Source organism: Carassius carassius, chromosome 31 (assembly GCF_963082965.1).
Source record: "Carassius carassius chromosome 31, fCarCar2.1, whole genome shotgun sequence".
NCBI classification, from domain to species: domain Eukaryota; kingdom Metazoa; phylum Chordata; class Actinopteri; order Cypriniformes; family Cyprinidae; genus Carassius; species Carassius carassius.
In genome coordinates, this window is record NC_081785.1 from 3,130,104 (window position 1) to 3,274,282 (window position 144,179).

At 37.6% G+C, this 144,179-nt stretch overlaps 9 protein-coding genes, 2 long non-coding RNA genes and 1 pseudogene across 13 annotated transcripts in view; 3 read left to right on the forward strand and 9 right to left on the reverse strand.

Moving 5' to 3' along the window:
- The window catches only part of LOC132111337 (serine palmitoyltransferase small subunit A), a 2,312-nt gene extending 837 nt beyond the window's left edge, over positions 1–1,475 (reverse strand). The window contains exons 1-2 of the mRNA XM_059518549.1: positions 1,194–1,475; positions 1–175 (exon numbers count right to left, since the gene is read on the reverse strand). The exon at positions 1–175 is cut by the window's left edge and continues 837 nt beyond it. Of these exons, the coding sequence (XP_059374532.1) occupies positions 72–175; positions 1,194–1,296 (207 nt within the window). The 5' untranslated portion in view covers positions 1,297–1,475 and the 3' untranslated portion in view covers positions 1–71. The remainder of the gene's footprint in view (positions 176–1,193) is intronic.
- A 126-nt stretch (positions 1,476–1,601) lies between these two features.
- LOC132111336 (E2F-associated phosphoprotein-like) lies at positions 1,602–4,372 on the reverse strand. The gene is made up of 6 exons (XM_059518548.1): positions 4,216–4,372; positions 3,564–3,748; positions 3,382–3,489; positions 2,531–2,645; positions 2,325–2,450; positions 1,602–2,246 (listed from the first exon to the last, which is right to left on the reverse strand). Exons 1-6 carry the CDS (start codon positions 4,284–4,286, stop codon positions 1,928–1,930), a joined length of 924 nt encoding a protein of 307 aa, XP_059374531.1. The 5' UTR covers positions 4,287–4,372; the 3' UTR covers positions 1,602–1,927.
- Positions 4,373–4,698: 326 nt separating this feature from the next.
- Positions 4,699–15,215, reverse strand: LOC132111338 (sorting nexin-6-like). The gene is made up of 14 exons (XM_059518551.1): positions 15,144–15,215; positions 14,956–15,006; positions 13,469–13,573; positions 13,245–13,355; positions 12,022–12,143; positions 11,810–11,933; positions 11,193–11,288; positions 10,387–10,492; positions 9,997–10,072; positions 9,650–9,689; positions 8,646–8,732; positions 8,163–8,322; positions 5,630–5,715; positions 4,699–5,544 (listed from the first exon to the last, which is right to left on the reverse strand). The coding sequence occupies exons 1-14, from the start codon at positions 15,147–15,149 to the stop codon at positions 5,491–5,493; spliced, it is 1,224 nt and encodes a 407-aa protein (XP_059374534.1). The 5' UTR covers positions 15,150–15,215; the 3' UTR covers positions 4,699–5,490.
- A 4,949-nt stretch (positions 15,216–20,164) lies between these two features.
- On the reverse strand, positions 20,165–24,227 carry LOC132111339 (cofilin-2-like). The gene is made up of 4 exons (XM_059518552.1): positions 24,123–24,227; positions 22,072–22,379; positions 21,394–21,470; positions 20,165–21,072 (listed from the first exon to the last, which is right to left on the reverse strand). Exons 1-4 carry the CDS (start codon positions 24,123–24,125, stop codon positions 20,960–20,962), a joined length of 501 nt encoding a protein of 166 aa, XP_059374535.1. The 5' UTR covers positions 24,126–24,227; the 3' UTR covers positions 20,165–20,959.
- A 1,001-nt stretch (positions 24,228–25,228) lies between these two features.
- Positions 25,229–52,394, reverse strand: LOC132111340 (bromodomain adjacent to zinc finger domain protein 1A-like). 2 transcript variants are annotated; one of them, XM_059518554.1, is made up of 28 exons: positions 52,238–52,394; positions 51,792–51,933; positions 49,799–50,077; positions 47,841–47,990; positions 47,655–47,756; positions 47,426–47,513; positions 47,190–47,324; positions 45,870–45,930; positions 45,604–45,758; positions 45,334–45,429; positions 45,100–45,238; positions 43,886–44,032; positions 43,015–43,110; positions 42,687–42,911; positions 42,345–42,510; positions 41,977–42,081; positions 41,775–41,866; positions 40,224–40,769; positions 36,370–36,533; positions 36,072–36,214; positions 35,795–35,943; positions 33,117–33,197; positions 29,765–30,012; positions 27,499–27,689; positions 27,051–27,385; positions 26,358–26,530; positions 26,093–26,180; positions 25,229–25,717 (listed from the first exon to the last, which is right to left on the reverse strand). In XM_059518554.1, the coding sequence occupies exons 2-28, from the start codon at positions 51,902–51,904 to the stop codon at positions 25,545–25,547; spliced, it is 4,440 nt and encodes a 1,479-aa protein (XP_059374537.1). In that variant the 5' UTR covers positions 51,905–51,933; positions 52,238–52,394; the 3' UTR covers positions 25,229–25,544. The 2 variants fall into 2 exon arrangements, with proteins under 2 accessions (XP_059374537.1, XP_059374536.1); XM_059518553.1 differs by having other exon boundaries at positions 26,358–26,533.
- Positions 52,395–52,880: 486 nt separating this feature from the next.
- LOC132111343 (uncharacterized) lies at positions 52,881–53,774 on the reverse strand. The gene is made up of 2 exons (XR_009424788.1): positions 53,718–53,774; positions 52,881–53,585 (listed from the first exon to the last, which is right to left on the reverse strand). It is a non-coding gene; the product is annotated as an uncharacterized LOC132111343 (long non-coding RNA).
- Positions 53,775–54,091: 317 nt separating this feature from the next.
- On the reverse strand, positions 54,092–60,268 carry LOC132111342 (uncharacterized). Its single transcript, XR_009424787.1, has 3 exons — positions 60,255–60,268; positions 60,041–60,162; positions 54,092–54,251 (listed from the first exon to the last, which is right to left on the reverse strand). It is a non-coding gene; the product is annotated as an uncharacterized LOC132111342 (long non-coding RNA).
- Positions 60,269–62,338: 2,070 nt separating this feature from the next.
- LOC132111341 (signal recognition particle subunit SRP54) lies at positions 62,339–66,752 on the forward strand. The gene is made up of 15 exons (XM_059518555.1): positions 62,339–62,485; positions 62,575–62,666; positions 62,765–62,849; positions 63,048–63,152; positions 63,482–63,548; positions 63,633–63,690; positions 63,798–63,948; positions 64,040–64,188; positions 64,268–64,368; positions 64,966–65,052; positions 65,129–65,202; positions 65,289–65,397; positions 65,532–65,702; positions 65,794–65,889; positions 66,115–66,752. The coding sequence occupies exons 1-15, from the start codon at positions 62,408–62,410 to the stop codon at positions 66,204–66,206; spliced, it is 1,515 nt and encodes a 504-aa protein (XP_059374538.1). The 5' UTR covers positions 62,339–62,407; the 3' UTR covers positions 66,207–66,752.
- Positions 66,753–67,356: 604 nt separating this feature from the next.
- Positions 67,357–86,029, forward strand: LOC132111344 (protein transport protein Sec23A). 2 transcript variants are annotated; one of them, XM_059518558.1, is made up of 20 exons: positions 67,357–67,465; positions 68,563–68,798; positions 68,962–69,019; positions 70,265–70,351; positions 70,466–70,702; positions 70,785–70,864; positions 71,610–71,754; positions 72,307–72,465; positions 72,894–73,009; positions 73,307–73,430; positions 73,547–73,627; positions 73,741–73,830; positions 79,468–79,574; positions 80,370–80,523; positions 80,637–80,714; positions 80,800–80,961; positions 82,085–82,171; positions 82,593–82,748; positions 84,507–84,572; positions 84,741–86,029. In XM_059518558.1, the coding sequence occupies exons 2-20, from the start codon at positions 68,578–68,580 to the stop codon at positions 84,828–84,830; spliced, it is 2,298 nt and encodes a 765-aa protein (XP_059374541.1). In that variant the 5' UTR covers positions 67,357–67,465; positions 68,563–68,577; the 3' UTR covers positions 84,831–86,029. The 2 variants fall into 2 exon arrangements, with proteins under 2 accessions (XP_059374541.1, XP_059374539.1); XM_059518556.1 differs by lacking the exon at positions 67,357–67,465 and adding an exon at positions 68,050–68,176.
- LOC132111998 (adenosine receptor A3-like) lies at positions 74,479–78,292 on the reverse strand (annotated as a pseudogene).
- A 46,175-nt stretch (positions 86,030–132,204) lies between the features above and the next one.
- LOC132111999 (uncharacterized) lies at positions 132,205–133,953 on the forward strand. Its single transcript, XM_059519599.1, has 2 exons — positions 132,205–133,534; positions 133,570–133,953. The coding sequence occupies exon 1, from the start codon at positions 132,376–132,378 to the stop codon at positions 133,513–133,515; it is 1,140 nt and encodes a 379-aa protein (XP_059375582.1). The 5' UTR covers positions 132,205–132,375; the 3' UTR covers positions 133,516–133,534; positions 133,570–133,953.
- Positions 133,954–135,091: 1,138 nt separating this feature from the next.
- Positions 135,092–136,807, reverse strand: LOC132111345 (somatostatin receptor type 1-like). The gene has a single exon (XM_059518559.1). It carries the CDS (start codon positions 136,733–136,735, stop codon positions 135,449–135,451), a length of 1,287 nt encoding a protein of 428 aa, XP_059374542.1. The 5' UTR covers positions 136,736–136,807; the 3' UTR covers positions 135,092–135,448.
- Between the last annotated feature and the right edge of the window lie 7,372 nt (positions 136,808–144,179).

Below are 144,179 nucleotides of genomic sequence, written 5' to 3' on the forward strand. Positions count from 1 at the left end.
AGTCTAAAGCAGTTCATTTTGCGGCCACCAGGTGGAGGTCGCGAGCCCCCCGATGGTCACGGCTGATGACGTCACTGGACCACTTCAAAATAGTGTAATATGGCCATTATGTGCTGAGGCATAAACACATAACCGGTGTAGATGGCCATCGCTGCCACTGTGACCAGGAGAGAATCTGACAAGCTTATTAAGGAAATTATTTTGCAGAAGGAAACAGTTATTATAGGATCCTAAAACCATAAACAACTTTTTTTTTTATTGACATAAAATAAGTAAAAAAAAAAAAAAAAAAAGTTTAGTTGGACTAGAACTGAAATAAGAATTAATTCAAATTATATAGACATATAATATATAATAAATAGAAACAGAAATATTTATAACAAAAAATATATATATAAAATACAATTTAGTCAATTAATACAAAATATAATAGCATCTCAGTGATACTTGAATATCACAGAAAGGAAACTAGACATCTAGTGAATAGTTATGGCATTTAGCTTCAAAATATCAATGAGAGTATTTAAATGGCATTTACGTATAATGTAAATCAGCAGACATATTAGAAATACTGTATGTGTTAAACATCGATTATTTGTGTCTCCAAATACAGCAAAACTCTGATATATAAAATTCCATCAAATATATATATATATATATATATATATATATATATATATAAACACACACACATCACTACAGAAAGGGTGAATGAATGAATGAATGAAGCAAGTGCATCAGGTTAGTCAAATTAAAGATCTTCTTCCAACAGGAGACCTGAAAATCAGGTCATGTTCTGTCAAATATTTAAATGTTAAACGACATACCCACCAGAAGCACGTTACATGACACATTCTATTCAAAACTAGCCACAGTTCATTTCTTCCGAATTAATATAGAGTCCCTCGTACAAACATAACTTTAAAGAGCAACTAATGCGAATCAACAGATTTACGATCAGCAAACCAGCCTTCATAGTCAACGCTGGATGAAAATACATTCATCCGTTGAGGTAACGTTACAAACAACATTTAAATATATTATACAAATATTTATTTAGTCGCACGATACAGGTAAGAGTGCGACACACTTGAATTATAAGACAACCTGATACCTTCCGTGGAGGTAGGAACTCTCCCAAATGCTGTTTCTTAACATAAAAAGCGATTCATTTTATTTTAAAAAAAGGATACTGAAGATAGTTCTCTCCCAAGGCTCCAACATATAGAGAGCCGTTACGAGCAAATATTGGTAATAAAACCAAGATAATTGTTTCCAGGCATCTCCTAACGCCATATTTTCTCCCAGCCCGTGTTGGTCCCACCGCTCCCTTTCCGGTCCAGATCAAAACAAAATAAAAGTGGAATAAAAGTAGAATAAAAAAGGAGGGAACTAATTAGTAACAAAATAAAAGTCCCGACGAAAAAGAGCGACAACTCGGAAACATTTAATATCGACATACAAACTTCACAAAGATGCCGTCATAATTGTTTGGAAAATAATTTTCTATAAAATCAAAATGAAAACATCCACATTGAGAGCACATTATAAGTGTTCAGCTAAATGCTTTTCCAGCAGTGTAAAAAAAAAAAACACTTCGGTTCAATTTGAATCAATTCCATGCCCTCTACTGTGTTTAAAAATACAATTTAATAAAAGGGAACAACATATCTGAGACACTAGAACAACTTTTTATGCCAATACGAAATGTAATTTACATGAAGTGGATCACATGAAAGTGTTTACATTTTACAACAACAAAATATAAATCAAATAAAAGCCTTATAAAAAAAATCATGTCTAGCCACATTCCCCAAAAAACTTAATCTTTCTCTATGTGCACATTACAGGAAACTTGCCTGGCGATGCACAACATTTAAACCAAACCAAAAAGCGTGGTTTGGATTTAGAAGTCCAGTAAATGTTCTTAGCAGTGACTTGCTAGGATGTTGAAGAAATGATACACCTCATCTTTATCATACACTGCCACTTCAGTGGAGCATTCTGTGCACTTGACTGGGTGATACATCTCTTCTTCATCCATTCCTGCCAAGCGTGCATCAGTCAGTCCTGCATTTGACTCCATTTCAACCTCTGTGGATGTGGACGTGGACTCCTGACGTGCCTTCTTTCTGTTCCAGTTCTGCTTTCTCTTATTCGTGGTTTTATAGCGCAGCACTTCCTCTTTGTTGACTGTGCAGTTCATCACAAACATGGCTCTGTACTGCGTCCGATATTTCTCATGCCTATGGGTTGAGAAGACGTTTTATAAATAAGATTTTTTAAATAATCTTGCCAAAATCTAACACTGACTGTGACCGTACCTCTGACAGTCCAGACATAAGGTGGTCATACAGGCCGGACAGTTGAGGACAGCGTCACTGCTTGGGACAGTGTGTGGTTTGTTTCTTCTGTTCGCTGATGGTGGCAGCCGCCTCTGATTTCTGTATCTGCATCAAAAAAATAGAAATGAGCTCTAAATGTCACAACCACTTATTAGAACTTACATTTTTTAGTCACAAAAGCTTACTCTTTTCTTTTTGCATCCACCCAAGCCTGGTCGCGATCATCCTCATCTGGGTCGTATAACAGCTCATCATTTGTGAGAACAGAGCGCTGCTTCCTCCTCGGTCCCCGAGAGCTGCCTGATATGGCACAAAAAAAAAAAAAATCACATTAACAAATTATTTACCCTTTATTACTCCTCTTTACCTCATTTTTGTTATACACAAGAACAATAAATCCAGAAGTATTTGCTTGGGGATCAAATACTTATTTCACTCACTGAAATGCAAATCAATTTCTAACCTTTATATAATGTGTTTTTTTCTGGATTTTTTGGTCGGTATTCTGTCTCTATCCATTAAAATAAACCTACCATAAAAATGACATGACAATGACTTACAAAATCAGCAGGGGATCAATTACATATTTTCCCCACTGTAAATAAAACTAGCCAATAATCAAATTACTTTTACACAAAAATTCAACCCCGCATTTTTTTGCATTAAAAAAAAAAAACTTAATGTGATTAACAAAATCATGCAGCCTATTAGACTGTTTGCAAATAACAATTCATCCATTATGTCCCAGAAAGCACTTAATAATTTAACTGTAGAAAAGATACTCAGATCTTTAAAAAAAAGTTAAAATAACACCACCTTTTAAAAATGTACCACATGGATAAATATCATTAGTTGTTTTAAACCAAACTTTTTGTAATTCTAACTTTTGATTGTTTCTGTTTTTGAAAACCTTTGAATCAAAACATTATTTTGTAATTTGTGATCTCAAAACTTAACAATATTAGCAACTCTTGATGTACAGTACAATGTGCAAAATAATAATAAAATATTTTTGCTTGTTGAGTAATTTAATTACCAGCTGTGCCTTCTTCATCCGAGTCGGAGTCGAAGTAAATGCTGTCATACTCCTGAACCTGTTGCTTGTCTGCTGTGGAAGTGGCATCACCGCTCCCAGATATTTGACCTGTACATGAAATGTTGAATTAATATTTGAGTTCATTTACTGTTACAGTTCCATTTTAAATGTGTTTGTGAAACCTGGAGCTGAAGATGCTGTCCAGCGGCCCTCCAGGCTCTTCATGGTGCTGCTGAGCTCTGCCTCCATCTCCTTCTCAAACTCATCGCCGCTGGAGGACTCGCTCTCCCCCGTCAGATACTCTCGGATCAGCTTCTTCTTCTGGTCTGGGGTCCCGTGAAGAAGAATATCCAGCTCATCCTCAGAACTAAAGACAAGGAGAAAGCTTTTTTTTTTTGCACTAAAATTTATCTGCACTGTTTGTTCACTTCACTTTATCTGCCATGCTTTATTTAACTGTATGTTTTTGTATAGTTGTATTTTTTATTCCATCTATATGTTTAGCCTCTGCTGTTAGTGTTATCTGTATGCACCAAGGGTCTGAGAGTAATGCAATTTCAATTCTATGTATGCATGTACTGTACATGTGGAAGAATTGACAATAAATCAGACTTGACTTGAAAACACGGTCTCAATCTGACCTCTGAAGAGCATTTATGATGCTCATGTTTACAACTCGAGGGAAATGCTATTAAATAACCTTGCATGCCAACACCAATGTATTTCTAACATGCATAAGGCATATAAAATACAACTACGTCTGCTCATCCAGCTGCTGGTGTTCACATTTGTTAGTTTTTATGTTTGCACGAGTGAATGTTTTCTGTTATTTACCTGCTTTCGGCTCCTTCCTCGTCGCTTGGCTCTTCAATCTCATATGAATCATAATCATCTTGTCGATTCATTGTTCTTATTTAGAGTAAAACACCAAAAAATATAACACGTTTTGCTTTAGCACCGGAAAGCAAGTTATAAAGTATTTCTGGGTCACGCTTTTTGACTTCAAAATAAAGCTGTCAAAATAAAAGCCACAAAAAAAAAGAACAAAAAAAAAAAGACTAACGTTAATTAATTATATCAAATCACCATGATTGCGGTTACAGCTTGTGTAAATGTGTTTTCATGTCATTTTCACATTTAATAAATAATCAAAGACGGTTTAAAGGTCTCCCAAACTGTGGCAGCTGGATTGTATTAAAGAAATCCCAGTGTATAAGATAAAAAATATATATGTTGGCAGGAAGCGAACACAGCCTTTATTTAATGTGTCCATTAATTCAAATAATTAGTTTTTCTGTTGACATAAAAAAAATCTCATTTAAAGTAAACAGCATCATTTATTTTTGTTATTTTCATGGTCACTTTCTCATTGTTATCAGCGTGTATCTCAGCATTCCTCCATCTGAATAAATGGAAGCTTTGGTCACATATTGTGAAAAAGAAAACAACATTCATATACAGTGCACTTAAAAAAATCTAGGGAAAAAAATGCATCCATGTATGTTTTTCTTTTTCTTTTCTTTTTTACAATGTCATATGAATCTACATTTTAAGGCAAACATACTGAAGCATTATTTGTTAGGAAAGAAAAAAGGAATACACGGCTTTGCAGAAAATGAGTCCGATTACGATGATCCATAGCTATACGATGAAAACTAACACATGTACAAGGCTTTGAGTGACCATACACTTTAATTGTAATAACAATCAGCTCAACTCGACCAAGATATCTGAGCAGCATCTACACACAGATCACCAAAACTAACTTTGAAGATTACTACAGGGAAAACAGAACCAAGCGTAACCAAACAAACAGGACAAAAACTGCCGAAACCAGAATGATGTAGCGAAAACAATTAACAATGAAAAGTTAAAAATGTGTGATTAAATGAAGAACTCGTATATGTTGTGCGGTGTGGATCAGGTGATCTTCCACAGTGGACTGCCTCACTTTAGGGGGGTTGTGGAGGGAGTATGGTGTCTCTGGTGGTGGTAAGTATAGACATCTCTTTAGACAAACTGACCCCAGGTATGTTCTCTCCTCCATCTTCCGAATGAAGACGAGACCAAAGCAGGGAAAGCCCTATATGGAGAACCTGGCTTGAGGACCTAAGTGTCCCCTTTCAGGACCCCCAGACAGCTCTGCAGCAACTGTAGATTCCCCTGGAGAGAGATCGGAGCATATCATGAACAAACAATACATGAGTTTGACATCACTGAAGAGTCGGAGTATGAAGTGAGTGGAAACCTTGGCATGTTTCAGTTCCAGCTCGGCCAGTTCCACCAAGTTCTTTCTGAATGCTGCTACTCGCCGTGTCTTGAAATCTATCAGTTCTGAATGGAACACAAGCATTAATATTTATTGAGCAAATATAAATGAAATTTAGTGCTTTTATCCAAAGTGACTCCCAAGAGCAATCTGAGGTCAAAAGCAATATGACACATTACAATTTAACATCGAGTACATTTTCAAAAATGCATATCCACATTCCCAGTTCAGACTAAAAGCATAAGTAGAGCTGCATGAATTCTGACAAAAATCATGCAGCTGACAAAAAAAAAAAAAAAAAAAAAAAAAAAGTCAGATTACTAAATAAAAACATTAAATAAATATTCCTGTTGTGATACATCTCTGCAAAATAAAAAAATAAAAATTTTAATAATAATAATAAAGATATACAGTAAAATTTTTTACATTTATACAGTATTACTATTAAATGTTCAACCATCAAGCAGAAAACCTCAAAGAATCGTTAAAGTCAGTAAGAAATAAAAATTTAGTTTCTTATTTTTCTAAATGCATGTTATACATCTAATTGAACATTTCATCCATGCATGCGTTTCATAAAAAAAAAATAGTTCGGATCTTGTAATGTTTAATCAAAATGTTATAACTGGATATTGCAGTGAAAATGACAGACTTATCTCTTGTGATGTATTTAGTCTCTGAGAAGCTCACATGCTTCCCAAAATATGCTTTGCATATATTTATTTAAAGGGGTATTATGATGTTTCTAAAAAAGAACATTATTTTGTGTATTTACATTTACATTAACATTTAGTCACTTAGCAGACGCTTTTATGTGTAATGCAATGTGTTTATACGGTTTTAGGTAAAAAAAAAAACATTATTTTCCACATACTGTACATCATTGCTGCTCCTCTATGCCCCACCTTCTGAAATGCATAGATTTTTTTTGAAAAGTTCATCGTTCTGAAAAGCAAGGTGTGCTCTGATTGGCCAGCTATCCAGTGCATTGTTATTGGCCGAGTGCCTCAAGCGTGTGACGGAAATGATACGCCCCTTAACATACTGTGATGTTGTGCCCGGGTGTGACGAGAAAAAAAAACAATAAAACTCAATATAAACTAGGTATTTGTTGCATCCAGTTGGGACAAAATTACGGATTATAATGACTTATACTGTCTTTTTACGAGTTGTGTTGCATCATGCCACACAAACATAAAACCATGTATGAATTTGTGATTGGAGAAATGACAAACAAGTGCTACTCTACACTGCTCAAAACTCACGTTTGAATCATCAGTAGTAAATTCTTTAAATATGAAAACGTACTTACAGACTGTGAGTCAAATTAACCGGCATTATAGTCTACTACCATGATCAGGAAACAGTCCTCCATAAAAAATGCTGCGCAGATCAGAATATCTGGGTTGAACTGTTCTGGAACAGTGTTGTAAATACAACTTAACCTCTGATTTCTAGTTGTGTCCTCTTTTGGAAGACCAAACAAAGTATTTTCGTTTTCACAACGAAACACACAGTGTCTCCACGATATGGCGGCGGCAGCAACAATACTACAGCGAGAATCAAAGTTACACCTTCTTTCTTAGTGTAAACATATGGGTGGTGTTATGCAAGTCTTCCCACAAAGTGACGCAGACATGGGGGGCGTGTTTAAATGAGGTGTTTTAGGAGGGTGTGGATGAGTCTTAATGTTTAAATAGAATATCTCTTTGGGATTGAGACTTTAGTCTTTGCAACTTTATAGATCTTATCTATTCACGAACAGCTTGTAACACTCCAAAGAGAAAGGAAAACTCGAAATCGCATCATATGACCCCTTTAAATAAATCATGGCCTTTCATAATAGCAATAGTAGCTTTTTATAGTAGCAATTTGATAACAGCATTAAGCAATATCTAAGTTTAGGTTTATTTTAGTTTTATTTTGATTATTCTGCCCTAGTGTGAAATGAGACAATCAGAACTAGAGCTGTAATCACAGGACCCGAGCCCGACAAGTAAATTTTGATTGACAACTTTTTAAAAGCCCAAACCCGTTTACAGCCCGACATTATTCAAATGTGCGCACACTCACAGCTCTTTTGCTTTTTGTCAAGAATGAGTCATTTATACATCTTTTAACATAATTTATTCATAGCTAACATAGACTAGGCCACTTGGAAGTTGGAATAAAGAAATAAAATAAGTCCTCTGTAATATCTCAGCACTCTAAATAGGCATAGGCTCATTTAACATATAAATAGACCAACGCACTAATAAAAATGAGTCTTTTTTAACAAATTAAATTCAGAATCAGAACTGATCAGATCTGTGGAGTCGGATTTTGGACCAATGACATAACAGTGGGCGGAGCCAACTAGTGTGACGCCTACTAAAACCAAGCATTCAACCAATGGCAATTGGCTGTGCCAGTTTACAAGGAAGAACAACTTTTATTACATTGCGTCTGATTGGGGAACGAAATCAAGTAGTTTTGTACTGAAGTCACTGTTTGAATAATACATATGAATTACCTTGTTTTGCAGATTCAGAGATTTTCTCAAACTTCTGACAGTACACTTGCTGCGTGGTTTCTGCTTGTAGGACGTCCTTGTTTTTAGCTCGGGCTTTGTCCAGAGCTTTATTAGCGTTCTCATAATCAACTAATGCTCTTCCTCGTCTGTACAGCAGGTCCTGTGGAAGAGATAATGCATTTTACAAAGAAAGAAAACACACATAATCTAAAAAAAGTGTTTTAAACGGGGCCAAGAAGCAGAAACTATGAATAGCAGAAGACCAATCCTCTGCAACAAATAGTCAATACTGAATTAAACTGAATCTTATACTCCAAGAGGACACTGTTCCACTGTTTTGCCTCAGACAGTCAAGTCAGAATTACTTCTGTTGCTTAATTACATTGAATCCCAGGGCTACAGCAACAAATCACTCACTAATGCCGGAAGGAAAGTCCTCTAATGACCAGCTGCCAGTTCAACATGCTGACCACACATCTCTACCTTAGCGGCTTGCGACTCTCTGAGGTAGTACTTCAGCAAGTCGGCAAGTTTCAAATCCTCATCTGCCGCCACGCGCGCTTCAATTTTCTGCACAGGAAACAAAGTTTGAAAACAACAGAGGAAGAGGTGAGTGAGTCACTCTGATTCATCACATTCTGCCTTCTCTTTTGAGAAAAAAACTGCTGAGGTTAGACATAACCAATGAACTTCTCTTCACCTTAGAGAGTAAGGTAGTCACAAAAGTGTTTAAAAACTGTAATCTTCTTATACTTTTTTAATTAGAAATTTTAAGAACAATTTATTATTATTATTATTAAATATACATGATTAAAAACAAATGAACAAGAACTTTGTCACAAATGTATATTTGATTAGTGAACAAGTAATAATGCAGAATCTTAAATATTTTGGTGACAGGTATCATTTGTCAATATTACCTACAGTGTTGTTATCATTAATACCATTAAAAATGGTATTCTGTAACTAAACTAAATATTAAATATTAAACAAAAATGAAAAAAAAAACTGAATTAAAAATAAAGCTAAATATAAAAATTAAATAATGAATACAAATGACAAAAGCATGTAACTAAAATTAAAATATAAAAATATTAATACAAATATACATACTATATAGTATGTAAATAATACTAAAATATCACTGATTAATAACTATGAATAATTCTGCTACGACATTTATTAATCTTAGTTAATGTTAATTTCAGTATGTACTAATCAAAATTGTATTGGTTAACAATCACATTAAATTAATTGTACTGTGAACTAACATGAACAAACAAATAATTTTTATTAACTAAAATTAATAAAGATCATAGTTTAACTATATTTTTTCTTATAAAATGTAATGAATAGTTCTTATTCATATTATGTCATAACGTTTTAAATGTTATATGATTTAAAAAATAAAGGATTAAACTTAGGACAACACTAAATTATTTATAATACATCCATGTTAATATTACTATGAAACTGGAAATGCTTACCCGTGTTTTCTCAAAAAGCTCTGATACTTTCAAGAAAAATCTGTTTAGGAGGGAACGAAACAAAAAGCAAGTCAAACATTTGACTCCATTAACCGATCTAAAAAGACTAAGGGGCCATTCACACATTTTTGCCTTAAAAATGTAAGGTACAAAAAAAAAAAGCTGTACTTTTTTTTAAACTTGAACGGCATGTTTTTAGATTGTCACACAGTCATGAGAAGTGAGTGCAACAGACATGTTTACATGGAAAACAATGCAAAAGTAGTAGTGTGGAATGGGAAAACATTCAGTGTGAACAGCCCCTGAAACATTCCCTTTCCGAGCTCCATGGGAAATCACTGTCGTACTTGCACAGATCTGTGGAGTCCTGGGTTCCTAAGGTGTACAGCGTGGAGGCGATTCTGTTGATATCATCCGCCGCATCTGAAACACATGTCCTGTTAGATCTCTACATGAGCAAACGCTGTCAGTGTTTCACACATTCATTGGTACGGCACTTAACACTGTTTCACAGCATTCTGCTCATCAGTGTTGTGTCAATAAGACTCACGGCACATATGCAAAAGACCAAGCATTTGGCTCGGAATTGGAAAGACACTTGATGCAAATGATGTGAATGACCAAAACATATTTCTGAATTCATGGTCATTTATCTTGCAGCCCTATGTGAGCCAGAAGCATTTATAAATGTGATGCGTTCACCCATAAAAATAAGATAAAAGAAAAGAGAAGCTTACTTTTGTGAGATCTGATCTTTCGATCAGATTTGGCAGACGCGTCTTTGACACGGTTGTGGTACTCTAAAAGGAATGTCTTCTCATGTTCAAAGAAATCATCAACGTCCTGTGATAAAAATAAATAAATCAATAAATAACGAAATAAATAGACCGTTTAGTAAAATGCAAAAATATTCTCATGAAGAGATGAATGAATGTTGAGAAACATGATGAAATGGACGTTTTCTGGCAGCTTTACTAAAATGTAAACTGCTGTTCAAGATTTTTATTTTATTTTAAGAAATTAATGTTTATTCAGCAAGGACACATTGAATTAATCAAAAGTGACTGAAAAGATAATATTTATAATGTTACAAAAGATTTCTATTTCAAATTAATCCTGTTATTTTGAACTGTTTATTTATCTCTTATGCTCATCCAGGTTACGTTGTGTTGTTTAAAAATGTTAAAAAAAAATTATATATATAAAATATATTTATTTTTTATACTGTATTTTTGAACAACACAATGTAACCTGGATGAGCATAAGAGACTTCTTTTATGACCCCAAACATTTGAACCATAATGTATTTTTGACTATGTTTTTGGCCACTGTGCATTCCACTACTGGTGAAGCAAGCGTTCACCCAGGGAGTCATAAACCATCATTCGACCCACAGCTAAACACAAAGCAGCTCAAGCCAAAGTAAATCATTTCTCAGAAATGTGCCTGTCATCGTGGCCTCTCTCTCCACCCCCTGACTTCTAAAGTAGAGTCACATAAAACAGTCACATGATTTGGGAAGAAGGCCTCAGACTGAACTGACCTTCACTCCAGCCACAAGAACCCCATCTGCAGACTTCACCACGTTCTTGAAGAAATCCTCCAGCTTTTCCTTCTTGTTTTTCCCTCGTACACTCAGCTGTAATTACAAGTGAAGGGTAAATGAACAATTAAATGCTCTTTATATATATATATATATATATATATATATATATATATATATATTCCTACTGAGAATGACACTTGCGTTTCAATATTTGTTTTGGCTTCAAAATGTTATTCTTACTCAAAATATTCTTCAGGTTTGCTTTGCACAACCTTATCTGCTGTTTGCACTGATGTCATTTGTCATGAATAATCTGATCTTTTGGTTTGTATTCAAGTTAGAAAAAAAAGAGAAAAGTAATAAAAGGAGACATTAGGTAATATTTAATATTGTTAATTCACTGCAGAAAATAAAATAACAGTTAATTTCATTATCAAATATTTAATATATACACGATTCATTGCCTTAAAAAATACTATGGTTAAAATATAGTAAATAATAACATGCATAATAACAACACACAAATACTACATAAAAGTAATAACACTTATTGTACTTGTACTTACAATTTCCAAACATTTTAGAAAAATATATGTTAAAAATGGCACACTTACGTCTTGGTTGTACTCTAAGAAAACATGAAAGTTCAAGTCTTTGCGCAGGACGGGGTGGGCAGCAACACGGCACAGAAAGACCTCATGCATTGCCACAGTCTTCTTGAAGATGGCCAGATATTCACTGCAACACATTTTCATATTATTAATAATGAAGTCATGCATGCAACTAGCAATGCACTAACAATCATAAAGGAAGACGGTCAACTCACGCCTCCAGCTCCTGTTTCATCTTCGTGAACTCCTCCTTGGTCATAGATCCTTCACCTTCACCCAGCTTCTGAAGCTTCTCCCGTGATGCATCGAAATCCGGTCTCGGAGGAGCAGGAGGAATCTACAGAGAAAGTCTTTATGGTAGCTAATCAATCGGCATTATGACTCCCAAAAGAGTTTCGGTTTGCCTTTAGAGGGAGTTGGTAATGAGACTCTGGGATTCCTAATATCATCATTCACTGAATGAAAAATGCAATCGCTCTCACTGCAAAGAGCTATAAATAGTTCAGGTCTGCTTTGATGATATTGTAAATGGCAGTCAGTTCCAGGACCCTTTCTTTGTTGAGTATTAATCTGAGCATCCCTGATTAAACTATATTAAATCAGATAGAAAAAGACTTATTTGATGCTGAAAATTATGTATATTATAATAATATATTGTGAAATATTTTTACAATTCAAAATACCAGTTTTCTAATTGAATATATTGTAAAATGTAATTTATTCCAGTGATGCAAAGCTGAATTTTTAACATCATTATGCCAGTCTTCAGTGTCACATGATCCTTCATAAATCATGTTAATATGCTGATTAGCTGCTTTCTTATCATCATCAATGTTGAAAACAGTTTAATATCTTAGTAGAATCCATGATAAAAAAAAAAGTCTCTAAGGCATAGGAAGTTTAAAAGAACAGCATTTAATTGAAATTAGAATTTTGTAACATCATAAACGTACCTTGCTGTAAAAAACAAAAAAAGTATTAATTTCTTAAAAATAAAAAATACAATCTTACTGACTGCAAACGTTTAAACAAAATGAATATGGCATGGAGAAGTAATGAAGCATATAAAACATCAATTTAGTCATTTTACTCTTCTAGCTTAATAACAGTTTCAACCAATACATCCACCTGAACTACAACAAAATGAGATTCGTCATGCGACAACAGACCTTGTCATGTGCACAAGGCCTATAAAAGCACATTAAGCAATGATTTCAGCCTTGGCAAGACTAACTGGAACGTTTGCTCTCAAACACACATGATGAAGTAGTGTTTAAATGAGAGTACGACCCATGCAGTTCAAACACGTGTCCAGTGTAAAGCAAATTAAAGAATGACGTTACTAGCATAATTGCAAACAACTGGCCTGCGATTAACAGGCAAGTATTCTGTTACATCACTAATTAAACCATATGATAATACACTAAACGGTACTTACAATATAACCTGCGTATTCTTCATTTTCCACAAATGAGTCATGGAGCCAGATAAATTCTTCATGCTGTCGGACCACTGAAAATTCATTCTGCTTGAAATTAGGTAGAGTGCTCTGGAAAAAACATAAATCATCACTTAATAAATGTATGCAATAACCGATATGTGGATAAGTAGACACAAACACACAATCCTGGTAGTTTTTTTTCTTTCACTGATGCTGGGTACCTTTGTATGGACGGTGAACTTGACCTTGTCTCTCTCGCTCAGAGCGTCTGAGATGTCCACCTGTAGTGTTGCATCGGTTTGAAGATCCACATTCACTGCCCTTGGCTGTTAAAATAATTCAACACATACAGTGTCATTTAATACCATCAATAGCTCAAACAGTGAGGATCACAGGAGAGGGAGTCTACTGCAACTGTACGGCTTTCGTTTTTGAATATTACACAGAAAGTTTGTTTCATCTAATGACAAAACATTTATAATAGATAATGTCGCGCTTAAGTAGAAGACAATGACTGCAGCAAAATATTTTCTCAAGGCAACATGGAATATTTGTACTTTCAACAGTTTACAACGATGAAAAAAAAGGGTTTTTTTTTTAATTGAACCTAAAATATAAACATTCGCTTATACAAATATATGCATTTATATGCACCTAAAATACTCAAAAAAAAAAGAAAAAGTTAAAATACATATAATAAATATTACATTTAATACAAACCAGCATTGCACTGGCAGTTATTATAATTTTAACAATAAAAATGTAATTTATTTAAATTTATGCATTTAGCCGATGCTTTTATCCAAAGCGACTTACAGTGCATTCAGGATAACAGTTTTTACCTAACAATATTGTAATATGATATAATATTACAGAATGAATGAGATTTTTTAAATATATCATTAAACGGCAAAAAAATATTAACAGTAACAAAATCTGTAGTAAATACACTTTGGCAGAAACTATGGTTATTATGGTAAATGTAATAATAATGCAATGCAACATTATTTTAATTCTAAACGTTTTTCAAAACCCACAGTTTTTCTACATGACCATTTCCTCTACAAAACTGAGAATATGCCATAGAAGTAACAGGGTATTCTTAAAAATACTTTTAGTACTGTGTACAGTACATTAAAGTACCACGGTACGGCTACAGTACAGTCATTACTGTCAGATGTATCTAAATAAAATACCTCCCATTACAACAACACTGTAACAACTAAACACAGCAACATTGCTTCATTTGATGTTACAGTATAAAGCAACATTGTTTCAAATTTGTACAGATAAGAATTAGTCACATAATTATGTAAAAAGTAACATAGTAACATTGACCACAGATTTTGCACAGCTCGATGACACACTGTTCGCTTATTCTTTAACTTTTACAGGGTTATTTACCCAGCTAGATGAGGTGATGGTTCATGGCATGACAGGGTTTGTGGGTTCTTGTCCTAGTTTCTGGTTTTGTCATCACACTAGAGATTTTGTGCATACATGGGTTTGTGTGTGTGTGAGGTTTGTCAGGAGGAAGTGAACAGACGGACTCATATAGGACACACACACACACACACACACACACACAGGGCCACAGTGACACAAGCAGTAAAACACACGTCCTCTGACCACACACAACAAACATGCACAGCACACGGCAGGTGGACAGAGAGAGAGTAGAAATGAGGACAGAAGAAAAAAAACTTACTCCTCTGTCCTCCTCCGAGAGGAAATCGGGCCCGTCGTCCAGCCCTTCTTGCTGTGGAGAGATACACAGACAGATCAGAACGAACAGTCGGAATGTACACACGACAGATGCTGGCTATTACTCGACGCATGGAAGGATTGGAGGTGTAAATGTTAAGGGTGGAGGGAGGGAGAGAAAAAAGCACCCACCATCATGGCTGCTGCGGGTGGAGTGTGAATGTGGCGGAGTGTGTGACGTCACTGAGGCAGGAGCTCTGAGAGGCGGAGCTTCGAGTGTTCAAGCAAAGGTTTGCACCATTTATTAGATTTTTATTTTATTTTGCATTTTAGATATTATTATTCATTTATTTATTTATTTGGCTTTACTCTTAATTTTGTTGTTGTTGTTGTCTTATTCATGCACGTTTAGATTTGTATATACAGGCCAAACATATTCATTGTAAATCAGTTTTGTAAACGGGTTTTTTATTATATTAATCAAATAATGGTCATTATTATTATTATTATTGTCGTTGTTTTATTATTACTTTCAATTACTAGATTGAAATGTTAATTATATTATTATATTATATTTATATAATAGGTTTGGATTTACTCTTATTTTCTTGTTATTGTATTATTCAGATATTTTGTATATTTGTCTCTACACTTGTATGTAAGCAAAATATTGTTTTATTATATTTTATTTTATTATATGAATAAAATAAATAGCTTTTATATTATTATTATTATTATATATTAATTTGAATATTATATTTTATTGTATTATTATATGTTTGTTTTATTCATGTAATCTAATCATTGCGATGTTATGTATATTTGTATATAAATATACACGCTGGCCAAACATATTTTGTCGTAAAGCATTTGAAAATACTGTTTTTCATATATTAATACAATAAATAATGTTTAATTATATTATATTATATTATATTATATTATATTATATTATATTATATTATATTATATTATATTATATTATATTATATTATATTATATTATATTATATTATATTATATTAAGGTTCTTTCTTTAGGTTTCTTGTTAATTTTCTTATTCAGATATGTTTCCTATATTTGTATGTACATATACATGTATTTTATTTATTCATAATAAGACATATTATATTCACGTATATATTCCTTACTATGTGAATAAATAAAATACATTATTATTATTTTATTATATTTAAGTGCATAAGAAGAGAGTTATAAATAGCTTATATAGCAAACTTCATAACAGACTTATGATTGAAACATTCACTAACAAAGTCTGTACAGAACAGGGGTCCCTGGTGTGTTTATATGATTGTGTGTTGATGTGATTATTCACCACTAGAGGACGACAAACTCACTTCAGTCACGGAGATAACAGCTTCTGATCTTCACCTGCTGGTGGAGCGTGATGCTGTTATTACTCAAACACCCCACTAATTAAATATTTCAAGCCAGATGAGTTTGAAAGAATTTAATTCCTTGCATATTTGTAATTTATACTTATTCATTTCATTGTGTCTGACCATATACAGTACATAATAGTTTTTCTTTTCAACCTGTTTTGCTGCTTCATATGCCTGGTGCTGCCTAATATCAGTTCCAAAACATATATGTACACGTGTGTATTCATTGTTATTATTATTATTATAATTTTTTGTTAAAGTGATGTTGAAACAACAAAACACCAGTTTAGGACATAAACACATATTGAGAAATGATTTACAGGCATCAACATCACACACATGAGCATTATAACATATTGACTACAAACTGTTCATTTAACCAAAATTCCAATTTTTAATGATGAATTTATTGTTACTGTTAGTGTACTGTTAGAGTAAATCATGACATAGTTCCTACATGCAAAAAAAAACAAAAAATTCCAAACATTGCAAACCTGATGGTAAATGTCTTTTTTTTTAATTTACAATATTGTAACTACATTTTCAACATTGCAACTTCTCTCTCTTCATTCCTTTCATCCCAGGAATAGTTCACCTAAAAATGAAAATTTGCTGATTATGTACTCAGCCTCAGGCCATCCAAAATGTAGATGATTTTGTTTCTTCATCAGAACAGATTTGGAGAAATGTTTGGTTAGCCATAAGACTGAGAGTCCAAACAGCTGATAAAAACATCACAGTAATCCACAAGTATTTCACCCCACTCCACACCATCAGTTAATGTCTTGTGATGTGAATAGATGGGGTTGTTTCTTGTAAATATGCAGCGTTAAGGCATTTTAATTTTAAACGGTTACTTTTGGCAAAAATACGAGTTAATAATCCATAATAACGCTTCCTCCAGTAAAAAAAAAATGTCTGTGTTGTCCTCTCAAAATTCACCAACATATTTGTTTTGGACTGTTTTGTCTTGTAAATGGTGCTTGATCTGTGCAGATTTCTCTCCTGATTCAGGACTCCTAACCAGAAGGTAGGCTACAGTTAAAGTAAAAAATGTTGTAATGATGGATTTGTTTTCTCATAAACACACAGCATTTCGCTTCACAAGATATTAACTGATTGACTGGAGTGCTGTGGGTTATTGTGATGTTTTCATCAGCTGTATGGACTCTTATTCTGACGGCATCCATTCACTGCAGAGGATCCATCGCTGAACAAATGATGGAATGCTGAATTTGAAATAAACTCATCTACAGCTAATTTTCATCTTTGGCTAAACTATTCCTTTAAACCATTCCTTTAAATACATCTTCAGTTTAAAAGAGAAGGAACGGCTAAGCCAGTGAAATGTTTTTAACAACATGTCGCTCATTCTCACGTGCTTTGCAGAGGCACTATCAATACTCTGAGCGCGGTGGATCCACCCTTTCACTGCACAGAATCTACGGGAGAGCAAGGTCATTCATTTATTTTCAGCACACTGGTCCAGACTCAGAGATTTGGGCTTACATGAAAGGCACTTTGTTTCATGCAGCGGTGGACATTAAAGTTTCAAGATTTGTATTCGTCACATACACAATATAGAGAATATATAACCAGCAGTGAAATGAGAGTAAATAAAAGCTCTGACTATTAAGTTAATAAGACTATATAAATGAAATAATTTTCTTGCTGTCTGCATGGTGTCTTTAGAGTAAAGACTGCTCTTTTTTTGTCTGTACTGATACTTGATTACGTATCCTAGACAATGCATAATAATGGGTTATTTAAAATTTAGCAATGCAGTTATACAACATTTTTATTAATTAAAGGAAATGTTTCAACAAATCAGCATATTAAAATGATTTCTGAAGGATCATGTGACACTGAAGACTGGAGTAATTATGCTGAAAATTCTGCTCTGTCATCATAGGAATAAATTACGTTTTAAAATATATTGAAATAGAAAAGTTATTTTAAATTGTAATAATATTTCACAAGAGTTTTTTTTTCCTATATGTTTTGTGCACATAAATGCAATCTTGGTGAGAATAAGAGACATGAAACATGACAAAATCTTACCGACCCCAAACCTTTGAATGGCAGTGTAGCTAAAGAGATGTTTGTGTGAGAGTTTATAATCAAACTAAATGATTTTCTGATTTCTCAGCCAGGCTAATTAACTGGTGGATACTTTTACCTATTTTGAGATTACTGCATTGGTCAACAACCCATTTGTCAGTTCCAAGGTAATAATAAACATAAGTAAACAATATTTTAGAAAATCTTATATATATATATATATATATATATATATATATATATATATATATATATATATATATATATATATATATATATATATATATATATATATATATATAATACATTTAGTATATTATTAATTTTATAACATTTTTGTAATTTGTTATTCATTTATTATTAGTAATTTTCTGTGAATCTCATTTGCTATCAATGAACTCTCTAGATTATTGTCATTGAAAACCCCATTTTAGATGAATATCTGTCTCTATCATATCATATAATATCTAGGTTTGCACCCCCAGAATACGTGCCTACATGCACAGAAAACTAGTTTCATAAGCATTACTAGAAATTTCCCCAGGGAGACAGCATTGTGTTCATAACTGAACCATAATCAACAGCACAGATGAAGGCCAGTACTTTCCTTCTCCGAGAGCTTTTATGGCAGGGATTTTGAGGGATTAGATTTATTACAATCTACACATTGTGTTTTAAAGTGGTCTGTGATATTTGAGAGCAGCCCCCTAAGAGACCTTCCTTTCATTGGTGCTACTTCACTGAAGAGTGAAAACGGCTCTTTATAACCGATGCCCAGTCTGTCCTCTTTTGTAGCTCTTTGCAAGCATGTTCAGTTTTGCCATTTGTGGACAACGATGACAAGACACAAAAGCATGCTGGCCATAAATAGCGCCGAGCAGCAGAGGATTGCTCCCTGACTGTGGATCAAATTCTCCAAAGGGAAAGCAGCCACTGGCCTCAAGCCCAGATCTACTGCAAGACCACGCTCATAGAAACGGCCTGGCACTACTGTAAGAAGTAGTGAAGGAGGCTCATTTCAACTTTATTAAGTGCTTTAAGACAGTGGCTGCCCCCAATCTAAAGATGTATACACATGAGTTCAACGCATTACTTGATTGATATGAAAGAATCAAAATCTTAAATACTAACAAACCATTCAATAACCAGAAAATGAAAGTTTGTCGAGAGAAACTTTGAATATTGCCTAAAGCAGATTTAAAAAGTATGTACTGACCTTTTATAAATTAAAGGGTTTAATTTAAACATAAAAACAAAAAGTATAATACTGCTTTAAACTGTTATTCTTCGGCCCCCCAAAGTTATAGTTTTCTGTTTAATTTAAATGCAATTTTTTGTTTTTTTTTTCTGAGCAAAAAAAAAGAAGCATACTTTTCCCTGATTTACAGAAGACACCCACTAAAATGTCATTCAGTTCCTAGGTTTTGCCCATTGGTCAGTAAATTCTTTTTACTCGTTTCAAACAATACAATTTAATATGCTCCCTTATTCTTTTATATATTTACAATAATAAATACGCATGTTTTTATAATTTTTACATATGGTGTTACACTGAATTGCAATGTAACATTATTTAAACCAAACCATTTTATTTTCCAAAAACAACTTTAAAACCTTAAAAGTATACTTTAGTTACATTTAATGTGCTGATATAAAATCACTTTTGTAAATTTTGACCTTTGACACGCATATATACAGCATTACAGGATAGATAGATAGATTTAACTGAGCCAAGAAATCCATTCAAGAATTCTGCCACAACATTTTATTTCAAAGTGGCACCTTCCTCAATCTCAAAAACAATGTTTCACTTCAGGCTGCAAATATTGCCATCTTTACAGATAATATTGTGTTTTCATGTAGTGTTAAAAAAAAAACCCAGATCATTCCAAGCAGCTCGGCCTTCACGTTCAGAGGTGCGTTTGAATCAAACGCAGCAGTGGAAGAGTTCAGAACCCATCTGTTTATGTCCATATGTGTAACAGGAATGAAAACTGTGCTAACTTCTATTCAAGGCTGACAGACAAAGAAATTCCAGAGTCCTCCTTCAACTGGTAGTGTAAAAACCAAAAGTGCTTTGTTTATCTGCATGAACTAAATGTGTTCGCCATGTCAAAAAAGCCAAATTAGGTAGAAGAGTTCAAATAAATAGTTTCAAATGCGTGAAGTGCTTGTTAACGCATTGCTGTGAGGCATGAATGTACAGCATTCACATACAGTTCTCTTACAGCAGAATAGCATATCTCTGTGAATACATCATAAAGATATCAACTCTTAATAACTGATCATCCATGCTTTCTACTGTTGTTTGGCAAAACACAAAGAGGGATACAGAAAATTATTCAGGGACGTATAAAAGCTAACTGCAAAAGTAAGCTAGCATTCAACTGGTAGGCTTTTCTTACATATGTTAATGAGATCTCTTTAATTTGAAAAAAAAAAGAAATAAAGACAAACTAGGATTATTCCTTCATGATCATATGATAGAGACAGCTGCTAAGATGAGAGCGTGTGGAATCCAGATGGCACATGGCTGTTGTTGAGTTTACAATGGTCTCCCCTCCAGCGATACGACCACGTTTCCGCCCAACTTCTCTGCCAGGGTTGTGCGGTCCTGGATGTCGTCTAAACCATTAACCTGCCATTCATGTTTGATACCTGTGAAAAGACATGATTGCATTAGATTTCAAAATGTGGAGCGTTTTGTTGCGTTATGAAGTTATGCGTGCTTTCTTTGTTCCTGATCTTACTGGGATTGATTTTTTTATGTATAATATATATATATATATATATATATATATATATATATATATATATATATATATATATGTTTGGTTATTTGGTGCCATAGCTGTTACAATATCATACATTTCTTGAAAGAATGTATTGACCAATCATCACTCATGACTCAGCATCCAAATACTATCTGTTTAATAAAAATGCATTTTGGGTATTCTTGGTGAATATGACTTTACTCACCTGTAAACTTCTTCTTAATGGCATCTTTCGAGCTAGCATAAATCATCTTGCTTTTTAACGGCGCACCTTCAGGGGCCCTGTAATCAAAAACAGCAGACAGCAGAATTGAAAAGCAATAAAGAGAAAGGTTATTACTATTAACTTAAGCTTTTATATAGATGAAAGCAATATTAACATTGATTAAAATAAAATAAATAAATTTTTTTTTTAAATGATTGTTGGTCAGTGTCGGATGGTCTGGTTTGATTAATTTCCTAAGCCTGACGTTAAACTATCAGTGTATTCTGGAAAAAAAAACAACCAGTTAGACAAGTGACATCTGGTTTGACAGGGACTGTAACTGATCAGAGTTTGCTTGCTGGATTATCTGGTACTGATACAATGTTGTATGCATTGCCATAGGTAGATCTAACAAATTCTAAGACAAAAAAAATAAAATAAAATAAAATGTAAATAATACTAAGACAAAAACAATTTAAAATTCAAAATACAAAAATGCATGAATAAATGCATTAAAAAAATCATTTCAAAATGCATAAATTATTAAGCAAAATAAACAAATAAAATATATATATTTTTTAAATTATCTGCAATTATTAGGGTTGCAAAGGGGAAAATCCTAGAAATTTTCAGCCCCTTTGCAACCCTAATAATTATCTTTCCAGTCAGACTACGTACCAAAATATAAATACCAAGTCTTCTTTCTTGGACTCTTTAGTTTCATAAGTGGCATCGTATAAGCCGTATCTGCAGTCATTGAGAGGTAAGAGCTTCACGAAGCAGGCGTAGGGGTCATCGACACTGTCTCCAATGTCTCCAACTAAGATCTGCTTGCCCTCCTCTACGACGATCTTCTTCTTGTCGTCGCTGAGGCAGAACAGCACTGCCTTTTTACGCTTTTTCACCTCGTCTGAGCTCGAAGACTTCCGTACTTTCATGTCATTGAAGACTCTGATAACTTCATCACTGACTGTGACACCAGAGGCCTGCGATGAGGATGAGATTGAGACGGTTGAGATGAAAACAGCAGTCTGTGGATACATACTTGGATGTCCAAACTCTCCAACAGCAGAGTAAATAACATGATAATGCACTTCTATAGTAAAAATAAATACTGTATGAATCTACCAGGCAATATTAGAGGTAACAAGCCATGAGATTTGGATCACCTCACTGGCATTGAGTGATCTCGTACGTTCTGTGCACAGCCAGCTGGTCTGTCACTACAAGTCAAATCTCTCACTCGCAGTTAAAAAAAACGCGCTGAAAGGGCAAGTCATAGCAGGGTGCCTGGGCCACGATACAAGTATGAGAGCTCCTTCTGGGACTTTTTAAAGACATTTGGATTCATGATCAATGACACTTCACCTTCAAACCAAATTAGGCCCCTGGAAAGTTGAACTGAGCATTAATCCACTGAAGCAAAACAGTGATTCATGTTAAATTCAATTCAAGTTTATTTGTATAGCGCTTTTCACCATGTAAATCATTGCAAAACAGCTTTACAGAAAATTCTATTCAAATCTCAAGTTGATGTCCAGAAATCAAGCAGTTAGTTAATGCCATGTAATCAAATAGACAGTGAACACTATTAACTTGGATATATTCTTTGGATATAAATAACTATTACAACTGCAATTAAATAAATAATACATAATTTCTTGTTTTCTAATACAAATATTTAAAATTCTTAATTTTAAATACATTTTTGAGAAGCAAAATTACTTAAAATATTTGTATATATTTTGGTTTCAAAATAAGATGATAGTATATCAGACAAATAATAAACAAAATATCACCCTAGTTCCTTACTAGTTCCTACTCCACTTTAACTATAAACTATTCAATGGATACAAGCAGCATCTGATTTTTCTTTACTTTCTAGAGTAATTTTGTACTTATTTATTACATCTAGTTGAATTTAAAAACAAATACTAGTAAGACTAAAAGTTACTATCATCAATTGAAAAATTCTATTCAGAATATATAAAGAACAAAAAGACAAATTATTTTTCAAAATATTATAAATTAAAATTATGATATATATACTAGTAACAGTATTTAGTAAGTTTTTAATATATTCAATATTTATGAATCAACTAGTGTCAACTATTGTAACAGTAGTATTGAAATGACTAGTTAAGTGTGAAGTAGTTAATATGCAGAGGCGGCGCATGCGCACTGACGCGCGTTGAGCAGCTGGTGTTGAGCTCCTACTCTCTCTCTCACCTATGGCCACTAAATCCTACTGAATCATGAACAAGTAGACCAGTTCACTCCCAGGACACACAACAGACATCTGACGGCATGCAACAGCATAATCGTTCTGATTATATTCGTAGGAGTCCATCAGTTCAGCCCCGATCATTTATTTATTTCTCCAGCGCCAGTGAGTAAAAGTTGGGAGAGGCGCGCACAGAGTGATTAAAGCACCGGCTAAAATTAGCTTAAAATGGCCGCCTCGAGCTTCAGGCCTGAGATAGAGATTCACATCAAACTAAAACTGATTTCAGTAACCACAAAATAAATGTGGAGCCGAATAAAGCTTTATATTCTTCCACCGGAGCGCATACAATCAGACCTCGGCGCAGCGCGGCGTTACATTCCCGCAGGAGCTGAAAACGTGACAGTTGCGAATCAAAAGTTTGACAGTAAGTGTTTCAAAATAACATTGTAACATCTATTATTAAGCGAGAATGAACGATGTGTGATAGAAGACCTGTTCTTACCATACTGTCCGACGCGATGAATCAATAAACGATTATTTTCTTGGTTTTTAAATCAGGGAATCTGAACAGCCGAGCCAGTGCGAGTGTGTGTGTGAGAGAGAAAGAATCACTGCACAGCCGCAGTGAAGGGCTGCTCAAGCATACGCACTGTCATTGGGACACTTGGCAATGAAACGGACAAATATGTGCCACCAGAGTTTTGAATTACAACTTTGCATTATATCGTTTAAAACTATCATTTAAATGTAATGAGAATATGACAGTGTATATTAGTTACATAAGACTCGAACATTTTACTCTATATAAGAGCAATATCTTGCAGTTATATTTTAGACCAGATAATAATTAGAAAAAACAAATATTCATCATAAATTACCTCCTTCATTAGTAGTTTCAGGCACATCTGTTGATGGTCAAATTAATACAATGTTATATAGGGTACACAATTTAAATTTAAATTAAAAAATTACACAATTTACTTTCAAATGGACAAAGCCAGGTTTTCAATCTTCATTTAAAGTGCACCTAACTCAGAAACGTAGTTTATGCATACCTGAAAATCAGTAATGAAAAAAAGTGGTCAAGCCAAATACGAACAAAATTTATTTTACATTCATTAAAAAAAAAAAAAAAAAAATTTAACTGAGTAATATGAATCTTAAGACCCATGAAAAGAAAATTTAATCATACATCTTTCTGAAAGAGAAGGGTGATGGGGGACATAACCTATAAAGACAATTATATAAATAAAGCAAACAAGTTATACCCAAATCTAATAATAAATAACCAAAAACTGAAAGGGGAAGCAACAAAATGGGATGGTTTGGTTCCTACTTAGTGTTTATGCAAGCTATAGGGACCTGAACGAAAGAACTGAGTTAATCTATACAACTACAGAACACAAATTCTGATTGTTCCTTTGAGCTTTGAGACTTAATTTATCATCAAAATAGAAGACTCGGGTCTGTAAAAATCTATAAACAATAGTAGTCTAGAAATCCAGTTGAAGTACAAAAAAAAAGCACCATTTTGAAACTGCAGACAAAGACACAATGCTTTCTGTCCTGAGTTAATGTGTGAACGGAAAAAAACTTTTTAGAAAACAATGTTTTTTTTTTTAAATACACAGCACAGTTGTTTTTCCTTTCTCCCGCTAGTGAAGGACTTATTCTTTGCTCCATAGGATTAAAGGCCGATTTACAGTCCTGTCATTGGCTGTGAAGATAAATGCCGCTTGATATCCACCGATTGAGTGCCGTTTTGCTTGCACTCACAAGAGCAATGTAGAATTTTCTTCACACCACACTGGAATGTTCATGAACATTCCACAAATGCCACAGAACAACATAATTAGACAGCAAAGTATGAACTGGTCTTTAGTCTCGGCCAGTTGGTGTGTTTGTGTGGAAGATGGGCTTTCGTTTACATCCGTGACCGTTTCTGTGGAGGAGTCATGCGTTCAGCCAGGCCGAGTCTCTGAAGCTCAGAATGGAAGAAGGCCTGGAGCCGTAGACCGGCCTTTGCTTCATTGGTGTTGCATGAGTTGTACTCCAGACAGTTGGAAAACATGAGCTCCACATCCTCGATATACTCGACTATAAGATTAACACAAAAGAATAACATTAAGCAATGATTTATGTTGTGCGACTCTTTCAAGCCGTTAAAGGGGGTTAGGTAAGGTTCATTCCAAATTACATTTTCATATACTCAAGTGGACATCTCTTTTTTTGAAAGTCAATTTGTGTAGAGAAAACCTTCCATTCCATCCCCACTTAGATGCAATGTGTACTTTTTAGATGCGAAGCAAGTCGCTTTGTATGAAAGCATCTTCCAAACGCTTTCCAAAATTAATTAAACTATTCTTAAATCAGAGGGTTTTGGTGAATTTGAAAACTTTATAGTTAAATATAGACTTGTGAAAACTAGTTTAATTTAATCCTTGCTTCAACAAAACAAAATGACTGACTTACCAGCAGTTTGATATTCACAGTTGTTAACCTTTTCCCTGATTGTGCTCAAGGCGATGGGTTTTTTGATTATGTCATAGTAATCAGGCACCTGGAAATATGTGCAATAAAAGTAGTGATTAAAACCATGAAAATAATGCCTCAAGTGTAAAACTATAAAAGTGAGATGTCACTTAACAACTGCACAGATTTAGGAGTACAGCTGGTGGTAATCCAAGAATGGAAGCTCTATGACCTTGTTATAGACGGTAACTTCTAAATGCACTACCTGAGTTCTGGACACCAGTTTCTTGAAAGGCCAGCTGTCCTCGTGTCTGACCAGGTCCACAGTGAGCAGCTCACAGGCTGACAGCTCGTGGACGCCTAAGTTTCTCCCTGAGCTTCGACGATTGGATGAAGTGGTGGCTGGAGCCAAAACGACCTTGGCTTTTGGGGAGACCTCTGCTGGAGAAACAGTGGCAAACCACAATACATGAGAAGTGAACAAGAAGTCTCAGAGGAAATGAACAAGTGTCTGCATTTAGTTAAAGATTAATCATGTAATTAACTCCAATCCTAAGAAGTCCCTTTCTTTTCTATTCTGTTCTGGAAACATTAAAAGACTTGTGAGATGTCAGAATTGTGAGGAAAAAATTGCAAGATGGAATTTACAAGTTTATAACTTACAACTGTGAAATACAAACTCAATTCTGAGAAAAAAAAAGACAATTGTGATCCATAAACTTGCAATTACACAAAAGAAAATAGTAAGAACTGTGAGATTAGCTTTTTTTATTATTATTATTATTTCTATTATTCCATACCAGAGTATTATTTGTGAGGCAAGTCATAATTACCTTTTTTTATTTTTATTTTTGCCATAGTATCCTAATTTGATGTGATGCAGTAAATTAATTTCCTTTATGTTAAGCTGATTTATTTTATGTGTGTATGTGCACATGAATTTACTGACACTCCTTACCAGTACTGGGTCTCTTCCTAGAGTCCCTAGAGTTATTCTCTGCTGTAGGACTGGACTGGTTGGATTTGGTTGTGCCATTAGCAGCGAGCACCTCTAGACTAAGACGAGCACTGGAGCGGCTTCCTGCCCGGGGAGGGGGCTTGCCATTGGATACTGGGGTGGACTTCTTCCCTGAGTTTTTGGAGCCTCCTTTATTAGCAGACTGGTTCTGTTTGGGTGTGCTCTGCTGTGAGCGAGGCGTGGAATGACTTGATTCAGCCTGTTTTGATCTGGGGTTCAAACGACCTCCTTTATTGCTACGTGGAGGCAGTTTGACAGCAGCCTTCTTGGGTACACTGTTAAATAAACAAGAAAAAAAGAAAACAATGTTCATGATATCTTTCCGGATTTAATAAGTAAATGGCAAAAAAAAGAGAAGCAAAATAAAGAAAAATCCAAGTCCACTAACTCCTCCTCCTCTGACTGTTCTTCTTCTGACTCATCTTCTTCCTCTTCTGATTCTTCTTCCTCTTGTTCAGACTCCTCCACATCCTCCATTTCTTCTTCAGAGTCAATAGAGGAACGCTGACGGGAGTTGATCCTGTGGGAACGCTGTTTGGGACGGCATTCAGGGCAGAACCAGTCTTCAGAAGGAACAGCCTGTAAAACAAATGACTTTCAAAATCAAAACTTTCAAGAAGTTTAAGAGGTTTTCTATTTACAAATAAATAAGCAATTTATTAACAGATTGCTGATATGCCTGTCTATTTTATCCTTGGCTGCATGTGTTTGTTTATACATACATACTTTAAAGGGATAATCCACCCCAAAATTAAAATAGTGACAATCAATTACCCCCATGTCGTTTCAAACCCGTTAAAGCTTTATTTGTCTTCGCAACACAATTTAAGATATTTTGGATGAAAACCGGGAGGCTTTTCCCATTGACTGCCAAGTAAATTACACCGTCAAGGTCCAGAAAAGTATCAAAAGCCGGGTTTCCACCGCTAGAACTTTACCCAGGAACTAGGGACTTTGGGCTGGTACTCTATGTGTTTCCACCACAGGAACCAGGAACTAAAAGTTCTGTGTAAAAAAAAAAATGCCCCTCAGAAAGTCCCTGCTGGCGAGGTAGTACTTTTTAAAAGTTCCAGAACTTTTGGGGGCGGGACTTGGGGGCTAAACATCCTGATTGGTTGAGTTCACGCAGCATTGTGAACTCAACCACCATTTATTAGGATCATTTTCAAAATAAACTTATTGTGTCATGAAATGTAATTTTAAAAGTATTTCAGGTGAGAATGTAGTCGTTTAAAACTCAAATCTGTTGTTTATTTATAAATACAGCACCTATATAAAAATGTTTAGAGCCGATTTCGGAGACGGTCAGCTCCACGCGACCAGCGGGAGCTCAGTGCTCATGTATCCGCCGAGAGCAGCCTCACCTCAGCTAGAACTTCTGATATGTGCCGCTGGCTCTAAAGTCTCTTCAGTGGTTAAACAAAATATAATTTTGTTTTGGGTAAATCTAACAGGTAATATTTGGTCTGTATTCAATTTATCCATGTTAAAATGAAAATAAAAAAGGCAAATTTATATAATATTCTGTTTCATTGTAATGACTGTATAAACATTTCCCTGAACTAAGTACATTTCTGCAGCTGTTGTTTAAATGAAAACGAAAGGAGGCAGTGGTAATTGATATCCTATTTTGTTTTATTGTAAATATACTGTGAGGAAAATTGCAGTAGCCAGGGCGAGCTGACTTATGTTATCAAGTACGCTGCTGTTTGCAGAATTACCAGATTTGCATTGTCGCGGACAAAACACTCCTGAGTCTAATGCACAAAAACCGAACTACCGAGGATGGATGTCCAAAATCTGTGTACTTTGTATTGAGAAACGCACACAGACCTACATCACCAGACTATTTGCCTAATATTCCCGGTACTTTAGACCAAGGTGGAAACGCAGAAAGCAACAGGTCTGGGGGAAAAAAAAGTTCCTGGTACAAATGTTCCGGGTAATTTCGGTGGAAACGCAGCAAAAGACATTGTCAGAATAGTCCATCTGCCATCAGTGGTTAAATTGTAACGTTATGAAGCGATGAGAATACTTTTTGTACATGAAGAAAACCAAAATAGTGACTTTATTTAACAAGTTGTCTCCTCTGTGTCTCTCTGCATCACCATAGCCCCATTTTGGAGAATATCCACTGAAAACAAACTGCATACGCTATTGTGTCACCTGTGACACAAAGACATGTTTTCTACGTGTATTTACACTTTGATTTGAATAAAAACACCGCATTCGTGCAGCACAGCGGTTATTCTTCAAAATGGTGCTACGGTGATGCGAAAAGACATGAGACGAATTGTTGAATAAAGTAATTTTTTTCTTCATCATGTAAAAAAAAATATATTCTAGCTGCCTTATAACCTTACGATTGAACCACTGATGGCAGATGGACTATTCTGATGATGTCTTTCATACTTTTCTGGACCTTGACAGTTTAATTTTACTTGGCAGTCTATGGGGCAGTCACAAGCCTCCCGGTTTTCATCCAAAATATCTTAAATTGTTTTCCGAAGATGAAAAAAGCTTTCACAGGTTTGGAAATCTTTTAATTTGGAGTGGAGTATCTTTTTATATCTGCATGGCAAATTGAGGTTTATGAAAAATAACAATTAATAAGGTTCAACTGAATCAAACCTTTCAAAAACTATGGTTCTCACCTTCAGTTTTGGCCGAACACAGAAAATATGATAGCCTCTGTCACAGGCGTCACATAGAAGCATGTTCTCAGCGTCTCCTTTCCTACGACACACCTTACAGCGGGCATTGAGGATGGATTTGGCCCAGACTATGCTTCGCTCAAGTGTGGAGAGATGCAAGAAAACCTGCGACAAGCTGGAGCAGGCCAACAAAGACTCACGCCAGCGTTCTTGCACAGTTTTCACCTGCCGTCCACTTTCACTGCCATCTGTTGAGAAAAACAGGTTTAGAACTTATAATTTAAAACAATGTGTTAAAGGGGTCATATGACGTTGCTAAAAATTAAATTATTTTGTGTATTTGTTGTAATGAAATGTGTTTATGGTTAAAAAAAAACAAACATTTTCCAGATACTGTACATTATTGCTTCTCTATGTGCGTCGATTTTTACAAAGCTCATCGTTTTGAAAAGCGAGGTGTGCTCTGCTTGGCCAGCTATCCAGTGCATTGTGATTAACAATGGTAACAATACTACAGCGAGAAAAGTTATGCCTTTCTTTGCGTGAACATTTGGGCAGGGGTTAAAGTGGAAAAAAATCCTGAGCCTGAACTTTTTTTGGGGGGGGGTTTGGAGAGAAACTCCACAGACAGACTTAATTCAAATATTGACGGTAGTCAATAATACAGTAACAAACAAACATACAAACAAAAATACAGTAACAAGAGCTTAAAGTGCTTAGAAAATGGTAAACAGACTGATATAGACATGAATCTCTTCAATGATTATGTTTGGCACCATTTATTTAAAAGTACTATGTCAAATAAAGTGTTTTCTTCTAAACAATAACAAGTGCTTAACGTGCTTAAATAATTAAGTGCTCATAGTGCTAAAGAACAGAACTGCTAAACTGAAGATTAGAAGTGAAATCAAGGCTATTATCACTTTTTTTTCTGGGATGTAACTCGCATGTTGATTTGAAACCAACAGGCTAGTGAACGCTTTTTTTGTCTTCTGCCAGTTTTCTACACAGGGTAAACAGTTGCTGCGAAATTCTGAATGACAAATCATTTTCTGCTATAAATGTGCACACACATTTTTTTTTAAAATCGCAGACATGGTCAGTCATAGACAACGGTGTGTCAGCTAGTTGCTCCCGGCTAGAGACCTGCACTCCCGCGGGAGTACCGTGGGACCCAGCGCCACCGAGTGTGGCGCGGGACAATATTTGATGGGTGAATGCGGATGCGGGCGGCAAGATATTATTGTGTGCGGGTTGCGGGAAAATAAAATTATTTGCGAGACAGATAAAAGACAAAATAACAAAACAAAATAAAAGAACTAGAGACAAATAGACCTTTGTTTATAATAAAATTAAATAGACTTTGCGGAATGGGAGGATGCGGATGATACCATAGACAGCGACGTGTAGGCCTAATTCTATTCCGTAATAGCGATATATTTAAATGTAAAATTGGATGGATTAGAAGCACACAGACCGGATGATGTCCTCCAGTGGTGGAAAAGACGAATTTCCGAGATTAAGCAAACACGCCATGTAGCGCACCATCGGAGAGGGCTTTCAGTATTTGCGGTCGCATACTGGAGCAGAGACGGATTAAACTGAAGCTCTCAACAGAGAACGACATGATATTCCTGCATGGGCACATTAAGTAGTCGTACAGTTTTTTTTTGTCAATTCAGTTTATTTTTATTTATTTATTTAGCTTAATATTTAAAATTGGTCTATTTTGTTATTGAGGAATGAGGATATTTTTTGTTAAATGTTTGAATGAATTGCTCAGGCCCCATAAGATACTTTTCCTTTGAAACTGAAATAAATCCAGGTTTATTATTATTATATAATTTATTAGGCTATATAGCCTAATTATTATAGGTATATATATTTTTTATTTACATTTCTTTTTTTACTTTATATGTTCTAAGTTCCTTGTTCATGTTCATACTTTTAAACGCAAATAAAACGAAACATGTTTATTTTCCGTTTCTTTTTAAATTTATATTCAACGGGGAGCAAGTGAAAAAATAAGAGTAGCAGGCAGAATATGCAATTTATAAAAAAAAAAGAAAAACTACTGTAAGCTATACGTTTACCCGCGGGATTTTGCGGGCGGGAGCGGGACGAAACTTGATTGTTTGCGGCCGGGAGCGGGAGAAAATAACATTTTTGCGGGAGCGAGACGGAAAAATCCCTCCCGCGCAGGTCTCTACTCCCGGCAACGTCGTGGTAAGTTTAAGTGCACGGGCAGCGGCTCTATGACCGGAGTCTGGTGCTGCATTCCAGGCAGGTTTTAGCTCGCAAGTCACTATTTCAAACCACGACTAACGACTTTGTACCGTTCCAGGCAAGTCACGTCAAACTTTGAGCGCAAGGAAATTTAGCTAGATTTTATTTAGCTAATTTTATTGCAACGTTACATTGTCCTAAAATCTATTTTTCAACGTGTACCACTTGCATAAACACTGCATCCGTAGGCAGTTTTATCTGTAGGGGCTGTTGTTTCGCGTGCTGTGTGGCGTCAGAACTCGGGAGTACATCGATCTAGTACGAGTTCACGGGTGGGAAGTCACGGGTTTGACTGCCGTTCCAGTGCACTTTCACAGGTTTAAGGTTGGAAAAACACGGGTTATGGGTTGCCTGGAACGCAACATAAATCATAACGAGCAAGCACTTCTTACCGCTGCTGGCATTCAGTAATTCCTTGAGCAAATCATGCAGAAACAAGCCCCGGGCTCTCTCAGTTTCTTGCACCAACTGACAAAAAGCGCCATTTATTTTTGAGTCCTTTATCTATTGCTAGGAGTCTAGGACATCATCCCCAGGCTTCATAAACTTGCGCTCCATTTTTGTTTTCTTCGACAACGCTAACGTGACTGACGTATGGGCGTCACGCCCTTCTCTGCTTCTGATAGGCTTGTAACGTTAGTTAAAGCTGCGTTCCTCTCATATGATTGGTATAAGAAATAAATTAGCTCGAAAATATTAAACTGCATGCGCAGGCTCTCAAATATTATATTATTTTTTTTTCCTCACGGCCACACGCCGGAGATCCGGCACGGTGCCGGAATACTTTAAGCCCTGTTTGGGCCAAGTTATGCAAATCTTCCCACACAGTGATGTAGATATGTGGGGACGTGTTTAAACTAGGTGTTTTAGGAGGGTGTGGACAAGTCTTAACTTTTAAAAAGAATATCTATTTGGGTTTAAGACTTCAGTCTTTGCAACTTTAGGGTTCTTATCCATTCACTAACTGTGAATAACACTCCAAAAAGAAAGGAAAACTTTAAAATCGCATCATATGACCCCTTTAAAAGGGAAAACGCTTTTTTTTTTGGTAAACAAGAAATCTTACCATCTTTCTCGCTGGACTGGTCGTCATCTTTCTTTTTGTCCTTTTTCTTCAACTTCTGGTCTTTCTTGGTATCCTCATCACCTGATAAAAACCAAAACATTTAAAAATAAGAGCCTGTAGATCAATGAATTAAAAACAAAACAAGTCCAAATTAGGGATGTAAATTTTCAATTTCCATGCTCGAACAGCATTTAAATTAATGATTAATCAATCAATCATTAACCTTAATGCTGCAAAATGAGTCTATTGCGGCAGCACGCAAGTCATCACTGGCATGACAGGATGTGCAAAATCACTAATTTAAAATTAAATTATCCCAAACATAACTTTGGCGTGTGTCACTGTGCTGCTCAGTCAGTGGTAGAGGTCAACCGATATTTGTCATTTTTTAATATATCGGCATTGGCCGATATCCGTGTTTAGTAGCGCCGATTTAAAGTCAGGCATGTCGGCAGGCAGCCCCATGTTATTGGTGCGGTGGAAAGTGCTGCTGCCGCATGTGAAGGACCCCAAGCCAAAACTTTTGGAAGATTCAACAACAGTCCTAGGAGATAAAGGTACTTAGAGAATTTCACTCTGTAAATGGGGTGGAGAAGTTAGCATCTCTCACAAACACTGCAGCGTGGTTGAGGGCTATGTTACTCCGCCCCGCTCACAGACAGCAGCGTGCTCGGAGAGACAGCTGTCCTGGAACTGCCCAGAATGGTGATTGACATTTGTTCGGAAGCATGGTTTCGTGCAGACAATAGCCAGGTTTCCATCCAACTCATTTGCATTTAGGGATGTCAATATTCAATAATTTCCATAATCGATCGTCATTTAAATTAACAATCAATTAATAACCTTAATGCTGCAAAATGCGTCTGCAGCAGTATTATTATTATTATGTGCAAAAGCCACTTGGAAAAAAAGCTTTCTCACCCGAATTAAAGGGGTTTTAGTCTGAATAAAATGCTAGTAGCAGGACTTTAAAATGAATATATGTGATTATGATCATTTGATAAAATGAAGAGATCGTGCCATACGTTTGAGATCATTTTACTTTACTGACTGTTTCCCGTCAAGGAGACGGGATGAATGCCCCTCTTTAAATGTTTTCATGGTGCTTGCTGTTGTATTTTAAAACGCAATTGCAATGTTTTCAAATGGCACTACAGTAATGTTCGATTTAGAATTTTTGCGTTCCACTAGGCCTATTCGTTTTAAAAAATCCGGCATTTACAGTGCATTAAATCGTGACGGTGCATGAGTGCTTGCATACAAGGATGAGTGAGCGCGGGTTTGGCTAGATGTATTTGGAGGTTATTGCTCACATCTCGTCCATATTCACAATGTATCTGAATGTTAAACTATAATATTTTTTTTTATTTTTTTTTTTTAATGTAAACTAGACGGTAATTACAGTACTACTGTTATTTATTTTTTATATATTTTATTTTTATTTTTCAGTTTAATAGATTTTTATTTATAAAATTGTATTTATTTAAATGTATATTTAAGTTTACATTTATGTCCCAACAAACTTGAAAAATTCTGCGGGAAACTTCAAGATATCGGCCCTAAAAATCGGCAGCACATATCGGCCATCGGCTGACCCTGACCTCCAAACATCGGCATCGGCTATAGGAAAACCTATATCGGTCGATCTCTAGTCAATGGTCTATGGAGACTCCAATGTACACTTTTAATGGCTCTTTGGCACTGACATTGCATCTCCAGCAGCTACAGCAAGAGAACAGTAATGCGTTTAAGATATTTTGGATGAAAACCGGGAGGTTTTTCCCATTGACTGCCAAGTAAATTACACTATCAAGGTCCAGAAAAGTATCAAAGACATTGTCAGAATAGTCCATCTGCCATCAGTGGTTAAATCGTAACGATCATGAATTCCAGTTGTACATTTATGCCAAATGAGAAAGGAAGGCATAATTTTCTCTTCAAAATTAATTTGTTTTTGGATTGAAGTTTTTATAGCCTAAACACATAGCCTTAACATTAGAGTATTTGTGGAGAGAACTAATAACTGCGTTTATAATGTTTGTAAACATTTTGCTCTATCCTACAGGCATTTTAGTCTATATTATTTCTAAATGTAATAGGGCTAATAAAATGCGACGTGAGCCTATACGCGACTTATTTTTTTTCACTCACAAAATGCAATCTTATACAAGTAGGGTATATTTAACAACGCAGCAAACATTTTTAAATATCTTAAAAATACTCTAATGTCTTTAAAGTCTTGATAGATTTTTTTCTGTTGTTTAGTAGCCTACATCTGGGCAAAATCTAGAAAAGATGCTGCTGCATTGGCTGTGACTAACCACAGTGGGTTATAGGCTAATGTTACCAGATACCGTTTTTTTTTTTTTTTTTTTTTTTGAGTAAAGAAAACACTGTTCTTTTATTATAATTATTATTATTATCATCATCATCATCATTAAGCCTATTATAGGCAAAGAAAATAGTAAAAAAAAAAAAAAACAGTAATAATACAGAGGAACACAGGAACAGGAACATAAAAATATAGATTCTGCTCAGAGTGAACCCGTTTTCAAGCCCTGCCCAAAATTTAATAACTTAATCAACCATCAATAATCGTTGACATCCCTCATCCATATAGTTTTCAGGAACACACCCTTATACCCTCAAAGTTTCAGATGAAACGACAGAGATCTTACCTAGAGGAGCTTTCAGGAACTTGCGCTCTATGCCCTGCTCAATCTGTGCAAGAGCGTGTGCCAAATAGTGGACAATGTTATTGACTGGTTGTGGTGTGCTTACAGCAGTGGACGTGGCACTCTGACCCTCAGCCTTCAATTCTTGCAACCTAAACATGAGGAAAAACACCATCAGTTCACACAATCGCAGGCACTGCTGTAAGCTTATAGGAGCATCAGACTCTGTTTGAACACAGAAATAAAAATACACAGCTAACAGCTATTAAAGTAAAATAACCTGTCTTTGACTCTGACGTGATTCTCATAAATCTCCATTGGCTCCTCTTCTCTGTTGATCAGCCCGTTATCTTTGGACTGGGAATTTAGCAGTTCAATGTTCCCATTTTCCAGTGCAGCTCTCCATGAGTTTCTGTCCATCACCTTTTCAGAGGCACAATGAAAAAATAAAAATAAATTAATAAATTAAAAATAAAAGAAAAAAATAGGGGGGGGGGGGGGGGGCAGATCAAGCCACAACACACTGTAAGAGATACCATAGTAAAAATTTTGGATAGTGTTCAATACAATCAACATACTTTAATTGCCCCCAGAGTTCCCTGATAGATGCGGTCCTCAATATCCAGTAGTAGATCTCTGAGACGGTTCTCCATGAAGCGCTCAGCAGGTACAGTGCTTTGTGTGTAAGACGGGCCAACTTTTGGCTTTAAAGTGCTGGTTTTGGTCTCTTGCAGAGATTCATCTGCACAATAAATGACACATTGTTTGGATTAACAAATAATTATTTTTCCCCCTCTTATGATCACGAATACTGAATTTATTTGATCAAAAAAAAAAAAAAAAAAAATATATATATATATAAATAAATAAATAAATAAATAAATATAAATAGGACTGCCCTCGACTACGGATTTTTCTGGTCGACCAGTAGTCATTAATTTGAAGCATTAGTCGACTAATCGCATGTTTATAGTCTATAGCCTATAGCCAAATAAGCGCTCAAGCGCAATCATAAAGCTTGCCATAGCGCACCAGAAGTAGTAGACTTATGATTATGTCATTGAAAGGTGGCTGCATTAACATTTTAATAATTCATTGATAAACTAGTACTAGTGCTTTCTTTGTTTTTGGTTTAAGAGATGAAGTCGGTGACACTGACTGTCATCTCCGCAGTAGTGATGCGCCTGTGTACATGTTTCATATGGATTACATAATCTGAGAATATTTGTCCTCCTTTTGAATTGGTTCATTTGAAAGTACACATTTCACTCTATAGATGCATTTTGTCTGTAAGGTAAAGATATACATGCTCAATATATATCGCGCTCAAGTTCACAGACCGAGCCTGAAGAAAGCGCATCCGGTTGGCTATCATTATTTTACAAAAGCACGATTTGTTTTTATTGTATTATTGTGAGTGCACACAAATAAATGTAGAGTCTTCACAGATTTAAAATATGTACTACTCTTATCTGTAGGACCAAAAATGATATTTCTGCGATGACTAAGCTGAATTTTCAGCAGCCATAACTTTAGTCGGTAACACTTTATAATAACGTTCTGTTATAAGTCATTTATAAATTATTAGTTAATGATGAACTAATTTACAAAACATGACTATAAATTCATAAATGATTAATAAGTAATAAGTTAACATTTTAGTAATGTTTTATTAATTCAGTTATAAGTCACTTATAAATTATTGGTTAATGATGAATGAATCATTTACAAAACATGACTATTCATAAATGATTAATGAGTGGTATGCTAACGATTTACAAAATCGCCAATAAATCATATACTGATATACTCATATCTAATGGTTTATTCATCATTTGTTCATGAATAACAATTGTTTTTTGAGATAATTAGACAAAACAATTTTGACAAATACTTAAATTATTTAGAAGTGATAAATAATTATCAATTAATAACTTATAACCCATCTATATATGATCAGTTTGATTTATTTCATGATTTCAACTTTTTTTTTTTAAGATAACTTACAACACATTTGTAAATTGTCAGCATACCACTCATTAATCATTTATGAACATATAGTCATGTTTTGTAAAGGATTCGTTCATTAACTAATAACTTATAAGTGACTTATAACTGAATTAATAAAACATAACTAAAATGTTAACTTATTACTTAATTTATGAAAGTATAGTCATGTTTTGTAACTAATAATTTATAACTTATAACAGAACGTTATTATAAAGTGTTACCTGACAATCTTACTCTGGGCGACTAATGTCTATCGTAAGCCATTGGCTAATAAATTCTCAGATTTTACTCACCAGTTTGTGCGAGAGGTTAATGATAGGTTTACCACAGATATATATTCACTAGCTGAACAGTGACTGAAGCACTTCATTCTCCATCAAGCGATCTGTGCTATTTGTCAATTCATCTAAATGGTTCCACAGCATACGTGCATTCAAGCAAAGAAAGTGAGAGAGAGAGAGAGAGAGAGAGAGAGAGTCTTACATACCACTCTCAATCAACACGCTACGTGTGAACAATATTCTTGTTTTATTTTCCCAAGTTCATTTGGAATTATTCAGCTTTTAAGAACCAGCAGAAGATAAGACTTTTTCTCTGGTAGTGGGTGGAGCTAATGCACAAATGGCAATCTCATTGGCTGGAGCTCATCTATTACCGTCCCTGTTTTGATTTCAGCAAATCAGTTTGAGCAAACCATGACATGATTAATATTCATGAACCCAGCAGCACATTAATCCTTAGTTCGTTGTATATTGTTAAATGAAGTAGTAGAGCAGTAGTATTATCTTTTAAAAATAATTACTATTATCTATTACTATTTAGGGGATGCACCGGTTGACCCCGGTTGACCGGCCATAAATCGGAACCGGACGGTTTTTGATTAAAATACGCGATCGGCAATCGACCGGTTTTTGGACTTTTTTCAGCCGATTTTTCTGGAAGTGCGCTCGTGTGCACAGACAACATTTTAATGGTTAGCTATGTCATTTGTGTGGAAGTATTTCGAAATCTGTGCACTGGACACGGGCAGCCGTTCAGCACTGTAAATGCAGAGCTACATGTCTGAGGCACAGATAGCAGGAAGCGATCAGCCGTTGGTGTACTGACGCACAAATAAGAGCCCCTTTCCTGTGCGCACTAAAGCTGCACGAGCGCATACTGTACCGGTCCGCGCCCTGAACACGAGTAGACCGTGAAGAGATGTTCAGATCAACTTCTCGCGTGTTGGATGAGAAACGAAACTGACTAAACTGTGACAAAACTGAAATGTTTATTTATTTATTTATTGTAAATTAGAACTTGCATATACGTTTGAAAAGCCAGAAGTAAACGTCAGTTCTGTATAGGATGATTATTTTTATTTTACCTTGAAATTACATAGACTTAATTTAATTCAAAAATCACCTGCTGTAGCACACTGAATTCATTCATCCAATTAAAATGTTTTAGGGTAATGATTCAAATCTATATTTTTTTTTTTACTTGAGACAAAAAATATAAATGTGAATCATTACCCTATATATTTTTTTTTAATTGGATGAATGAAATACTTTTTGCATCTTTGTTTTATTCGCACTAACATTATTTGATTTTAACATTTTTGGAATAATGTATTTATATAGCAAACTTTTATTTAGTCTCACTGGTAAAAACATTTTTTTTTTTAATTTAAAAGCAAATTTAAAAACTAAAACAAATACTGAACGCTGGTTAAGAAACATCTTATTGAATGTGTGTTGATTGTGTTGTTTGGATTGTAGAACTATCCATTTATTGCCTTTAATTTCACATGGTTACAGTTAATCTTTTCATTTAAGGCCAGTTCTCTGTAGTTTCAACAATTCAAAAACAAAAGCTAAAAGGCTGATGTCTGTACCATCTATGTTTGTATTGAATGTAGTCTACTTACTGTGCAGTTACTGCTGTTAATTTCAGATGGTTACGGTTATTGTTTTCAATAGCCAAAAGCCAGTTTAGCCTATTAAGTACCAAATAAACATCTTGTTTATGCACACTTTTCTTCTTTCTTGTTTGTTGCTTAAAGATAATAAAAAATTCGGAAATCGGTATCGGAATCGGCCAGTTTACTTGTAAAAAAAAAAAAAAAAAAATCGGTATCGGCCATGAAAAATCATGATCTTGCATCCCTATTACTATTATCTTTTTTTCTTTTTACAGAAACCCTGAATGGCCAACAATATCTTAAGCATCACCACCAGTTCATTTAAAATGACATAAGCATTCATGTTACCAAGTTTTAGTCCTAATCACTAAAGTTCTATAGTAATTATCATAATATAATGGTTGATTAAAAGATTTAAGAAGCTGTACCATTTTAAAGATAAGCTGATTTGGTGAAATTATATGAAAACTAAAACGTAACATTACTTGGGAACCTGGCTTCAAAAAAATCCCACAGTACCTGAGTAATGGTAACGCTGAACAGCTTTGCTATCCATCAGCTGAACAATGTGCTCCTTCTCCTGCAGAAGTGTCTCTTTAAGGCTGCTCTCTCTGTTCCCACGAGGGTTTAGAGCCTCTATGAGCTGCTCCACCTCCTCAGGTGCGCTGTAGAAGAACCACTGATTAGGCCGGTTGACTGGCGGTGAGGTGTTCTGGACCAGCATTGGGTCCTCAGTGGTGGCATCGGTCTTAACAGGGCTCTCAGTTGAAGAAAGCTCTTCTATTTTAGGTTCGGGAGTAGGACGGGGATCTAGCATGTCCTCTGTCAGGCCAAAGAAGTCTTCCTCGACAAACAGTGCCCCGGCAGAAGGAAAAATCCAGTAGCGGCGGTAAAGGCGGTCTCGGCCGAGAGGCAGGATGTAGGTGCAGGCCATAGCTTTCTGAATCCGCTCCAGGAGTTCTTTCTCTTTGAGCTGCTGTTGCTGTAACTCCTCTGGGCTCAGACTGTCTTTCATTTCAACCTCACCCACCGGTTTCTCTTTTGGGAGGTTGTCTGTTTTCTTTACTGGAGAACAAAAACATATGAATATATTTGTTATAGAATTTTAACAACCATTTCTCAGGGCAAGCAAGGACTGATAAAATGTCATATAAATGCATAAATGTAACCATAAATCATTAAAGGTCCCGTTCTTCGTGATCCCATGTTTCAAACTTTAGTTAGTGTGTAATGTTGTTGTTAGAGTATAAATAATATCTGTAAAATTCTAAAGCTGAAAGTTCAATGCCAAGCGAGATATTTTATTTAACAGAATTCGCTTACATCGAACGACCCGGCCGGATTCGCACAAAGATTATTCTTGAAAGATGGAGCAGTTCCCTCTTTGTCTGGAGAAGGCGTTGTTTATGGACCACAACCGGTAAGTTTATTTTATTATTTAAGTTGGTGCGTTTAACAGTTTCTGTAACTTATTACACAAAGGGCAACGCTGTTTAGCTTTGTTAACTAGATGTTAGGGCTGTGCAAAAAATCGAATGCGATTTCCATGCGCATCTCGTCAGTAAAGGCGTTCTGTGATTAGAAGTACATTTCCAGCACGTGCTTTCAGATCAGGATTGCCAGGTTTTCAAAACAAATCCTGCCCACTTGCTTCTCAAAACTAGTCCAAAACTAGCCCAATCGCGTTTCCAGGAGGGCAACCTGCGCTAAGCTGCTGTCGAATGACAACACAGGAACCGCTGGCACAATCAGAACTCGTTACGTATTTCTGAAGGACGGACTCCATAGAACAAGGAAGTCACCAGCCCGTTTTTATGACAGTAGCGGTATACAGATAAGTAAATTGTGTGAAAAATACTTTTTTTTACACGCAAAACATGAACACGTTATATTGCACACTGTAAACACAATCAAAGCTTCAAAAAAGCAAGAAAATGGGACCTTTAAGTTCAAAATTTCTCATACCACTTACAGGTTTATTAAACTGAAAAATCGATCATTATAAGACCAAGAATTTATCTTAAAGTAAACGGATGTAATATTTTTGCCGACAAATTTAAAAGCTGATACATTTCTTAGATTTGGTTGGTTGCTCCTCCTCATCCTCTGTGTTTTGCTCAGCATGACCTTCCTGGCTTTCTGTGCTGATGTCCATCTCCTCTCTACAACCAACAGACAGAAACAAGTTTGATCAAACATGTGGACTGGAATGTAAGCTTTGTCCCAAAACCCAGGTATTGAGTATTGAGAATGGTTTATTGGTTCAGCTTACCCTGACACACTGTCTCCATTTCTTGCCTCCTCTTTGAGTTTTTCATGTTTTTCTTTCAATTTCTGCTCCTGTTCCCTTAGCTTCTCCTCCTTTCTTTTTCGAACCCTGAAATAAGGTGATGCAACTATTAGTTTCTAAGCACAAGTCTATGTGATAGACCATAGTCAGGTTTAATGCCATATTAAATTTAAAGCAGGTGGAAACAAGGCGTATAAAAGTCCTAGATCATGTTTTATCAGCTTAAAAAAAAAAAATCAGTATGTTGTAAAACAACAGAACATTCATTGAACGTATTGTACTTGTATCCCTTACAGCCTTATTTTCATTTCGGGTCTAAAATATGGTGCTACCCAGACTCCATGCTGTACCTCTCTGCAGCTTCTTCTCGTTCTCTGCGATGCTGTTCAGCTTTATGCTCTCGCAATTCCTGCTTGGCAGATCTCTGCTCGTCTGCATTGTCTTCTATAAAGTCTCTTGTAGAAACCAAAGTCAGCAGTTTTCCACACAAAGAATGGAGGATCTTTAGCTTCTCTCCTGAACACATATGTAACAAAATCAGACTGTGCAAAATCCTAAAATGTTTATTTTTTTATTAACTTATTTCCCCCCAAAATTATAAAAACTACAAAATTCTCAATTAAATCTCAGATTTTCAGACCCCAATGAAAAAAAAACAAAAACATCTAACAAAGAATAAAAAAAATACCAACCAGGCAGCAGGTCATAGACAGCAATGCAGGAGAGCTTTTTGAGCAGGCACTGGTTTGACAGACACAGCTCCGCACAGGGGTCATCTGTGGAGCCAAACCCCCCCTGTTTCTGGTAGCGAAACTTTGCATTGGTGGACATGCAATCTGCCCCCGATGCCAGGATGTGCAGCCTCAGAATCTCAGAGAGAGTACAGCTGTCCAGATCCAACTGCTTCAGACTACAGCCTGTGAAAGAAAAGGAAGAAACATGGTTCCACTGGTTGTTTGAATTTACTGAAAGTATATATTATAACAGTCTATATTATTCATATATCAGGGCACATCTGACCTTGGTGCAGTTGTGGCCAGGCAGCAGCAAGAGATGCCACAGCGCTGATGGCAAACTGTGTGGGGTCAGCGTCATCCTCCAGAGCTTCACTAAGATCTAAGAATGAAAACCACAGTCATTCAAACCTGACTCGCCAGGATACTGAAGGTAAAATAACATAACAGGACTAGTAGTGGTAAACCAAATGTCAGCTAGGTGAACTAATGGTCTGAAAATCTTTTAACAAATAGATAAAATCGAAAGAAAAATCCTTAAACTTATTTTTAGTTAGTTGCCGTGGCGATTTCTTATTTTTGTTTACTTTTACTTGAAAGTATATCTGTCTGTAAGATTTAATACAGCAAAATATTTCCCAAATTGAAATATCTTCTGTTTAGTCTCTGTATTATAAATAAGCTGTAACTAGGGATGCAAATTATTTATTATTTAATTATTTAAATTAAATATTGTATTTGAATATTTGGGCTAATAAAAAAAACCCCCGAATATTTATTTACATGACGCTTAATGAGAATTTTTTTTTTAATAATCAAGTTTTTTTTCACCATTTCTGAACAAGCTTATGATTAAGCATTATACACAACAATGATCTACAACAATTTTACATCAAGGTTTTCTTTTAGTTGAAAGAAATTCTGCAATCAAATACGTAACTCCACACTCCAAAGCGCCAAACAGTGCATTTAGTTATAACTGAAAGTTATTTTGCATACTTAAGATTTAACATGGATTCCCTGCATTAACAGGTATGAAAGGAACAGGTGGTAAAATGTAAATAGTGTTTTTATTTTTCAAATAGTAATTACAGATAGAATATTAAAATATTTGACTATTTGTGCACAGCCCTAGTTGTAACCTCTGCAACTCTGACCTTTGGTGTCCACTTCCGCCACCTGGTCTTTGGCCACTTCCTCCTGTTCCTCTGCCAAAGCCTGAAATATGGCCGAAAGGAAGAAGAATAGTAGTTCACAGAGTGGCCCCTCAGGATCAGAGCCCACCAACGCCTCTTCCAGAACCTCTGTAAACGGCAACAACCCTCATCAGGAGCATTCCAAAAAATTAGTCTCAAAGTCTCCCCCCAAAAAAAAAAAAAAAAAATTAAAGCAATGTGATCAGCTAGAGAGAGAGAGAGAAAAGAAAAAAAAAAAAAAAAAAATCGGACCATGCCCACAAGCCACACCCCTGGCACTTATTATTGTTTTTATAGGAGATGCACAATCAAGACTCGCAAGTAAATGCCCACTGCTATGATTGGTTAACAGTTTCGCTTATTAAAATAACAGTTGGACGCTGCTGTGACATACTCTGAAAACAACATGGGACATTTGGGTTAATTTGGGTACATGAAGCAACAGCACGCATGTCTGATATGTTAGGATCACAAGGAAACCAATTCAAAGACTATTTTTCATAACTTGCATTACACAGTGTCTTGTAATCTTGTAATGTCATCTGCATGATTCTGTTGGTGGAATTTTCTCTCCACTTACTACAAGCGCATATCAATGGGCTAAATAAGCAGTGGTGTAGTAACAGGCGTTGATCTTCTCCTGCAGAGATGGTGCTTAGCCACACTACGTCATAAAGTGGCACATTCCCAAATGACTTATTTTCTGAATTTAGTTTCAGTACTTTTGAGCTTTGAAACTTACAAGATGTTTTAATAGTACATTTTAATAGTACACTCACTTCATGACCCTTTGATTTCTAAGTTTGTTCCCTTTAATAATCATGATAATAATTAATAACATATATAAAATATAGTAAAAGTGGTGGTACCACGCACTCATTCAGTGGTCTCAGTACCATTCCATCCATGAAGTGTTTAGAAAACATTACCTTTTTAACCGTTTTAGTTAACTGCTTAAGGCAATTTCATGATTTCATTCAACATGCAGTAACCACCATCACCTGAAACACCTACCAACCTTAGTTTTTACCATTACTGATCTGCATGATTCACATGGGTTATGATTTAAGGCAGAAAAAACAAATAGAATGTTAAGACACTCACGCTAGATTTACTGAGTGGGAATGGCATAATATCTCAGTGTAATGCATTTATGAGCAGCAAGTGTTTCTTACCAAGTGTTACACCATCAGGGAATTCATCCTTTAGATCAAACAGCTCTCCAAACGCATTCAGGAACTCAAGCACCATCAGAGCATCTCCAAATAGCTCTGGAGGAAGACGTGTTTTCACTGGAAGAGGCTTTGGCAGCTCCTGAAGACAGGCACATTTAAAAACAGTGTTTAGTCTGCTGCTTATGTACTCATTCCTGCAAAAATGTGTTTAATAGTCTGAGAGGGCATGTTTACCTTTAGGTCATCACACTCCATGTCCTCTCGAGGTTTGCTCCATAACTTCAGTTGTTCTGCATATTTTTTCTTTTCCTCCTTTAGCTTCTCTCGTTCCTGCAGCACATTTACAATTAGCCGTAAACAACAAAAAAAGTATAACAGGTGCAATAATTAATCAAATGTAACAAAATATAAGCATTATTTACTTTGACATATGTAGGACCAAAAATGTGTGAAACACTAGAGATGATATGCACTGAAAAACAACAAAAAAACCTTCCAACTCACCCTCTCTTTCTGAAGCTTCATTCGTTCCTTCTCCTCTTTCCGCCTATGTTTCTCCTCTTCTATTATCCTCTTCATCTCCTCTCTCTTTTTCTCCTTGTCCTCTTTTTCTTTCCTTTTGGCCTCAAATAGATCTTCTCTTTCTTTCTTGAATTTTTCTTCATAACGCAAGCCATGGAAAGAAACAGCTAATTTATGCAGATGCATTACATAATTCACCATATCATGTCTAGTCAGTGTGTAACTTGAATTTGGCATTTTAAACGTACCCATGGCCATCATCTGTTCTTTCTGCTGCATCAGTTTGAACTTCTCCTCAACATAATTCATCTAAAATTGGGAAAGCAAATCCACATCAGAGAAACAATATCAGATTTTTTATTTCGTGAGCAAATTGGTGTGGCCAGGGTTTCTGCATGATTTTCAAGCTCAAATTTAAGACCTGAACCTGAGAGTCAAAAGTATTAATTATTATATAAACTTTAACGATTATTATCGATAAAATATTATATCAATTAAATATAAAATAGGGGTGTGCAATAGACAAAAAAATTATATCTCATTTTCTGGGATTTTATCAATAACGGTAATTAGATAATATTTTGCTATAGAGTGTGTTATTGTGCTGATATCATATCTCTAATTGTGCTAACAGCTGGCCCCCTGAATTTCTTGATATTTTTCATCTGCGTGGTAAGTTCACAGCAATAATAGAAATTAATCATTTCCAACTAGTTTTATGGCCATTTTTACCTTTAAGAATTTTTTCTCTAAAAGTGTGCACCATCTTTTGAGTCAAATTCTAGCATTTGGGCTTTTTCCAAGCAAATGAAATCAGTATCAAAAAAATTGATCTTTGCAATGCAGAGGAAACATTAGAATTGTAATTTAGATGCATTTACACACTGTTTAATGCAGCTCTGAGGGACATGGAATACTTTAACTTTAACATTGAAAACTGAAGGTGTTTAGTTTTTTATTTTTGTGATATACTGGATAATATCAAATCACACATAGTTAAAACAAATTGCGATATTATTGCAGGATTCGCAGACCACGTCGAACACCCCTACACTTTTCAGATTTTTATATTGCATATTACATTGTCTTCTTATCAATCCACCAGTTCACATCTAAAGCTCTGCGTGTTTGCAGGGTAAAAACGAGTCAATTTTTGCATTGTTCTGAACAAAACAACAGTTTTATTGAAAATGCTCATTCATTCTGCCAGCAGGTGCGTTTGGTAGAATCTAACTGTTTCCCTGGTAACAGCAGAACACAAAGCATCACAGCACCCTTCTTTGAACTGCAGTGCTCATGTTGATTTAATGAAATCAGAAAGTTAGCCTTTCGAAGTTTAATTGTCACATTCAGCCTTATCGCAATTCTGGTCTTTTCGTCCCCAAATTTAAGACCTCTTGAAATCATAATTAAGATTTCCTTTACAATTTAAGACTTTTTAAGGCCTTAAATTTGACAACTAAATTTAAGACTTTAAGACCAGCGCCAACCCTGTGTGCCATACTTGTAATTGCCTGAATGAAGATGTAATGTTTGCAACTTGGACATCTAAGCCCAAAATAACCCACCTCTGTTGGGGAGGTATCATTAGGACGGCAACCTCTGCCCTTCCTCGGTGGACTGAAGGCAAACACTGGCGGCTCATCCGGGAAGAAGTGGGAGAAACTGTGTTCGGCTAACTTGTATTTTAGAACTGTTGATGGCTGAAAAAAACAAAAACAAAAAAACAGTAACCAGAAAAGGAAAAAAAATAATAATAAATTAAATGGGCAATCTGGATGATTTTGTTTCATTTTGTATTTACCTTGAGTCGGATGGTCCCTTTCATTGGTTCACAGTGCTGTTTAAGAAGCAGCTTCAATCGATCTCGACTAAAAACACTCTTCTTACGACTATATGATAGAATGCAAAAGTGGGTGAGGAAGAAATCAGTGAAAGACTTTACAATGAGTAACAAACAAGAGAAACATACAACTATGACATTTTATGAATTTATCTCTACTTAAAAAATAATAAAAACATATGTATCTCACCTAATCTGAGAAGCTTTTACCACTAAAGGTTCACAACCCTCTGGGCTGACAGGCTGAACTCTGTATTTAAATAAAGATGGACTGGTGGCTTTCTTCTTCTTGCTTTAGACAACAAAGCATAAAGCATGCAATTTAGATTTGGAAACATATGAAGCATTTCATAGAAAGGAAGTTCTGAGCACCGACCCATTAGTTGGTGTTTTGGGAGAAGTGACTGTGGGCTCCTCATCACTGTCACTGATAACAATTGAATCTCCCTCTATATGATGTCTGACATGGCCGTTGACTGTGCCATTGGAATGAGGAGGTGTAACATCCAAAATTTTGCAGGGTTGTCTGTTGAGCATGGAAATATTACAACCGATTAAACTAATCTGTGTGCATTTGTTTAGTTCCAAATAGAAAAAAAAGTGTGAACTACTAACCAATTTATATGAAAAACATACTTCTGTACATTTCATGATGAACGAATGAAAACTAGACTTAATCAGACAGCCTGGGAACCAGAATTTTACTTGAAATGTTACTACAAACAGTATGTACAGGTAAAATGTTTTCAATCCATTTTAAAGCACAGTTCATAAAGAAATTGTGAAAATGCAAGCCTATCTCTATGGCTACCAGAACAGCCATTCATTTTCCTTCTCTTTAAATATTGGATTTATCTAAAATGTAGAAAACATCTCATCACTAACTTGAAAAAAAATCCAAACATATAGAATCAAGCAGGCCATTTGGGAGTGATCTACTTGACTGACTGGTTCAAACAGCAAGACTCGAGCCCTGTATGATAACACCAAGAATGATAACTATAAAGAAAACAAAAGATACTGATATTAGTGTCCACACCAGTGAACAATATCATCTGTTTATTCTAAGCGCACATGCATTTGCTGCTTTAAATTCTCAAACTCATTATAGTAGGATGGATTCTGATTGGCCGTCAATGTATCGTTCATCAGCTGGAAAAAATCATTCTGAAAATGATTTAAACGATACCATTTCTCTATGCTCTATCCTTTATTGTTATAGTTGTAGTGTGGACTCTGCTATTCTTTAATATGGAGGACAATTTTTAGAACTATAGCTTTATCGTTATCATGCTTTGTGTGAACAGGCATTCAGCCAGAGACAGATAGCGGTCTTCCTACTTGTCTTCCAAAAAAAAAAAAAAAAAAATATCACCCTCCACCCAGTCTACCAGTGGGGCTCCATGCTACGTCGTGTTGTCTCTGGCAGTTCTAGTGCAACTCATGCACCAGTTCAGCCAATCAGGGTGATTCTCTAAGCTCCACCCTATCAAATTATGTTCTCTCCAGTTCCTCTCCTAAAGGACCGAGCTCTGATAAACCTCCCTACAAAAGGCATACATTATTTATACAGGCTTACTTTATTTCTCTGGACTCGTAATTATGCTAGGCTGGCATTCTTCTTTTCGAAGACTTGATAATGTACTGTATACAGAGCTGCAAAGGACTTTTAGAGTTCCAAAAAAAGCTTTGTCTAGAGGAGGCCAACAAGGGTGGAAACACACCGATGAACATCTGGGTGTTTCTCTTCTGTTAAGCCATGGTCTTTTCAAAACAGTGCTTTATATGGGGTTATTGTTCATCACTATTCACATACTTATAAAGTTGTGGATAGTCTACATAATTGTTGTATATTCTCTATTAATTTTTTTTTACTTTTTTTAATTCAAAAGACAAGAACAAAGATTTACCCATTATCAAAAATGATGAAACTGACTTTAAAGTCAGATTGAATGAGCCTTGTAGTGCCGGAATTTTCAGTGCCATGCAAAAATAAACATGCATCGTACAATAAAATATGCAGCATATAACATGGTTCTTCTGTTGAATAATTAAAAAAAGACTCACAAATTCACATGCTAGCAGATTTGTCTGTGTGATGAATGAACTCATCTGACTCACTGTTGACTGTTCACATAACAACATTACAGATATGCCAAAGTTTTTTCAATAAATGTATATTTTTTAATAGCATTGCTTATTTCATAAAAAGTTTCACAGCTGATTCCATGAACATCAACAAAAATGTCAGCACTCGGGTGAAATGCCCTGGAACAGAAACACTACACTGCATACTGTGATTTATGTTGATTAGTTAAGTGAGAATTATCTCACCTGGCACCAGAGCGAGTGACAACATCCCCTATTTCTCCAGGAAAGAAACGATCTTTGACATAAGCGTACACATCATCGCATATCTCATGCAGACGTGAGTGGTGTGTCAGTGCTGTCAGGTGCAGAAGGGGGACGAGCAGTGCATTGGGAAATTTCTGAAGATTAAGTCTGGCTTTCCTCTCACTCTCCAGGGCCTCCTGATAGGTCAGGCCGGGCTTCCCTGTCACCGCACAGCTCCATACAAGACTGTTACACAGAATGGTCCTCTCAAAGAATTCACTGGCAAAACACACATACACAAAAAAAAAAAACACAATGTGTAATGTTATTATCTCTATCCCAACAACTTAATGGTTTACACAGATATGAACATGCTACTGAAACTTACTAATGGACCTTGTAAAAAGTCATGTTTTGGGCAAAACAAATAAAGTTTAAATTTTACATCTATTTGTTTACAATCACATATTTTTCCCCCCAATTTTAAAAGTTATTCATAATCAAACCTGCTATTAGTAATAACTTAGCAAACAGACATTTGTCATCAAAAGGAGACATTATTTAAAGCTCTATTAACACACAATTGCACACACACTTAATACCAGTTAGACTAGTGTTAGTTTATATGCCCAAGTAGTTGGTAAATCTACCATAAACAACTTCCCATATCAGTCTTATGAATCGTAAAACCAATCTCAATGACAACTCGAGCTTTTGGACACTATAAAGGGGCAAAATAATTTTATTTATCCTACATCATGCATAATTTAATAAGCTGTATTCACTTGAAATGTGCACAATGCAAGTATTTTGGTTTTTATTTCTAAACGGTTCGAATTCATAACTTCATGACAGTTACTAATTCAAGTTCTTACAAACAACTAGTAAGTCATTCATATTTAAGCTTATTAAATAGGCAGACACCCAAAATAAAGATGTATATCAATTTATGACCATTTAGATTTTAAAATAAATCCAATGTCATGAATATCATCATAAGTAATCTATAATAAAAGTAGCCAAAACAATAATCATAAAGCATATTAAGCTGTTATTGTTGTCATTTAGTTACAGTGTTTTGTATTTAGTTACTTTGTTTTGTATGGTGTTCTTTCTGTTTTGTATATCATTTATTGGAAAGTTTGTCTTATAGCAATATTTGTCAATTTTTTTGCCTTATCTGCAAGTAATTGGTAGTTGCAGAGCTAACTGTAAAGAAACCTAATGATAGTTTATAGTAATATGCATCCTACTTCATACATCATCCAAACGTTATCATTTATAAAAACAAATGACAACTTCCTAGATCGGTCCAAATAGCTGCAACTAAGTACTACATGGGCATTATAATATTTCCCTTTCCAGCCCCACATAACCAGTGAGTCAGTTTCCCAAGGACGTTTGTGAAGTGACATCAACATCATAATGAAAAGAGCAGTAAAACTCCTGCCTCTATCGGGCAAACACACTTAACAATAGCAGCGACCACGTTTTAAGCTACAACATCCTGTGTGTTGATGAGATCTGTCCCATCTCCGCTAACACCCCCCAAAAACATATGAACAGGGGCTTCCCGGAGACATCCCACCGGCGATATGGCACTATTAAAGTTCTTATACCACGTCGACAGATAGTTTTGTGAATTATTCCACTCAGTCTTCTCTCAGTATCGTGGTTTAGTTGGCTAAACTGAGCTAACTAACTAGCAAAGGCCTCCAACTGACACCTGCCGGGTGTATGGAGGGGGGAACCTTAAATCTTTATCAATTCAAGGTTGTTTCACTCCAGGGGTGTTGGGTCATTAGTAAAGTTCGTTTAAAATATCAAACCAAGATTAATGCAGGTTGGTAGTTGTTTAAAGTAAAAAAAATAAAACTTTCAAGCGGGCTGTCACTTCTGTTGTTAGTTTCTAGCGCTTCTGTTGTTGACTAGCATCAAAGGGGAAGTTGAAATGAATAAAAAAAAAACGGTTGATAAAATGAAAATAACTTACTCGTAGGTCCTGAAGATTTCATGTGTGACTTTACAGAGGAAGACTTCTTCGTCGGGTCTGATATCAGCCGGCGGTTTCTGCCTCACGAACGGCTTTTTGTGGAGAAGCGGCATCTTTCCTTTCTCTTTATCGTTCTCGGAGACTTTCAAAAACAACAGACACAGAAAGACAATTAGAAATTGAAAAGATGTCAAATTAATACGGCTCCATTAAAAGTCAGACTCTGAGACTCCTCGAAACTGGTTGAAGTAGAACCGTTAGGATTTCAAATGTTTAAAAAAAATAACGATATTCTTCTGTCTTTGTTAATGACACGCGCTTCCCGGGTGACGTTCAAAATCCAGCCCACATGTTTCCCCTCTTTTATTCAAACGAATATAAAGCACACACATGGTTCCTATATAATAAATGAGCCTTATACACGGATTTCGAATGATGATATTTACCAAATCTGTGATGTAAAAAAAAAAAGATAATCGGCTCCGGAAGAGAAAAAAAACACAGTAGTATCAAGATATTTCCCACTTCTCCGAGAGGGGATATTAAGCGTGTTGACGACAAGTTTTTGATCCGCTCTAGTTCACTTACCCACTGGGTAGCGCTGGGGGAGGGGGTTACACGACAATGGCGCCATTCCATTGGATGGTTTGAGCGCCAATCACGCCTCCGTAGCCAATAGTGGGAGGCGAAACTGGAAATGGGGTTTTAGTTTTTCCATAGAAGCTTCATGTATTTTGAATGACATTATTTTAGGTTAATATTAATATACATTTGAATAGGCGTTGATACTTGATGACAGCTATTCTGTGCTTGCAAACGAAGGTAGATAATTGTAGCGCCATCACCGCGACAAATTTCCCAACCACAAAGCCTAGTTTCTCAAATGATTAGAAGCATTTTGAGTGTGTGTGTCCAAATGTTCTCTTGAACGCACAATCATAAAATGCAACTAAAATATAATTTCATCATTATTATCAAAATTTGAAAGTTTCAAAGTTTGTTTTGAGCTATATGATCTATGATAGTGTTCTTGTAGGAGTACGATATTTTTATAGACAGTCATTGCAATTAGCAAAAGGTCGTGCCACATTATCATAAACTATTTTTATATTTTAATAGCTATTATGGGTTAACAAACAAATTAAACTTCTCAACTTAAGTCATCAGTTGGTGACTTAGCTGAGTTTGGCAATAAAACACAAAGCAATATAATATCAAGGATTACGTAAATAGTCTTCAGTCACTACCTCTGCCTGTAAAAAAATAAACAAATAAATAAATAAATAAAAACATGCAGCAATCCTTCCTCTACTTCCTGTTTCAACAGGGAGAGCTGAGACAGAAATGCATTTGAACAAATTATGAAACCAAGAAAGAGGGCACTTACTGGAAAACAAATGTATTATCTCTAAACAAGGACTGCTTAATACAGCAATGCAAACATAACATGACAAAGAGATTATATGAAAATTATGTATAGTTACATAAACTGACAATTTTAAGTATGAATGCGTTTACAATCAAACTCAGATTTAAAAACTGACAAGTGAAAGTTCATTGAAAGAGGATACTTTGTGTTTAATTAAATCTATTTGCATCATTTGTCCTGTTAAATGCAACGAGGCTAATTGGATTTATTGGTTCTAATGTATCATAAGAGTCTCTTCTGAGGGTTAAAGTACTCTATAAAGATGGATTTGCTTGAGAGAATCAGGATCCGTGTCATTTTTTAGATAAAGAGTAATCAAGTGGGACTTCCTCTATCCATCGGCTGAGTGCTAATGTCTCTAGGAACTGGGAAAGATAAAAATTGTAAACATTAGATTTGTTTTATGAATTCTTGATGTATTGATGTGTGGAATTGGACTGTCAATAAAATAGAAATAGCAAATTCAGAAATAGCATAGATAGAAAAAAGCTTCTTACAACAGCGTCCTGAAGTAAAGCAAGTGCCTCTTGAATGCTGGGCACAGTCACTAAAATATCCAAGCTCTAAAAAAAAAAAAAAAAAAAAGGAAGATTGAAAATTTTTATTTAAACCTAATTTAAGACAGTTACTATTTATGATTTGTTTATAATAAAGAAAAAAAGATATGTATGCATTTTTTTCTCATCTTTGCGTGTTCTTGAGTGCAGTCACAGTTTGGCACTTACTGCATTTGATCACTTGGTTCCATGAAGTATTCAAACATGTTGTTCATGGTCAGAACATCTGTATTTTGCACTAAGGCAGCCTGAGAGCAGATATCTGCATGAATCACCTATGCAGTGCAAATTAAACATCTTTGTAAAAAATACTATCCAGACAAAACAATTATCATAGGACAAAGAAATGGTTTGATTGATTAACTGAATTCTGTCACTGAAGCCATATTTCTCTACAGCCATTGTTTGAAGCTTGACCAACTCTGAGCTTATTTCAACCCCCACAAGCTGAGATGCTTCACTGTACAGGTAGCCCTGAGGAGAGAAAAATGGTTGAAAAATTTGGTGAAAAAGACCATGCCATGTTGTCCCATCAGATCAAAATCTACTAACATATTAGTTTATAAGTTTTGGACTTTCTTCGCTTGTAATTGGTGCTTGGTCTGTTTATATTCCTGTCCTGATTCAGATAAGATGATTTTCACTGGAGAAAGCAATATTATGGCTATAAGACTTGCATTATAATTGTTTGAAATTGTTATAAACATGTATCTTTTCACTTCACAAGATGTTAATTGATAGACTGGAGTCATATGGATTACTTGTGGATTATTGTGATGTTTTTATCAGATGTTTGGACTCTCATCCCGTTGGCACCCATTCACTGCTGAGGATTCATTGGTGAGCAAGTGATGTGATGCTAAATTCATCTGTATTTGTTCCTGTATCTGAAAATCAACCATCTACATCTTGGATGGCCTGAGGGTGAAGACATTTTCAACAAATTTTCATTTTTGGTTGAACTATTTGTAGGTGCCAGGTTTGGGTTGACGTCTTTTATTTTGAAATTTATTTTTTGGTTTGTTACGTCACTTGCTTTAGGTGCATTTTACTTGTTAGTTTGTGTGTGGTTGGCATGGAGGAAGGGGGTGAGTAGCTGGGACGCTCACTTTCTGTTGACTAAATATAGCGGCAGCCAGTAACCGCTAAGAGGCTGAGTAGAGGGATTAAAGATTGACGCGTTTCCATAGTTGATCCATGTGATTTATTATAACATTGAAAAGAACAACAACATGATGATGATGACGGTAAAGTAAACAAAAGGAAAAGAAATGAAATAAATCCAAATGAAATGAAAACGGTCAACAGAAAGTGAGCGTCCCAGCTACTCACCCCCTTCCTCCATATTTTTCCATCAGAAAGAAAAGGCATGCAGTATAAAGATGAGTCAAAGTCAACAGTGGAAAGTGCTTTTGTCTCGCTCCAGTCCAGTGCTCTTACTGGGGCTGGTAAAGAAAATTGTGCATTGTCTATCGTTCCTGTATGTGTGAAATCAAAGAAAGGAAGTAAAGTTGTGACCACCTATGCCTTTTTGGACTCTGGGAGTTCTGCAACTTTCTGCACAGAGAGTTTGATGTCCAAGCTCAATCTCTCAGCAAAGAAAGTTAACATTCTAATGAGAACCATGAGTCAGGACAAATCCGTTTGCTGTTACGTTTTGAAGGATCTTGAAGTGTCAGCATTGGATCAAGAGCATTACTGTGCTTTACCAGAGGTATACACACAGAGGACCATGCCTGTGGGTAAAACTAACATCGCCACACAAAACGACCTTGCTTGCTGGCCTCATTTAAGTCATCTTTGTTTGCCTTCCATTGATGCTGGTGTGGAGTTACTGATTGGTGCTAATGTGCCAGAAGCTTTGGAGCCATGGCAGATTATCCGCTGTCAAGACAGTGGCCCATATGCTATTAAAACCATGTTTGGATGGGCAGTTAATGGACCAATCAAGCGACAGGAAGAGTATGCTGTTAAGGAACGTTCTCACATGACTGTCAATCGGATCACCGTTATGAAACTGAATGAGTTATGGGAGCAACAGTTCAAGGGTGACTTTCCTGAATGTGTGCAAGAGGAACAGCAAGGATTGTCAAAGGAAGATCATCAATTCATGGATTTTGTTTCACAGTCATCAAGACTGATCAATGGGCATTACTGCATTGGTCTTCCACTTAAAAACGAAAAGGTAGTCATGCCAAGGAATAGAGCAATAGTGGAACAACGTGCTCTGAATCTTAAAAGAAGGCTTCAAAGAAACACTTCTTTTCATGCTGACTATACTACCTTTATGGAGAGTGTCATCGCTAAAGGCCATGCTGAAAAGGTTCCCACAGCTGAACTGGAACGACTGGATGGACGCTTATGGTATATACCCCACCATGGTGTTTATCACCCTAAAAAGCAAAGGATCAGAGTGGTGTTTGATTGCGGAGCATCATATCAAGGAACATCATTGAATGAACAACTTTTGCAAGGTCCAGATTTAACAAGTCCGTTGGTGAGTGTTCTTGTGCGATTCAGAATGGAGGATGTTGCCATGATGGCTGACATAGAAACGATGTTTCATCAGGTTAAGGTAAAGCCTTATGATTGTGATCTGTTGAGGTTTCTTTGGTGGACTGGAGGAAACATTGATGCCAACCTGGAAGAATACAGAATGATTGTGCATTTATTTGGAGCAACGTCATCTCCAAGTTGCTCTAGCTATGCATTGAGAAAGTGTGCAGAGGACCATAAGGATCTGTATGATGCCAAGACTGTGGACATTGTCTTTAATAACTTCTATGTAGACGACTGTCTCGTGTCTGTGTCTACTGACTCAGAAGCTGTTCGACTGTACCAGAAGCTCACAGAAATGTGTGCTAAAGGTGGATTCCGATTAACCAAATGGATAAGTAACAGCCGCACTGTGTTAAATGCCATCCCTGAGGAAGACCGAGACAAGAAAGTTAAGAACCTGGATTTGGAACATGACATGCTACCTTTGGAAAGAGCATTAGGTGTGCAGTGGTGTGCTGAATCTGATGTCTTCAAGTTCAAGGTGACCATCAAGGACAGACCTCTTACTCGAAGAGGGATTCTTTCTATTATTAGTTCCATCTATGACCCTCTTGGCTTTCTGTCTCCTGTGATTCTACATGCAAAAATGATACTTCAAGACCTGTGTAGAGAAAAAATTGGATGGGACAGCACTATTCCAACAGTGTACATTCAGCGATGGACAAGTTGGTTAGAGAAACTTCATGAATTGGAGAAATTCGAGGTCCGCAGGTGTTTAAAGCCGGAAAGCTTTGGAGAAGCTATATCTGCCCAATTGCATCACTTTTCGGACGCCAGTGAGAAGGGTTATGGCATGGTGTCGTATTTACTACTTCATAATGATCAACAACGTGCTCATTCCTGTCTTTTAATGAGCAAAGCAAGAGTGACTCCTTTAAGACCTATCACTATCCCTCGTCTGGAGCTCACAGCTGCCACACTTGCTGGTCGCATGGATAAGTTGTGGAAGAGAGAGCTGAAGATGAAACTTCAGGATTCGGTATTTTGGACCGACAGCACCTCTGTCCTCAAGTATATCCAAAATGAGACTTCTCGATTCAAATGTTTTGTAGCCAACCGAGTTGCTGAAATTCGCAGTGTTTCTGAAATCAGACAATGGAGGTATGTTAAGTCTTCCAACAATCCAGCTGACCTAGCATCCAGAGGTCTAAAGGTTGATTCATTTTTAAAGAACCAGATATGGATTTCTGGTCCTCCATTTCTTGTTCAACCACAAGAGTTGTGGCCCGTAGATCCTACTGATGTAGGTGTGATGTCGTCTTGTGACCCAGAAGTGAAAAGGAGTGTTCTGGTGAATACTGTGCAAGTTCATCAAGAGTATGATTTTATGCCATACTTTCATTATTACTCTTCATGGATGCGATTGAAAAAAGGCGTAGCTTGGATCCTTCGATTCAGGAACATTCTAGTTGATCTCAGCAAGGAAAGGAAAAGGTTGATGACTGCTTACTCTGATATGGATAAGGTGCAACGAGAGACTGTTGTTGAGAAAGAGATACAAAGCTTTAAATCCAATGTGCCTGCAAAATTGTTGTCTTCAGATGAGTTGGAAAGAGCTGAATTGGAGATTATTCGTCTTTGCCAAAGGAAGAGATATTCTGAGGAACTGGTTAGTCTACGGAAAGATGGATTGGTAAAACGGAATAGTGAACTCTATAGACTTAATCCTGTGCTTCAATCAGATGTCATCAGAGTTGGTGGGCGACTGGACAAGGCTATGATGCCTGAAAGAGTTAAGCATCCAGTAATACTGGCCAAGGATTTACACATTTCAGATTTGATTCTGCGACAGAGTCATCATGACATTGGACATTGTGGACGAAATTACATGCTGGCTAATTTACGGCAGAGATATTGGATCCCTGGTGCTAGCACGGCTATTAGAAGAATTTTGTGTGTGGTCTGCAAACGTCTTCATGGAATCCCGGGTCATCAGCAGATGGCAGATTTGCCACAAGATCGAGTCACACCTGACAAACCGCCATTCACGCATGTTGGAGTGGACTGCTTTGGTCCATTTGAAATAAAAAGGGGAAGGAGCGTTGTAAAACGTTATGGAGTGATATTCACATGTTTAACTATAAGAGCTGTTCACCTTGAGATAGCGAATTCTCTTAATACAGATTCTTTCATCCATGCATTAAGACGATTTATTGCACGTCGAGGACAAGTTGTCGAGATCCGTTCAGACAACGGGACAAACTTTGTTGGTGCCCAACGTGAACTGCAGGAGGCTATAAAAAACTGGAATCATAATCAGATCAATTCATTTCTGCTTCAAAAAGGAATTAAGTGGAACTTTAATCCCCCATCTGGCTCGCACTTTGGAGGAATTTGGGAGCGGCTTATAAGATCAGTAAGGAAAATTCTAAATTCTATCCTTAGAGGGCAAAGTCTGGACGAGGAAGGTCTTTACACACTTTTTTGTGAAATCGAATCAATCCTCAACAATCTTCCAATATCCAGAGCATCTCTGGATGTTAATGATTTGGAAGCCTTTACTCCAAACCATCTTCTCCTCTTAAAAACACAGCCATCTTTATCACCTGGACTCTTTGACAAGAACGATCTGTATTCACGACGACGTTGGCGACAGGTCCAATACATGGTGGATCTATTTTGGAAAAGATGGACCGGGGAATACCTACTTCAACTACAAGAACGCCAGAAGTGGCTGGTGAAGAAACGCAATTTTCAAGTGGGAGATATTGTGCTTGTAGTGGATGATACTGCTCCAAGGAGTTCATGGATAATGGGCAAGATCATTCAGATCACAAAGGATACAAAAGGATTAATACGTCAAGTAAGAATCAAGACCAAGAGTTCCTGTTTGACCAGACCCATTACCAAAGTTTGCCTTCTTCTTGAAACGGAGGATTTTAACTAGGTTATTCTACGACCGACTGACTAATTGACTGACTGACTTGTGAGAGCTCTCAACTGACTTACTGAAGACTTTGACTAAAGACGTTTTAATTGACATGTTTACTTCAGTTGATTATGGACATTGTTCACATTGAAGAATTGGACATTTACATATACATGCATACATACACATACATGTGTAGCCTATACATTGTTTATTTGCGGAATAAAATTTAGCGATTTATATGTATGTAGGTACATATTCAACGATGTGTAACTTGCATGATTGTGTTGTATTATGATTATTACAGTTTGTGGGTGTAATAATCAGGGGCTGGTGTGTAGGTGCCAGGTTTGGGTTGACGTCTTTTATTTTGAAATTTATTTTTTGGTTTGTTACGTCACTTGCTTTAGGTGCATATTACTTGTTAGTTTGTGTGTGGTTGGCATGGAGGAAGGGGGTGAGTAGCTGGGACGCTCACTTTCTGTTGACTAAATATAGCGGCAGCCAGTAACCGCTAAGAGGCTGAGTAGAGGGATTAAAGATTGACGCGTTTTCATTTCATTTGGATTTATTTCATTTCTTTTCCTTTTGTTTACTTTACCGTCATCATCATCATGTTGCTGTTCTTTTCAATGTTATAATAAATCACATGGATCAACTATGGAAACGCGTCAATCTTTAATCCCTCTACTCAGCCTCTTAGCGGTTACTGGCTGCCGCTATACTATTCCTTTAACCCCTTGTGCCCCAGGGGGATTGTTCCTGTAAATCTCAGGTAATTTACAATCAATAATGAGTTTAGTTGTGTTTAGTTAAACCATTACCAGCAACTTACCCCAAATAGCACAGCTCCAAGTCTAGATCCCACATCCACCACCAGTTTTCCTGTGAGATCTGGAAGAACATTGTGGAATAGGAACTGGAGCTCCGGGATTGAGAAGGAATGTGAGATGAACTCTGTGAAACTTAAAAAATTGCATATTATGATGTGGCTTTATTATTGCATGTATTTATGTAATGGATAGCCCAGTCTCCATGCAAACACTCACCCAGTGGTGCTGTTTGGGAAGTCGTGGCCTAATGGTTAGAGAGTCGAACTGGCAATCGAAAGGTTGTGAGTTCGAGTCTCGGGCCGGCAGGAATTGTAGGTCGGGGGAGTGCATGTATGGTTCTCTCTCCACCTTCAATACCATGACTTAGGTGCCCTTGAGCAAGGCACCGGACCCCCAACTGCTCCCCGGGCGCCGCAGCATAAATGGCTGCCCACTGCTCCGGGTGTGTGTTTACTGCTCTGTGTGTGTGCACTTCGGATGGGTTAAATGCAGAGCACAAATTCTATGTATGGGTCACCATACTTGGCTGAATGTCACGTCACTGTTTTGCGCGATCCACTGTCGAGGCAGTTGCGACTCATTTTTCCCTCCTCACACAATGAATTCACTGTTTCCTCATCATATAAGAATGCATCCACATGTACAGTGGGATGAGGTTTCTGTTGAGTCTGAACATTAAAGTATGCTTTAGGATATCACAATGTAGTTGTGAATGCCAAAGTAAAATACTAAAAATCTAATGAACAGACCTTCTGAATAGCCGTAGACTCAGAGGGAACCATAGCCTCCAATGGCAGGCAAACCCTTAGGTCTTCTGCAATACTTTGAAGAATAACACTTTGGTTATCCACCAGGAATTCATCCAGATCATCTGAAAATATAGATTAAAAAAATAACTGATTTACGTACATAATCAAGTGCTTAATATTGTCTAAAATAAGATATAGATAAACTGGAGAAAACACAGAACAAATGCTTACACCTTGCATACAATCAAACCTATAGCTGACAAGACAATAACCAAAGATTTCAACCGTGCATTTACTGGAAGTTTTTTAACCATTCTAACAGCTTTGGAAGATGTTGTCTCTCCGTCTTGAACAACACCTGCAGAATTTCATTATTAGCATTGTTAAAATTCATTGATTCAAGCGCTTGATACTTATCTTACGACAAACACACTCTAAAAGTTGCAAGCATACTTCTACTGAGCAACACATGGGTCTGCTGTATGCAGTAGTGGAAAGCGTGTGATATAAGTTAAGGTGGAACGGTACATTTTTGTCATCTGATTAATTGTTCCGGGTGGTAAAAAACAACATTTATATTTGTAGTTTTAATCGCATTATTTAGATTTGAATGATTCTTAAAGGTAAAAATCCAATCTTTCTGTTCTAAGTTCAAATCAGTTTTATGTACTTCTGTGACCCCTTAAGATTTTGCTCCATGAGCAACATCTCTAATGTAAAGAATATTTTTTTTAAAGAAATAAAGATGGTATTAACGTATATTTTAATTTATATACACAGACAGATATGAATTGTACTTAAGTTAAATGAACAACGAGTGAAAACTAAAATCTAAATTACAAATATTTTTTTTCATAATAAAACGCTAACTCTTATTTTACGCGGAAGTAAAGTCACGTCACGGGATGTTGGGAGTTAGATGACGTCTGTAGTTTGTCGCTGTTCCACTCGCCGATAAAACAACAGCTGCGAGTTTAGGCAAGTAATATATAATCGAAACGTATCTCTTAATACTAATCATTTGGATACCGAAAATCTTAATTTGATATTGTTTTGATTTAAACATGATTTAATCATGTCTTTAATTAAATCGACCATGCTAATGGGGTTCACAACGGACGTCTGGCCTCATTTCAGCACAGAACTATAACGGAGTCAGTCTTAGAAAACATACAAATATATATTATATTATGATTTTATACTGGTTAAAATTACTCATGGGTGTGGCAACATTTATGTTTTGACATAGTAACGATCCATGTCTTAAATGATCCAGAATCAACCAGGACATGGAGAGAACAGCTCATCCGCGATAACATTGTTTTTGATTTGTGTTTGTTTATTAAGGTTGAAAACATAATTGCTCTGGTTCCACTGAAGTCTCGAGGTTCAGAGCGAGCAGTGACAGGTGGATTGTTTTGGGGGGAAACCCCACCACATTGGAAAGTCAGATTTGACCTAACAAGTAAGGAAGTATACATTACATCAATCACACTTTCAATGTCTTCATTCAGTTCTACTCAGTGCTTTAATGACTGATAGCTGGGTGGTTTAAAAATCTTGGCTACCTGATGTAACTATAACCCCCTGTTGCAGGTTGACAGCTCTTAAACCGCAAAAATGGTTTTAGCTGATCTGGGGAGGAAGATAACCTCAGCTTTGAGGTCCCTCAGCAATGCCACAATCATCAATGAGGAGGTATTGTGAATGTGATGCAAGCTTAAAATCAGGATTGTTAAGCAGTGTGGCCCATCATAAAATGTTAACTTATTAACAATTTTATTTAGGTATTAAATGCTATGCTCAAGGAGGTCTGTGCTGCCCTACTAGAGGCTGATGTGAATATCAAGTTGGTAAAGCAGCTTAGAGAAAATGTCAAGTAAGTAACAAGTTATATTTATTTTTTTTGGCTGTTTTATATAGTAGATTCCCTATTATAAAATGTATTTTTGCTCTATAATCGCTCTGTAATCTCAGGGCAGCCATTGATCTGGAGGAAATGGCTTCTGGCCTAAACAAGAGAAGAATGATCCAGCATGCTGTTTTCAAGGAACTTGTCAAGGTAAATGATGGTTTGCTATTTATGTCTGATAAACATTGGTTTTTCACGTTGTTCCTTGGGGAGTCTTGTACCTGTTTACACCCTGTAGCTCATGAGCTTTCATCATAAAATAAAGAAACTACATTAAACTAAATGGAATTGACTGCCTGATGATAGATATGTATTCTAGAAGATAAATACAGAGTGTTTTTATTGCAGCTGGTGGATCCTGGAGTGAAAGCCTGGACTCCTACGAAGGGAAAGAACAATGTCATCATGTTTGTGGGTCTGCAGGGCAGTGGGAAAACCACAACATGTTCTAAGGTGAGCAGATCTTGGGTCACTGAGATTTTAGGTTATATACCAGTTTTTATACAGCTAATCATAAAAGCAAGAACGTTTGGAGGAAGAAAACTAAGTATCAGCAATCTCTCTTTTATATGCAATCCTGTATACATTATATTCAGTTAATAATGTATTTATTACTTACTGTCAATTCTGTTTTTACGCCGTGTATCTTGTGATACTATTGTCTTTATTGTCTCTATTTATTGTTGTCTTTTACTTCTTCTGACTGTTTATTACATATATTGCTGTTGTTTCTGATTGCCATGTGATGGGCTAGAAAAAGTTGACTTTGTTCTTTTTGTTAGTTGGCATACTACTACCAAAGAAAAGGATGGAAGACATGTTTGATTTGTGCCGACACATTCAGAGCAGGTATGCTGACTCTATCTTTACATGTATTTGCACAGTAATACTAAATGCACATCTGAAAAAAGTCAAATTGTTTTGTTTATGAAGGTGCCTTTGACCAACTCAAGCAAAATGCAACAAAAGCCAGAATACCCTTTTATGGGAGGTAATAAAAGTTTTGTTGTTGTTGTTTTTTTCACATACCACACTGGTACTATTGTATTTAATCTGCTTACCAAACCTAATCATTAATTCATGTTGGTGTATAAACAGTTACACAGAAATGGATCCAGTGATCATAGCTTCAGAGGGTGTGGAAAAATTCAAGACAGAAAACTTTGAAATAATCATTGTGGACACTAGCGGTAGACATAAACAGGAAGACTCACTTTTTGAAGAAATGCTTCAGGTGTCAAATGCTGTGGTAAGTGTAAGAGGTCCTCTGTTTTGATTAAACATCAAACACTAATATATAGTAAAATGCAAATTATATAATTGATCGTCTGTTCCTACAGCAACCTGACAACATCGTGTATGTGATGGACGCCTCCATTGGTCAGGCTTGTGAGGCTCAGGCTAAGGCCTTCAAAGACAAGGTAGATGTGGCTTCTGTTATTGTCACCAAACTGGATGGCCATGCCAAGGGTGGTGGCGCGCTCAGTGCGTAAGTACAAGTTTTTATGTGTTTTACTTTCAGCACTCCAGTACGTAAATGCAGGGGTTGACGTAATTTATGTTTACAGTGTGGCGGCCACAAAGAGTCCCATAATTTTTATTGGCACAGGCGAGCACATTGATGACTTTGAGCCTTTCAAGACTCAACCCTTCATTAGCAAACTGCTTGGTAAGGTTTGAATATGGTGCAGAGCTGCTGTTTAAAGGAATAGATTCCTTAAAATGTGCTTATCCTCAGGCCATTGAAGATGTAGATCAGTTGGTTTCCTGATCAGAACAGATTTGGAGAAATTTAGCATTCCATCACTTGCTCACCAGTGGATCCTCTGCAGTGAATGGGTGCCGTCAGAATTAGAGTCCAAACAGCTTATTAAAAACATCACAATAATCCACAAGTATTCCACACCACTCCAGTCCATCAGTTAATGACTTGTGATTTAAAGTTAAAATGCCTTGATGGATTTATTTCTTACAAGCATGCATCTTTTTGCTTCACAAGATGTCAACTGATGGACTGGAGTCATGTGGATTATTGTGATGTTTTTATCAGCTTTTTGGACTCTCATTCTGACGGCACCCATTCACTGCAGAGGATCCATTGGTGAGCAAGTGATGGAATGCTAAATTTCTCCAAATCTGTTCCAATTAAGAAACAAACTACATCTTGGATGGCCTGAAGGTGAGCACATTTTCAACTCACCTTCATGATTGTTCATTGGATGTTGGAACTGTGTTAGTTATGTTGCAATTCTTATTTTTACTCTAGGTATGGGAGATATTGAGGGACTGATTGATAAAGTAAATGAACTAAAGCTTGATGACAACGAGGAGCTAATAGACAAGCTCAAACATGGTAACTAGAACATTATTTTTATAAAAAATTTTATTTTTGTGTATTCAGTGTTTTTATCTCTCTTTATCTCTCTTAGGTCAATTTACACTCAGGGACATGTATGAGCAGTTTCAGAACATCATGAAGATGGGACCCTTTGGTCAGATCATGGTAATGACAACTTTTACTGAAAGGATATTTAATTATGAGTGGTTCTTTTCTTTCTTTCTTTATTTATTTATTTTTTTTGTCTTCAGGGCATGATCCCAGGCTTTGGAACAGATTTCATGAGCAAAGGAAATGAGCAGGAGTCTATGGCCAGACTAAAGAAACTCATGACAATAATGGATAGTATGAATGACCAGGGTATGTTCTATTTTTGATTGTTTTAATACTGGTTACAAACAGAATAATGCATTGACTTGTCTAAATGGGAAAGTTTAGACATAGCTTTGAACTTGAACAATTTAGTTAACATAGATTGAGGTTTTTCATCTCAGAACTTGACAACAAAGACGGTGCCAAGCTCTTTAGTAAACAGCCTAACCGCATCCAGCGAGTGGCCCGGGGATCTGGAGTGGCTACCAGGGATGTACAAGAGTTACTCACACAGTACACAAAGTTCGCCCAGATGGTCAAGAAGATGGGAGGCATTAAAGGCTTATTCAAAGGTTGAGTGATTTTGAAACTTGATTCATTCAAAATGTGTTAGTTTCTTGATGCATTTAAAAATCAGTGACTCATGGTATCATTGTTTTAAAGGAGGGGATATGTCCAAGAATGTCAACCCATCACAGATGGCGAAACTGAACCAGCAGATGGCTAAAATGATGGATCCCAGAGTGCTTCACCACATGGGTATACGCTCCCTTTTCACCCTAAAATGCTTTAATTTCTTACTAGACCATGGGCAGCAATATTTGATTCATCTTCACTAAACAAAGGGCAGTTATTGTATACAAGAAACTATTTGAAATGACCAATTGCATTTCTGAATGTCACTGTGATGCATGTGAGGATCTGTGAATATAGACGGTGGATGTAAAAGCCTTACTTAAAAAAATGTATCTTTGTTTCTTTAAGGTGGCATGGCTGGACTGCAGTCCATGATGAGGCAGTTTCAGCAGGGAGCTGCTGGCAACATGAAAGGCATGATGGGATTTAACAACATGTGAACCTCAGAACCTGCAAACAGTGGATGCAAAAGAGTTTGATGGTTTTAGTAACCAAAACTTGGGCGGATGAAGATGGTTTTGTCTTGCCACAAATAATTGAATTCTTTAAATGGTGTAAAACAATAAACAGGCTCATTTACATGTAAAGCCCAGTGCTTCTGGAAAAGGATTGATAATGGGGGCTGTTGGAAGAAATTTTGTTTTCTGAGATCAAGTCCAACAGTGTCTTGTGATGTCAGAGTCACCTGAATGCTTCACAATATTGTCAGACTTACTGATTGATAGCTGACCACTTTCATGATCTCTAAACTGGATTAAGGGTAATGGCGTAAAGGTTGTATGATTTTACACAGTAATTGCTATGACCATCTTCATAGCATGAGATATTCATAAGTAGAAATCATGGTTTATTTTATAATTAAATATAATTTCTTGACTTACCATAGAAAAGCTTTGGCTTTGTATCGGAGATGAACACAGTAGTTGCAAAAGAGTATGTGACAATATTTTGTCAGATATAATAAAATTTATATGGCAACATTTTAACAGCATTTTAATTGTCTTTTTATCCTTTATTATTTAATTATACTGAAAATGTAATCAAATATTTAATTTGTTTCCTTTTTACAAAAACTGTCCATAGTACTTGTAATGTTTATTGTGTACATTTGTAATCCAGACTTTACAAAGCAACATCTTGACAAATTTGCACAGAGATTACTAGTTAGCAATCTTTTTGTTGTATCCCTGGTCAAATAATTGTAAATACTTAAAACAATCTGTTCCTTTAAATCATAAGTTATTACATTTAAGCTTCGAAACCAATGAGTGAAAATATAATTGTTGCATTAAGTTTTTAATAACATGATAAAGCAGAATAAAAGTCACCTAAAATTATACTTTTTTTTGTACTTAATACTTAAATTGTATCAATTACATTTACAACTTAATGCATTTCTTTATCCAATTAATTGAAGTGGGAATTTTCTTCTAATATGTATATAAACTTAAAAAAACAATTCTATAATTAAAGTATATTAATTTTAAACTTAATTTAATAAATATGTAATTGTAATACTTAAAAATAAAAAAGTCCAACGTCTCAAAGATAAGTGTAGAGTACAACTCTTCAAATGCTTTATGAAACGAGTGTCGGCCTCTTGACGTGGCAGCGACTCCATGTTGAGCTGCTACGTCATCAGCTCGCGAGCTCGCTGTCACTGAAGAGTCTCCGAGGAGACGCTAAATCAACGCTCCAGGTACGTCAAAACACTTACTCTCCACAAATAGATGATAGTATATATATATATATATATATAGCTAATGATTCTATGATTAATGGTGATTAACGTGAAGCGTTAGATAGACTGTAGTGCGAGAAGTCGCGGGTTTAAAGGGCATTTAGCTTGAATTGAAGTGCTGACTGGAAGCGTCATGTTTACTTTAGCAGGCAGGCCATCTAAGGCGCTGTTTACTGAAATGTTTGATCGGAACAGATCTTTCTAAAGTAGTTGTGCTCTCAAGTTATCTTCATTTTGATGTAAGATGATTTCTATTTCCTAAGCTATCGGACTAGCTTTCTGTGGCTAATTTTGGAGGGTGGACTGACGCCCCCAGTGGATCCATGTAACGTTAGTTCAAGTAAACTTAAAAAAACTAAAACAAAACTTATTCACCAAAGTGCGATTTGTCTATCTATGTAAGTGACTGCATAACCACAGTTTTATTTAATTTTTTTTCTTTGCGAAAAATAAATAAATTACCCTAACATTGATTAAAAGCTAACGTTGGAATGATCACTTATTAGAAAATTGTGTAGATTGTTGCCTTGCTTACTTATTTTGTATGTTAATATTTACCCAAAAGTGTTGTAATTGACACACCTGGTCGTTTTTAATGTCTCTTAAGTTACTTGTCATCTGCACGTGGCATTTGTGGTGCCCATCTGTAGCTCTGGAGTTTTCAAATTGGTGAGAAAGTTCAGAAACATGCATTGCATAATAATATTAATAATAAATGTTGTATTTGAAAATTGGCATAATAAAATAATCTGTACTAATAAATAAATAAGGAAGCAGAGAAAAATAATGCCAGTAATGCAACATTTTATGTTTAAATACATTTGTATTTTTTTTTTGTATACTGAAAAACCTACCTAGACCGCATTTAGCATCAAAGATGCTTTTTTTTTTAAACTTGTATCTCTTATCTCATTCCAGCTTTTAATGATGTGACATTATAGTTTGCCCTGTGTCCAAAGGGTAATGATAAATCAGACTGTAATATAAACGCAGATCAGAATGCGTGTCTTATTTGAATACATCATCGCATCTCTCTCTTATCTATTAACTGGTAGATTCCAGAGGTTGCGATGGCGACCTTCCAGGAATTCATCCAGCAGAACGAGGACCGCGATGGCGTCCGTTTCAGTTGGAACGTCTGGCCGTCCAGTCGTCTGGAAGCCACACGTATGGTGGTTCCTGTGGCCTCTCTGTTTACCCCGCTGAAGGAGCGGCCGGATCTTCCCCCGATTCAGTACGAGCCGGTGCTGTGCAGCCGGGCCACATGTCGAGCTGTGCTCAATCCTCTGTGGTAAGTCTGTTAAGTCAGAGCAGACAGCATAATGAGTTCACAGATGGAGGATCGACTTCTTATCCATTGCCGTAATTTCCAAATAAACACATTTATAATGAAAGCTGGATACATTACTTGTGATGCCTTAATATTATTATGCTTTTTTTTTCTTTTTTCGCAGTCAGGTGGATTACAGAGCAAAACTCTGGGCTTGCAACTTCTGTTATCAGAGAAACCAGGTAAAGTCATTGCAGTTTGATAACAGAAAAAAAGCACAAGGAAGGAGGAATGCACATTCACTCATGTGAACATATATTTATACTAAATTACAGTAGTCCCTTTACTCTTTCTGCTCTCATGAAAAATACAACTACATATGAAATTTTAAAATTTAATTTAATTTCCAACAAGTAATATTTTTAGTAAAATGTAAAGTAACAGAGACTCACTTGCTGTTAGGAAAAGCCTTTATGCAAAAATTGAAATTCTTGCTTGACAGATAAGGATAAAACAGTAAATTGTTAGTTATAGCCTGAGGAAAACACATTCCAAATGCATTAAATGGCACACACTTCTGCCAGATTGCCTGACAGTAGGCTTGTCGTGATAGACGGTGCTGACGATGATACCGGTGTTAAGTTGAAGCATGTCACTTGCCCACCGACCCCCACCGTCGTTTAGATTTTTAAAAGTAATAAAAATAATTTAGTTCAGTAAAAGAACAGACACTACAATTAAAAAGTGAATGCAGCCGCTTAATGCAGTGCACCGAACAACAGTCACATTACAGATCAGATGAAATTTTTTTCAATGAGGAGTGTGAGTCGAGCTGACTGACAAGAAGAGTGAGGTGAGATAGACAAGACGATGGCAGATGATTTAGTTTCATAATGAAATGCAAAAGCGCCTGTTTGGTAATATTTTGCCTGTTGACTTTTGTCAACAGTTATTTGTTGTAAGTTATTTGTTATTTTATATTAGGCATAGCCTGTCCTATAACATAGTGTATTTTTATTTGTTTTGTTAATAAAAGTTCTATGTTTTATATAAAGGCTAAAATGAGTTTGACTTTGTATTTTGTTGTTGCATTCAAGCAATTGACACTGAAGTGCCACTGACTCGAAAGTGAAAGTAAAATGTGCACGGCCCTTTTACAAGCTAGTTAAAAGCGATGAGGGAAAGAGGGAATGCCCTCGCCCCCACAGTGATACTGTTGTTGTCACTCGTCGATTAACTGGTGGGATAATTTCCTCACCGTCACAACCCTAGGGCAAACAAATTTTAATTATATGCAGAAATATATATGGAAATTCATTATACTACTGTCAAGTGATGTTTTATGTGCGTAGTGCACAGATGACATTAATCGATTATCGTGATCGATTATTTTCTTATTGATTTTATCGGTCAGTAGTTGCAGCCCAAGAAAAGTGCATTGCATTTTTGAACGTGTCAATTAATTAATGACACTTGTCCTGCCATAGTTCCCGCCAACTTACGCTGGAATATCTGAGGTCAACCAACCTGCTGAGCTTCTTCCACAGTTCTCCACTATTGAATATGTTGTCCAGGTAAACATTTTAATTAACCACCTTTCATTGCCATATAAATACTGATCACTAAAACTAAGACACTTGAAATTCATGAATAGTAACTGACTCGTTGGTTCTATTTATTTTCTGTAGCGTGGTCCGCAGATGCCCCTGAGCTTCCTGTATGTGGTAGACACATGCATGGAAGATGATGATCTGCAGGCGCTAAAGGAGTCACTTCAGATGTCCCTCAGCCTGCTGCCTCCTACTGCTCTGGTGGGCCTCATTACATTTGGACGCATGGTCCAGGTTCACGAGCTGGGTTGTGAGGGCATCTCTAAGAGTTATGTCTTCAGGGGCACCAAAGACCTCAGTGCTAAGCAGCTTCAGGTGATTTGAGATCATTTAAGTTACAGGTGTTTAACTAAAGTAATCACCACAAATGTCTCTTAATAAAATATCTTGTGCACAGGAGATGCTTGGGTTAACTAAACCAGCTGCAGCACAGGCCGGCCGAGGGCCACAACAGCCCCAGGTTCCTCCTTCAAACAGGTGAGCTAAATGTGTTTTTATAGCTGCTTTGGACATTTAAATCTTCAGACTGTATAAATGAATAATTTGCATAATCAAATTGATGCCTTTTAAGAATCTTGCTAGCTTTTCAACTTCTGATATTTGTAATCTATCTCTGAAGTTGCTTGTCAAGTCAGCTTTATTTATATAGCGCATTATACTTTATTGATTGTATCAAAGCAGCTTCAGAGTGATAAACAGTGATAACAGAACAAATAATGCACATTTGATCAAATATGAGACTAATTCGAATCTTGCTGTAAACCAGCTCTAGCTAGTGTCAGCTCAAGACAGTTCAGTATATTAAGTTTTGTTCAGCTATAAACAGCTCTGAAGAAGACAACAGTGTTGTTATTCAGCTCAAGTTCAATGTTGATTCAATTCAGTCTAATAACAGTGTCGAAGTTGCAAAATCCATCTATTATGAAACTAATTTAATTCAGCTGTAAAGCATCTCTACAGAAGACAATAGTGTCGTCATCCAGCACAATTCAGTTCAAGATTTGTTCTCATCCGATAGTGCAGTCAAATTTATAATATTACTGACCATTAAGTGTCTTTTAAACCCCAACTAAAAAGCCAAAAGCAACAGTGACAAGGAACCCAAACTCCATCTGTTGACAGTAGTGAGGAAAAAAATAAACCTTGGGGGACCAGTTGAACAAACTGATATGAATGAAGACCGTGTGATTTTATAGTGGTCACTGATTATATGTGTGCACAGGTTTCTTCAGCCAGTACAGAAGATAGATATGAATCTGACAGATTTGCTGGGAGAGCTGCAGAGAGACCCCTGGCCCGTCACTCAAGGAAAACGACCTCTGAGATCACTCGGAGTGGCTCTTTCCATTGCTGTTGGTCTGTTAGAGGTGACTGTTATGATTTATGCTATTATCTTCAACAGTCTGCTGTAATGACAGATTTGCTACCAGCTGCAGTTACTAAATTATAAGTTTACAATACCAGTCCAGACATGCCTTCTCATTTTTATTATTACTTTTTTCCTCACTTTAGACTAATAATAAAGGCATTAAATCTATGAAGTAACACAAAAAGAAGAAGGGGAATTAGATTATGATCAAAAGGTATAGCTTCTTCAACAGAGTTTTGCACACTTTAGATGTGCTCAAAAACTCAACATCTTGAAGTGCATCCTGGGATGCTTTTTAAACCTTTTAGAAGTAAGTTTCCAGTGTGTACTGGATACTCATTGACAGCTTTTTATTCACTATTCTGCTCAAAAATACATTTTGTAATGAAAAAGTTTTCTAAAATATTAATACGTCGGCACAGGTTATAATATAATTGGTTATAAAGCATTTTAGATGAAGCCTTTAATTCAAAAGACTTAAGATCATAAAAAGTGTTTCCGAAGCTTTGTACTTTTTAATTGATGCCCTCCATTTCCTTCCCTCTTGCAGTGCACTTTCCCTAACACTGGCGCTCGCATCATGGCTTTCATTGGTGGGCCGGCCACTCAGGGTCCGGGTATGGTGGTAGGAGATGAACTGAAAACGCCTATTAGATCCTGGCACGACATTGAAAAAGACAATGCCAAGTACATGAAGAAAGCCACTAAAGTGAGTTTTCCCGTATTTGTTGTCTGTATGATTGGCTTGGTAGAAGTACCCACATACTGGTGATACAAGTGATTTCATAAAGATGGAGTATTTTAAAGTGACTGTACTGGTTGAGTGATGGGTCACAGAGATGCATTGGAAAGTTCACAATCAAACTGACCTTTGAGTTTTCAACTGTTTGAAAATTCAGAGTAGAAAACGGTAATATTGGACGGAGTGTTATTTTCTGGAAAAACAATTGCATATTTTTTTATTCATGCAGCATTACTTGTGAAAACCGACAATCAGCTGGTCCTTAAAAGCTGATTATACTAATTCTTACCACATTTGAGATTACATCTACATATTGAACATCAGAGTGATTCCTATTCTGTTTGAATGTTCTTTCTGTACACATTTAAAATTGTACTTCAATCATTCCCTTGTAGCACTATGAAGCCTTGGCCAACCGTGCTGCCGCCAATGGACACATCATTGATATTTATGCATGCGCTCTGGATCAGACAGGATTACTGGAAATGAAGTGCTGCACCAACTATACAGAGTAAGTGATTCAAAAAAGGTTTTACATTTTATTTTTAAATTGTGCTTTTGAGCATGCTGACAGTGCATGTTTAGAGATTTGAGGGGATTGTGGTGCATATTAAAACAATCTAGACATATTTCTATCCCTAATCTTTTTAGTATGAGCAAACACTTACTCAGAAAAGTGTGAAACTCTATTCCTTTGGCCATAATGCTGTATTAATAAAGGATTTTTGTACTGATTGTAAACTTGCAATGTATTAAGACACTAACTAGTCTTCAACCATATATCTTTCTGCTTTTGTGTAAATGGCAGAGGTTATATGGTCATGGCAGACTCTTTCAACACATCCCTGTTCAAGCAAACTTTCCAGAGAGTTTTCACGAAGGACGAGCAGGGTTCCTTTAAGATGGTATTTGCAGGGACTCTTGAGATTAAGGTGGCTTGCTTTTCTTTTTATATTATTGTTCTGTAGTATTGACTGTTTTAATTCTTTCATTATTTAACCGTGCTACATGTGGGTTACCTTATAATCTTATTAAACTATTATTTCAGACTTCAAGAGAGATAAAGATTTCTGGAGCAATCGGCCCATGTGTCTCCCTGAACGCCAAAGGTCCCTGTGTGTCAGAAAATGTAAGTAGCTCATTTATTTCAAATCAGATAGGCTATATGTCTTCTCTTAGGTTCAGTGTTTTTCCGGGCAATGCAGAGAACATACTGACATTCATTTTGACTTCTGCTTATAGGAAATAGGAACTGGTGGCACAAGTCAGTGGAAGATTTGTGGACTGGATCCAAACACCACGCTTGCATTCTACTTTGAGGTCGTGAATCAGGTACAATTTAAAATTTAAAATTTTTTTTAAATGCAAGTAAAATTAGTCAGTTGAAATACACGTTTACAAGCTAGCATAGTGATGGATGGTTTTGGATTACCACGGAAAGTAATTTTTACTTGTCTCTCAACTGGCTTTTTTTTTATTATTATTTAAAATGTTTGTGTAAAACTGTAAAGCAAAAATTACCTTCACAGTATTAAAAAAGTCACAGATACTGTCCCTGTTGAACCTGGTGTCAGATTGCATGTAGGTTTCTATCTTCAATGCAGGTGGTCCACTAGAGGGCAGATTTTCTTTTTCTTTTTACTGCATTTCAATTTAAAGCATTACTTTACTGTAGTAGTTTCTAAACTTTTATATGTCTTAGTGATTCTCAAAAGATATAATTGTAAATAAATGATTCCAAACACTGGACAGTATATTGAGGAACATGACATTACATTTTTACAGAAAAATAATTTGGATTTAGTCCCTTCTTCACAGTTACTCATTTTATATTGTGGTCATTCTGAGTATGCATGGTTTTAAAGGAGTAGTTCATCCAAAAAAGAAAATTGGCTGGAAATGTACACACCCTCAAGCCATCCAAGATGTAGATGTATGATTGGCAGTTTCAGATTCGGAGCATTTTACAGACAGGTTTTATTTCACAATCACATTGCACAACTTTTTTTCTAAATAAATGCTCACTGTTTCTGTTCAAGTCACAAAAGAAAACGATACATTTTTTCTGACGCAAATGTCCTTTCGTTTACTGTAGAATATTGCACTATTTTCCTTCATTCTGTATGAAGTCTGACATCATAAGCAGTGAAATTGCTTCTGGTTAGTTCCGCCAACCCAGTGTCCTCTTGTTCTGGGGTGAAGCAATGTTACAGATGCCCAAGTCATGATTATATCTGTGCTGTTCAAACCACCAAATGTCAGTGAGGGTCGCACTCAAACTAGTGTGAGTTCCTGTTGGGGTTCATTGTTTGTTTGTAGTGCCGAAGGTACACTGGGAGCTGGCGAAGAGAAGCTTTTGCTCTTGCGGCATGGTTGTATGGTTGTGCACTGGGAGAGGGAGTTTTTACGAAAATACTCAAACATCTGCCGGATTTTATTCTGGGTTTTGCACAGCGCTGCTCTGTACCTCCTGAGAGATACAAACAAGGTCATGTTAAACCTCCCACATAATTGCAAGCTCTAAGAATCTAAATAACCACATATCATTACCATGATTCATAGCCACTACATGTTCTTTTTCTAGATGTGGCCCGAATCGGCCATTGAGTTTTTACCTCCACCTTCGGCTTCCAATCCTGTTTCACATTCAACTCCTGCCACATTTTACGAAACATTATTGAATGTGTCAGAGATGAATATGGGCTGTCACATCTGAAAGTTAAAAGGCCAGGAAAGGCTTAATCCACAATAAATTAAGGTCATGTCTATCCATGATTACATTTCTAAAAATAGAGAGCTTATTTTCAGGGAGAATGTGTTACGATCATCTTGGCTGTCTTCTATCTGTCATGACATAGGAATGGGCTGTTTGACCAAAACCATATATTTATAGTAATGTCTTACAGTAATTAAATCTAAATGAAATACCTTGAAATTAAACAATAAGATGGTTTATATAATAATGCAAAAATGCATAGTGAGGTCTGTAAGATTTTTTGAAATATTGTTACAATTTTAAATCCAATTTTAATTTTTTTTATTTCTGTGATGAAAAGCTGAATTTTCAGCATCATTACTCCAGTCTTCAGTGTCAAGTGATCCTTCAGAAATCATTCTAATATGCTGATTTGCCATTTTTTTCCAAGGTTGCTTTACCACCAGAGTGTGACGATATAGCAGTATAGAACAATGTTATAGGCATATAATTGGTATAGGAAAATCTTTAATAGTTGACACATGTTTTTGCTGTCTCACTGAATATATCGTCATACAGCCCAGCCCTTTTTGCTTTGTAAGAAAAATGTTTGCCTTTTTACCCTAATTCCACATGACATAGTTTCTAAGAATCGAAATGGAGCACTTAGTTGCTTACATTTGAGTCATGGAGTTGATCCATGGGTTAAGAGCTGAAGTGAAGAGTACGAGCCATGTGGCAACAGTCGAGGCAGGCTGCGGGCTCTGTTTTCCCGTCAGTGTCTCATAGAAGCAGATAACGATGTATGGCAGCCAGCAAATGAGCAGGCACACCGTCAACAACACGCACAAATCACATGACGTGGTTAAAGATTTTTGAACAAGCTTATTTCATTAGCTCAAGAGGAGTATCGACTTGCACTGTCTGGAGGTTGTGTTGCATGTGTGATGTATTTTGCTAATTAGTTTTTCCATAATCTACCTTGATTCTTTTTCTCAGTCACCAAAAAACAGAGGAATAAACATTATTCATTCAATTAAAATAATTAAGTTGCCAATCAATTAAAATGTTTATTTGATTTAATTACATTTAGTTAAATCACAATCAATCCACAGCAATTAATTTTGCAGTCAAATGTATGGTTCTGTTGGTTAGTCGTATCTACATACGCACACAGATTGATGTCTTTGACTACTGTAATCTCAATAACTAAAATTTTATACATTCTCAGATTTGCATAACAAGTAAAATGTTTGGTCCCAACTACTCATTCTTTATTATTTCCATAATGGGGAAGAAGCTGAAACTTTAGAATAGGATAGATGGAAATATGGGAAATATGTTATTATTTTTATCTTATTTTTTGAGCTTCTTCGTTTTGTAGACTCCAGCTCTGCACACAAACCTCATGAGGTGCAATGTGGGTTGCTGTTAAACAGCACTAAAGTAGTGTGCTGAACATGTTTTGGCTGCTTTTTGTTCATCTCCAGTCCAACCCTTTCATTAAATTAAGTTTTCGTTTTGGAATAAAATTCATACATAAACAATTTATGTTTTTCTGCAAAAATTCAAAGCATTTAAGCTGAAATATTTATTTTGAAATGCTTTTTAAGGTCATGAGAAACACAAATTGAGTTAAATATAGTAACAATGTGTGTTTAAACTTTTGACATTTTTTATTTTTTGCAATTTATAATAATTTTATAGTATTACTGTGCATTACTTTTCAAAAGTTCGGGGTTAGTGAGATTTGTTTAAGAAAATAATACTTTTATTCAACAAGGGCGCATTAAATTGACCAAGTGACTAAATGTAATGTTACAAATTAAAATATTTATATATCAAATAAATGCTGTTCTTTTTGAAATTCCTATTCATCAAAGAACCCTGAAAATAGTTTATTATGGTTTCCATCAGCAGCAAATGAGCATATTAAAATGATTTCTGAAGGATCATGTGACACTGAAGACTGAAAATTAACCTTTGCAACACAGGAATAAATTACAATTTAAAATATACTCAAATAGAAACAATTGTTTTCAGTTGAAATAATATATAATAATATTGCAGTTTTACTGTATATTTGATCAAAGAAATTCAGCCATGTTAAGCATTAGAGACTTTTTAAAAACGTTTTAAAAGATCTTACAGACCCCAAACAATGATTTGCTGGTGTTGTTCTGAGTGTATGTATTAAGCAGGAAGCAAGTCTCCATATGTCAGGGGAAAATGATAATACCTAATCAAACCTAAATGATGTCAGCAAGATAATCACTATCAAAGATCCAAAACACTGGGGCAAATTAAACACAATAAAGCTGCTTTATGTCCCCTGGTTAAATTATGCTTACCTATAGTAGCCACCATTACTATGGAGCTTTTGAAGTAATTATTGGCTGGCACATAGAAACAGTGATCTTTGTTGCAAACAAACGTCCCTTGTCGCACCTGGTTCCTTGCTATATGCACTATATATCCATACATGGAGCACATCAGTACAATGGGAATAATGATTCCCACCACCATGAAGAGCATGTTGAAGGCAGTACTGGACGATTTGAAGCTGGGAACACAAAGGAACTTTGTCTCGCTGTAGACGTAATTACCAAAACCAAAAAATGGCAGAGGTGCGTTGAGGATGCTGTAGACCCACACCATTGCGAGGATAATTTTGGACCAGTATGCTGTGAAGATCACAGGGTAGCTGAGAGCGAAGCAGAGCTCTGTGAACTTGTCGACAGTCGCCCAGGTGAGCGAATGGATGGAGGCGAGCTGGAGCAACAAAAACAGAAAAGCACTGCCCTTGCAGGTGGCGCTCTTGCTGGGGTAGCTCTTGACTTGGGAAAGGCTGTTATGGATAACGAAAGGGATGTTAGAGATGCCCAATGCCAGATCACATAGGCAGAAGCTCAGTGTGAGAACCCAGGTGTCCGTTTGCAAGCTTCAGTTGAGTAACACCACCAACAGGATTAACAAGTTCCCCAACATGGAGCAGATACTGGAACCAATCATCAGTGCCGCATAAACAACCGTCGTCCACTGCATGTTTACATGGGCATACAAATGCAGACGTTTACAGAGAGAAAGACAAACGCTCATTCAACAACAGAGATCGCACTGGAAGCTGTGGAAAGAAAAGGTCACATTATCTGTGCCAAACCACCAGGAAAGGTGTTGCTTTATGGGAGGAGTATGCTCATGCTTGATCTTCAGGAGTAGAGGATCAACTGCACTTCACCAAGCACTGATCTCTTTGGGGAGCGTTAGTCAAACCCCCCGCCACCTCTACGATCATCACCTGCCTCAGCCGATTCGAAAATGGCAAACCTGCTCCCTTGAGAGGCAAAACTATGCGTACAGCTACAATCACATGTAGCGAGGTAAATAAAGCATCTAACATTTTAAAGAGCAAGTTTCTGTGGACACAGGGTGCACTGGGAGGCTGGAGTGGGACACATTGGTGTCTCACAGTGGATTCAAACCCGGGTCTCTCACACCACAGACATGTGTCTTATCCACTGCGCTAGCACCACTCCATCTCCAAATTAAACAGTGCATCACATTTATGCAATTGTTTCCCCATCTTATAAAAAAAATAGAATTAGACAAACACAAAAACAACTCTATTAGGTTATTTGTGAACTTACCCACTGTGCAAAGTTACGTCCAGTGGACGTCTTTTTATGTCTTTGCAGACGTTGAAAAGATGTCCACTGAGGAGCCAGAATTAAAGTTTTTATGATGTCTTTTTTTGACGTCTTCTGTACGTCTGATTTAGACGTTCACAGAACCTCCTTACAAGGTTCAAAACTAGTTCAAAAGTGGTCAGTGGAAATATTTTCAACATCATTTAATATATATATATATATGCGCTCAACCAGGCTGAAAATTCAGCTTTGGCAACATATAAAAAATATATTAAAATTGAACTGTTATAATAGTTTATATTGCATTAATATTTTGTAACATTACTGTTTATGATCAAATAAATGCAGCCTTTGTGAGCTTAAGAGACTTCTTTCAAAAATCTTTATTTACTGGATAACTTCTTGAGGAGTGGGACACTGTTTTAGAGAGTGTCATGCTCAGCTAAAGGTGTGACTCTTCAGTTTGGTAGTTTGTCAGAACAATTGCAGATTGGTGCCAAGGTGGTGGGAAGGTTTTGGAAACCTGTTTCAGTCCAACCCTTTTTCTTTGTGATAACATTTGATGGGTTTGTCTTTAATATTGTTGAACAAAATATTGAGCAGTGTTCTGTCTTTTCTTTCCCTCAGCACAACGCTCCTATCCCACAGGGTGGACGTGGAGCCATACAGTATGTGACGCAATATCAGCATTCTAGTGGGCAGAGGCGCATCAGAGTGACCACAATTGCAAGGAAGTAAGTCCTCTGTCCAACTGTTTTTCAAAATTTATAATATAAGAACTACTTCTTGAGCAGCAAATCAGCATATTATAATGATTTCTGAAGGATTATGTGATACTTCAGTTTAGACCGAAGTAATAATGCTGAAAATTCAGCTTTGCATTACTGGAATAAATTACTTTTTTATAATGTATTAAAACAGAGAACAGTTATTTTAAATTGTATTTTTGATTAAATAAATATTGCCTTTTTGTGGATAAGAGACTTCTATCAAAAACATTAAAATATCTTACCAACCCCAAACTTTTGAGTTTCCATTCTGATCACTAACCATTTGAGTAATCGTATAAGTGGCAAAGGGAACTTGGGGAAAAAACCTTGGACACATCATCGTGATCGTAGATTGTTCTTAGCGTGACCATCTTTCTTTCATAAATGCATTCAGGTTTGGACATCATCCTCCATTTGTTATGCTCAACAGTCACATACAGTTTCCATGACAACTCGAAGCAGACATAAAAAGATTCCAATTTTAGGACATTGCATTTGTTTGTCAGAATCGATGTGCATAGAAAGCGTAAATTTAGTCTTGGAAAAAACCTAATGTGCTGCTTGTAGCTTTCAAAAATACTTGAAGTGTTTTAAGTGCCTGAAAGATAAGTTTGTTGTTGCTTTTTAAATATACCTTTTTAGATAAATGTTTTTAGCATCCAACCAGTGAAGATGAATCAATGCGAGTCAGACTGATGATGCCAAGGCTTGTGTTTGAAGGTCACTGTGCAATAATTTTCTCCTTATCCTCCTCTTCAGCTGGGCTGATGCGCAGACTCAGATCCAGAGCATCGCTGCATCTTTTGACCAGGAGGCCGCTGCCATCCTTATGGCCCGCCTGGCCATCTATAAGGCTGAGACAGAGGAGGGCCCTGATGTTCTGCGCTGGTTGGACCGACAGCTCATCCGCTTGGTGGGGCTTTCAGCACTTCTTCTTTTAGCTGGGTCTTGGACTATGTTACTTAATATATCAGTGCATTAGTATTAGGAATGCACAATAATTTCTTTATTTTCTTTAATTTGCAGTGCCAGAAATTTGGAGATTATCATAAAGACGATCCAAACTCATTTCGCTTCTCCGAGACGTTCTCATTGTATCCTCAGGTACCTTTTGTCTCACGCTTTGAGACGACACTTAATCTCACTTTTCAGCTAAGAGAAAATTAAATCTTGATGTTGTTTTTGACAGTTTATGTTCCATCTGAGGAGATCTCCATTCCTGCAAGTGTTCAACAACAGTCCTGATGAAAGCACCTATTACAGGCACCAGTTCATGAGGCAGGACCTGACCCAGTCTCTGATAATGGTGCAGCCCATCCTGTATGCATATTCATTCAATGGACCACCAGAGGTAAACATGCAGACCTTCTCTCACTGCGCATTTAATGTTTGCTTATTTTGACTGACCAGTGAGGGACTTTATAGATGTAAGATACCATGATCACTTAAAAGAAATTCAGGCATGTTTTTCAACACATGAAATTTAAATTCTCCCCCAAACTGTTAGAAATCAATAAATGTATAACGTATACAGTCTACATTTTTTTTTTAGATCTCTTTTATTATCTCTTTGGATTTGAGACTTTAGTCTTTGCAACTTTACAGATCTTCATTATGCACCAAGAGCTTGTAACACTCCAAAGAGAAAGGAAAAATTGATTTCGCATCATATGACACCTTTAAAGTATCATTCTAATATGCTGATTTTGGTGATTTATTACTCCTATCAGTGTTGAAAATAGCTGTGCTGCTTAATATTTTGTGGAAATGGGGATATATTTTTTCAAGATTCTTTGAATAGAATGTTCAAAAGAACAGCATTAATTTTATTTAGATTTTTTAATATATTTTCTTTTTACTTTGCTCTTTTAAATGCATCCTTGCAGACGTCCTTGCAAACCTATACTGATCCAAACTTTTGAAAGGTAGTGCACAGAAAGTGAAACTACTGTAGCTTAACAGATTTTATTTAAATATCAGTATTCATTGATTTTTTTATTTTTTTTTATGAGCTTAATGATTCTAAAGTAAATCATGTCATGACGTGTTGAATCTGCACTGCATTGTCATAATGACGGTGCATAATGACATAATGACGGTGCACGTGTGCTGTGATCTTTTGTTCTTATTTTTGTTCAAGCTCATATTATTGTTGTCTTTAAACCTTTTACAAATGTACCTTTTGTAGTCAGGTTGTGTGTATTTTCACACAATTATTCGAGAGATGGAGGTAGAATGCAAGCAGGCAAATGGGTTGTATAAACTCTACATAATGGTAGTGCTTGTTCTTCAGTAGCAGTGAGCATCTCAAACTTACATGTGTGTATTTCTAATCTGCTTTTAATGGAGGGCTTTATGTTACTTACTGTTTTCCCCTGACACTGGGACCAGAAGGGGGAAGTTGTAGAAAAGATGTTCAACAAAGCATCTAACTGAAACTGACAGTCTAATCGTGCTTTTTCCTGTTGTTGTAGCCTGTGTTGCTGGACAGCAGCAGTATCTTGCCTGACCGCATCCTCCTCATGGACACCTTCTTCCAGATTGTGATTTACCATGGAGAGGTAAGATGTAAAAATCACAGAGCCTGTTCTGCCTTCCGATTGCACAGTGGTTTGTTTTCCCATGTGACTGGGTAGACAGGTTTAAATCCAAGTCTTTTTCATCTTTTCAATAATTAAGAATGCAGTCTGCTTTCTTGGTCTCTGTCTGAACTGTTCAATAATCTGCGCACATGAAATCAGAGCCAGTTTTGCACTGAAACAAGTCTAAAATTGGCTGCGTTACAGAGGACAGACATTTTCTGATGAAACATTGGAGGTGTCTCGCTGAAGTACATGCTAATGATGTGAAATGTTAAACAAATGGAGTGAGATGTTCTCTTAGAGTCACATATACTAGCACTAGTAAACCAGATGAATTTTCTGGTTTAGCATATTGTGCAATGACTTTTGATAGATGATAGACGAGTTTTCCCTCATGTAGACGGTGTCTCAGTGGCGTAAAGCCGGGTACCAGGACATGCCGGAGTATGAGAACTTCCGCCACCTGCTTCAGGCTCCTGTGGACGACGCCCAAGAGCTTCTGCAAACTCGTTTCCCCATGCCACGCTACATCGACACAGAGCACGGTGGCAGTCAGGTACGGAGAATGTCAATGATTATTAAGAACTCATACTAAACTGAATAGATTACACTGATTTAGTAGAGTTTAGTAATATTAAATGTCATCAATAATTATCTTTTTTTTTTTTTTGTAAAGGTCAGTAATATTCACTGACCTGTATTGTCTTAGTGAACTAAAGCAATAAGCCATGAGATGTTGTGCAATACGAGCTCTGTCCCAAAACCTCAGATAAAGGTTCTTTGTTGGCATTGATGATTTCATGAAGAACCTTTTGCATCCATGGAACCTTTCCATTGCACAGAAGGTTCTTTATAACTGAAAAGGTTTCTTATTTTTTTTAGATTATTAAAATGTTCTTCACAAATGGTTCATTAAAGAACTGTTTGATGAAAAGTTATTTGGGGAACCTGAAATGTCGGCAGTTTCCTTCTAAAGTGCCAATAAACAGAGCTCAAGTTTTGGAACAGAACCCTGGTAAAAATTCTGGTAAAAATCAGAGTACCACGGTGGATTATATCTGTTTTTTTGTTGTTGTTTTAATGGAATAGCAACAACAGTTATAATATAAAAGATGCCAGCTTTCAACAAACAGTTCAATTGGTTAATTGTAATAATAAAATGAAATCACACACAGACACACAAAAAGAATTCTTCTGCCAAGTAATATAGTTCATTATCCTGGCTGAGGTTCATGGTTACCAAGCAGAATAACAAATCAAAGATCACTCTGTGTTCCAGCCAACATTTAAGTGCTCTTTGCTCGTGAATATGGATGTCAACTGATGTGTGGTCACAGATGTCTGTGTGTATATATAGTAGGGATGAGCGATGTTAAGCTAAAATTTTATATTTTGATATTTTTCTAAATTTTGATGAAATTTGTAATCATCTTTCTCTCTGTATGTATATATGATATGGAAAAAAATACCACTTTTAACAGGTCAGTTAGCTGCATTTACACTCCAAGACTTAATGGAGAGATATACTCCGACATGCAGTATCACATTTTTGGTCCCATTCAGCCACAATATACATTCCTACAGGCTGTTTTACAGCCAGATCTATCAATTCTAGTTACCGTATTTTTCGGACTATAAGTCGCACCTGAGTATAAGTCGCATCAGTCCAAAAATACATCATGATGAGGAAAAAAACATATATAAGTCGCACTGGACTATAAGTCGCATTCATTTAGAACCAAGAGAAAACATTACCATCTACAGCCGCGAGAGGGCGCTCTATGCTGCTCTGTGTAGACTACAGGAGCACTGTGCAGCATAGAGCGCCCTCTCGCGGCTGTAGACGGTAATGTTTTCTCTTGGTTAATTTGTCTTAGTTCATTTCTCTTGTTTCTTTTCAAATTAATTTTGATAAACAAGTCGCACCTGACTATAAGTCGCAGGACCAGCCAAACTATGAAAAAAAGTGCGACTTATAGTCCGGAAAATACACTAAAAAAATAGTTGGTTTGAGAGAGCCATGGCAAATGACAGCTTGAATCAGTAATTTTGCATTAGTCAGTGCCAATATTTATAAATTGCTTTCAAAAAGCCACCTCCATTTTCTCAAGCCTTTATTAGTGACTGCTCAAATGGAAGGTGCTGCTTTGAAAACAGTTGTTTACACAGCTCTTCAGTCAATTTCTATGCTTGAGCAACTCGCCCTCAGAGATTTTTAAACGGTGCTTGTGAATAAATGACTGTAATGGGTCACTGAGGCTTGGCTTATAATCGGCATAGTAATACACCATGTGAACTTTCTCTCCCCCTCCAGGCTCGTTTCCTCCTCTCCAAAGTGAATCCTTCTCAGACTCACAACAACATGTATGCATGGGGTCAGGTGAGTGCTATATATCTCACCAACACAAGCACATTTCCCATGTGAGGAATATGGATTAGTCTACTGTGACAAGCTTTTGTTTAGAAAAATATATACGCATCTCAGCTTATTCGAATATTGTTTTACCCACACCACGCTGATTGAATCACACTTCCTGTGTTTGTGTAGGAGTCTGGCGCACCCATTCTGACAGACGATGTGAGTCTTCAGGTGTTTATGGATCATCTGAAAAAGCTGGCAGTGTCCAGCGCTGCCTGAGAGCCTCAGTCTTTTTCTCAGTTACACACAGCCAGCAGGGTCACATTGGCACTGCCCTAAGTTTTCTCCATTTATATCATGCATACATTGAGCCTAGATCTTGGAAAAGAGAGATTGAGTCAATCGTGAAAGAAAATGTCATTCTTTAATGATTATGACAAAAAAGTTAACACTACATGTTGAGTATACACCAGGACAAGATATTTGTTACAGTTTAAATCAGATTGAATTTATTTTGCTATTTGAGTGAATAAGAAACATAATTAAAAAATAGTTTACACACAAATAATAATTCATTCATTATTTACTCCCCCTCGATGCTATTCCAAACCCATAAGCCTTTTTTGGTACCTGGAAACAAACTTAATTTTTTTTTGAAGAATTATTATGTAGACAAAAATAGTCCATTTGCTTTATTTCCAAGTCTTTGAAGCCATACATTAGCTTTCAGTCATTTAAGTTTTTATAGTCATTATTCAGTAATTTAGCCCACATTTATCTCCAAAATTAAAAATGCTGTTGTTGAACCAATGCCAATGCAATTGCTTGTGCACACCATTTTTGAATGCACAAAACAAATTTATTGTACAAAGCTATTGTATGGCTTCAGAAAACCTGGCATGTAGTGCAAATGTCATATTGATTACTTTTATTATGCTTTTTCTTTATATGGCAAAAACCACAATTATTCTTTAAAAAGCTATTACTTTGTGTTTTACGGACAGAAATACCAGCATATGAGTTTGAAACAACATGAGGACGACTAAATAATGACTGAACATTCATTTTTTATGCCTGAAATGTTGCTTCAAATCTGATGTTTAGGTGTATGAAGCTCTGTGAGACTTATGTTGAACGGAGGAAGGAAACTAGCTGGTTTTAGCACATCTGTAGTAGATACTTTTGTTTGCTTAGTCGAGGAAGGTGAAAGCAGTGCCGATGTAGCCAATTAAGCTTGAGAGCTCGAATGCGCCTCTAGCCAACAGCGCAGAACAATTGCTTATTTTTAGAGCCTGTGCGCATCTCTCGTCTCAGTGCTGTTGATGGTTTGTGTTTCAGCGCAGGATTGGATGCCCCATTCCAAACACAGACTTGCAGAATTTATAAGTTGCCTTTCTGTGTGTAGCTCTTATATTTATGAGCCATTTCTAGCAGTATTGTATGTTTTTGTTTCTAATAAAACTGGCTTCATGATCCCAGCTAGCCTGCAGTGTTTAGATTTTGGAGACTTTGCATGACTGACTGACTTCTGTGAAACAGGTTTTGTATCTCTCAGCTGTTCTTTTTCATACAGGCTTTGATCGACATGAGGGTCGAAATATTCCTTTAACAGAGCGCAACTATTGCATGCTTCACAAGTCAGAGTTTGGGCTGGTGTGTAAAATAATTAATTGCATTACAGAGTAATGAAATACTATAGCTGGGTCCAACACAGAGATTCAGGGATGTCCTGAAAGAAGAGTTACTTCGTTTACACCATTTCTGTGGTTGTTTTCACTGATGGCCACACGGGCGCAGCGTTTAACTGAAAGCACCTGTTCAACTGTGATTATTTTGTGTCAAACAAATGCTGTATGTTAATGATTAAACTCTCACAGCAGTCGATCTAGATATTTCACATCCAAGTTTTATGGAAAGACAATTAAAGATTCATGCTTTAAGTGTTCATTATTTCAGAACACCATGTTATTCCCGGGTAAATTTCTCATCCGTCTTCTTATCCATACTTTTATGAATCACCCAGTCAAAAAGGCATGCCTAGGTTTTCATGCTTATTAAATGAATAAATTCAACACTTCATTAGGCAGGTATGAAAATGATATTACTTTCATGCCCTGAGCACAGTGTAATGTATCATCTATATTCTGATTCTATAATGCATGCTAATACACTTCTTCATACTAATTTCAGCTCAATGGCTGTGAAAGCCTGTAACTACACCTATAAATTCTTCCTATAGCCATTGATTTTTATTTTCCCCTTGTGCATTTGTTTTCCTCATATCCCATCTTTTATTTTCTTAAATTTGCTTCTCAATCTCCCGATTTCAAAATTTAATACCATAAAAAAATTTAAGAACAGTGTCTAAAGAACATCGATTTCATGTTGATTTGGAGACGATTACTTGGATAGCATGACTTTGTGGTCTCTTATTGCAATTGCAACATTCAAATCAATGTGTATGTGAGAGCTGAGAAGGATATCTCAGTCTTTCAGTGAAGAATAGTCATTTTTTAACAACAAGAACCCAAATCCTGTTGGCAGGGAGAGTCATGATGCATTTTACAAGCACTGCTGAATGCAACCATTGAGAGTGGAATCGAAGCATATTGTCAAAGACAATTTTCCCAAACTGTATTGCTGTGGTTTATCTTAGAAAACAATCTTTTACTCCAATCATTGCCAAGGGGCAGAAAAGTATTAAATCTCAAGCTTAAGACAAATTAAGACACACGTCTATATCAAAAACACATCTGGACTCTTGTAACATCCTCCAGAGAGGTTGAGAATTATCTTGCTTGCCAGAAAGTCTCCATTAATTATTGAATGAGATCTGCTGCATTTTAGTGCAAAACATGAACCTTAATTATGTATTAGATTTGATAAGCAATTTCTCCATGACTCGTTGGAAGAAATTCAATGCTACAGATTTTCAGTCAAGTGTTTCACTTTTCCAATTCATTAGCCATGATGGATCCAGCTAATTAACCCACACAGTGATGGCCTCTCACAGATGGGTGGAAATTCACTCATTACAACAAAGGAAGGTCTGACCTTGCTGAATGAAATTCTCAAAATATCTCTCCCTAGATGGAGTGTGTTTGCTGAATTAACAGACTCACCGCAGCCATGTTCAGGTGCATCTGAACACAAACCTCACATCACATCCATCACGAACAATGGACTGAAATACCTGCCTACATGAATCATCTCTGACTTCAACTCCGATTTTCTGCAGTTTTGTCTTTAGATTATATAATCAGCCCTTTCAAACTGTTTTTAAAGAGGCAGCTATTTTGTCCTAGGAATCAGGACAGGCAACTGTTTGTCTTTTAAGCGGGTTGCTGTAGAGTTTGTATTGAATATACAAGATTCCATTCAAACTACACAATGAAAAGGATAAAGTGCTTTCTGAGGCATTATTTGAGAAATAAATAAATTGCCCAGTGAAATTTCAGGTAAAGAATTTGGTTTTGTATATTATTTTTGTATTTTATTGTTTATTACAAAAACATTTATTTATTTATTTTTATTTCTAATATGCTGTGACAACCACCTTAAAAACATAGGTGGTAAAGCAAAATCCAAAGTATTTCATCAAAAAATTACTTTTTGTTTATTTCAAAGATTTTAAATTACAGGTATTTAATGTGATAAAACCAGTCTAATTTCATGTATGGCAATGAATTGTGGTTAATGTTACCATCCCAACCCTGCATCTCAGGTTATTTTTTGCCATATTATTATCTGAGAGAATTTAATCCACCACTGACAGCCAAGACTTTACTTTCAAACTATCACTTCGAGGACAGAAGAGATGACAAGCTATTTATATTTAAATACAGTTTGTCGTCAGGGTGTTAAACACAATTGATTGAGCATTTGCTGGTATAGTCACTCGGGGTCAAATATTTGCCTTTGAAAATTGTCTGACACTAAGTTTCAGCTTTACATGACCACAACATCAAATATTAAACACAGTAACAGTCATAGCTTTAAGATAAGGGTATTATAATAAAACCTTTACAGAAGAGCATTAATGGTAATATATATATAATTATGGAAATGACATTATTACCATGTATGCAGTATGAGGCTGTAATCCGACAGTTGTAATATATCAGTGTTTGCCACTTCTATTAATAGCTTCCACCACAAGTTTTTTATTTGAATTTTGAATGATAATTGTGTCTAATACAAAGTTAAAATGATATTTTACTATGGTCATTTTAGTAATTATATTAACAAAACTATTAAGTTATTATACAGTAATTGAGGACCTTAGATGATGTCAACCCTGAAAGTTTGAGGATGACATCACAGCCATCGGCCTCATCAAGGATGGAGACGAGTCTGCTTACAGACAAGAGGTTGAGCAGCTGTCTGGTGCTGTCACAACAACCTGGAGCTCAACACGCTCAAAAGAGTGGAGATGATTTTGCACTTGAAGAGAATCATAAGGAAACTACAATGGACAGTCTGGACGACTGAGAGGATTATTGGTGCCCCCTGTCTTTACACCTCCAGAGTGAGGAAAAGGGCTGGAAAAATCACTCTGGACCCCACACTCCCAGCACACTTCTTCTTTGAACTGTTGCCCTCTTTGAATACTCCGCAAACATTAAAAAAAGTATGTTCTGTATTAGTATAAATGAAATCTGGATTCATCAAGTTGTCATTGTCATGTGACCAATATTAACTGGGCTGCTTCACTGCTTTTCACAAATCCTCCTCTGTGGTCTAATTAGAGGTAATATAAAAGGAAAATCTTGAATGAGAAGTTTCTAGCCATGGTATTCAATGGAAAGAAGAAACTTTAAAGTGGGGTACAATGGTGTTTCGTGTATTCAGAGTTGTTCACAGTGTTAAAGAGATGGATTCTCATGCTAAACATGGCCAAAGTTTTAAAAAACAATTCAGAAGAATGACTGAGAATTTCTGTGCTGAAAATCTTACTTCCGGGTTGGTACACGTTTCGGCTGTTTTTTTTCGGTCGTGGATCTAATGACTTAGACGAAAGTGGAACTCCTTATATGAGCATTTCTCTGGGAAAAGCGCGCCCGCGCACACATTGACCAGAGGAGAGCGAGACCGCGCACATCAACGCGCTTCATCGGGAAATCATTGGCAGCGCTGCATAAGATTTGTTCGAGAATGTCTCCAAATAAGTGTGTTTTTGGATGTGAGGGAAAGTTTACCGTGTTCAGCTTCCCCAAGAACCCAGCGTTACATAAACAGTGGATCCAGTTTGTTTTTCCGGGGCAGCAACGGAGTGTTTCAAGTGCGTTTGTGTGTTCTGGTCATTTGAGTGACGAATGTTTTATAAACAAGGCCCAAGTCGATGCTGGATTTGCACATCGTTTGCTATTAAAACATGGAGCCATACCTGTGATAAAAGACTCCATTCATGTAAGTACAATTGCATCAGATTTCTGTATTTTGTTGGAAATCAGCACATAAGTGAATATACAGTCGTGGCCAAAAGTTTTGAGAATTACATAAATATTGGAAATTGGAAAAGTTGCTGCTTAAGTTTTTATAATAGCAATTTACATATACTCCAGAATGTTATGAAGAGTGATCAGATGAATTGCATAGTCCTTCTTTGCCATGAAAATTAACTTAATCCCAAAAAAACCTTTCCACTGCATTTCATTGCTGTCATTAAAGGACCTGCTGGGATCATTTCAGTAATCGTCTTGTTAACTCAGGTGAGAATGTTGACGAGCACAAGGCTGGAGATCATTATGTCAGGCTGATTGGGTTAGAATGGCAGACTTGACATGTTAAAAGGAGGGTGATGTTTGAAATCATTGTTCTTCCATTGTTAACCATGGTGACCTGCAAAGAAACGCGTGTAGCCATCATTGCGTTGCATAAAAATGGCTTCACAGGCAAGGATATTGTGGCTACTAAGATTGCACCTAAATCAACAATTTATAGGATCATCAAGAACTTCAAGGAAAGAGGTTCAATTCTTGTAAAGAAGGCTTCAGGGCGTCCAAGAAAGTCCAGCAAGCGCCAGGATGGTCTCCTAAAGAGGATTCAGCTGCGGGATCGGAGTGCCACCAGTGCAGAGCTTGCTCAGGAATGGCAGCAGGCAGGTGTGAGTGCATCTGCACGCACAGTGAGGCCAAGACTTCTGGAAGATGGCCTGGTGTCAAGAAGGGCAGATAAGAAGCCACTTCTCTCAAAAAAAAAAACATCAGGGACAGATTGATCTCCTGCAGAAAGTATAGTGAATGGACTGCTGAGGACTGGGGCAAAGTCATATTCTCCGATGAAGCCCCTTTGCGATTGTTTGGGGCATCTGGAAAAAGGCTTGTCCGGAGAAGAAAAGGTGAGCGCTACCATCAGTCCTGTGTCATGCCAACAGTAAAGCATCCTGACACCATTCATGTGTGGGGTTGCTTCTCATCCAAGGGAGTGGGCTCACTCACAATTCTGCCCAAAAACACAGCCATGAATAAAGAATGGTACCAAAACACCCTCCAACAGCAACTTCTTCCAACAATCCAACAACAGTTTGGTGAAGAACAATGCATTTTCCAGCACGATGGAGCACCGTGCCATAAGGCAAAAGTGATAACTAAGTGGCTCGGAGACCAGAATGTTGAAATTTTGGGTCCATGGCCTGGAAACTCCCCAGATCTTAATCCCATTGAGAACTTGTGGTCAATCCTCAAGAGGCGGGTGGACAAACAAAAACCCACTAATTCTGACAAACTCAAAGAAGTGATTATGAAAGAATGGGTTGCTATCAGTCAGGATTTGGCCCAGAAGTTGATTGAGAGCATGCCCAGTCGAATTGCAGTGGTCCTGAAAAAGAAGGGCCAACACTGCAAATACTGACTCTTCATAAATGTCATGTAATTGTCGATAAAAGCCTTTGAAACGTATGAAGTGCTTGTAATTATATTTCAGTACATCACAGAAACAACTGAAACAAAGATCTAAAAGCAGTTTAGCAGCAAACTTTTTGAAAACTAATATTTATGTAATTCTCAAAACTTTTGGCCACGACTGTATGTTAATGGAAACAACACGAAACATCAGTATTATAGCTCCGCCCACGGCACGCCTCCCAGTGCTCTGCTTTTTCCGGAAAGAATCGGAAAGCTGTATTTTTCTTTTATAAATATGATAAAAATAAAGACATTTTGGATTCAAGAAGGGTGCAGTACTACTCTATAGGTACTCAAGATTAACATGAGATTAGGTGAAACTGTGTATGTTATGTAACCTTTAAGTCTTTTCTCCTGGGAAAAAGACCTCAGTCATCTCTTATTGGTCTTTCTAGAGCTTCAGAAGAGACCTCAACAATATCTCAAATATCAATATGAGCTAATTTACGGTATTACTAATTTACTAATATTTCTAATTTTTCCACAAAATGATGTGAAATTTACAATCCACACATATTTTATAGCACTATACGCTTACCCTATTGTCTCATTTGTCTACTTCAGTAAAAAAAACATAAAATACCTGGTAAATTGGCAAACCTATGAAAGAGAATCCAAATATTTTTCATCTGGGAATTCATTATTTGAGTTCTGCTGATTTCCCTTTTATGGCAGCTTGAAATGTGGCTAAATTTAGTTTAAATTTATTTTTTGATTAACCACCAGGTACTTATTTGTCATATCTATATCAACAATCACAACCTGCAAGCAATAACAAGGATCTAATGCTGTGCTTTTGTCAAGAGTATGTGTGTGTGTGTGTGTGTGTGTGTGTGTGTGCTGTTTATAATTTATGTTGCCATATGGAGTGCTGCAAGCTAAAAGTGTTTTTCTATCTAGTTTATCTATATCTGTACCTGCGGTGCAGATTACTTTGACTGAACAGCAAATCATCTCCTGATATAAAGACAACGCCTGTGGGGGACTGATTTAAGGGCTGCAACTATAAGGAACTATGTTCAATAAAGATGCTGCCTTCCATGGTTTCCAAGGATGTGAAGGTGTTATTTCATCAAGAAGCTTTTAAACAAAACCCTTGGACTGTGTTCAGAATACAATACTAGAATTTGTTATACTAAAAGCAGTATGTGAAGTTGTAAGCTATGCAGCAGACAGCATTGTGCTAAAATACTTGACACATGCATGTTTAATTAATCAGAAAAAAAGAGTTATTTAGCATTTTGATAAAATGAATTTACATTTTGAAAGTCTGATTGCATAAAAGCTGGTAAAAATCAGTTGATGTTGCTTTTGGCTTATTCACTACACAGTTATTCAAGCACATTACTGAAGATGATTTCAGATGTTTTTGGAGAGCTCTTTAAGCAACACACCCCAGGTGAATAGGGTAATATATATACCACTGTACTTCCAAAGTTGAATGATTCTTGATGACTTTTTTCTTTCCATTTCTGTCACCAATGGAGTTTTGGTTCCTTTACACTGTCGCCTTTGGCTTACTTGGTTGGGGATACTTTATTTCTGGCAATACTGTCAACTCGATTGCATAGATACTATTTTAACTGAACAGAGCTGGATGATGACAACACTGAAACGATTAACTGACTTTAACTGAAAAATTTAGCATTTACTATTGTCTTCTTGCGTTATCAACACACTACTTTCCTGTTAAACACTGTCAAGCTGCTTTGACGCATTGTATGAAGCGCTATATAAATAAAGGTGACTTGACTTGATTCAGAGGGTTTTACAGAAGGGAGTTTATTTATCGCTCCATAAATCAGAAAATACTGTCAACAGCCATTATAAAATACATTTGCACCATGTTTTAGGAATAAAATGTATAAAAACAGGTATATACTGTATGAACAAACTCCTGTGTAAAAAAAAATCTTAAGAATATAGATAAGAATAAAACTGTAAGTCCCTCTATAGTGGAAATTTATGGCTCAGGGCAGGATAATTTTAGAAAACAGCCTTTTAAAAAAATCTACAGACACACATATAGATATAGGTTAATATAGATATATAAATATAGATAGTTTTCTTTCCACTAGACTTAAGAAAAGATGTTATGGAAGAAAAAAAGCCCAAAAGTAGAGTCTTGCCTTGAAACATAAAATACATTTCAGTTTTTTCTCATCTGCTCAGAGATGTTCTTATACAGTGTGAATGATCACATGGCACATAAAGCAAAGATGCCAGCATTCAGGTTGAATAGTTCTGGGGTTGTTTAAGAGCCAATGGCTATAGAAACATTTGCAGTGGATGCCCAGCAGACTGCAGGAATAGTATAAGATTTTCCAAACATACCTTGCTTATTTTGAATGTGCCTGTCAGTCTAAGCAGGTGATTAGGCAGAATTGCTTTTCCACACTGTCTGAGACATACATGTGAAGGCCTCTCGGCAGGTTTTTTCTGACATTAGACCAAGTTAATGATGTGTGAACTGTCAGTGATTGTGCCCTGTAGTCCAGCAGCGCTGCTCTCTCAACATCCTTTAACAGCAGTAGTTCATTTTAATCACAAGATGTGGCACTCGACTAACAGCCTCACATTTCACACCCCACAGCTTTATATAGATTCACAGTCTGCCAGTGCTCTCTAACACCCAGCACAACACTGAACATTTGTGTGTTTTTAGACTTATACACACACCATACTCTAAAAATAGAGCTTGACTTCACTTCTCTAATAAGCATACGCGTTTACACTCGATCGGCTGGTGGAACAGCAGTGAATTAGAGGTCTTTTTGGAGTATTGTCTTAATGAAAGTGAAAAAAAAAGTGACGTGACATTCAGCCAAGTATGGTGACCCATACTCAGAATTTGTGCTCTGCATTTAACCCATCCGAAATGCACACACACAGAGCAGTGAACACACACACACACTGTGAGCACCACCCGGAGCAGTGGGCAGCCATTTATGCTGCGGCGCCCGGGGAGCAGTTGGGGGTTCGATGCCTTGCTCAAGGGCACCTAAGTCGTGGTATTGAAGGTGGAGAGAGAACTGTACATGCACTCCCCCCCACCCACAATTCCTGCCGGCCCGGGACTCGAACTCACAACCTTTCGATTGGGAGTCCGACTCTCTAACCATTAGGCCACGACTTCCCAAATGGTGTCTGTGGGGTAATGATATGGTGCTGTGTTTTGCTCTGCTGAAGCTAAATGAGTCTGATGTCTCCTCTACAGGTTGATGATTACTAGTCATTTTAGCTCACTTTCATTTTCATTAGCTCACAAAATTTTCATTTTCAGCATAACACTGTAACCATTAATGGATTTTTTTTTTTTTTAATGAAAAGATGTTTATTATTTGAAATTATACATATTACGTATTCCATTCTATCACATCCACTAGTAGATAACACACTTTAAAACATTAGCTCTGCACAGTCTAATATCACATACGTATTCTCTCTAGATTTTCAATGAGCAGTACTTTCTTAAATTATAATTTACTGTATATGGAATACTGGGGCATGTTGTCACAAGGGCGTATAATATCATTATCAGAATAATATAAATATGAATATGAACAGTTTATGTAAAGTAAACTTTGCAATACAACAGTTATGTTATTGTTAAAAAGTATTAAAAATATTTTTTATTAATTGAAATAAAGCTGAAATAAAATATAAATATTAGATGAAAAACTTAAAGAAAAGAACATCTCAAATAACCAAATGTTAGTTGAAGTCCTAAAATGACTAAATGAATATAACTGTTCGTTTATGTGTTAAAAATGCAATACAGGCTATTAAACATTTATTTATTATTTTTCATGACATTGACCACAGTTTTGACTGACATAAATTTAAAAAAAATAATTTTAGAAAATGACATCATAAAACGCAGTATTATTTATATAATGTTTTAATGTTTATTAATATTTGGCATTAGCATTATTTTTATCTAAAGTTTTAGTAGTTATGTTTTGTGCTTTTGTCATTACTTTTATAAAAAATACATACACATGTATTTGTGTTTAGATTTTTAATTTTAGATTCAAGTCAGCAGCAGTTTCAAATTTTTTTGAAAATTTACTCTATATTATAATGTGACAACATACCCCTTTATAATGTCAATGAACTATAACTGAACAGTTTATAATAGTCCAAATTACAACTTTTTAAATTGGCAAAAAATAGCTTTTTATAGTCCAGCTTCAAGGTACGAAAGTTACTCTTAAAAAATAACCTCTCTACAAAAATTAATAAGATTACAAAATGTGAAAGCAAATAATCCCAGTCTCCACTCTTTTAAATGAAAGAGGAAGTTTTTATATTGCTGTTGAAAGGTGTGTTTTTGTAGCGCCCTAGCATTAGGGAAAGTATGAAGCCCACGCAGCTATGAAGTCTTTCCGAAAACCACAAATGAATCACCGCTGCATTAACCTATGCTCCAAGCACTCAGTGTTACAGTCGCTATACTTGTGATGAGGTTTTACTCTTTCCTCTTGGAAGTAAGCCAGAGAAAGAAATGTGTCCTTCCTCAAACTGGCAGCAACAGCTTGTTGTAAGAGCCTCAAGAGGAATTTTACATAACGTGCCAATCAGATTGAGAGAATATGAAGTTTCCTTTGGGCAAATATGACAGACTCTCTCCTGTCTCAGCTATAAGAGATGAGCAGGACAATGTTGTCACTTCCTGTAATTTCAAAACGTTTTACAGCAGAAACATCAATCACTTGGGACTCAATGACACATAGTGCTGGAATTCTCAGCGTTTGATCTGTCCATTATCCTTTCTCAACAGACAGTGGAAAGGCTCTATGGAGTCTGTGCGCAGAAAGCTAATACATTATTCATGACATTGCCCTTAAAGCGGGAGAAATGAATATAGCATGACATGAAGTTTACACTAAAGGTTGAAGTTAATTTGTTTTGTGGTGTCCCAGGTGGTTTCTCCATTGCTGTTGTTGATCCAGCAGTTGAAATTAAAGTTTAATCCATGGAAACCCAAAGGGCAATGCATTCTATACTCAAGGCATGAATATTTACCCCCCAACCTGGCTCTGTAAGAGCAATTATTTCTTTCTATTGCACTCTAGGGAGCATGGAACAATATCTTAGCATCTCCAAGTTGGAAATGAGCAACAGGAATTGGACAGCTGCCAACTTATATAATGGGGCTCATTTAACTGAAAATGAAAAAACAACTTGTGTCTTATGACACAATTAATTGGAACAATGTTACCACTAAAATTACTTTAAGCCAATTCTAAAAAGAAGAGTTAATTAGAAAATGAAGATCTTTTCTATACAAGTTACCGTTCATATCATTACATAGTGTTACCAAAAAAGACAAAAACACACCATATAAATCATCTCTTCTGAATTGTATGAAATAGAGAATAAAATTTCAAGTTATCAAGTTATCCTGAAAAAACACACATACAAACACACATAATAAAATTATTAAAAATTCAACAAATTTTGCAATAAAATACCAGCTAATAAAATTAATTTAAAAAAAAATTACCTTTTAAGAAGTTGACAGTTAATGAAACTGCATAAATGAAAAAGGTCAACAGAAATTGTAATCAACAGAATTCTTTGAAAATATTATTATTAAACAATATTTTTGAATGCTTTGAATAAAGCCTTTTAATTAAAATGTTACCACATCCATCACATTTTTAGCTTACCTGACAAAACAGATTTTTTATTCCAAATTAAAAGAAAGAAAAGAAAGATTAATACATGCAGTGTAGTTTAAGAGCACACCGCAGGCAGATCAGAACATCGTTCAAGTGTGTGCTGTTATCATCGGTTAATACATCACCTCCACCTTTTCTGTGTCTGTTGCCATAGTAAACCTATTCTTCCATCAACCAAAACACATGCATAACAGAGACCCTTTCCACTTTTACCGCGAGCTTCAGCCGTCTCTATGGTAATGCCTGTTAGAAGGCACCTTTGATACTCTGAGTTATGTGCAGCAACTGCACGAAACAATGGCTGTGTTTAACATTCTAATCAGCAGAAATGGAGCATTGAGCAGACACAAAGACAGCTCCCATATCTCACACAAACACAAAGCCTCCACAAACAGTGCAGCGGAAACTCCTGATTTAACTTACTGACACCGTCTGCTCAAACAAGAGTGACAGAAAATACTGCAACATCTGCCTTTCAGAATAAGCTCGCAGGGGAAAGCTTTAGTTTCTTACTTTTTAAACATTACATTCTTTTGTGTTTATACACTACACATCCATACCATCTGTTTTTGGTTCCCCGAAGAACCTTTTGTGACCAGTTCTCGAACAATTTGGTTCATAGTTGAAAGAACATTTAAAAAAATCTGAAGGACTTTTTTTTCCACTTTGAAGAACCTTTTGTATAATGGAAAGGTTCTATGAATGTTAAAGGTTCTCAATCAAACCATAAATGCCTTTATGTTTAATTTCACTCGAAGTAAAGAACATTGTAAACACTAATGTTGTCATTAATGAAAACAATTAAGCGGTCCTAATGAATCTACTTGATCTTAAAGTATAAAATTAACCCTTTGAATAATAAACTGTTGCACTTAAAAAAATAAATAAATATGCTTGTCAAAACAGAAAGACAAAATCTATCTACAGTATATAGATTATTATAGTACATTTTACAGGAAAATACTATTTTAGATTTTCTATCTCAACATTTCTCTGTCACAGTGTCTGGGTTGTGTTCCCTGGGTTTCCACTAGGTGTCCTCAGTTCCCACAGTGTTTATCATTTATCACTTCCTGTCTCCTTATTTGGTCACCTTCCTCCTTGTCTAGTTAATTGATTGTTCCCCACCTGTCTCCTTTTTCCCCATTATCCTTTTGTGTATTTATACCTGGTCTGTCTGAGTCTTAGTCACGGAGTCCTTGTTTAATGTTGAGGTTATTTCATGTCCGTCATCTTGCCTTGCCTTGTCTTCGTGTCTTGTATGTTTGGATATTCTGGTTTTGACCCTGCCTGGACTGTTTACCCCTCTGGATTACCCTTTGAATAAATATCATACCCGCACTTGGTTCTCTCTCCTGTGTTCTCTGTAACACCGATCGTGACAGAAGGACTCCGTCACTGCAAGAGCCAGCGGTATGTCGGCTTATGTCTCCTCCCCAGCCACAGTGCGGGAGAGGAGTGGATTTGAAGGAACTCGCCTGGTGGTTTTCCGGGGAACCAGAGGAGGTCGCCGAGGAGGGAGGGGTCGAGAGGATACTCAGCACCGCTCTCAACCAGGGCCGCCCTTCGACCCGGGGCTCGTGTGGGATGGATTAGAGCCACCGTCTCACCATGGCGGACGGAGAGGAGAGAGGAAGCGCACGTCCGCCACAGTGGCGTCACTGCCCATGATGGCCGCTAGTCCAGCGCCACGAGGCAGGATGGACGCCAACACAGCACCACAACCCAAGGCGATCACGAGTCCAGTGCCACGGTGCAAGATGGCCGCCAGCTCAGCGCCAACGCCCAAGAGGGCCGCTGACTCATTCTTGGATTATTTCGCTACGCTGTCCAAGATCCTAGAGATTCCCAAGACGGTTAACGTCATGGCTGCTGAGCCAGCGCCACAGCACAAGATGGCTGCCAGCCCAGAGCCACAGCACAAGATGGCTGCCAGCCCAGAGCCACAGCACAAGATGGCCGCCAGCCCAGCGCCACAGCACAAGATGGCCGCCAGCCCAGCGCCACAGCACAAGATGGCCGCCAGCTTGGAGCCACAGCACAAGATGGCCGACTCAACGCCTGAGTCTCCAGACAAGGTGTCACCGACTCGCCAACATAGAGGGCGGAGGAGGAGGAGACAGGCGTCTACCGTTCCTCAAAGCCCAGAGGACGTTCCCGAGGCGGTGCCCGATGCTGTTCCGGAGACCGAGGCGGTGCCCGATGCTGTTCCGGAGACCGAGGCGGTGCCCGATGCTGTTCCGGAGGCCGAGGCGGTGCCCGATGCTGTTCCGGAGGCCGAGGCGGTGCCCGATGCCGAGGCGGTGCCCGATGCTGTTCCGGAGGCCGAGGCGGTGCCCGATGCCGAGACGGTGCCCGATGCTGTTCCGGAGGCCGAGGCGGTGCCCGATGCTGTTCCGGAGGCCGAGGCGGTGCCCGATGCTGTTCCGGAGGCCGAGGCGGTGCCCGATGCCGAGGCGGTGCCCGATGCTGTTCCGGAGGCCGAGGCGGTGCCCGATGCTGTTCCGGAGGCCGAGGCGGTGCCCGATGCTGTTCCGGAGGCCGAGGCGGGGCCCGATGCTGTTCCGGAGGCCGAGGCGGGGCCCGATGCTGTTCCGGAGGCCGAGGCGGTGCCCGATGCTGTTCCGGAGGCCGAGGCGGTGCCCGATGCCGAGGTGGAGGCCATTCCCGACGCGGTGTCCGAGACTGCTCCCGAGTCCGTGACCGAGGCAGTGCCCGAGTCCGTTCCAGAGGCGGTGCCCGAAGCTGAGGCGTCTCAAGTCTCCACAGGCAGTCCAGAGTCGAGTCAGGTTCCAGTTGACCCTCCAGAGTCGAGTCAGGGGCCAGTGAACTCTCCAGAGTCGAGTCAGGTGCCAGTGACCTCTCCAGAGTCAGGGCTAGTCACCGCTGATCCTCCAGAGTCAGGGCTAGTCACCGCTGATCCTCCGGAGTCAGGGCTAGTCACCGCTGATCCTCCGGAGTCAGGGCTAGTCACCGCTGATCCTCCGGAGTCAGGGCTAGTCACCGCTGATCCTCCGGAGTCAGGGCTAGTCACCGCTGATCCTCCGGAGTCAGGGCCAGTCACCGCTGGTCCTCCGGAGTCAGGGCCAGTCACCGCTGGTCCTCCGGAGTCAGGGCCAGTCACCGATGACCTTCCGGAGTCAGGGCCAGTCACCGATGACCTTCCAGAGTCAGGGCCAGTCACCGTTGAACTTTCAGAGTCAAGTCAAGTCACTGGGTGGTCTGCTGCTCCGCCCTGTTGGACTCCGGCATCGACCACAGGGGCGTGGTGGTAATCTGCTCCACCCTGGAGGACTCTGGCCTTGACCACAAGGGTGTGGTGGTCTTCTGCTCCGCCCTGGGGGGCTTCCGCTCTGACCACACGGACGTGGTGGTCTTCTGCTCCGCCCTGGGGGGCTTCCGCTCTGACCACACGGACGTGGTGGTCTTCTGCTCCGCCCTGGGGGGCTTCCGCTCTGACCACACGGACGTGGTGGTCTTCCGTTCCGCCCTGGGGGGCGTTTGCCCTGACTACATGGTTGTGGTGGTCTTCCGCTCCGCCCTGGAGGACTCTGGCCTTGACCACAAGGGTGTGGTGGTCTTCTGCTCCGCCCTGGGGGGCTTCATGTTTTTTTTTTTTTTCCTTTTGTTTTTGTGTTAATGTCGGTCCCTGTTCCTTTCTGTTAGTCTGGCCCTCCATCCCTCCCCCTGAGCCTCCACCTGTCCGCCTCCCTCCTGGTCTCTGTTTTGTGTCTGTCTTGGAGTGTCTGGGAGCCGCTCCGTAGAAGGGGGGTACTGTCACAGTGTCTGGGTTGTGTTCCCTGGGTTTCCACTAGGTGTCCTCAGTTCCCACAGTGTTTATCATTTATCACTTCCTGTCTCCTTATTTGGTCACCTTCCTCCTTGTCTAGTTAATTGATTGTTCCCCACCTGTCTCCTGTTTCCCCATTATCCTTTTGTGAGTCTTAGTCATGGAGTCCTTGTTTAATGTTGAGGTTATTTCATGTCCGTCATCTTGCCTTGCCTTGCCTTGTCTTCGTGTCTTGTATGTTTGGATATTCTGGTTTTGACCCTGCCTGGACTGTTTACCCCTCTGGATTACCCTTTGAATAAATATCATACCCGCACTTGGTTCTCTCTCCTGTGTTCTCTGTAACACCGATCGTGACATTCTCATATAATGTAATGCATATAATGTTGCTTACTGAGACATACAGTATGGGACATTCACATTGGCTCGATTGTGAAAAAGGCACAGGAGAGGCTGTAATTCCTTCGCCTGCTGAGGAAGTTCAACCTGCCACAGGAGCTGCTCACACATTTCTTCTCAGCAGTCACTGAGTGAGTCTTGTGTTCATCTGTAACTGTTTGGTTTGGCTCAGCTACAAACTCATGACATCAGAAGGCTACAACAGACAGTCAGGACTGATGAGAGGATTATTGGTTCCCCCCTGCCCACCCTCCAAGAACTTTACACCTCCAGAGTGAGGAAAAGGGCTGGTAAAATCAGTCTGGACCCCAAACACCCAGCACACTTCCTGTCAGCGCTACAGAGCACTGAGCACCAAAATGGCCAGACACACAAACAGTTTTTGCCTCAGGGCATATCCCACCTGAACCCACCCACCTAAGAAGTCTCTTATGCTCACCATGGCTGCATTTAATTGAACAGAAATACAGTTAAAAACAATAGAGCTGAAAAATGTTACAATTTAAAAAAAACTTTTTTTTCTATTTGAATATATTTTCAAATGTATTGTTTTCCTGTGATGCAAAGCTGGATTTCCAGCATCATTACTCCAGTCTTCAGTATCACATGATCCTTCAGAAATCATCCTAATATGCTGAATTGCTGTTCAAGAAACATTTCTTATATTATAAATGTTGAAAGCAGTGTTTCATCAATTTTTTGCTGATTTTTTTCCCCCCCAGGACTCTTTGATGAATAAATTGTTCAAAAGAACCTTTTGTAACATTTTAAGTGTCACTTTTGATAAATTTAATGCAGCTTTGCTGAATGAAAGACACCATTCATCATTGCTGAAATGTTTTTCATCTGCTAATAGGTACTTTAAAGCACAGCAGAGGGCCAAAACAAAGAAAACTATAAGTCGGCTTTAAGCTTTCTACCACAGTGAAAGTTTGTCTGAGCAATGAGTAACAATTTAACAATGGTACCCTGTTGCTTAAATGCCCTTTCAGGCCATAGTCACTGTACTGTGCTGTATTTCATGTATCTAATGATCTAGAAGTGGTCAGTGAATTACAAAGAAATCCATTAGCAACAACAATAGTGGTGCTTGCTTTATCAGGTAATATATTTAAATGAATGTATTTATTTATTTCAGCTCAGTTTTAGATTCTTCCCACAATAAAGACTTAAATACAAAAGCTGAATCTTCTGCCTTATTTGTTGTGTTTCCACAGGCAGTGTTTTTCATGCGTGCTCCATGACACATTATTTTGGGAAAGACTATGTGGGCGGTTAACCAGGCAACTGAAATTTTACACATGCCAAATGCTATTACGAACAGTTATGTGCTGTTAACATTACTGAGTGAGTATTAATCCACACTACACCTTTCAGCAGTCTGTGTGTGTCTTACTCAGTGTGAATGCAGTCGTACAGCCTTAACTGAGTGTGTGGGTGTGAAAGTGTGTCATTGTGTGGGTGTGAAGGACAAGAGGTGCAGAGTTCAATGCTAGGCTGATAAACCGCTCCAGGACTGGGGGAAAGGGATGGTTTTCTATGCAGTGAACGCCTTGGTGAGGAATATTTTTTCAGCATGACAAAAATAGATATTTATCAACATTGTTGAATACGTATTATTTACTGAACTGGGTAGCGCAGACATCAAAGATCTGGGGTGGTAATTATAAGATTGTCGGCATGACCCACAATGTTCCCAACCTATATGCTATTGTTTAATAAAACTAAAACTATTAAAATTGTTTTAGTTAATTGAAATAATGCTGAAAAAATAAATAAATAATAATAAAAAAAAAAAAAAATTATATATATATATATATATATATATATATATATATATATATATATATATATAACATCAACTTAAACCGAATAATAAAAAAAACCTTAAAACTTAAAAAAAGAAATGAAAATATTTTTTGTAAAATTACTACAACTGAAATATAAACATATTAAAGTTAAATAAGAATATAAAAACAATAAAAATGTCAACCTGTATCAATGCTGTTATTGTTAAGTAAAATTGAACCTATTAAAAATAGTTTTTGTTAATTGAAATAACGCTAAATCATTTTTTAAAATATATATTAGATGAAAAACTTACACTTAAATGAAAATTTGAAATGTTGCTTTGGCAACTACCTGAAATAAAATATGTTGAAGTACTAAAATGACTACAACTAAAACTGAAAAAAAAATATAATAAAATAAATAGGAATAAAAGAATAAAAATAATAATAATAATACTGGACAAAGCACCAAATTAGCTTAAATTAAATTTTAAACAAAAACTGAAAATATAAAAAGCTCATTCAGAAATGTAATAAATACCTTTAATAGTAAATAACACTAAAATAACTTTGAATTGTATGCTACAAAAGAAGATATTTAAAAAATTGTGTTTTAAAAATTAAAGTCAATGGGGTTCAGTAATGTTTGGACACCAGCATTCTTAAAAATATCTTCTTTTGTGTTTTCCCCAGAAAAAAAAGAAAAGCATAGAGATGAAATAACATTAGTGTTCATAAATGATGTCAGAATATTCATTAATTCATGGGTAAACTATCCCTTAAACCATATTTTCAAAGGAGTATCGGCCCTTTAATTAAACATGCTATTACAATGATGCTTGAAGGCCACAGAAACACATTTATGGCAATAAATAAAGATCCTAAATTGATAGTTCCATTTCTAAATTCAATCTTGAAAGTGTAAACAGACCATAGTTAGATAATGAACTATATCACTTGGTGAAGACACTGTAAATTGAAGAGGATAAATTGATTGATTTATTGCTATTGCTTTATGTGAGGGGCCTGTGATTTTACTAGTTAAGAGGGTGTTCTGCTGCACATGGTGCCTGTCGACAACCCTTAACCATGGTGAAATCACAGTAACGTGGTCTCTTGTGGCTTATTGCTTTATTATATCCTCACAAGCCTGTTTACATCTTGCAAAGCTTATAGCTGGAGGGTTATAATAGAAGGCTTGTGCTGATTTGTCACAGATGTACAAGAAAATTGTTCTTTACTACAAATAAAAAAAAACCTGTTCCCCAACCTAAACAAGTAAATTACAATGAGAGACTATAAAGACAAAGTCTTATTCTTGTGCCTCTGGTCCTTTGTAAAATGCTCTATGAGGAACGGTGAGTTATTTGCCACTGCTGGAAATGCAATTAGGGTTGCAGAGCTCAGCTATAAGTGTCAATCACTGCTGAAGTATATTCCAAATATAGTGTGAGGTTAATGAACTAATGACAGGCTGAGCAATAAACATGGACTTCGGTTAATTATCCACATTTAGAAATGACATGATGGCAGAACTGTCACTTTACAGCTGCATGTGCCACAACTATGTCTGTCATATCCTTCCAGTGTTGACTGTGTAATGGAGCACGTTATGTCAATTATATTGCCAGTGGTGCCAGTTTTTTCCAAACTGTTGCTGTCATCCTTTTGTAGGAAAGACGCCTGGGTGTTTTTTTGTCTTTGATTGTGCAGGGCATGACATGATGACATTTTCAAAAGCCAGCTGATCATTAACATTAGCAACGATGATTGAACATGAGCATTTGATAACTTTTTCTTACGTCCAAAACCCAGTGAGCTGCCTATCGAGACTAGACAGCATTTTAGGACATCATATGTCGGCAGGATAATTACACAGCCAGTGCTGCCAATAAATGTAACATGCATCTCAGGATCATCGGCAGCATAATTGCATAGCAGATTATGTACCCTGATACAAGAAAAAACTTCCTCTGTTCATAGTACACTTCGCTCTTCTCCTAAACAGTTTTATCTTATATTCATAATTTTTATTCATAAAATTCAATGAATTATTGCTGCCATAGTCACTAGACTATGCACACAAACATCTCTTTTAAATAAAATTAAGTTTTACAATATTGCATAATGTGTTAATTATGACAGGGAAATAAGCCTGGCATTTTGTCAATAAAGCATGATCTATAATAACCATCATTTGTAGAAAAAGTTCATTATTGTACTGAAAATAATTATTCTTGCTGTGTCTGAATATCCCTATTCCCTAGTATATAGTATGCAAAAATATTATGTGAAAAGACTAGTATATCTAAATTCACAGTATACGTAAAAAAGGAGGTGAAATGTACCGGATGACCGGTGTGCATTCAACACTTTACTATCAGGCCATGGATAAAGCTGACAAATGAGGCTGGTTAGGTCACGAGACAGAGACAGCACGATGTAGTCAACTGAATATCATTCATACTACTCATATTCATATTACACAGAACATACTTTTTAATTGTTGCAATTTAAGTGTCAAACTAATCTTGCTAGACAGTATGCGATTCGTGATGCAGCTAATGACTTAAATTAGATGCTGACAGTGCAGTGCTATTTAAGCACATTAAGCACTTGGTTATTATGGATTGCTGGTGGTTATTTATTTAGATGCAATATGTTGAAATTCCAAATCTGTAATTACACATTATATGTATTTTTAAGCTTATAAGAATGCATTTGGAAATCAAGGTCTGGAGTCTGGAGGAAGTCCAGTGTGAAGTTTCTGAAGTCAGAGATGATTTGGGTGCTGTGACGTCTGCTGGTGTTGCTCCATTGTGTTTTATCAAAGTCCAAAGTCAATGCAGCCATCTACCAGGAGATTTTGGAGCACTTTATTCTTCCATCTGATGACAAGCTTTATGGAGATGCTCATTTCATTTTGCAGCAGGACTTTAGCACCTGCCCACAGTGCCAAAACCACTTCCAAGTGGTTTGATAACCATGATATTACTGTGGTTGATTGGCCATTGGGTATGGGGTATTGTGAAGAGGAAGATAAGTAACATCTGACAATCAATACAGAGTAGCTGAAGGCCGCTATCAAAGCAACCTGGCCTCCAATAACACCTCAGTAGTGCCACAGGCTGATCGCCTCCATGCCATGACACACTGAAGCAGTAATTTGTGCAAAAGGATCCCCAACCAAGTATTGAGTGCATAATTAAACCTTTTTTGGAGATCCTGAACATTTCTAAATTCAATTTCCAACATTTAAATTTTTAGAGATGAAGACAGAATTTTTAATTTTCCTAAGCATTAAGTCATCACCATCAGAATTAAAACAAAACAAAAAAACTCTTGAAATATTTCAGTTTGTGTGCAATGAATCTAGGATATAAGAAAGTTGCTTTTTTGAATTAAATTACTAAAAAAGAAAGAACTTTTCCATGATATTCAATTTTTTTTAGATGCACCTGTATATTAAAGTGTGATTATCCCATTTATACCATGGTCACTAAACAGTAGTAAGTTAAATATGTATCTGTATACTGATTTGGTATCAAAAGCATTGATCCTCCAAAAAAAAAAAATTGTACACTGAAAATGCAATTAAATTCATTTAAATGGAACCTTAAAAGTTCAAATGGATCATGTACTGTTCTATAAGTGTTCCATGGCATTACTACAGTGACCATATAGTTCAATGTAGTTCTAGTATTTGTAATCGAACAGTAGTAACCTCAGATTTACCATGGTTAGCACTACAGTAACTATAGTTTTACCATGTGTAAACAAAAACATAATCTAATAATTTGCAACTAAGCATGTTAAAATGCCTTTCAAATGTGTTAAGTGGGTATTATTACCCATTTTACTCTTAGTAATAATTTAAAAGTTCAGTTCAGGGTTATTTTGGCATGGATAAGTGGTATGGGCCATCCCTAAAAATTAAGGTTATTTTTGTCAGTTACAGTTCATTAGATCTAGCATTCTGCATGCGTTAAGTCAGACTCCAGTATGAAGTAATGACAAATGTATCTAATCCCATTCTATTAACCAATGTCTTTGCTGCTGACCTTTGATGATCCAGTTCGACCATACTAATAAGCAAAAATTACTTTAGATAATCTAACAATTGTGCTTCATTGTTTTTTATTGCTGAAGAGTGTTGAACCTTCCTATCTCGCCTTCTACTCTATAGACGTGAATTTATTTTCCTTCAGCCTGAGGTTTATTCATAAAACTTTTTGGTGTGAAAGGGCTTTTACATTTTCTACTTCATACATTAAAAACAATGAAGCCCTGCTCATATTTAAGAAGTAATGCAAAAGTAATGTAACACATTACTTTCCATAAAAAGTAACTAAGTAATGTAATTAGTTACTTTTTTTTGGGAGTAATGCAATATTGTAATGCATTACTTTTACAATTAAATTTCCTCAACACTGCTCATAAGTGTATCTCTTGAGTGCTTGTGTGTGTGCTATAATGAAGGTAGCACATTAATATAGAACAGTGATTAAACTGACTGGACCTCCTTGTGCATTCAATGGTTTTAACGCACCTGTCCACTTTTCAGTCTCAGAATCAAGTAGGCTTTTCAGACAGACCGTGGTATATGTTGAAGGTGCAACAGTTGATTGTCTTCAGAAACATTTTTTGTTATGCTGGTTGAAAGTCTTTTCACATCCCGATAGCAATCATTAAGTAAAGTGGTCTAAATGTATTTTTGTCCAATCAAAACGCTCTGTCTGAGCATTTTAATTAGCTTTCTGCCTGTCAACGTATGTATCTGCATACTGTACCTCTGCGCACCCTGTTCACGCAGACAGAACACATCATCAGTGCGTTCACACACGCTGTACAGACAGAGCTAGAATGGCAGACAAAAATCAACAACCCAATCTTCCTTCCTGGTACTGTAGCACTTTTAAAATGTTCTCTCTGGTGAGTGACACATGATGTAGCCAGTGGCGGATCTAGAAAATTTTGCATGGGGGGGCAAAGGGGTGGCAAGAGGTCTTGGCAGGGTGGCAGGGGTACATGGAATCCCTATATATGAATTGCTTTAAAAAAAAAAAAAAAACACTTTTAAACTACAGTAGTTATTGTTTAATCATGCCCTTACACACTAAAACGTTTTTTAATTCACAACACACACACCAGTTATGTTTAGACTACTTAATTCTATTGTATTTGTTATTTCCCCAGTTGTAACCTGGTTTCATTGCTGTGATATCTGAGAGGAATTGGATTTAATAGGACTGCTTAGGCTTAGCTAATCAAATGATCGATCTCCTAACTGGCACTGTATTGTGTGTTGTAACGTAACAGCCCAAACTAAAATTGGGTATTTTTATTTAAAGTAATTAATTAATTATTAAAGCGATTTAAGGGAATAAAGAAAAAGAAAGGCTTGTTGTATTAGTGAAATAATTGTAACTATTTGCAACTAATATTTTATTTTTACATAAATGAATCAAGGAAATTATAGCATATTTTCAATTCAAAAAGGCAAAATTTAATAAATAAATAAAAAAAGTTGAACTTTTCTATTGTAAAACAGTCAAATATTAAATTATCTACTTACATTTTACCAGGCATTTGTTAACTTATTTAATAATTTTGACATTGATGAGCTAGACCGCTGAACTTTTAGTCTTCATAACAACAAACAGAGCGTTGCGTAATGTAGTGCATCAGAGCAGCATCAATAATAATATCAAGTGAATCTCTTATCTGCATCTTAAGTTTATTGCCAATAATAATGACAGGTTTGCGAACGTGAACTCGGTGAGCTCGCGCAAAACACATCTTCAGCACAGCGACTCATTTAAACGCCTCTGATTGGCCGATGTGATCAACAGACATGTCTGTGATTGGCTACAATGCTCAACGTTGCAAAAGCACGTCAAAAGTACATTTAATGCAAAGGGAAAAATATAAATAAAAATGTAATATGCACTGTTCATGATTAGTTAATCGCGGCCGCTGTAATCTTATTCACATTTGTTTTTCTGATGAATTGTTTTGCTCTGTGAGAAAGACAAGTTAACAAAATATTCGGGGCTTTACTAAAAACTTTCGGGGCTTAAGCCCCATTAGCCCAGCCCTAGCGCTGCCCCTCAATATTTTATATTTTTTATTAAGCTGTTCTTGTCTTTACTAAAATCAAAATCAGGCTAATCAACGAGAAGAGTGCTCTTACAAATCACGAGGGAGCGATTTGACCGCTGATTTTGCCTAACGTAATAGACTCGCTGTTTTTGCTGATGCTGAATCGTCTTTAGCATACAATACATTCATTACAAATTTAACTTTAAGTTAAACGTGTGTTTAAACTACACCTGGTGAAACTCACTTCACCTTCAGAGGATCTGTCCGGGGCAGCTCAGTCTCTGGTTGCAGGGCCACCGCACCGAAGCAGACTCGCTGTGTGTATGAGCCAGACTGAGCGAACGCCGCTCTGCACGTTTGAATCAGGGACGTAACTAAGTATTTGAGGGGCAGGGGGGAAGGGCGAATAATACATTTAAAATTAAAAATTAAATTGTTCACTTTTGGTAGATGTATTGGACATAGTGGTGGGTTGTTTTTGTAAGTACAGTTTTTGGATCATTAAAGTTAGGGGGGCAGCTGCGGGGGCAAGGCTCTAGAGTGGGGGGGCACCTGCCCCCCCTTTCCCCCTGTAGATCCGCCCATGGATGTAGCCCAGAGATTCAGATAACCAGCTTGTTAGAAGTGAGCTACGTGCATGAACTGTGTTCCGATCGATATGATCCCTACGCCATGTTCATTGCTCCCTACTCACTGAGTGGGGGTTTTCTTCACTTCGGAACATGGACTGGAACTGGGAAGCGCTGATGTAGCCTATTGTTGTAATGTTGTCTCTGGTATTCTGGTCTGTGAGTGTCTATGCATTCATGGGGCATGGCTTTGGACGGTGATTGCAGGGAGGATGGGATGTTCGCTTTCAGTGCTATCAGTCTAAAGTTAGCATTTTACAAGATCACCCACTGCACCTTTAAGTAGCTACTTACCCATAATGCATAGTCTTTTACCTTGGACATTTCCCTCAAGTTTTCTTAATGTTTTTTTTTCTTTTTTGCTTAAAACAGAGTTTGTAATGCAGTTATTCCTCTAAGACCTGATTAAAACTTTTACTAAAGAAGATGCCTATGGGTAAAATGAACAGTAGTTTCTCCAGATAAAAGATTGACTTCATAAATACCAAATGTAATAGAGCTGATTCAGTGGGGCGGATTTACTGAGGCCCCCGGAGACTCGTGCAAAGGCACAGTGCTTACACTGCATTACTTAACAACAATGCTGCACTGTTTCAACGGATAACATATGGATTACATCAGCATTCCAAATACGGATCACATTAGCATTCTGAGCCCAGTGCAGTCAAAAGAGGTTAAAGATAGAAGGACAGGGAAGGTGGAAGGATTTTAATCTGGATAAATGGGAGGGTGGGACTGTCCGGCCTCTCTCAGTGCTTGGCAGTGAATGGACGCTGGCACTGTGTAATATATCTTCCTTCGTTTTATCTGCCTTTCCTCCTGTCCCATTTCTGTCCTACCCCGGTTCTGCCAAAATCACAACCTCACCATTTTATTAATATTCATGGAGTGTCACCTTTAATAAAATACACTCCGTGGTAAAGTACCACATAAAGAGCTTCAAACCAAGCAGTGGGATACCGACCGGGTTAAATGTAGTCAGAAAAGGCTAGTCTTAGCCTCAGACGTCACACCCACGGACCGTTGGCTAAATGTCTGATGCATATGGGACAAAAAAGTGTGAATGCTTCAGGAGTGTCGAAGTCATCTTCAGATTGGCTGAATTCTACAGGATTTCCACGAGATGCGTGTCGCATTCTTTTTCCTTTTTTTTCCCCACAGTTTACAACACTGAAAAAAAACCCACTGGATTTTCAAAAGTATGTGAAATGTTTAAAGTGTGCGTCATAAAATCGTAAAAAATATGTCATAGAGTTTTAAACAGTTTTACACTGTTATTGTGGCGACATTGCCATTGAAATTTTGTTCGGGTTTCTCACACTGGGCTTAACTCTGGGTTGTCTTCATTCTAAACCCCACTTTTATCCCCGGCTAAAGGAATGTTTACACTTTAAATTAGAAGCGGAGTTAGCGCCGCTTTTACACGGCATTATGAAACCATTGCAATACCAAACATGTACAGTATGAAAATGTTAGATGATAAGCAACAGACACACAATCAGTGGTGGAAAGAGTACTGAAAATTTGTACTTAAGTACAAGTACTGTTACATTGATGAAATAATACTCAATTACAAGTAAAAGTACTGCTTTCAAAACAGTACTTAAATAAAAATAATAAGTACTGCTCTCAAAAAATACTCAGACAAGTTACTTTTTAGCTGCCGAAATTTAATTACCAAAAAATATTCATATCAAAGATCTATGTGGATGGATTATAGCAACTTTGAACAAAACCCACTTTAATCTTATTGACAAAGTATGTTAATTAGTGGTCATGATACAGGGATTTCTAACTTCAATACCTTGGTTGGATAGGAGTGGTTAAAGGGGTCCTATTATGCTCTTATTATGCTAATATTAAAGAAATAGTGTTAATAAATGGCTGCTGAGATAGTATTATCAAGTGAATTGAGTAGAGAGGCTTGGACCCAGAAACAGAAGTCTTAACATCATGACTTAACAAGAGGATTCTCCCAAGCCATCAAACTGACTTCATCAGAGCAAGAACGCCATTCCAGAGCCAGAAGTGACAGAAGACAACTTTTTTCCCCAGTGTATTGACTTGCATGGTACAACTATTTGCTACAAGACTAGTACTGTGCACTAAAAAAGCAAGTAGCATTATTTTTGGTTTCATGATGTACAATCATTTTCAATACCATTGGCAAAACTACCACATACTGTATACTGCCACCTGTAGATTTTTTTTGTTTGTCCATCCATTTTTTCAAGGCACTCATTATTTCAAGCTTTGAAATTGGTTTAATCCAAGTCTTCTAAAAAGACACATTCACCTTATATGATGAATAGATTTTACATAGGCTTTTATTTACACATATAAATATTATGCCCCCAATTGCCATTACAAAAATCTCAATCTTAAACATTTGCCCATTCTGTGTATTTGTGTCATTAAAATAGGATAACTTACAGCACAAGGAAGCTTGATTACAAATTTGATTTCAAACTGAATTGAATTCACAAAAAAAAAAAAAAAAGACAAGACAAGTACAGTCAGTAATAAAATTATAAAACAAATGACTTCAATTCAGTTTGAGGTATTCGAAATATGACCACACTGAATTTTTACAAGCAAAGATTTAAGAGCCATATACAGTATGTTAGGACTATTTACTATTTATTTATTTAAATGGAACATCAGATGGCTCTGACCTGTAATTACCGTAAAATGTAGTGATGCAGTAGACCGACTAGGATATTTATATACAAATCAGACAAATATCCTATTCCAAAACATTTCTAGCATAAATTTACATGGTAAAGAAATTAAAGTTCCATCTTTGTTTAAAGACTTTCTGGTGCATTTCACTTACAACCAATAACATTTCTAGAAGGATTTTCATCGGTCAGGTGTGGATCTATTCTGATTGGTTGATAACATTTGACAAAATTTAATCCAGGAGCAAAGAAAAAATAATTTCTACTTTAAAAACACGTAGAGATGGCGACTGCACACAGTCTGCGCACAAGCAGTTCATTTGTATAAGTTAGGCATATTTGAGAGCTCGCATCCAGTTTCCTGCGATTACATGACAGTGTTCTCATGTTACAATAAAGCGCTCGCCACATTTGCGCGGGAATGATTATGATAATGCGGAATAACTGCAATCCCGCGCAGACATTCAGACTGTAATTGACAGGAGACGGATGATTGTCAAACTCACTCGGAGAGGAGAGAGAGACGCAGATTGTATCTGTGTATATTCAGATAGTGTGGAAAATGAATAATGGAACCGTGTCAGATATTTCAGTATCGGTATCAAAATATAGATATTTATGATAACACTACCATGTAGTTTGTTTCTCCAAGCTCTTAGTCCATAAATGACGATGAGCTCCATCTCTGTCTGATCAGCTCTTCACCTGCTGCAGCGGCGCTTTTACCGGTTCAGATATCAGCGCTTTGATTGGTCCGTTTAAGATCGGATATTTTTATTGGCTGCTGAAGTGCTGTCAAAAATGTGAATATCAATTCAAATTGTGGGGATACTCAGTAAAAGTAAAAGTAACGAAGTAGATTATTTTGCTTAATTTGTACTTAAGTACAAGTAAAAGAACAGCTTTAAAAATATACAAAAAAATTACAAGTACCCCAAAAAACTACTTAATTACAGTAACGTGAGTAGTTGTAATTCGTTACCTCCCACTACTGCAAACAATCACTGCCTCATATTATTTTTGGACCATTATGAAAATACCGGATGGAGTTGTATAAATAGTCGACTCGTTTCACTATTTGAGGGGAATAATGTCAAAAGTCGACGGAAAATGCATCCGGAGTGGAGAACATTTTAATTCATACCTTTATAGTCTGAAAACTCCACTTTAAAAAAAAAATGTGATAGTACAGTTTTTGGCAATATATGCATGCGCAATGCTAAGGCCATGATGTAAACAGGTGGCATGCTGCGTTTGTTCAGTCAATGAGACTAGGGCTTTTTTCATAATTGAAATAGTTAACTGGGTCATTTTAAACTCTGGTTATAAGGATCCAGGTTTCTCCTGCTTCACATTTCAAACTGCTTATAATTTACCTGAGGTTAACAATAAATCCTCAGTTATTCATAAATGTAACCCCGGCTCCCTGAGATAAGGGAACGAGCATTGCATTAACGTGCTTTTGGCTTTTTACTCTGATGCTAAAGCCTGATTTGTTCACGTTCATGTAACTGCACAAACAAATGGCGCTTCAACCCACCAAAAGGGGAGGAGCTGACTGCTAAATAAGTCAGCTCAGCGCCATTTGTCAGTGTCAGCCATTGACTAGCATGCAGTCTTATAGCATGGCAGCTTATATAACACTGTTCCCTTATCTCAGGGAACCGAGTTTATGTTAGTAACTGGAGCATTTCCTATCGAACGGTCTCTCCCATTTGGTTAATACGCTTCCAATAGCACCGTGCTATAAGCAAGTGCAGAACTAAGCAGCTCTGCGAATCCAGACCCTCACAGAGGGGATTAGGTGAATTAAGCAAACAAAATCTATGCCTGGAGGGCAGGGACATCTAAGTTTTAAAATCTCATAAAGGTTAACAATGACCAGCCAATGACTGCACAGATATCATTAATAGAAATCCCACTGTACCATGCCCAGGAGGAGGCCATCCCTCTGGTGGAGTGGGCCCCCACCCCGATCGGACACTGTAAGCCCTCTGAGGCATAAACCAGGGCTATAGCATCAACTAGATAGATAGGCCAGGGCATCTAACAGCTTCAAAAAGTAAATTGTGCAGTGAAATTTGTCTTCTGAAGTGAAAAGGTTTTCCTCTGCCTTCCTGAGGACAGACCAGATCATTCAAACCAATTGGGGATGTAGTCTCCATTCTCCTGGCACTACATTGCCCCTGGACACCATGTCCACTATTTGGATCAGTCTGCCCGGCACATGAACTGCCCTGAGCGAGAGGAGATTGCACTGTGCCTATAAAAGGAAGCCTCATTTCATCCTGTGATGGGACCATGACCTGAGACCGCCTTGATGATTTACAAAGGCTCCAGTACTTCAGACCGGAGAACGTGAGCCTCGTTGTCCTGTACTGAAGTTTGAACAATGACTCTGAAACGAGGTGGCCTGGAAGTGAACTGGACCAGGTTTTAAAATGAAGATAACCCGGGGATGAGCACAGTGTGAAAAGCCCTACTGGCACAGCAAATATGTAAATAAGAATGTTAACCCAGGGTTTAAGAATGTACAGTGTGAAACATTGTTTATGAATACCCAGCATTAAATGTTAACCCCAGGTGAATAATGCACTGTGTGAAATGTGAATCAAGATAACCCAGCATTCCCATTGCCAGGAATGACCCAGGGTGAAATATTTCAAGTGTAAAAAGCTCTAATATGTTCTTAACATGCTGAATGCTTTATTGTGACAAAATTGACTCTGTATTGTTCAGTGGAGAAGGGCTACAGAACTTCAGCCACCCACAAGATGGATGACCTTTGGGTATAATTTGGAGTTATGGCCTTCATTACTGCTCAGTGGACACAGATACAAGCCCCTAAAGCACAAAGTCACCTTGGTAATAGATGTGCGTGTGAGTGTTTCTGCTGAGTCAACATTAATGATGCAGTTTTTTGTGCATAAAAAAGGAAAAGTAATATGGTAATGGTAATTGTGCATCCCTAGATTAAAATCCCTTTTTGTAACAATATCTGTGCACAGTTGCAGAACTACTTTTACTTTTATTTCACCAGAGAATGAAAATTCATCCATCTTCTACTCACCCTCGAAGCATCCTAGGTGTATGTAACTTTCTTCTTTCAGAATAATCCAATCGGAGTTATATTAAATATTGTCCTTGCTCTTCCAAGCCTTTCAGTGGGTGTTTGTTGTCAACAGTTCAGAAGATGTGAAATAAAGTGCGCGCATCTGTAATAAAACATCCCTCACACAGCTCCGGGGGGTGAATAAAGGCCCCCTGTAGCGAATTAATGCGTTTTTGTTAGATAACTTTCCAGATTTTAAACGTATTAAACACTTTTTTTCTAACATCTGCTGAATGTGGAACACAGAAGATGTGCAGGCTGAAGATGCAAGACGTATGCATCGCGTCGCGTGCGTACCTCTGGGAAATGTATTAGCAAAGGAAACAAAGTTTCCTTATTTTAGCAAAGGAAAAGCAGTCCTCTTGGCTTATTTCGAAATCCTCCAACGTGTTTCTTTACAAATCTTCATTTTGAGCCTCTAATTCGTGACCAGCGTTTTGTTTCTCTCCACGCTCATCACTAACCACACATCGCTGTCGAACTACGAGATCTGCCTGCACGTCTTCCGGTTCCCCCCAGTCAGCATAAATGAGGAAAAAAGTGTTTATTACATCTGAAATCTGGATATTATCTTACAAAAACGCATGGATTCGCTACAGGGGGCCTTTATTCACCCACTGGAGTCGTGTGAGGGAAGTTTTATTACAGATGCACGCACTTTATTTTGCGTCTTCTGAACTGTTGACAACAAACACCCACTAACTCCCATTGAAAGGTTTGGCAAAGCAAAGACAATATTTAATAACTCAAATTGGATTATTCTGAAAGAAGAAAGTCCCATACACCTACTGTAGGATGCTTCAACTAACCCTTGAACAATTAATTAATCCATTACTGCATGTAAACGCATGTATTTTATTTACATTTCACTGATGTTAAGTCGAGGCTCAAATCAAGCTCTTCTTGAACATTGGCAAATTTCTTCTTCTGAAGTTGTTTAGTACATATTTAGTGCCTCCGGCCAAAGTGATGTAAACTGTTCAACCACACCACAACACCAGTCATATCTGCTTTAATTTAATAATTGCAAAGGAAAATAGCATCCAGAATGTGATTGGAGCAACAACCACTGGCAGAAGCACTTTGGATACAAATCTTATCAACGTGACAAAGCTAGAGCACTCAATGAACAGAATGGAGCTGAATGGAGCTGAATGGAATTGGGTATTTCAGATTCATGGTCAGTAGGATCAAACAACAACAACAAAAACACAAAAGATAATTTGTAATATCTTAATAAACATGTTCATATGAGCTAAGTTTCCAAGGTCACCAAAGAGAAGACTAGGTCTTAAAGGTGCTGTATGTAGGATTAACACTGGGTGGTTGAACTAGGTATTCCAGTCCAAATTTAAAATATTGGTGAGGTTTTTTTTCACCTGGCCCCTCCTCCTCAGACTTGATGCACACGGCAGGAGGCCAGATTGACCACACAAACAGAAACGAGTGCACTTGACAATGAATAAATGAAATACGCTGTGTTTTCCACCAACTGGCAATCCAGGGTGCCGAAATACAATTGGGTAAACTGGCAATGGGCGGGTTTCACAAACCAAAACAACGACCTAGCATTAGAAATCTTTTGATTGGATGCTGTGTTTGAATAATATAAATGTATCTTGATTTAACTTGATTTATTTTAAAAGCATAGTCCTCAGTTAATTATAGTTACATTTATAGATTAAATTCTGATTAAGTCAGTGATCTGCAAGGTTAATTGAACAGAGAATCCACAGATTTCTGATTATATTTGACATTTTACACAAATATGTCAAAACAGTTTATTTGTCATTATCTTCAGACTGGTAACATCTCCTTTCGCCTCCAGCCATTCCTCACATACACAAATGCACTAAATAAATCTAATATGCCTGCCACAACAATATTGTCACTGTTGCTTCCTATTGTAACAAGGAGTCGGAGGCGTTCGGATCCATATGCAGCATTTTATTAAAGAATGGTCAAACAGGCAGAAATCAGGAATGGCGTCAGGTGTGTCAGGGATAACCAGAATCGTAATCAGAAACAAGCAGGGATCGAGACAGGCAGTGGAGAATCAGAGTCGGAATAAACAGTCCAAAGGTCAAAACACAGGAATAATAAACACAGGGAAAACGCTCGGAAATGTCAGACTGGCTAAACAAGACTTCGCAGTGAGTGAGAGTGAATGTGCTGCTTTTATGTGTGTGTGTAAATGAGGTGCAGGTGTGGCAAGGAAATTGGCTGATGAATGAGGTGCAGGTGTGGCAGGGTGATTGTGATGCAGTGACTCATCGGTAATGTAGTTCGGGTGTGGTGCAACAGTATGAGAGGTGCTAGTGTCCAAGTGACATCTGGTGGTTGATGGGTGGAATGGTCCTGAGTGGAGTGCCCTCTAATGAAGTTCATGGGCACTCCATCTAATAATCGTGACACAGCCCACCCCCAAAGGAGCGGCTTCCAGATGCTCAAAACAATCTAGGAGGGCGGTGGAGCGGAGGCGGAACAGGGGGAGGGATGGAGGGCCAGGTCCATGAGGAAGTGCAGTGGACTGGGGCAGAGCAGGTGGAACTGGAGCCCTTCCTGGGCCTAACTCAGGAAAACAGGAGCCCCTCCTGGGCCTGGCATAGGAAACAGGGGCCCGCCATGGGCTTAACTCGGGAACGGGAGCCCGCCTTGGGCCTAAATCTGGAACAAGGGTCCACCAAGGCAGAGCAGGTGGCGTGGCAGCCCACCAGAGTGGAGCAGGTGGAGCTGGAGCCCACCAGGGAGGAGTAGAGGACCACCACAGCCGAGCAGACGGGACAGAAGCCCACCAGGGCGGTGCAGAGGACCACCACAGCCGAGCAGACGGGACAGAAGCCCACCAGGGCGGAGCAGAGGACCACCACAGCCGAGCAGACGGGAGAGGAAGCCCACCAGGGCGAAGCAGAGGACCACCACAGTGGAGTCGATGGCACCGGACCGCAAGTCTGCTCAGGTGGGACTGAAACAGAGAACATTGACAGGTTAATAGCGGCCTCCGTGGCCGTGATGAGATGGTAGCTGGCCTCCTTGGCCATTACAGGGCAGGCGGTTAGTTCATGGAGGACCTCCGTGGTCATGACAGGACAGACAGAGAGTTGGTGGATGGTCTCCATAGCCCAGACCGGAATGAATGAGAGCTCATTGACGGCCTCCCTGGCCGTGACAGGATAGGACGAGAGCTCTGAGATGTGACGAGGCTCTGGGAGTTCGGCTGAGATGTGACGAGGCTCTGGTAGATCTGTGGTGATTTGATTGGGTTCATGAAGATCAGCTGTGACTTGACTGTGCCCATGAAGATCGTTGGTGACTTGACTTGGTTCCTGAGGATCAACTGTGACTTGACTTTGCTCATGAAGATCGTTGATGACTTGACTTTGCTCATGAAGATCGTTGATGACTTGACTTTGCTCATGAAGATCGTTGGTGACTTGACTTGGTTCCTGAGGATCAACTGTGACTTGACTTTGCTCATGAAGATCGTTGGTGACTTGACTTTGCTCATGAAGATCGTTGGTGATTTGAGTTAGTTCATGAAGATCGTTGGTGACTTGACTTTGCTCATGAAGATCGTTGGTGACTTGACTTTGCTCATGAAGATCGTTGGTGACTTGACTTTGCTCATGAAGATCGTTGGTGACTTGACTTTGCTCATGAAGATCGTTGGTGACTTGACTTTGCTCATGAAGATCGTTGGTGACTTGACTTTGCTCATGAAGATCGTTGGTGACTTGACTTGGTTCCTGAGGATCGACTGTGACTTGACTTTGCTCATGAAGATCGACTGTGACTTGACTTTGCTCATGAAGATCAACGGTGACTTGACTTTGCTCATGAAGATCAACGGTGACTTGACTTTGCTCATGAAGATCAACGGTGACTTGACTTTGCTCATGAAGATCAACGGTGACTTGACTTTGCTCATGAAGATCAACGGTGACTTGACTTTGCTCATGAAGATCAACGGTGACTTGACTTTGCTCATGAAGATCAACGGTGACTTGACTTTGCTCATGAAGATCAACGGTGACTTGACTTTGCTCATGAAGATCAACGGTGACTTGACTTTGCTCATGAAGATCAACGGTGACTTGACTTTGCTCATGAAGATCAACGGTGACTTGACTTTGCTCATGAAGATCAACGGTGACTTGACTTTGCTCATGAAGATCAACGGTGACTTGACTTTGCTCATGAAGATCGTTGATGACTTGACTTTGCTCATGAAGATCGTTGGTGACTTGACTTGGTTCCTGAGGATCAACGGTGACTTGACTTTGCTCATGAAGATCAACGGTGACTTGACTTTGCTCATGAAGATCAACGGTGATTTGACTTTGCTCATGAAGATCGTTGGTGACTTGACTTGGTTCCTGAGGATCAACTGTGACTTGACTTAGTTCACGGAGGTTAATGGTGACTTGACTTTGCTCATGAAGATCGTTGATGACTTGACTTTGCTCATGAAGATCAACGGTGACTTGACTTTGCTCATGAGGATCAACGGTGACTTGACTTGGTTCCTGAGGATCAACGGTGACTTGACTTTGCTCATGAGGATCAACGGTGACTTGAATTTGCTCATGAGGATCAACGGTGACTTGACTTGGTTCCTGAGGATCAACGGTGACTTGACTTTGCTCATGAAGAACACCGGTGACAAGCCTTGGCTCTGGAGAGTCCATGGTGACAAGCCTTGGCTCTGGAGAGTCCATGGTGACTGGCCCCGACTCTGGAGAGTCCATGGTGACTGGCCCCGACTCTGGAGAGTCCATGGTGACTGGCCCCGACTCTGGAGAGTCCATGGTGACTGGCCCCGACTCTGGAGAGTCCATGGTGACTGGCCCCGACTCTGGAGAGTCCATGGTGACTGGCCCCGACTCTGGAGAGTCCATGGTGACTGGCCCCGACTCTGGAGAGTCCATGGTGACTGGCCCCGACTCTGGAGAGTCCATGGTGACTGGCCCCGACTCTGGAGAGTCCATGGTGACTGGCCCCGACTCTGGAGAGTCCATGGTGACTGGCCCCGACTCTGGAGAGTCCATGGTGACTGGCCCCGACTCGACTCTGGAGAGTTCACTGGAACCTGACTCGACTCTGGAGAGTTCACTGGAACCTGACTCGACTCTGGAGAGTTCACTGGAACCTGACTCGACTCTGGAGAGTTCACTGGAACCTGACTCGACTCTGAAAATTCAACGGTCAACTGACTCGACTCTGGAAGGCCAACAGGAACTAACCCTGACTCTGGAAGGTCAGCGAAGACTTGACCTGACTCTGGATGGTCAACAGTGACCTGATTGGACTCTTGTTCTGGACGGTCAGTGGAGACTTGACCGGACTCTGGAAAGTCGACGGGGACCTGACTTGACTCTGGAAATTCAACTGAGGCGGCCATCTTGTGCAGCGGCGCTGGGCTGGCGGCCATCTTGTGCAGCGGCGCTGGGCTGGCGGCCATCTTGTGCAGCGGCGCTGGGCTGGCGGCCATCTTGTGCAGCGGCGCTGGGCTGGCGGCCATCTTGTGCAGCGGCGCTGGGCTGGCGGCCATCTTGTGCAGTGGCGCTGGGCTGGCGGCCATCTTGTGCAGTGGCGCTGGGCTGGCGGCCATCTTGTGCAGAGGCTCTGGGCTGGCGGCCATCTTGTGCAGAGGCGCTGGGCTGGCGGCCATAACAGGACAAGGCTCAGGAGTGGTGGATACTGCAAAAGTGCTGTGTTCCTCCTCCACAACACACACAGTATATGCAGAGCTGCTCAGTTGGAGTGCCAGATCAATATAATACTGCAGAGTCCAGTGAGGATCATGCAAAGGCATGAGTGAGCCAAGCGGCTCAGATAGGCCACCATGAAAAAATATCATCAGGCACATCTCGTCCATGATAGATAAATGGGCAAACTCAATAAAGTTCTTCACATAGTCCTCGATGGGCCTAATTCCCTGACGTAAACGCATAAGTTGGCTTACTGGATTCATGGCTGACCTGGATTTACTCTTTAAGCTGCTGGATCCTGGTTTGGCGAAGTCTTCTGTAACAAGGAGTCGGAGGCGTTCGGATCCATATGCAGCATTTTATTAAAGAATGGTCAAACAGGCAGAAATCAGGAATGGCGTCAGGTGTGTCAGGGATAACCAGAATCGTAATCAGAAACAAGCAGGGATCGAGACAGGCAGCGGAGAATCAGAGTCGGAATAAACAGTCCAAAGGTCAAAACACAGGAATAATAAACACAGGGAAAATGCTCGGAAATGTCAGACTGGCTAAACAAGACTTCGCAGTGAGTGAGAGTGAATGTGCTGCTTTTATGTGTGTGTGTAAATGAGGTGCAGGTGTGGCAAGGAAATTGGCTGATGAATGAGGTGCAGGTGTGGCAGGGTGATTGTGATGCAGTGACTCATCGGTAATGTAGTTCGGGTGTGGTGCAACAGTATGAGAGGTGCTAGTGTCCAAGTGACATCTGGTGGTTGATGGGTGGAATGGTCCTGAGTGGAGTGCCCTCTAATGTGCCCTCTAAGTTCATGGGCACTCCATCTAATAATCGTGACACCTATTGGTCAGTGGTTAATTCATTTGAAAGTGCAATTGCTTAAAGCATTAATTTACTGCATTCCTTTATAAGTTAGTTTTTGTGTGTTTGTATAAACTGACAGAGGTCAAATGAATGCAGATGGGAAGCACTTGAGGCTGTAGGAATACTGCATTATTTTGTGTTGTTATCAACTTAGAGTCTCACACCAGCAATTACATATGCAACTATTCTTAATTATACTGGACAAAGGTTTATACTGTATATGAGCAAATTTTGTGTTTGTGTGTACATGATTTTTTATATGATATATATTATTTATCTTATAAATTTTATTATTTAATATAAAATATACATAAAAAAGATTTTGGGAAGTCATTACTTTAAAAACCTGTGTTCAATTAAACATCTGTACAACAAAGGAATATTGCTCTCATTGAACATGTCTCACAGAGGAACAAGGATGGAGGAATTTCCAAGAATGACAGTTATGCAATACCACAAAGTTTAACATACATATTTACTCATCTTTTTTTCCCCATTTGCTTTAATGGATTTGGTCTTGACTAGAAGAAGAAGAAGAAAAAAGCCTATTGAACATTACCACATTTCCACCGTTACTGCCCTGAAAAAAATAAAAATAAAGTCCATTTAAAACATAGTGACTTTTTGTGATAGCATGCCCAAATAGCAGGACATTTGCCACACTAAATGGGGTAAGTTGTGAACTTGTCAGATAGATGCATTAGGAACATGAACTCATAAATATGAGGAACAGGAACATGAACTTTTTTGTGCCCTTTAATCATTAACATTTTTTCTCTCTGAAGATCCCCATTCTCTTAATACTTTTCCATTTCATCTTCTTGTTTGATGTGTCATCCGCTGACTGATGACAAATTCAAATGTTTTTTTCCCTAGAAACCTTCCAAACCAGTAACAATGACTGACAAGTTAAACAAAGATTAAGAGGTTTTAGACTATAATACTGAAATTTTACAGAAGACATTAGTATTGAAAATATGTTTTCAAGGTTAATCTATTCAGTGTTTTGATTCTTCCTAATAAATAATATTGTTTAAAATGCATAATTTTTTTCCAATAACATGGATTTCTTTATTTAGGGAATGTGTGTATCAGCATTGAACTGTACACTGTAAAAATAAATGAGAAAATAAATAAATAAAATAAGGATTAATTGAGTATATTAAACAAGAAAATACTATTTTAGTCTTTCTGCTTAAACATTTCACATTAAATGCAATGGTAATTGCGCTTCTTTGTAATTATTTGTGAAATTTACTAGCAATTTCTTACTAGCCATTTTTCCAGTGTATGTAAAAAAAGACTCACAAATTAGTAATCATCTTTCGAAAGGCAATGAGAGAGAAAAAACTTCTTCTGAAATTCATTTCCGCTTTGATCCACATCCTCCAATGAAACCAGGAGATATTCTGGGTGATGGGATTTTGAAGGAGGATGTTAATCAAAGTAAATATCAAGATTTTGTGCTTTGATAATGGTTTCTAGCCTTCTGTTCACCTAGCAAACACTGACTCAGAGGGAAGTAGCAAGGCACTGAACTTTAATTAAATATTCAGCCTTAATCCTAATGAAATTGAGAAGCTTTAAATAGCAGTGTTTCGAAAGTGGCGTATTTTGCCGTCTTGCTCTTTTCGGTTACACGGAAGTAAGCAACATGACAGTGGAGTTCCCATTGCATTAAGTGGAAATCCCCACGGGCTTACGTGGCCCTCTTACATACAAGTGTCAGGATTTATAGAAGCTCAGATTTGTTATCTTTTCCACTGCAATTACAGTTGCAATTTGCAAAGATTTTCTTTGGATAAGCAGAAGGATCTACACACTGGTCGGGGTCAGGAAATTTCCTGCTTCCCTCAAATATGAAAACAATCAGCACAACCTAAACATGAGTCTTACAGTTGTGGAATAAATTGCCATATGCAATGGTCAAAACACATTCTGGCACAGAAACAAATCACCACTTAGCATGCTGAGAGAAGACACCGACTTCAGAGAGAAAACAAAAGATTTGAAGCCACAAACCTCTGTGGAGAAGATGTCAGGGAACAGTGTTTTAACTGGCTTGTGAATTATCTGCAGATATTGTATCAAATCTCCTACAATCCATTTAGTGCAGGCCAGTTGTTGGTCTGTCTGCATGAGGAAACAAAGTTAAATGATCTCTGCTTGAACCATCCACTTTCATTATTCCTGTTTTCTTTAAATTGCACACAAACACACTGAAATCCACTGCAATCAATTGCACATTACTGGTTAAAGGCCCATTCATATCAACAATAACTAGACCTTAGTCAGGTTACCACCATATAGAATCTTTGACAGGAAAGAAATTGAGCGTGTTAATGGATTGTACTGTTTAACAACATACCGAATGTCCTGCTAATGAAATTCTTACTGAAAAAAACCTTCAGTAGACAAAAACTCCAACATACAGTTTTGAGAGCGTGTGCATGTGACAGGAAGTAAGTGCACAAGACTAAAACGTCAAAGCGCAGTGCCCTTAACACACACTAAATCCACACTGTCAATCTTAGGCTTAGCATATCCCATCATGCATCATGTTTTGGAAATAAATCATGAGACTTTTTGCCAAGATCTTGCGAAAGGTCACAGAAACCTTTCCAATGTAAGTTTATATTAATCATAATTAGATATTACATATAATTTGGTACAAAAACAAAGTGTTATACATTTTATTGGTGCAAAGATGAGTATATTTATTTTGTACATTTTGTATATTTTGTATTTTGTATTTATTTTTATCACTTAATTAGAAGCACCACAAATTCAATTGTGTCATCTGTTATAGGGGCTACTGAACAGACATTTAAAAGTTAATTTTAAAACGCAAAGTATTGAAAATAAAAATAAAGCTCTCTAAACACTTACATTTTTATAACACTACAAGTGTCCCATCAGGTTCTACACACACTTCTGGTCTTCATGCTCACTTGGGCCAAACAAAGGAAATATGTCATACTGCATAAGTAGGCAATAGTGCAAAGTGCAAAGACCACAAATGTGTGTATTTGGACAGGGCATTAGTTTCTCAGTGCTGCAATCGTTATAGTTGTGGTGTGGATTTTTAGAAATTTAGAACAAATTATTATTTTTATTTTTTTATTTTTTACCAGTTATAATTATCATCCCTGTTGTGAACAGGCCATAAAGTGATACTTCTAGAATAGGTTTGTCAGTATCGTTTTGGAGTATGTTCATATGCCAAAAAGGCTTGACAACCAACATGATCAAGGTGACTAAATTCAGGGTCACAGCTGAATTTTGAGAGTGATTTTGATTATATGCTGATAAACTGCAGCCCAGTTGGCAACTGGGTGTCAGTGTAATCGACGGGAATCACAGAAGCATGGACTTTGCTTTCAATCACTGAAACGAGTGTCAATGTGTTGCTGTCAGTCAGGGTTTTCAACCCCTCTTGCTTCAGAAGAAGAAAGAGACCTCAGATGTTTTAAACTCAGAGTTTATAAATCCATAAAATGATGCTTCACCTAAAATTGAACATGAAGATGCCATCTTTCATGAAAAATAAAATGCCTTAAGTCAATTTATACCTCTATGATTTTCCTTCTCTTGAAAAAAAAAAAAAAATTCAAATGTCTCAGTGAACTTCCAAAAATAAATAAAAATAAATAGAAATAAATAAAAGCAAGGAAAAAAGAAATGAAGACTATCCTACAGCTTTGGAACATCATGATGGTGAGAAAATGATGACAAAATTAAATTTTTGGGTGAACCGTTAGGCCTACTTTAAAGATTCAATGCAAAGTGTTAATGTTTCTATCGATATCTGTCAGAAATATTAGTGAAGGCAATCACAAGTTAGAAATAGGGAATAACTTTAGTTACCTATCTATACAGATAGTATTGTGATGTTTTATGTATTGGATAATCTGGTCGTCAATCCCAAACACTGATTGTGAGAACAAAGAAACTCCTACAAAGCCCAACACAAACCTTTATAATGACAAATGAGTCAGTCATCTCTAGTCACGGTTACTACTCACTAAGTCCTACCACAGCACAGCTGAAGTGTGTTTGCTCTGATTACACGCAATGCACACTATTCCACAAGCTCTGGTGACTATGTGTATGTTTACTCTATGTTTGCCTCTCTTGTGGTGAGGTCAGTAAATGTCACCATACTTTATTCATGTGTTATGAGAATATGAACTGACAGTGTGTTCTCCTATTAGCTTGGATATTGTATTAATTAACTCGGACAGGCCCAGACTCATTCAAGTCTTCTCAGACTCTGTGACTTCTGCAAGCTCCCGAGGATTATAGGGTAATTTCAAACATAATAAAGAATAAATGAGTGATGATTAGCTATTCTGCAGTGAAGTTAAATATCAGTGCCTGTTTATGTCTGATATTCCAATCAATTGTTGATGAATGTGAAAAATAAAACAGACTGCTTCAATTTAAGAGATACTTTATATCTGAGAAATCTGAGAACAGTTTGAGACGTTACGAATCTCTAGAGAAGACACATTTGTTTATAGACATTTATTTTCTACTTTTTATTTTATGTAACCTCAGAGAAGCATCTCATTTGTGATTTTTCTTACCTACAGATGCCTGTTTCTCATTGTGGAGCTCAGAACATTCATTCAGTCTTGGGAATGTCAGGTTTTTTCCAGTCTAAGTAGAAAACGGTAAAATGCAAGGCCGCTCAATTGATCAAACATCAAACCTGGGAGAGGCTTTCAGTGGATGTATAATGATGCCAAAAGGATTTGCTTTGATTCATCAACATCTATCAAGTGTTTCAATAGAGAAGGATTAAAGTGTATTGTGATACACAACATTAGACGGCTTGCTTTAGAAGAAAGCGAGGCACATCTTTATCTTGGTCTGCATCTGCCTGCTTGTTTCATGGGTCCATGTGGGACTGTGTTTATCCAGTGGGAATATTAATCATGTGGGGATGTAGTATACCGTCAGCTATTTTGTGAATTTTAAAAGGCTGTTTTTGAATTGTGAAAGAAACATGTTTGAGTGACAGCTCTAAATTGCCCAGTGATTAGTGCTGCGCTGTACTGGCTTCCTCAGATGCCCCATCTAACTTATGAAGCTAGTTGTAAAAGCTTTTGACATTCAAAATCAAAGTGGTTAAATGAGTTTTAAAGAAAAGTTATTAGTCAGTCCATTAGGAGTGCTGCGATTGTTTAATTGCTTAAATGAAAGTGAATTGCTAGATTTCATATTAGTGCCTCACAGCAGGCAGTAATGTGTAAGATTTGAATTGTACTCTATGCAAGTACATTTGTAAATGTGTTAGAATTTATAATGCACCACTTTTTTAGTCTTGCCATACAGGGCATAATATACAACTAGCATTAACACATTCTTCTTTTGCAGCCAGAGGTTTGTTACCACCCTAAAAACTAAATGTGTACAGTGCAACAGGGTGGCTTTGCAATGCGTTGATAGTACTTGCTTGGAAGTATTGCAAGTACTTGCAAAGAGTTTCTGGCTTTACTCTGGCTTTACTCTGAAGTCTTGACATTGCACACATGCTAGTAGACAGCTTGTGTAAATGTGCAGTGACTAAACTGGCTCTTTTTCCTCCTACCACTGTTCTGTATTGTGTAACAGATTTTCTGTGAGAACACTGATCTAATTTAATTCACACAGAGCTGATACTGAGACAATAAACATGATGACTCTTAAAGAGCCTTTGAAATCAAGAGCAATTCAGAATTATGCACATGAATCTACAATCTCATACTATTCCTAGAAATGAGGGAATATGAACATATAAAAAGTAATAATAAATGGAATTAAATAAAAAATGTTAATTTAATAACACATGAATAAAATTTTTATGTATGCTACATAAATACATCAGCCTTTAAAATAAAAAGAAATTCAGAATTATGTTAATGAAGCTACAATCTCATTCTGTATTTTGAATGAGCTCTGGAAGCTCTGGAAGTTTCACAGAAACGAGGAGAGGCTCTGGTAGTTCAGCCGAGACGAGTAGAGGCTCTGGTAGTTCAGCCGAGACGAGGAGAGACTCTGGTAGTTCAGCAGAGACGTTGAAAGGCTCTGGTAGTTCAGCAGAGGCGTGGAGAGGCTCTGGTAGTTCCACAGAGATGTGGAGAGGCTCTGGTAGTTCCACAGAGACGTGGAGAGGCTCTGGTAGTTCCGCAGAGACGTGGAGAGGCTCTGGTAGTTTTGCAGAGTTTAGACTGGATTCAGGAAGATCAATGATGACGTGACTCTGCTCATGAAGATCATTGGTGACTTTACTCTGCTCATGAAGATAATTGGTGACCTGACTCTGCTCATAAAGATAATTGGTGACCTGACTCTGCTCATGAAGATCAATGGTGACTTGCCTTTGTCCATGAATATCAATGGTGACTTGCCTTTGTCCATGAATATCAATGGTGACTTGACTCTGCTCATGAAGATCATTGGTGACTTGCATTTGTTCATGAAGATCAATGGTGACTTGCCTTTGCCCATGAAGAACACCGGTGACTTGACTTTGCCCATGAAGATCACCGGTGACTTGACTTGACTCTGGAGTGTCAACGGTGACTAGCCCTGACTCTGGAAGGTCAACGATGACTGGCCCTGACTCTGGAAGGTCAACGGTGACTGGCCCGGACTCTGGAAGGTCAACGGTGACTGGCCCGGACTCTGGAAGGTCAACGGTGACTGGCCCTGACTCTGGAAGGTCAACGATGACTGGCCCTGACTCCGGAAGGTCAACGGTGACTGGCCCTGACTCCGGAAGGTCAACGGTGACTGGCCCTGACTCCGGAAGGTCAACGGTGACTGGCCCTGACTCCGGAAGGTCAACGGTGACTGGCCCTGACTCCGGAAGGTCAACGGTGACTAGCCCTGACTCGGAAGGTCAACGGTGACTAGCCCTGACTCCGGAAGGTCAACGGTGACTAGCCCTGACTCTGGAGTGTCAACGGTTACTAGCCCTGACTCTGGAGTGTCAACGGTGACTTGACTCGACTCTGGAGGGTCAACGGTGACTTGACTCGACTCTGGAGGGTCAACGGGAACCTGACTCGACTCTGGAAGGTCAACGGGAACCTGACTCGACTCTGGAGGGTCAACTGTGGCTGTCATCCTGTGCAGAGGCGCTGGACAGGCAGCCATCTTGTGCCATGACTCTGGACCGGCGGCCATCTTGGGCCGTGGCGCTGGGCCGGCGGCCATCTTGGGCATTGGCGCTGGGCCGGCGGCCATCTTGGGCAGTGGCGCTGGGCTGGCGCCATCTTGTGTCGTGACGCTGGACTGGCGACCACCTTGTGCTGTAGCGCTGGGCTGGCGGCCATCTTGCATCGTGGCGCTTGGCTGGCGACCACCTTCTGCTGTGGCGCTGGGCTGGTGGCCATCTTGTGCAGTGGCGCTGGGCTGGCGGTCCTCCTGTCTCTATACCCCGGTCTAGAATCGGCCATTCCACCGGGAGAGACAGGTGTGGCTGGGGTATTCCACGGAGACCGATGTTGTAAATAAAATACAAACTCCCAGAAATGATAGGCGTCCAACTGCTCCATTTCAATTCGAGGAACCGGGTCATCCAGCCAGGTGTTGAAAGTGTCCTTTAGGGCCACATCATTATATCCCATCCCCTCAGCTAGGGACCAGAACACTTGTGCCATGGCACTCATTGCCCTCTTGGCGGAGGGTGGTTAATTTTAAATATTTCGCCCTCCGTTCCACCATACTGGCTGGGGAATGGGAATGAAGTCCCACACCGCTGGATCTCGACATTGATGGAGTCCTTCTGTTACGATCGGAGACCCAGGGAAACACAGGAGACAAGATATCCAATCGCAGTGTGGGTTTTAATGGGTAATCCAAATCAGAAATCAACAAGCAGGGGTCAAAACCAAAAATCCATCCAAACAAACAAATAAACAGGAATAGGAACAGGAACTTGGAAGACGAGGAACTCGGAAGGCGAGGAAACTGGGTGACGGAAAGAAAGGACTCCATGAAAACAAATGGAAACAGACCGGATTATATAGGCAGGGTAATGACTATCAATTGAAGACACCTGAGTGCAATTAACAGGAGTGCAATTACTGTGATGAAGGGACAAGGCTTTGTGGGAATTGTAGTGCCTGCAGTGAGGTGCCTATGGGGAAGTGAGACCACTAGTGGACACCCAGGGAAACAGAGACCATACAGCGTGACACTGATTTCCTCTCCGTGGGTTGAAGGTTTGAAATGTTAAATAAATTAGGCTACATTTGACTGAAATGCTTGTATTGAAACATTTTGCATTCTACCTATGATGAAAGTGTGTTAGATGTTAAGTTTTGTGAAGGAGGGCCACTGGTAGGAAGCTTTTTAGCTGTTTATGCATTAATATGCATAACAGAGACTGTAAAATATGTATTTAAAGGGTTATTATGATATAAGCTGTCTGGAGCTGATGAAGTTTCAACGTTTTTTTTTTTTTTTTTAAGTTGGCAATTTAACATTTCTTGGTATTCAATACTGCTATGGTCTGTATCTTTCAAACCCACTTTTAATTAAATCATGACTCACTAGCTGTCTTCCTTCAAGATGTGCCGTAGGAGGAATTCAGTACTAGAGCATGTGAAATTTTATAAATACACACATCCCACCTACTAAATAACTGTACAACACAGCTGTGTTGTATTATGTAACAAATTTTCTGAAAACACTGTTAAACTGAGACTAAGATTAAAAAAGGTGGAGACTAAGATTAAAAAAGGTGTGTGTGTGTGTGTGTATAATTTTGTATTTATTTACAGGTACTTATTTTTTTTGTATTTTAGTAATTTACTAATTCTAATAACAAATTAGCAAGTAACAAAAAGTATATATATGAAATATACTACTAGAAATATATATTGTATAATTGTATTACAATATTTAATGATAATAAAAAATTAGAGCATATAGAAAGTAATAGTATAATAGTATATTTATTATGTTAATTTATTAAATTTTATTTATTGCTTTATCCTATTTAATTTATTCAATATTGATTTTGTATATTATTTTTAAATTTTACATATATGTGTTTGTGTCTGTATAATTGTATTATTATTTTTTTTTTTTAATGATAAAAGCTGAAATGAAATTTAAAGGATTTAAAAAGTCAATCTAAAATGTTGCTGATGTGTCCTTAATGGATTTAAGGACATTGCTATGTTGTTAGGGCATTGCTAGGGTGTTTTTATGGGAGGTTGGTCAGTGGAATGACTCTCCTTTAAAGGCTGGTTTGATTGTAAACAGTTCGCTCACAAAATGGCAAAGTTCTCCCAAAACACTTATCACCTTCACTTCAATTTCTTATTTTTTTGTTCTTGGCATACTGGTAACTTATTTTCCTATTACCCATTATTCCCTTTCCTGTCGTCATTCCCCACCCCTGACCCTCAAATGCTCCCGCAGTCTCACTTCCTCCAATTCATTGCCATTTCCTCCAGGAAGCATCTGCTGGTCCCTCATGAAGCGGCCTATTAGAAGGACAGAATAATACTGAGTTAGTCATGGGACATTCAACACTGCATTAGTCCCATGTGAGCCCTTGAAAACACACACTGAGGTCAATCAACATGCATTCAAAGCTGACAGTGTTGAGTGTAATATGTAAACAGAGGTATAGAACTACTGTAAAGCGCATTCCCAAATGCAATGAGCGGTGCTTCTGGGAAAATTTTTCCCCAGTTTGTTTTGTCAAAGAATCCTGTTACAGATACAATGGAAAAAGTAAAATAAATGGGGGAAAGTCCAATGTCCAATGTTACACATATCTTTATGAGGAAATGTTAGGCTATGCAGTTGTGAAGTTTCCAAGGTATTGTAACTTAAAACCTTCAAGGAGGTAATTGGTGTGGATCCATGATTGGATTTAACGGATCCTGTGCAAAGGAACATAGGTTTTTTCCATCAGTTTGAGCTCATCTATCAATCTGCTGTGGGAGTTTATGTATTATGCAAGCTTTAGTTTCACCAACAAGTAATTTTGTTCATAGTTGCGATTGTTTTGCTTTGGCAGCAACACCACCCATGAGGAAGTGAAAGTCTGTAACAGACTTCCTGTGCTTGTTGTCTTGGGAGGACCTCACAGGGGCAGCTAAGAAAGCCAGGGGATAGACAGTTTAATTTAGTTCCAGTCAGTGTCGACATGGAGCTCTGGACGGTACTATATCTTGTGAGTCTCCTGAACATGGCATGTTGTTTGCTCGAATCATCCTACATTGTTCGTTTGAACAAACTCTCATTCGAAGATGCTCAGAATTATTGCAAACCTGGAAGTTTCCTGACCAACATTCCAAATGAGAAGGATATGGCGAAGATTCTGAAAACAATCTGGGATATGAATAGCAAAACCACCACGTCATTTTGGATTGGACTAAAGAGGGATAAAGGCATCTGTGTTCAACAGCATTTGCCTCTTAAAGGATTCTACTGGACAGTGGACAACAGCACTCAATCTGATGTTAAAACCTGGAAAACCCAACCTAGAGGTACTTGCGCAAATCTTCGTTGTGGGCTGCTTTCAGTGGAATACAGTGGCTCTGGCACAAAAAGCAATGGTTTTGTTGATACTGCCTGCAAACACGAACATCCTTTCATTTGCAAACGAAACATCAAGCTGAAATGTTCTCGACCAGAAATACTCAACACACATGACATGATTGAGCCAATAAATGATCCGTATACATGTCAGATTGTTTGCCGTTCTGGTGCCAGGTTCAATCTGACATGCTCCAAAGATCTAGTTTGGACTCTAGTCGGCAACGAAAACATGAATATATCTCAACTCTGCCAAGAGTGCAAAAAAGGCTACAGGACAGATGCGTCCGGAAACTGTGTGGATGTAAACGAATGTGAAGAGTTGAAACCATGTGAACACAAATGCCAGAACACAGAAGGCTCCTACAAATGTCTCTGTTCATACAATGACGATGACATTTGTAATGGCCCATCAAAGCCGCCCACCACCAATCGGAAAAACTATGAATATTCAAACATAAACCGGGGCAAATCTAGGTTAACTCAGCCTACGTTTCTGCCTACTGATGATGTCAGAATGCATGAGACAGTCATACACATTGAGGAGAGCAGTGGTGACATTTCAAATATCGTAGTACCTGTGATAATAGCTCTGTTGATTTTCATAGTGCTGCTGGTGATTGTGGCAGCCATTGTGAAAGGCTGCCAGAGGAGGAGATCCATAAAACTGGCCAAGAGGAAGGCGGAGGCTGTGCCTCTAAATGGATTCAGCTCCAAAGAGAAGGTGAATGAAAAGGAGGAAACCTAAGGGGAGAGACTGAGCAAATGTAAAATAATTCAATGTGACACATGCAGACTACAGAGGGTGCTTTTTGCAAGATATTCCTATCTCAGAACATTTGGGTGTGAGTTCTGGAGTCACAAGAGTGCTGTGTAATTACTGCCTTTGAATTTCATTTACCACGGTTGAAATCAGGTTGAAATCAGGGTCTTTATACCAAAGTGGATTTAGAAATTCTATCTAGGTCACATCAACGGTAATTAGATTTTTTTTTACACTTTCATAGCTGATATTTAAATGCACCTATATCTAGAGTTCTAAGAACTGTTGAAGATATTATGTTAATACTGCCATTGGATGTGTTTTCTAAAGATATATCTATCTTATGTTTCACAATATGAAAGTTTTAAACGTGTCTTTTTAACTTAGTAGTTATATAAATAAAGATGGCTGTTTAAACTGCTGTACGCCGTGGTCGTTTCTTTGAGTACCACACATAAATGTCTTTATTACCTGATAGAAATGGCTGAAATAAGTGTCCTGATAGATTATATTTGTTTCTGGAACTGCTTGTAAACAGCAAAAGGGAAGAAAAGTCAGGTAATTTTTGTGCAGTTCCGTTTGGTGCCGCTTGAGGCGCTGAAATCATTTACAAATGTTTTAAAGGCGTGCTCAGTAATTTTTGCTTATATGATTTTGGCCGACATGACAGTAGACAAGCTAATTCTTATGATTATAAATGTGATTGCAGTATCATGCTAATGTATTTTTAAATAATTTCAAATATATTATTTATTAATGTATTAACATATAGTAATATATCTTCAATATATTTCAATAAAGAAAATAGAGTACGATTTAAGTATATATTTCACCTTTTGTCTAAAACGTGATCATGTCATAGTCTGTTTTTTTTGTTGTTAATATTTCACAATTAAAAAGTACATAATACATTCATTATAATCATTAATGAATAAATAAACAAATAGCGGGTGAAATAAATTACTCTAAGGATAGCCATGAATCAGCTTTGTATTAGACATATTCCCTGCAGCAGCATAAACATAGAAGTACAGCAGTCAATGGAAACGTTTCTCACATGCTTCAGGTCAGGCTTGATATCTCACCTTCACTGTTAGGATTAGGTTTACAATCAAACACATAACATTTAGGCTTCAGAACCGTCTTTTATAACTATTACAATATTTTCACTTGAAATAGAATTGAAAAACATGTTCCATGTAAAAAAGTGCAGACTCGTAAATTTGCTGTTTTTCTTTCTTTCTTTTTTTAAGAAATGTAACTGTTAAAATATTAAAAGATTAAAAAATAACCTTCACTGACTAACATTGACAAAATCATAATACTCAATACTTCACTGACTAATGCTGTGATGTAATATTTGCATACTGCACTGCGATTGGTCTTCTTTCTTGCATATATTTACGTACTTAATTTAGATGGAAGGCAAGGCGGTTCTGATTTCATTTCTGTACACAGACATAAAAACATAAAAACCGAAAACTGTAACACTGATTCGTTCCAGCTTTGCAAGCACTGCAAGCTTCCTTCGTAAAATACAAATAGTTTTACCACACTCAGAGTGAATGATTTCCACAGGTTTTATTCCATTTCAAAATAAACAACCAAATATTTGGCTGTGGATATTTCTTTTTTTTTTTTTTAATCGGAACGTCACACATTTGACCCATATCGACACACCTTATAATAACTTTCATTAATAAGCCAATCAAGGCATTATATAGCTAAGCATAAAAAGTTCATGCACATTCATATAGGCAAAATTGCACACTAACTTTAAATTAAGCATTATATAATCATATTATGGCATTAACGAAAGTTATTATGAAGTCTTCCAATACATCTCAACAAAAAACACATACTGCAATGACAACAGATTACAAAACAAGTCTTGCAAGTTATGCTGTAATACCGAGTCCTACAGCGTTGTAGTTCTAGATGTGCAGGTGCCATTCCTGTACGTGCTGCCCGACTCCAGATTGTCGGGCTGAAAGTCATCCACACTGTATCCTCGACTCTTCAGAGCCGTGGCATAGTAATCTATGGGCTCCTCCGTGGCGTTATCCCACCACCGGAGGCATAAAATCCTCTGGAAGGAGCGTCTGAAGTTGTCCGACAGGAATCCGTACAGGATGGGGTTGGCACAGCTGTTGGCATATCCCAAAATCACAGCCAGCTGACTGAGGGTGGCGTTGTGCTGCTGGACGAACACGCTGACCAGCTGCATGATGTGAAAAGGCATCCAGCAGATCACAAACACCGTCACCACCATCATCACCATCAGCGTGATCTTCCTCTCGGACTTTTTTCGCTGCTGCCAGCCCGCTTTCAACGCGACCACCCGCATCTTCACTATGATAAGGATGTAGCACATGCATATGGCAATGACAGGGAAGAGAAAGCCCATCAGAAAGGCGTAGATCACAAATACAGCCATCCACCGACGCTCGGGCTCAGGCATCTGCATGTTGCAAGCCACCGATCCGTCCGAGTTGGGTGCAGTGGTGGAGAAGATGATGATGGGTAGGATGACCAGGATGGAGAACATCCAGACTCCTAAGTTGACCATTTTGGCGATGGTGGGTCTCCGGTACCGGGCTGCTTTGATGGGATGCACCACGGAGATGTAGCGATCGATACTCAACACAGTCAGACAATAGATGCTGGTGAACATGTTAATAGCATCAACACTTAAAACCAATCGACACAGGAGAGAACCAAAGGGCCAGTGGTGAAGTAACGAAGAGGTGACTAAGAAAGGCACACTCAACATGAGTAACTCATCCGCGATCGCCAAGTTTAAAATGTAGATGTTCGTCGCAGTTTTCATCTTCGCATACCTGAAGATCACATAAATCACCATCGAGTTTCCACAGAGTCCCACCAGACAGACTACAGAATAGATGAAGGAGATGAAGATCGCGCTGCTGCCGTGAGAATCCCCGTTATGCGTCTCGTTGCTGGAGAAGTTTATCAAATATAAACCATCCTCCAGGTTCTTGAAGGTGTCGTTGGGCAGCATTCCGACACTGTTTTGAGCCTTTCTATGTATTTTTAAGAGTTTATAAATTAGAAGATGCGCGCACTGATACTGCGAGACTCCGGAACGCGCATCCCGACGCTGCGACGTTTCAGCACCATGGACAGTTACTCCACATCCACAAGCATCACACTCACAGACGTCACACGTGCAACATGACGCCATCGGCGCCTAATGGTTTGTGAGCGTGTCTGAGAAACAAAAATAGTTTCTTGACGTCATCTAGACCTTTATTTCAATGTCAAAACAAATATAGCAATACATACAATGTTTGGTCTTTCTTTTTGCCTAAGGTAACTTAAAACAACACTCAGACTGATTCTTTTATTAGAAAGCTATATTTGTAGCATATAAGTATTTTATTTTATTATTCTTATTATTCTTATTCTTGTTCTTATTCTTATTATTTGTTTTGGGTTTTAAACACCACAATCTTCTAATGTGTTAAAAACAGAAAATTAAACTGGCATTTGTATCTCTGAAGGAGATTTCATTACGGTCAAGTCCTCAACATTGTCACAGGGCCGTTCAGAGCACCCTAGAAATAATTGTGTTTAATTAACCTTGTTTATGATATTCCTTAGAAACCCAGCCTATGCTCTTGCAATGATTTGCATGCAGTCACACAGATTAGAATAAATGCTAAACAGTTAGGCTTAGTTTCCAAACACAGTTGAGTTAAAAATCCATAGCTTTTCTTCATGCACTTTCCCTCTAAAATTGAATAAAATATGTTGTTCATCCTACAACAAGGAACAGGGTTTTACAAAAGGTCCACTGAACAAATGTCTGGAGTCAACCAGTTGGCATCTTTTGTGACTATTGCCATAGTCTTTATATAGTTCTCATATACTGCACAATGCCTTATAATAACAACAAAGCACCAGTGTGAAGTGTGAAGAGGAAGCTTATCTGTTCTTATTTCTGGCACCACCTATGAATGCAAAGCTAAAGAAAACAATCCAACTTCAGTTAAAACAAATGTTGTTTGAGGGACTATATAGTTTAGTTAAAAATGCCAGGTTCCTGGTCCATACTACATTTAAATGCATCTCTGAATGTGTGTAGATGAATCTTTTTATGCAAAACAACAACAAAATCAACAACAGCTTTGGTGAGCTTAATTTTCACTATTAACACTACTTACTGTTGATAAAAGTTTATGAAATTAAAATCCAAAATATTTAGGTTAAACTTTTAATCACTTCATTTTTAAGTTTTTCCAAACACAGTAACAAATAAATAAATAAGTAGATAGATGGATCTATAAAATCTGTAAATCAATAGCACATTATGTAAGAGGAGACTACAGGTGCTGAGTTTTTGGTGGATGTAGCTTGAAATTGTTTGAAATATAAATTAAGTCTCAGACTAGGGACTTTTTGGTGGCATTTTTCTAATTAAAGTTTAAAAAAAATTCAGTATGTTGTAACATGCCCAAAATATTGTATTCATTTAACAAGACAGCTTCTTCTTCAGTCCAAAGCCAAGATACTCCATCTAAAAATGTCCCCACTTTGAAAACAGGATATAAGAATAGCAAAAACCTGAAACACTTTTGTCAGAATTTGAGTGAAAGCCTACCTCTTTTTTCTCTCTCACAGATGGAGACTTGTGTTGTCCTTGAAATGTAATGAGCCCAGTCAGAGCACAACATGTGAGGAGCAGATGGCTGTCTTCACACTCTTCTCTCTGAGACATGCTCTCTCTCTCTCTCTCTCTCTCTCTCCCCCTCTCTCTCTCTGTCAGGTGTTTCTCTCTTTCCATCTAGTTAAGACCAGTGTCTTTGCCTGGTGTCATATAAAGTGACCTGACTTCTTTAGGGCAAATATGATTTCAGACATCAGGTACTGTAGATACAGCTGTCTGGCTCTGGCTGTTAGGCTGCTTATTAAAAGCCATTAATTAGTAAGACATTTCATTTCATTTTATTCAGTAAATTTGTTGTTTTACAACCAAAATGTATATATAAAAAATACATTTTTATAAATTCATAAAGACAAGTATCTTTATTTTATTATTATTACTTGGTGCAACATATAACATCCAAGTGAAAGACATAACACCACCAACAAAAAACAGAATCACTGAGTTGGAAAAAGGATCACGCCCTTTGGTCAGTATTTTGTTGAACCACCTTTTGCTTTCATTCCAGTCTTTAGTCTGTTGGGATATGTCTCTGTCTCTACTAACTTTGCACATCTAGACAACATTTGCCTACTCTTCATTGCAGAACTGCTCAAGTTCAGTTAAATTTGATGGTGAGCATTTGTGGACTGCAGTCCTCAACTCATTCTACAGATTTTAATGGGGTTTAAGTCTTGGGCTCTGACTAGACCATGCAAAGACATTCATCTTTTTTCTCCTTCAATCACAATGTGCTCAGTTTTGCTGTGTGTTTTGGGTCATTGTCATGTTGGAAGGTAAACCTTCTTCACATTGACAACTTTCTGGCAGAGGGCAAGAATTTGACAGTATTTTTATTTTTGTGCACCATCCATTTAGTGCTCCAGTCCCTGCTGCAGAGAAACACCCCATAACAGGATATTAACACCTCCATGCTTTACTGTAGGGATGCTGTTATTTGGACGGTGAGTTGCATTGGATTTCCAAATGACATATCATTTAGTGTTGAGGCCAAATAATTCTTAGTCTCATCTGCCTCGGAATCTTCAAGGTGTGTCTTTTTTCTTGCAGCCCTCCCATACAAGCCACATTTGTGGAAAAATTGTGATATTGTTTTCACATGCACACAATGACCACTCTTTGTCATAAGTTCCTTCAGCTGCTTCAGAGTAGCTGTGGGCCTCTTGGTCACCTCTCTGTCCAGTTTACTCCTGGCTCTTTCATCCAGTTAGGAGTGATGTCCTGATCCAGGGAGGGTCTGTGGTGCACCAAATACCTTCCACTTCTTGATTATAGACTTTACTGTACTTCTAGAGCATTGATAAAGCCTTTGAACATTTTTTTTATCCATCTCCTAACTTGTGCCTGTCCACAACTTTGTCCCGGAGATGTTTTGTCTGTGACTTGACAGTGTCACAGTTTACTGTTTGCTTCAGTTGCACTACCAAAGACTGAAATGCTCCAGGAAAGCTCTTTTCATGCTGAGCTGACCAAAATGAGCACAGCTGATCACAGTTAAAGTCAAATGGCTTTGTGTACCATTGAGAAGGTGTTTAGCTTTACCTGATTTAGTTTACACATTTATTTTTAGGAGGGGTGATCCTTTTTCCATCTCAGTGATTCGTTTTTTTTTTCTGACATGTTGCTGTTATATTTTTCACTTGGATGTTATAAAGTTGCACTGAGTAAATACAGCTGGATAAAACTAAAACTTTGTCCATTTTTATTTCATGCTGTAAAGCAACAAAATGTCATTATTTCAAAAGGGGTGATTCTTTTCCATACCCACTGTATAATTGTTAAATGTACAGATTCCACTCAAATTCTTGTGGGATAAAAAACAACAACAACTATCTCCACTGATAATCATTCAAGAATGTAAATTGCATTTTAAATAAAATAAACAAAAATAAACAAATAATAATATTATTGTAGATGTACAAAAACTGCCTGTCCATGAAGTGAAGATGGCAGCATTCAGGTTGTGTGCTTTTGAGCTGCATGAATCAGCCGACCATCTGCTATTTAGATTAATGAGAAACTGCAGGTACTTTAGTATGGAATGATATTGCGGACATTATACAAAAGGCATTGCAAATTGTATTTGCAATTGCGTTTTCAATTTGTGGACGCATAAAATGTGACATAATCCAAAAGCAAATGCAAATCGCGCTTTACCATTTTCATTTTCGATTAAGTGAACGCACAGTGTCTGCCAAATTTAAAATGGAAATGCAAAGTCCGTTTGCAATTGTGTTTTCCATATCTTACGAGCTATGAGCCTGTCATATTTAAATAGCAATATTAATTACCACATTTGCCTTTTCGCTCTCTCTGCACTGTGCATTTAAACTGCCAAAACTCAAATGGAATCGCAATACCTTTTGCATTTGAATTTCCAACGTCTACATGGAAACCTGTCAATCAAGTGACAGGGGTGGGGCCATTTTATTGGGCGTGTTTGCATTGGGAAGTGACGATCGTACTAAAATGTACCATGTTTTTACTAGGGTAAATATGAGTTAACGATAGTGTTTATAATTAAGTCACAGTAGCCACAAATGTACAGTTGTCTGAGACGTTATGAAATGTTCTTTAATATCATGAACCATAAAATGTAGTCAGTGTTCTGCTATTGTTTATTTTCATAATAGGTAAACACAGGCCACAAGTTAAGACGGTCACAGATCTGATGCTGATTCAGTGTAGCTTGGTAGCTGAGTGGTTAGTGACTGTCATCTCTAATGGCATACCATCTTTTAGCGCGTGTTCGAAACCCGGGCCAACACAGACGTTCTTTATTTTTTTGTTTATCCTACTAACTTCAGCCGCTGATTTCGGACTTGCATCCTCAGTAGTTCAGACTTTGTGCATTCGACTCGGGAGTGTGATGTCTGCGAGGACGCAGGTCCGGTAATTCTGCAAACAGCAGCGTACTTGATAACATGTCAGCTCGCCTTGACTACTGTAATTTTCCTCACTGTATGATCGCCCGTTTGGCGACTGAAGTTAGTAGGATAAACAAAAAAAATAAAGAACGTCTGTGTTGGCCCGGGTTTCGAACACGCGCTAAAAGACGGTATGCCATTAGAGATGACAGTCACTAACCACTGAGTGTACCTATTATGAAAATAAACAATAGCAGAACACTGACTACATTTTATGGTTCATGATATTAAAGAACATTTCATAACGTCTCAGACAACTGTACATTTGTGGCTACTGTGGCTTAATTATAAACACTATCGTTAACTTATATTTACCCTAGTAAAAACATGGTACATTTTAGTACGATCTTCACTTCCCAATGCAAACACGCCCAATAAAATGGCCCCACCCCTGTCACTTGATTGACAGGTTTCCGTGTAGACGTTGGAAATTCAAATGCAAAAGGTATTGCGATTCCATTTGAGTTTTGGCAGTTTACATGCACAGTGCAGAGAGAGTGAAAAGGCAAATGTGGTAATTAATATTGCTGTTTAAATATGACAGGCTCATAGCTCGTAAGATATGGAAAACACAATTGCAAACGGACTTTGCATTTCCATTTTAAATTTGGCAGACACTGTGCATTCACTTAATCGAAAATGAAAACGGTAAAGCGCGATTTGCATTTGCGTTTGGATTATGTCACATTTTATGCGTCCACAAATTGAAAACGCAATTGCAAATACAATTTGCAATGCCTTTTGAATAATGTCCGCAATATCATTCCATACTTTAGACCTCCTTGGCTGACAGAAAAGAAAATGCAGTCTACGCTGTCCATTTGAAAGTAGGATATCTTAAAGGACACTTTGACCAAAAAGTGACCCAAAACATTTATAATGTTACAAAAGATTTAATTTCAAATAAATAAAAATGTTATTCCTTAAAATGTATCACATTTTCCACAGACAACATTGATAATAATAATAGATATTTCTCAAGCTGCAAATCAGCATATCTGAATTATTTCTGAAGGATCATGTGATACTGAAGACTGTAGTAATGATGCTGAAAATTCAGCTTAGCATCACAGAAAAAAAAAATTACAATTACAAATATTCAAATAGAAATTTATTCACAGTATTATTGTTTTTACTGTACTTTGTATCAAATGAATGCAGCCTTGATGAGCAAAATAAACTTTTTTTCAGAAACATTAGAAAAAGCTTACCAACAACAAATCACATTTTAATAAGTTAAGCCTGGCTTATTCAATCAAAATGAAATGTCATATAATATTAATTAACTTCAGGAATATTTGAAATGCAACAAAGGATCTGCAACAAAAATATGATGTTGTCTTACTGTATTACAATTTAGCTACACATTAATTTAACATTAAATTAATTTAATACTAAAATATTAAAATATTACTACATTATTTAACATTTACTAATGATATTTTTCTGGTGTACAATAATACAAATAATAAAAATTAATTATGTTTTAATCTAATACAGAGGCTGGATGATGGGGAAAAACATAATGAAATGAAATGTAGTTTCAAACTTTCATTTAACAAATTTAAACTGATTTCATGCAACAAAATTACGATAAAAATATTCAACAACTGTGTTGTATTAGCTAATTTTTATAAACTAAGAAGCAAAAATCTAATTTTGTTCATTCTCTGACCCTGAGCAGAATCTCCAGACCTGAAGCTCCACCGTGGTCCTGTAGTCATCCAGGGTCTGCTCCATCCATCCCATAAATACTCCAAACATCAGCCCTCAGTTAATAGTGAAGAGCATCTCCATGCTGTAGCTTCACAGCTTCAAGAAACACACACACACACACACACACACACACACACACACACACACACACACACACACACACACACACACACACACAGAGAGAGAGAGAGAGAGAGAGAGAGAGAGAGAGAGATATGTTAGAGCAAAATGTCACTCTTACCTTCCCCAGCATTTATCATTATGTCTCCTGTTTAGAGAGGTGTAGCATTATTTGTGTTGCATTCACCACTACAGCTTTGTTCACAGTTAGTCTCTCAGCTCTATTCTTCTCACACAGAGACTGACGTTAATATTAGGCTAGCACACATTACCCAGTGCTTATTTGTGACTGAAACATCAAGCTGAAAGAGACAGTGAATATGATGACATCTAGTTTTTAGTTCACACAAGAAGGACAATTTGTGAGCAATTTTCTGTCTGCATTTGCATAAATTACCATTGCTCACCTGGTACCTTTACAGAAGTTATTTTGATTGAAAGCGCTTGCACATGTAAATGCCTTGATTTGAGTGAGATAATGTAGAAAAAAACTCATTTAAAGGGCTTATAGGATGAGCATTCAATGTGTCTATTTATGGCTAACAAAATTAGATTGTTTGAAAGCGCACACTGGAATAGCAAGTGATTACTACATTCACAGAGAACACACTCATTAGATACAGAGGGCCATCTGTTTCCTAATATCACACCTGTTTCAGCCGCAGGTGGAGGGAATTAGGAATGGGCTCTAAGAAACTCAGTTTTTTCATATCAGGAATGCTGGCACATCCTTGCGTTCAACTTCATAAATATGCAGCCTGTCAAGAGGAAATCTATAATTGGTTTACACTGTAACCATAGCAACCACCTGTCTCTAGTTGTAGAGCAGTAAAGGGACATGGTTGTTGCATTTGTTTTCCTTCTGATAGCCAAGCCTATCGTGCTCTGGTCCTCTTGTGTGTGAAGTGTGCTGAAATCATTCATCTGCCTTACGTTTACATTTATGCATTTAGCAGATGCTTTTATCCAAAGCGACTTACAGTGCATTCAGGCTACTGTATATGTTTTTTTTTACCAGTATGTGTGCTCCCTGGGAATTGAACACACAACCTTTTGCGCTGCTAACGCAATACCACTGAGCCACAGGGACATACCAGACGGACAATTTGGTACCTTGTACACACACACACACACGCGCGCGCACACGCACACACACACACACACACACACACACACACACACACACACACACACACACA

Excerpts from the sequence above, each read along its gene's own strand:
- LOC132111336 (XM_059518548.1), bottom strand. The coding sequence starts at position 4,286 with ATGAATCGACAAGATGATTATGATTCATATGAGATTGAAGAGCCAAGC. Across the intron at positions 3,749-4,215 it reads GAGGAAGGAGCCGAAAGCAG|TTCTGAGGATGAGCTGGATA; the intron begins GTAAATAACAGA and ends CCTTGTCTTTAG. Across the intron at positions 3,490-3,563 it reads GACAGCATCTTCAGCTCCAG|GTCAAATATCTGGGAGCGGT; the intron begins GTTTCACAAACA and ends TTTCATGTACAG.
- LOC132111338 (XM_059518551.1), bottom strand. Across the intron at positions 10,493-11,192 it reads TTCTTGTGGCTGGAGTGAAG|GACGTTGATGATTTCTTTGA; the intron begins GTCAGTTCAGTC and ends TTTTTATCACAG. Across the intron at positions 9,690-9,996 it reads GACTCCACAGATCTGTGCAA|ATTTTTCTTGAAAGTATCAG; the intron begins GTACGACAGTGA and ends CCTCCTAAACAG.
- LOC132111339 (XM_059518552.1), bottom strand. Across the intron at positions 21,471-22,071 it reads GACTTGGTATTTATATTTTG|GGCCCCTGAAGGTGCGCCGT; the intron begins GTACGTAGTCTG and ends TTTTGATTACAG. Across the intron at positions 21,073-21,393 it reads CATTAAGAAGAAGTTTACAG|GTATCAAACATGAATGGCAG; the intron begins GTGAGTAAAGTC and ends GTCTTTTCACAG.
- LOC132111340 (XM_059518553.1), bottom strand. The coding sequence starts at position 51,904 with ATGCCGCTTCTCCACAAAAAGCCGTTCGTGAGGCAGAAACCGCCGGCT. Across the intron at positions 47,991-49,798 it reads GTCACTCGCTCTGGTGCCAG|ACAACCCTGCAAAATTTTGG; the intron begins GTGAGATAATTC and ends CATGCTCAACAG. Across the intron at positions 26,534-27,050 it reads TAGGAAGAGACCCAGTACTG|CAGAGGTCTCCCCAAAAGCC; the intron begins GTAAGGAGTGTC and ends CTGTTTCTCCAG.
- LOC132111341 (XM_059518555.1), top strand. The coding sequence starts at position 62,408 with ATGGTTTTAGCTGATCTGGGGAGGAAGATAACCTCAGCTTTGAGGTCC. Across the intron at positions 63,549-63,632 it reads TGCCGACACATTCAGAGCAG|GTGCCTTTGACCAACTCAAG; the intron begins GTATGCTGACTC and ends TTGTTTATGAAG. Across the intron at positions 65,890-66,114 it reads CAGAGTGCTTCACCACATGG|GTGGCATGGCTGGACTGCAG; the intron begins GTATACGCTCCC and ends TGTTTCTTTAAG.
- LOC132111344 (XM_059518558.1), top strand. The coding sequence starts at position 68,578 with ATGGCGACCTTCCAGGAATTCATCCAGCAGAACGAGGACCGCGATGGC. Across the intron at positions 73,628-73,740 it reads GTCCCTGTGTGTCAGAAAAT|GAAATAGGAACTGGTGGCAC; the intron begins GTAAGTAGCTCA and ends TTCTGCTTATAG. Across the intron at positions 73,831-79,467 it reads ACTTTGAGGTCGTGAATCAG|CACAACGCTCCTATCCCACA; the intron begins GTACAATTTAAA and ends TCTTTCCCTCAG.
- LOC132111999 (XM_059519599.1), top strand. The coding sequence starts at position 132,376 with ATGGAGCTCTGGACGGTACTATATCTTGTGAGTCTCCTGAACATGGCA.
- LOC132111345 (XM_059518559.1), bottom strand. The coding sequence starts at position 136,735 with ATGGCGTCATGTTGCACGTGTGACGTCTGTGAGTGTGATGCTTGTGGA.